The sequence below is a fragment of the Aedes aegypti genome, chromosome 3 (genome assembly GCF_002204515.2).
Source record: "Aedes aegypti strain LVP_AGWG chromosome 3, AaegL5.0 Primary Assembly, whole genome shotgun sequence".
NCBI classification, from domain to species: domain Eukaryota; kingdom Metazoa; phylum Arthropoda; class Insecta; order Diptera; family Culicidae; genus Aedes; species Aedes aegypti.
The window spans coordinates 315,552,998-315,669,500 of NC_035109.1; the positions used below are offsets into that span (position 1 = coordinate 315,552,998).

Below are 116,503 nucleotides of genomic sequence, written 5' to 3' on the forward strand. Positions count from 1 at the left end.
GCATGACCGCCCGCGCTGCATTTTTCTCCTCCAAAACCTCCTGGCACTCCTCGTCGAACCAATCGTTCCGTCGACTCCCTCCCACGTACCCGACGTTGCTCTCAGCTGCATCGTTGATGGCTGCTTTTACTGTTCTGCGGCAGTCCTCAAGAGAGGCTTTATCCAGCTAACCCTCTTCCGGTAATGCAGCCTCGAGGAGCTGCGCGTATGCCGCTGCGACATCCGGTTGCTTGAGCCGCTCTAGGTCATACCGGGGCGGCCGTCGGTACCGTACGTTGTAAGCGACGGAGAGTTTTGGGCGCAGTTTGACCATCACCAGATATAGGTCAGAGTCGATGTTAGCGCCACGATAGGTCCTGACGTCGATAATGTCGGAGAAGTGCCGACCATCAATCAGAACGTGGTCGATTTGCGATTCTGTTTGCTGTGGTGATCTCCAGGTGTATCGGTATGGAAGGCTATGCTGGAAGTAGGTGCTACGAATGGCCATATTCTTGGAGGCGGCAAAATCAATTAGTCGTAGGCAGTTTTCGGTCGTCAGCCGGTGAGGGCTGAACTTTCCAATCGTCGGTCTGAATTCCTCCTCCTGGCCAACCTGAGCGTTTAGATCTCCTATGATGATTTTGACGTCGTGGCTTGGGCAGCTGTCGTACTCACGTTCGAGCTGCGCGTAAAAAGCGTCTTTATCATCATCAGTGCTTCCGGGGTGAGGGCTGTGCACGTTTAACCGGCCTTTGAGCCTCAACTTGCACATTCTCTCATTGATCGGTCACCACCCGATTACGCGCCTCTGCATATCACCCATCACTATAAAAGCTGTTCCCAGCTCATGTGTATTGCTGCAGCTCTGGTAGATGGTATGGTTACCTCTAAACGTTCGCACCATTGATCCCTTCCAACACACTTCCTGCAACGCTACGATGCCTAATCCACAGTCCTTCAGCGCGTCGGCGAGTATGCGTGTTAGTGTAGAACTAGCCCTCGTGCGTTAAAATACACTCAAATAAAGATTAAAAAAAAAAAAAAAAAAAAGAGTATGCGTGTGCTCCCGATGAAGTTGCTAGATTTACAGTTTCACGTACCGAGCTTCTAATCACTAGTTCCTTTACGTCGTTGTGGTCTTCGCCGATTGTCCCGGTTCGTATTCTCTTGTTGATTATTTGTTGCTTGATTTTTTTTACGACTGGCTTGCTCCTCCTAGATTTCCGGAGGACCATTCCCCCTAAATGTTCGGAGGGCCATAGTTTGCAGTTTAGCTTAGAGTCCTTCTCTGGCACTCGGACGATGATCAGCCGCCCCTGACATGGGAAACAGACGCTGTGGTGAGCCGCTCCTAACATGGAGTACAGACGCGACGCTCCAGGTTTGTAGAAGCAAAAGCAAACCCCCCCTTCCCTGTCAGCATACGACCAGAGTTCCCACCGGGGTTGGTTACCCGGTCTTCCCTAAGGTTACTCGTACCCCAGCCAGCACCACGAGGAGGTAGGGAATGATGATGACTACTTATAATAAACAATCGACTTAACTTGGTCCAAAGCGAAGCTAAAACAATACTTCCGCACATTATCTTAAGAAGAAAAATTAACGGTCTACAAACATGATTGACGACAATAAATAAAGTTGCTGGGCAAAAGGCTAAGGACCACACAAAGGGGTCTATTTTACTCCTGTAGGTAGGCGAGGTACCAATAGTACGCCATACTCAGCCATTTACCGTTAAGCGGTTTTCATTTCGCCCTGTGTGTTCATTATTTCCCTAATCCCCTTACGTTGAAAACCCAGTCAGTGCTGGTCAGGAGAAATTATCGCGAAAATTCTTAAATTTTCAAATTCCGTATCAATATTTTTACAGTGTACAATGTAAGGTAAATGTACCGTGTAAGTTCAAATGGGTTTTTGCAGACAAATTCATGTTGATTATTTGGCAAGCTATCTGCGGTTATGTAAGAAAATAAATACTGGTTTTTAACATTGGACTTAAATATGACAGATATTCAATGGTATTGTGCAAGATTTTTAGGAGGATTTCGGCAAAAAGTTTGAAAGCTCAACTAAAATGGTGAGAAATATTTTTTCTTATACATTTCCCTTGAAACCTAATAAAAATGCAACAAAATGATTGGATTTTTTGTTCGTTTTTTCTTCTTAAAGAAATCGCTCATTTTGTGCGGCCAAATTATAGTAAGTATATAGCTGAAACTAGGCCGCCATCGGCACATATCGTTAGAATTCCAATTTTATGTCATTGATCGCTAGTATATGTTAAAACTAATGGGTGATCCTTTCGGGTTACTCAAATTGGTGGAGCCCTCGTACGCCAACTAGCTTAATAGTTTGCGAAAAATCCCATTTTTTGATCAATCATTCTTCTCTTCTGAAGTGATTCTTTTGATTATTTGAAGAAATACGTGATAGTGGAAGTATTGGCTGGAAGAACAATGGGGGCATTCTGAAGTTCACTTGCAGCAGAACTACTCTATGGATGTGGCAAGCAGAAGATGAAGAGCTGCAGTGAGAAGTTTCCAATATGTACTTTTTTCAACGCAGTGAACTAAGACCATTCACAGACAGCGTGGAAGTCTCATTCTGCAGCGGAACGGTATATTTCGATTAAATCGTGAAAGGCTCTTGGAGGCAATTTGTAGTCAGGCATGTGATAAATAAATTTTGAGCGTAGCATGGTCACTCACATCAATAGACTTCTAGTGCTTTAGATTGGGGAATGTGTAGTAAGCACTGTTGTTTTAGGTATAGAAAATCAAAGATTTGGCAACCCATTTTAAGGACTAAAAAAAACATTCTACATTCATTTGTTTTAAGATATAAATTAAAGACCATTTCGAAGGGTTGTTTTCTTTTCGTTTCAGAAAGCGAGTAACGGCGCTTAAGCTGAGGCTATCGAGCCAGGACATACGGGAGAAATACCAGTGTCCCATCCCAGGAAATAAAGCATGCACAGCGATGGAGTGTGCATTGCTGCAAATATTAATGTTGACAAGAAAATACTGGAAGAAATTTCAGTATTTCCAGGATGCTGGGGGGGTTTGCTTTTGTAAACCTGGAGCGTCTGTACTCCACGTTAGGAGCGGCTCACAACAGCGTCTGTTCCCCATGTCAGAGGCGGCTGATCATCGTCCGAGTGCCAGAGAAGGACTCTAAGCTAAACTGCGCACTATGGCCCTCCGAACATTTAGGGGGAATGGTCCTCCGGAAATCTAGGGGGTTGGTGTCAGGCCCTGCGAGCCAGCCGTAAAAACACATCAGCACAGGAACGTCAACGAGAGAATACGGACCGGAACAATCGGCAAAGACCACAGCGACGAAAATGGACTAGCGATTGGAAACTCGGTACGTGGAACTGCAAATCTCTCAACTTCATTGGAAGTACTCGCATACTCTCCGATGTACTGAAGACCCGCGGTTTCGACATCGTAGCGCTGCAGGAGGTGTGCTGGACAGGAGCATTGGTGCGAACGTTTAGAGGTAACACTGCGGAACACGATTTTGTCTCAAGCACCAAAATACCGCTATTTACTTAATTAAGAGTTGCTGAATCCATTTCCATTTACATAAATATGATAGCACGTCTAGTTTTTGAGATATTGGCTGTTGAAAATGATATATTTGACTATTTCAGGCAACTTGCATGCAAGTTTTCCAGCTTGTATGGCAATTTATTTGCTTAATTTGCCTCAGAACTCAAACTTCATGTGTATAACAATACTTATCATCAATGTTCATAATACTTCCGTTGTTCAAAACTTATTTTTTGTTGGTTTAGAAAAGTATTGTATTTTTCCATATAAGAAAAACGAAGAATTTCGTATGGAGACTGCAAGCATGTTGAAAAAATCGATTTAATCTCAATTTAATCGTAAAATGTCGATCAAATTATATCTGAAATGAAAGCATAAGTCCTATTTCGCATACTTGGTAGATTAGATCATATTATTTTTTGATAAATCATTGTTTAAATTTTATGTAAAAATCCATGAAACCAATGTTTTGTACAACTTTGGCGACCTGTAGCTAAAAATTGTGACGTGTTAGAACATTTCTGAGAACGGCATCAGATTCAGCAACCCCAAATCTACTAGAGACATATAATTTGATTCTTGAGACACGCAAAAATGTCATTTTTGTTACGCTGTGTAATCATACCATCTACCAGAGCTGCGGCAACACACGCGAGCTGGGAACAGCTTTCATAGTGATGGGTGATATGCAAAGGCGCGTGATCGGGTGGTGGCCGATCAATGAACGAATGTGCAAGTTAAGAATCAAAGGCCGATTCTTTAACTTCAGCATAATCAACGTGCATAGCCCACACTCCGGAAGCACTGATGATGACAAGGACGCATTTTACGCGCAGCTCGAACGCGAGTACGACCGCTGCCCAAGCCACGACGTCAAGATCATCATAGGAGATTTGAATGCTCAGGTTGGCCAGGAGGAGGAGTTCAGACCGACGATTGGAAAGTTCAGCGCCCACCGGCTGACGAACGAGAACGGCCTACGACTGATAGATTTTGCCGCCTCCAAGAACATGGCCATTCGTAGCACCTACTTCCAGCACAGCCTCCCGTATCGGTACACCTGGAGATCACCTCAGCAGACAGAATCGCAAATCGACCACGTTTTGATCGATGGACGGCACTTCTCCGACATAACCGACGTCAGAACCTATCGTGGCGCCAACATTGACTCCGACCACTACCTGGTGATGGTCAAACTGCGCCCCAAAACTATCCGTCATCAACAATGTACGGTACCGACGCCCCGCCCCGGTACAATCTCGAGCGGCTGAAACAACCGGATGTCGCCAATGCGTACGCGCAGCATCTTGAGGCAGCGTTGCCGGATGAGGGCGAGCTCGATAGGGCCCCTCTTGAGGACTGCTGGAGGACAGTCAAAGCAGCCATTAACGACGCTGCCGAAAGCGTTGTCGGATATGTGGAACGGAGCTCAAGAAACGATTGGTTCGACGAGGAGTGCCAAGAGGTTTTAGAGGAGAAGAATGCAGCGCGGGCTGCAATGCTGCAGCATGGTACGCGGCAAAACGTGGAACGATACAGACTGAAGCGGAAACAGCAAACCCGCCTATTCCGGGACAAAAAGCGCCGCCTGGAAGAGGTGGAATGCCAAGAGATGGAGTTGCTGTACCGTTCTCAAGAAACGCGGAAGTTCTATCAGAAGCTCAACACATCCCGCAAAGGCTTCGTGCCGCGTGCTGAGATGTGCCGGGATAAGGATGGGAGCATCTTGACGGACGGACGCGAGGTGATCGAAAGGTGGAAGCAGCACTACGATGAACACCTGAATGGCGCAGAGAACACAGGCACAGAAGGTCAGGACAGCGAAGGCGATGGCTACGTCAGCACAGCGGATAGCGGAAATCAACCAGCTCCCACGATGGGGGAAGTTAAGGATGCCATTCAACAGCTCAAGAACAACAAAGCCGCTGGCAAGGATGGTATCGGAGCCGAACTCATCAAGATGGGCCCGGACAGGTTGGCCGCTTGTCTGCATCGGCTGATAGTCAGAATCTGGGAAACGGAACAGCTACCGGAGGAGTGGAAGCAAGGCGTTATATGCCCTATCTACAAAAAGGGCGACAAACTGGAGTGTGAAAATTATCGTGCAATCACCATCCTAAACGCCGCCTATAAAGTGCTATCCCAGATTCTCTTCCGTCGTCTATCGCCTATAGCAAACGAGTTCGTGGGAAGTTATCAAGCAGGTTTCATCGACGGCCGCTCGACAACGGACCAGATCTTTTCCGTGCGGCAAATCCTCCAGAAATGCCGTGAGTACCAGGTCCCTACGCACCATTTGTTCATCGATTTCAAGGCGGCATACGATAGTATCGACCGCATAGAGCTATGGAAAATCATGGACGAGAACAGCTTTCCCGGGAAGCTCACAAGATTGATCAGAGCAACGATGGACGGTGTGCAAAACTGCGTGAAGATCTCGGGCGAACACTCCAGTTCGTTCGAGTCTCGGCGGGGACTACGACAGGGCGATGGACTTTCGTGCCTGTTGTTCAATATTGCGCTTGAAGGTGTCATGCGGAGAGCCGGACTTAACAGTCGAGGCACGATTTTCACGAGATCCGGACAATTTGTTTGCTTCGCGGACGACATGGATATTATTGGGAGAAAATTTGAAACGGTGGCAGATTTGTTTCACCCGCCTGAAACGCGAAGCAACAAGAGTCGGGCTAATGTTGAATGCGTCGAAACAAAGTACATGCTGGTTGGCGGAACTGAGCGCGACAGGACCCGCCTAGGAAGCAGTGTTACGATAGACGGGGATACCTTCGAGGTGGTGGACGAGTTCGTCTACCTCGGATCCTTGTTGACGGCTGACAACAATGTTAGTCGGGAAATACGAAGGCGCATCATCAGCGGAAGTCGTGCCTACTATGGGCTCCAGAAGAAACTGCGGTCAAGAAAGATTCACTCCCGCACCAAATGCACGATGTACAAAACGCTCATAAGACCGGTAGTCCTCTATGGGCATGAGGCGTGGACTATGCTCGAGGAGGACTTGCAAGCTCTTGGGGTTTTCGAACGCCGAGTGCTAAGGACGATCTTCGGCGGCGTGCAGGAGAACGGCGTGTGGCGGCGAAGGATGAACCACGAGCTCGCTCAACTGTACGGCGAACCCAGTATCGTGAAGGTAGCTAAAGCTGGAAGGATACGCTGGGCAGGGCATGTTGCAAGAATGCCGGACAACAACCCTGTAAAGATGGTGTTCGCCACGAATCCGGTCGGAACAAGAAGGCGTGGGGCGCAGCGAGCTAGGTGGATTGATCAGGTAAACAAGACCTGGAGAGCGTGGGTCACAGTCGAGGATGGAGAGAAGCGGCCATGAACCGAGGGAATTGGCGAAATATTGTTGGCGAGGCTTTATCAAGATAATTGATGTAAAGCCAAATAAGTAAGTAAGCAGGATGCTTTTCAATATTGGCTGAGCAAGCACTTAGATTAGATTAGGTTAGATTAGATCATAGGTATTTCTTCTCTTGATATGTCTCATATTTCCCTTGGAACCCATAGCAAAACTTAGTGGCATCGTATAGAGGAGGATATTGCTTTCATAACACCGCTAGCGCATGACGGCTCACCATAGTAGCATGTCCGAAAGAACTTGAAACTATTGAGAACCAGAGCTACAGGTCCAAAGCCCTGATAAAGGTGGATGGTTGTGATGGCTATGACCGTGGTCATCATGTAAAGAACAAGCGGACGATGCTGTATCGTGTCAGCATCGAGGAGGCAGCCCCTCTAGCACGATGTAGGAAGCGCAACCCCTGGTTAGGTGGCCTATCGAAGACTCTTCACCAACCAAGAAAGGCAAAAGTAGAGCAAACGGATTGATCTTACGGTAACAGACCCGGCAAACGAATAAAGGACAACGATTGGAAAGTTGGATCTTGGAACGTGAGAACTTTGAATGAACCCGCGCGTGTTGGGCTCCTGGCTCGTGAACTGCGAAATGTCGGCGTGAACGTGGCAGCTATCCAGGAAATACGCTGGCCGAGAACCGGAGAACGCGAATTCCGAGCGGTGGACCCCATCGCCCAACACTTCATTCAAGTACCACATCTACTACAGCGGTGGCGACAGAGCAGAACGTGGAGTTGGCTTCATAGTGATTGGGAAGCAGATGAAGCGAATTATTCGGTGGAAACCGGTAAGCGACCGAATCTGTGTGTTGAGAATGAAGGGCAAGTTCTTCAACTACAGCCTGATCAGCATATATGCGCCAACGAACGATAAGCCCGATGACATGAAGGATGAGCCTGGATAAGGCCTACGGAGAGTGCCCAAAACAAGATGTCAAGATAGTCATCGGCGACGCAAATGCGCAGATCGGGAAAGAAGATTTCTTCCGACCCGTCATTGGAACGGAAAGCCTTCATTCCGTTACCAATGATAATGGCTTGCGGCTAGTAACCTTCGCTGCTGCTAGAGGGATGGCAATCAGCAGTACCTACTTCGTACGAAAGAATATCCGCAAACACACCTGGCGACACCCGAGTGGAGATGCCTGCTCCCAAATAGACCACGTGCTGGTTGATGGGCGACATTTCTCAGATGTCATTGATGTCAGGACCTTCCGAGGCCCTAATATCGACTCGGACCATTATCTCGTTGTAGCTAAAATTCGGGCGCGGTTATCCAGCGTTACGAGTTCCGCAACACACAGAACGCTACGCTTCAATATACAACGCTTGTCGACTGATGAGGTAGCTGCGCAGCACCGTCAGCAACTAGACGAGAAGTTGGGAAGAGTCAACGTTGCTGGAGACGTCGACAGTCTGTGGGACCCTATCCACGAAGCTGTGACAACAACGGCGCGGGGAGTGATCTGCACTGGTCAACGACGAAGACGGAACGACTGGTTCGATGAAGAGTGCCAGAGGGTGACAGACATGAAGAATGTCGCCAGAAGCCGTATGCTTGTGGCCGGTACCCGACAGAACAGAGAGCGGTACAGGGCAGCGAGAGCCGAAGAAAAGCAAATCCACCGCAGAAAGAAAAGGCAGCACGAAGAAAGTGTGGTAGCTGACGCACAAGAAAGCATGAACCGGAATGATATGCGGAGATTTTATGCAACGGTCAATGGTGCGCGGCACAATACCGTACCAGTGCCCGCCATGTGCAATGACCGAGAAGGGAATTTGCTGACCGATAAAACGGCGGTGGCTGCCAGGTGGAAGGAGCACTTTCAGCAATTGTTGAACGGTGAGAATGGAAATGTAGCGAGGAACAGGATGAACATACATGATGACGATCAAGCTGTGGACCCAACGACCATAGGAGAGGTTAAAAAGGCTATCAGCGAGCTGAAAAACTGTAAGGCTGCTGGGAAGGACGAGATCCCGGTCGAGCTTCTCAAGCACGGAAGCGAGCAGCTTCACCAGTCGATCCACCGAGTACTTCTGAAGGTATGGGAGGACGAAGAATTGCCCACCGGCTGGTTGGATGGCCTCATCCGCCCTATCTACAAGAAAGGGCACAGACTGGAGTGTGCCAATTACAGAGGAATTACCCTGCTGAATTCGGCGTACAAAATAATGTCGCGCATCCTGTTTAACAGACTGAGACCGCTCGAGGAGTCCTTCGTCGGCGAATACCAAGCTGGTTTCGCGAGGGCCGTTCGACAACGGACCAGATGTATAGCTTGCGAATGATCCTAGACAAAATCCGGGAGTATAACTTGCAGACTCACCATCTGTTTATTGAATTCAAGGCGGCGTACGACTCAGTGAAAAGAAATGAGCTTTGGCAGATAATGTCTGAAAATGGTTTTCCGGCGAAACTAATTAGGCTGATACGTGCTACGCTGGATGGTTCGAAATCAAGTGTTCGGATCGCAGACGAGGTGTCAACCTCTTTCGTGAAGTTAGACGGATTGAAGCAGGGAGATGCGCTTTCGAATTTACTGTTCAACATTGCACTTGAGGGTGCTATTAGGAGATCTGGCGTGCAAAGAAATGGCACTATTATCACAAGGTCGCACATGCTCCTTGGCTTTGCGGACGATATAGACCTGATTGGAATCGATCGCAGGTCAGTGGAAGAGGCCTTCGTGCCTCTGAAGAGGGAGACAGCGAGGATAGGCCTGACCATCAATTCTACCAAGACGAAGTACATGGTTGCAGGTAGAGATAGAGTCAGGCATGGTGGTGTAAGTGCTGAGGTAGTGTTTAATGGGGATGTGTTTGAAGTTGTTGAAGAATTTGTTTACCTTGGAACACTTGTGACATGTGACAACGACGTTTCCCGCGAAGTGAAAAGACGTGTTGCGGCTGCGAATAGGGCCTTTTACGGACTACGTAACCAGCTTAGGTCCTGCAGCTTGCAAACCGAAACAAAATTCGCCCTGTATAAAACATTGATTCTTCCGGTGGCTCTCTACGGGCACGAAGCGTGGACGTTGAAAGAGTCAGACCGGAAAGCTCTCGGTGTTTTCGAGCGTAAAGTGCTGCGGATAATACTCGGTGGAAAACTCGAAAATGGTGTGTGGCGCAGACGCATGAATCACGAGTTGTATCAAGTGTACAAAGATGCGAATATTATCAATCGTGTAAAATACGGCAGACTTCAGTGGGCTGGTCACTTAGTGCGAATGTCGGAAGAAAGAATTGCGAAAATAATATTCAGCAGGGAACCAGGTAGAGGTCGGCGGCTTCGGGGAAGACCACGAATACGCTGGCTGTACGCAGTGGAAGAGGACCTGGCGACCCTAAACGTTCGGGGCAACTGGAGAAGTTTCGCCCAAGACCGACGAAGATGGAGTTCTACAATACGCCCGACAATGGCGTGATGCTACGCTGTAGCCATCAAGGTATCAAGGTAGGTATTGCTTTCATTCGAACTTAAAAAAATTGAGCGGCCATCTTGAATTTTGTCAGAAAACCCGTTTTATCGCCGATTCTATCCCATTACCCCGAATGCCATTTCCCAGAATGCCACCACCCCGAATTCCATTACCCCAATGTACCATTACCCCGAATGCTTTTTCCCGAATTTACAATTATCTTCACATGATGATATTGATGACATTTCCCCATGATATTGGAATTCGGGGTAATGTCATTCGGGGTGATGGCGTTCGGCTTAATGGCATTCGGGGTAATGGGATTCGGGGTAATGGGGTAGAATCTTTATCGCCATGGCTGCGCACATGGCTCATTCTGGCTCGTTCGGAATTCTGAGAAAAAACTGAGTAAGATAAAAAAAAACTAGGCAAACACTAAGCTGAGAAGCAGACTTTGTCCCAGTGAGGACGTAATGCCAATAAGAAGAAGAATCACCGGCCAAAGGGGACTCCCAGATCTTTTTCTTTCCTCACTAATAAACGCCCTTCCCGTGGTGCTTGTGGAGATGCAGAGGTACTCTCGGTCTCAATCATTACACCCTAACATTCCTTCCCCATTCCAATTGACTGTAAGTAAAATTACACTTCGAAAGTAAGCGGAAACTCCCATTCCTTATTCATTTGGATCGAAGTGCAATTCTCACCGGATCCGATCAATCACGGAGTAGCAACCATTTACATGTACAGTCAGTCTATGGCCTATGCTATGATATGCTACATTATTTCAACAATGGTTATACCATTTGAAAGTAATGAATAGCGACCAAAGATTACGGTTTATAAAAATTTTTCAAAATTTTTATGTGAACCGCGAGGTGCTTTTACGTTATAAATTTCAATTAAGATTTTTGTCGTAAACCAATTTTTTACAATTAATTTATGATTAAAAGTACTACTTGGATGCCTTAAGCGACCCCTAGATGACCCCGATGTTGTCAATATTTTTCCACAATGTTTTCTCGGAGTTTAAGTCGGGTCAGCCATGTTTGATTGCTTTGCACATAAACATGCTTCACTTCGGCTACCGATTTCAAATTGAGAGGGGAGATGAGGGAAATAATGGAATGTATGATCAAACTTTTCTGATTTCACTTCAATATATGCATCAATATATTGATGTTAATAATATAGAACTGAATTAGGGGGGTCCGTAGCCTTGAGGTTACGCTTTCGCTTCATAAGCGGAAGGTCATGGATTCAATTCCCAGCCCCTCCACAAAAAAACCCGTCCAGCCACCAGAAGACGCCGCACGGAGGACCTGCGTTGGGGGAGCACATCCATCCTCCGTCAGTATCAGATGGTGACTGAGACAAACTGACCCTCTTCGTAGGCAGCTAGCCTCAAACGACTTAGGAACACGGCAAAATGAACCACCGCAAGATCAAAGGACTATGGCTTATGGAAATCGATTGGACTGAACCGCAGAGCTCTCTCCTACCTGCTCGGTGTGAGAGTAAAAACAAGCACGGAGTGCCTTAAAAAAAAAAATATAGAACTGAATTCGATTTCTTCGAATTCGACGATTGAGATCTGCCTTCTTCTTTTTCAATGGCATTATGTCCCCACAGAGACAAGACCTCCTTATCAGATTAGTGTTCTTATGAACTCTTCAATATACATATTAACTGAGAGCTTTTATTGTCAAATTTGTTTGGCAGGCATGATCGAAGATAGTAAGCGAAGATGTGGAACAACAAATATGACATTGATATCATTTTAAGGAAGTTAAAAAAACAGAAAATGTCGCTAGTAAAAAAAAGCTTGCGGTTGGATACGGCGCTGCCAGCACCAAAACCGACCATGACGGAGGTTTGTCGTCGATTCTAACCTTGAACTGCGTCCGAATTTGGAATTCAGCAGCAGTTCAGTTTTGCAAAATTGCAGAACTCCCAGCATAGGATTGCACTTTATGGCCAGGGGTAAGGCGCACGTCTTAGATCGAAATTGCACTATAACTATACACAACCGAAGCTTATAGATTGTGTTGCAATTTGCACACTTTTCGGGGGTCATAAAGGTTAATGATTCGCCTGTCTTTATTATCGCTAGATGGTTTTCAAAAATTCCACTCTTAATTAGCGCCACAAGTCACTGGTGGCCATTCTTTGGCCGATACCCACCTCAACCAAGCTATGCTGACAGCCTTTGATCAGCAAATGCCTTGCGGAGGTACATGAGCCAATCGATGCGTTACCAGTGCCGGCCAATTTTGCAAACCATTTCTCATGGAGACCCTTTTCGGTGATCATTTTTGGGCATATTTTCGACACAACGACCTTCTGAGAGACGCGATCGATGGTGCATTGTTTTTGCTGTCTGAACAACCGAAACCGTTGGAATTTTGGGTATGCTGCAAGCAGAAAATTCTTTGCCACTGAGCGGACACCAAGCCCATCGAAAAGTAATTTTCAGATACTTCGTGTTTGCCGAATTAATTGAGCCACATTTTTCATACGCCACTGTTAATGTGTACCTATTCATTTCATGTTGAGGGTTTGCACTATGAAATCATGATTTACAAAGAATTCCATTGCAAAACTCCTTTCACCAAAAAAAGGAACACTGTTCCTCCAGTCAAGGTATGTTTTCAGCATGGTTCCTTTAGTAGCGTATTTTATTGAATACTTACTACTTACACCACTATAGGTGCAAAGAAGCCAATTTTTTAAGCAACTAATTGTTTTGTTTCTTAACTTCACGATCGAATTTCACGGATATTATTCAATTAGGAATATTTCGAGCCCTTTCCCCTAGGTGTGTAAATTTCACTTCATTTCGTGGAATTTCGCGATATATCATATCGAACGCCATATGACAGAACAATTCGAAATATTGCATACCCTTAGTTCAGACACAGAACAAAATGCTAACTCATCTGACTGACCATGGCGCACCCAGCGTCCGAAAAGAAACCCCTAGTCGAACCACAGCGGACGATCGCCGGTAATTATTCTTGGCCGGTGATGGTGCTTACATACTCCACTTTGTAAAACACACTTAATTCGTGTCGTTAGGTGAAGTTAGCCCTCGATGGTTGTGTTTCCTTGCGTGTAACTAACCGTCATCGATTACAACTTCGACAAAAAAAGGTCGACAGCCGGTAAATCTGCATGTCAACTACTCAACCGCAATTGGGGTTGGTTCTTTGCTCAAAAAATCGACTACCAAAACGCGAGGAGCCATTGAGTAACCTACTTACTACTAGAGGTGGGTAATTCACTAGCTGCGTCGTCATGATGTAACTCGGCCCCAGAAAAAGAGACCTCAATAAATCGTTATTGTGCCGTGCGGCCAGTGATCACTTTTTGACCGGGTAATTGGAGTTCACGGCTGGTGGAGAAACCTGACTTGGTGTGATGAACGGTCGTGTCATGGGTGGTCAATTTGAGAACAATTTGTGACGCATTTTAGGCATGGCAAGCATGCAATTGAGGCGTACTTACATAGGGATACTTTTTTACTGTTGAGACGGTGGGAACCATTGGTTGCTCGCAAAATAAACGCAGAATCTAAAATCAAAAATTTGTTGTTACTACACTTCCGTGCGAAAGATTGAGGACATCATCTAAAAAACATACAATAGTGTTATGTCCATATATCTGTGATTAAACATCGAAGTGACGAAGTGGTTGAATGGTAGAGTACGTGGCTTACAATCGGAAGGTTCTTGGCTCGAATCTCAATGTATGCTATTTTTAACTTTTTTTTTATTTTGTCGATCATAAACGGATGCGCGATTCAGTATTTTTGGCATTTGAATCATGATTCCGAGCAATCAGCAACAAAAACCTAACGTGTGTGTTGCGTTACGGCAATCTGACTCATGATATCATGAGTCCAAATCATGGTGTATTTTCATAAGATGAAAACACACTAGAATCATGAAATCATGAGCCATAATCTTGTTTTTGGGTTCTGATTTATACCCGTGCAGTTTCGATTGATCACGTAGTAGCAACCATTGACATGTGCAGTCAGTCTATGCTATGCTATGTAAATAATACTGAACTCAGAACATATCATTTTATGCGAGGAAACTCGATACTCATACGATTTCCGTCACCGTTTTGTGCGAGTATGATTTTATTTTTTGCAAGCAAACGAGTTTAAACGTTAATTCTTATGTGACTTCTGGTGGTCTGAACTGTTATTTTCTGTGATTTTTAAACTTAACATTTTTTTTTTTTGCGTCGTGGTACTTAGGCACCATGCGATTGCATGACATACAAGCCACAATCCAGCACATTGCTGTTCACTTGATACATCTACATCCCATAGAATTTATACTGGAAATCTAGAATCCATACTGGAGTCTGAGACTTCACCCTATGATCCCCACTCACTGGCTTAACGTCCCACCTGGTGTAGTAACGGAATCTTCGGATTGCGGAACAAATCACAACACTTCGAATAATTATAAATTCTCTTGAAATACACCGCGCCGCGAGGCACACCTTTATTCGTTGCCGTCCCCAGTTCTACTATTCTACACTCTTCGTCGCTCGATCTCTGCACTGCTACTCTACATATTAAGGTATGGTATCGATCCCAATAGTTGCCCTATGCTACACTCCCCCTTTACTTAATGTCTGCCTCAACAGCTGCAACATAATCCCGAAGGTATTCTGGAGCCCTTGACATCCGTTGTGGTCGTCGCGCCAATTCTTGTTGAGCCGGACAAGTATCATCTGATTTTCCCAACTCCTTCTCGACTGTTTGATGGTTTTCCACTATGCCACCTGATTTTGTTATTGGTTTCAGGTGCGATACGTTACGATGGTATAGTTTTTGCGTGCTCAACGACTGTAATTCTACGTTCGTTCCTGTACGGCTAATAATCTCAAATTGCTCCGGGTCGAAATTACTTGAAAGTTTATGATCTTTTTACATCCGTTTAGCCACAACAATATCTCCTACATTCAGGTTGCTGAGAGTTGCCTTCCTGCGCTTATCCGTTATCACCTGTTTCAGTTTTCTCTCCCAATCCCTGTCCTTAATGCTTTCAGCTTCCTGACCGGTCGACTGCTTCACCGATGGTAATTTATCCCTCAACACCCTTCCAAACATGAGGGCTGATGGTGCTATACCAGTAGTGCTGTGTGGAGTGGAGTTATACATCAGTAAGAAGTTTCTGAGATCCCACTTCCACCCTTCCTGGTTAGTTTCTTGGCTTATACGTAGACGTTTCAATATTGAGCTGTTCATTTTCTCAACTTCCCCGTTGGCCTGTGGCCAATAAGGCGTTGTCTTTTGTTGTGTGATGCCAAATTCTTTGCAAAATGATTTGAAACTCTCACTAATAAATTGTGGCCCATTATCCTATCGTAGTACTTCCGGTACCTCAAAACGGGTGAATGTTTCAAACAAGGCTTCAATCGTCAATTCTGCAGTAATCTTCTTCATAACCACTACTTCCACAAATCGGCTATAGTAATCAATAATGACCAACAGATTATGTCCACTAGGAAGTGGCCCAAGGAAGTCTACTGCTACATCTGTCCAAACTCTATCCGGCATTTTAGTTCTCAACATAGGTTCTGGTGGCCCAAGTGATGATACCAGAGTACATGGATTACATTGCTTCACATATTTTTCGCATTGGCCGTCCATTTTTGGCCACCAAGTCTTCTGTCTCAGCCTTCGCTTCATAGAACTCATACCTGGATGTCCGTCGTGTGCACAATCTAGAACCTGTTTTCGAAGTTTTTCAGGGATTATCAGCCGATCGCCTCTCATAACGATTCCTTCGGCTACGTGTAATTCGGATTTAAACGGCTTTTTTTTTTTTACTTGATCATTTATTTATTAGGCTCATGCGCCATTAGGCATTACGGAGCCGAGTTCTTTTGATTTTATTTACAAATTCATGGTGTTTTCTTAATTTTCTATGTTAGTTTTGGGGAACCGAAAAACTCGCGGTTTGGTCGAGGTTAGGGGTAACAATAATTTAAAGGAAGGGATAGGACAATGGGATCGTTCCGTTGACATTCAGCAGCTTTAAGGTGTGACGTGTTTGCTTTGCTGCTGGTCGAACGTTGAGTGGACAATGACAACCTGTAACGATACAAAAAGACGGGTTTCGAGGGGACACAAGGTGGACAAGTGGACCGACAAGAAAGGGGAGTTAAACAAGAATGTTAGCTTGTTTCAAAAAATTGTACATAAGCTTCATGTACACAAAGTCAAGTTTACCCAACACATCCCTAATGTCTTCCTTTTCTGGTTTCCCTTGGGCCCTGAGGGATGCACAAAAATCAGATCTGGCAAAACCGTATTCGGGGCATTCCCAAACTACGTGGTTGATATCTTGGTAACCTGCACCGCAGCTGCAGTGATTGCTATCTGTGAGCCCTATTCGATAGAAGTGAGAGCCTAGAGAGTAGTGATTGGACATAAGACGACACATTACCTTAATAAAGTCTCGGCTTAAGTCCAACCCCTTGAACCACGGCTTCTTCGATACTCGCGGGAGAATGGAATGTAACCACCTGCCCAATTCTCCGGCATCCCACTTTTGTTGCCAGCTGACCAATGCATGTTGACGAGCCATTGAAAAAAATTCATTGAAGGCAATTTGTCGATCATAAATATCGCCTTCCATAGCGCCCACCTTGGCAAGCGAGTCCGCTTTCTCATTGCCCGGAATCGAGCAATGCGAAGGGACCCAGGCCAAGGTGATAGTATATGATTCATTCGATAGAGCACTCAATGTAGATCGTATTTCACCGAGGAAATACGGAGAGTGCTTTACCGACCTCATTGAACGAATAGCCTCTATGGAGCTAAGGCTATCCGTAAAAATGAAATATTGATCAGAGGGAAGAGAGGCAATTCGCTCTAATGCGTAATGTATAGCCGTTAATTCTGCGACATACACGGAGCAAGGGTTCTGAAGTTTATATGCGGCGCTATGAAACTCGTTATATACACCAAATCCAGTGGAATCATTTGTTTTTGACCCGTCTGTGTAAAACCTTCTATCGCAGCTGACGTGACCGAACTTGCTTGCAAAAATTTTTGGTATTTGCTCCGAACGAAGCAGATCTGGTATTCCACGGATATCTTGCTTCATGGTCAGATCAAAAACTACAGCGGAACTTGAGAAGTCAGGGAAGCAACCGTGATTGGAAAGATTCAAAGAAGGGTTAACCTCCAGAGTCATGTACGCGTAGTACAATGTCATAAATCTTGTTTGAGGATTTCGTTCGATTAGCTTCTCAAAATTTTCAATTACCAACGGGTTTAACACTTCACAGCGGATGAGGAACCTTAACGACAATTCCACGAACCGATCTGATAAAGGCAGTATTCCTGCTAACACCTCTAAGCTCATGGTATGAGTCGAGTTCATACAGCCTAAAGCGATCCGAAGACAGCGATACTGAATACGCTGGAGCTTCAGAATGTGTGTTTTCGCGGCGGATTGGAAGCAAAAACTACCGTATTCAAGAACCGACAGAATCGTGGTGCGATATAGCTTTATCAGATCATCCGGGTGGGCTCCCCACCATGTTCCTGTGAGTGTACGCATGAAGTTGATTCGTTGTTGGCACTTCTGATACAGATATCTAATTTGTTTCCCCCAGGTGCATTTAGAATCAAACCAGACCCCTAAATACATATGTGATAAACCTTGAGAGAGTTCCTTACCCATGAATTGAAGCTCTAGATCCGCAGGATTACGCTTCCTAGAAAAGACAACTAACTCAGTTTTCTCCGGAGAGAATTCGATACCCAGCTTCACAGCCCATGCAGACAAATTGTCCAAAGTATCTTGCAACGGTCCTTGCAAATCGTCCGCCTCTGGTCCTGTGACAGAAACAACGGCGTCATCCGCAAGCTGTCTTAACGAGCAATTTCTCATGAGACAATCATCAATATCTCTTACGTAAAAATTGTAAAGAAGAGGACTTAAACACGAGCCCTGGGGGAGACCCATGTAACTTATTCGCAAAGTTGTCGAGTTTCCATGTGAGAAAAACATATGCTTCTCAGACAACAAATTGTACAAGTAGTTGTTCAAAATCGGGGAAAGTCCACACTCGTGGAGTTTGTCTGAAAGGACATCTACGCAAACTGCATCAAAAGCCCCCTTAAGGTGAAGATGAATCGAAGCCGAACCTCAAATTTTCAAGAGCACGGATCTGGAGAACCAAACGTCCGTTTAAGCTGAAAAGTTAATCGATTGGTCACTAGCTGGTGGTGACCAATCGATAAGGTTTTCAGCTCAAACGGGTGTTTGGTTCTCCAGATCCGTGCTCTTGAAAATTTGAACTTTGGCTTCGATTCATCTTCACCTTAATATCCAAAAAGACTGAGCCCATTTGTTCTTTTTGAGCATAGGCCAGTTGAATTTCAGTAGAAAGCAACGCAAGACAATCGCTCGTTCCTTTGCCTCTGCGGAAACCAAATTGAGTATCTGAGAGAAGGCCATTCGATTCAACCCATTTGTCCAGCCGAAAGAGAATCATCTTCTCTAACAACTTTCGAAGACACGACAACATCGCAATAGGACGGTACGAGTTGTAGTCCGAAGCAGGCTTTCCTGGTTTTTGGATGGCAATAACTCTCACTTGTCTCCAATCATCCGGAACAATGTTGCTCTCCAAGAATGCATTGAATAAGTTCAACAAGCGTCTCTTTGCGACGTCTGGGAGGTTTTTGAGCAAGTTGAACTTAATCCTGTCCATACCTGGGGCAGAATTGTTACATGAAAGGAGAGCAAGTGAGAATTCTGCCATCGAAAAAGTTGAGTCCATTTCATTCCTTTCGTCTGGATAATCTCGTGTGATCGTTTGCACTTGGACAGAATCCGGGCAAACTTTCTTGGCGAAGTCGAATATCCATCGAGAAGAGCTTTCACGATCCTCGTTTACCGATTGTACGTTCCGCATTCTTCTACCGACCGTCCACAAGGTTCGCATCGAAGTTTCCCGTGATAATCCGTTGACGAAGTTTCTCCAGTAACCGCGTTTCTTCGCTTTCACGAGGCTCTTGAACTTGCGGTCAAGAGAACAATACCGATCGTAGTTATCGCGCGTGCCACGTTTCCGATATTCTTTAAACGCATCTGATCTTTCGCGATAGACTCCGGTGCATTCGCCATCCCACCACGGGGTGGGCGGCCGACGTCGTACTGAAGATCCTGGAACCGGTTTACGCTGAGCTTGAAGAGCACTGTTTATAATCAACGCGGATAAGAAGTGATATTCTTCCAGCGGTGGAAGTATATCGACCGATTGCTCACCTACGGAGATCGCTTCAGCGTATTTTCCCCAGTCGATATGCTTCGTGAGGTCATACGCTACGTCGATCTGGTGTGTTCGACACGAATTATTGGTAACTGAAATTTTGATAGGCAGGTGATCACTACCATGGGGATCCTGAATTACTTTCCACATGCAATCCAATGATAATGAATTCGAACAGATTGAGAGGTCTAACATACTTGGGGGATCTGGAGGTTTTATTCGTGTTGCTTCCCCAGTGTTCAAGATTGTCAGATTGAAGTAGTCGCAAAGATCATATATTAAAGTTGCGCGATTGTCGTCCCTCGGTGACCCCCAGGCTGTACCGTGAGAATTAAAATCTCCTAAGATCAACCATGGCGCAGGCATAGCTTCGCATATTGCCGCAAGGTCTCTGCGAGATACTCTAGCATTTGGCGGTATGTATACACTGGCTATGCTGAGGCTTTTCCCTCGAGCTGTGATATGACATGCAACTACTTCAATGCCTGTCATCGAGGGGAAGTCGATTCTGTAAAAGGAGTGGAGCTTATTAATCCCCAAGAGCACCCCTCCATATCCATCCCCTCGATCCAGACGAATAATATTAAAATCGTGGAAAGAGATATTTTTATCAGAAGTTAGCCATGTTTCACAAAGAGCAAATATGTCACAGCGAGTGCTGTGTACTAAAAATTTGAACGCCTCCATATTTTTTATAAGACTTCTACAATTCCACTGTAGCACTTCGATCATATCTCCGACCTCATTGGATAAGTTAGCCATCGAAAGATATGAACGAGTCAAGAATCGGCCACTTTGAAGCTATTTGCTTTAGAAAAGGTTTCACCAAAGAAAGTGCCATGTTGATTAGGTTTCTCGTTTCGGGTGAAATCTGAAACATTTCGAAGATGAAATCCACTATCCCAGAAAGGGTCAGTTTACCGGAAGCACTGTTTGGCTCCTGCTGACGAGTTGGTTGAGTTTCTGGGCGAAAAACTGGGGCAACTGGGGTTTTAGATGTTCCCGGAAGTGACGGAAATTCTCCAGCTGAAAATTTGAAACCTGGAGGTGAGGATTTTTTGGTATTTCCGCCATTTCTTGATTTTGCCAAAGGGTTTTGAGGAGAGTTTTGAACAACAGGAACGTTCTGAGAAGCCTGTTGCTTCAAGTGCCGTTTTGTAACCGCACGCTTCCTTTTCGTTCCTGTTTCAATTATGGTATACTCTTCCCCATCCTCAGAGTCATCGCATTGATCATTATCCGGCAGGGATGCGAAGATATTGTTACTGGTTATAGAGTGGGCCGATGGAACAACAGTCGGAGCGATCTTTTTCAGCATATCTGATTTAAACGGCTTATACATGTTTATATCCTCCGTCCACAAATTCGTCTCCAAAGCGCACATTAGTTCTTGGAGAATCGGATCATTTTGTGTCTCTTCCAAAACGTTCTGCAAGGTGACAGCATCTGGGATAGCAGCTTCCACTAGATGGTGAATATACATTTCTGTATGGTCATCAAATGGTTTCCCTTCACTTACCGATAAGCGTGAAAGGGCATCAGCTAGATTTGTAGCGCCCGGCTCATGACTTATTTCATAATCGTATGATTGAAGGCGCAAAACCCATCGTTCAATCCTTGGACATGGTTTGGACCTTGGACTGAACAGGAACTTAAGAGCCTTGCAATCCGTGATCAGTTGAAATTTGGTACCAAGGAGATATAGCTGGAACTTCTCGACAGCCCAGACTAATGCCAGCGCTTCACATTCCGTCTGAAAATATTTCTTCTCCAGATCTGAGAGAGCTTTACTCGCAAAAGCAATAATGCGAGTAGACCCTTCCTTATTCTCTTGTAATAAAACAGCTCCCACACCTTCAGGGCTAGCATCGGCAATAAGTTTTGTTTTGTCCTCTCTACTGAAAAATCCAAGGTATCCTACATTGCAACCAGCTTCCTTAATTTCGTTGAATGCTTTTTGGTGAATTTCTTCCCACTGGAAACAACTTCCTTTCCTTAAAAATTGCCTGAGTAAATCCGTTTTGGAGGCAAGGTTTGGGATGAACCGACCTACATAAGTGATTAAACCTAAAAAACTTCTTAATTCAGATACATTCCTAGGCTCTCTGAAATTTTTAATCGCTTTCAACCGATGTTCTGTAGGGCGTATTCCGTTTTGGTCCAATACATGTCCTAAAAACTCTAACTGATCTACTCCATAAATACATTTTTGGTCATTAAGAAGAATGTCATATTCTTTGAGACGATTTTGTAGTAAAGTCAGTCTTTCGTCATGTTCTGCTCTGTTTGCTCCATAAACCATGACGTCGTCAAGATACACCACTATTCCTTTCAGACCCACCAGTATCGATTCCATGGTCTTCTGGAAAATTTCGGGTGCGCAACTAACCCCAAACATGAGCCTCTTAAATCTGTTTAATGATGAAAATTTACAAAAAGAAGATATTTTGATGTATTAAAATATTTCTTAAGTTTATTCCAAATTCACACTGTCATGTTATTTATTTAATTCACCGAAACATGGCGAACAGTTTCACCAAAACGAAAAATTACCTGAACAATCCGGTTTTGGTGATGAAAGTTGTAATGGTTCGCGATTTTTCCGAAATTTCCAATTGGTGATAAGCGTCCTTAACATCCAATTTGGAAAAGACCGTGGCTCCATTGACTGAACCTAATAGTTCCTCGACCGTTGGAAACGGATGCGTTTCCCTTAAAATCGCCTGGTTCGCTCGACGCATGTCGATACATAATCTGATCTCGCCGGAATCCTTGAGCACCGGTACCATCGGTGATACCCAACGGGAAGGTCCCCGTACGCGTTCAATGATTCCCTTAGCCAACATCATTCTCAGCTTTTCTTCCACCTTCTCTTCCAAAGCAAACGGTACGCGCCGGTACGGTTGTTGCACTGGTTGGATGCTCTCGTCAATGGGTATTTCAACAATAACCCCCTTGAACTTGGTGAATTCCTGTTGTTCCTCAACATTACCGATGTCAAAACCCACTTTAAGGACGCTCAATTTTTTGGCCGTTTCATCTCCCAACAAGCATTGTTGCCCTTCTTTGGCTACATAGAAGATCGCTTCAGTGTGTTTTCCTCCTCCTTGGATGGAAGCTTCAAAACGGCCAACATTTTCCATCGGCTTGCTTGAAGCGTAGCTTGTGAAATCTTTCTTTACCGCGCCCAATCGCTTCATTTCCTCCCATATTGACATGCTAATGATATTAGCTGCTGCCCCCGAATTTATAACCATCGGTACCTCTACATCTCCGATCTTGAACAAAAACGTGTTTCTTCCCATAGCGTAAAAAATGTATCCATCTTCCTCCTTGTTTTGTTCATTTATCTCTTGAACCGCTCTTACACGTTTTACTGGTACGGGTCCTCGTTGATCAATGTTTGGTCTTTTAAGACACTGACGTGCAAAATGACCGTATCCTCGGCATTTCAAACATTGTGCTTTGATTGCCGGACACACATCTGATCCCTTCACGTGTTCTTTTTTTCCACAAGCGAAACAGACCGGCTCCGATCGAGCAAAATTTCTACCACCACGAGAGTACAGATTACGGTTACTCGACTATTGATACGGCTTCTTGAAAATCTCCGGCTTGTTGAGTGCTGATGATGTTTGACCCCGATAAGTCAATCTGTTGATAGCTTCACTGGGAGGTCTGTTGAATTCCCTCAACTGGCGGTCGCTCTCTTCAAGACTCGTACCAAGCGCTTCAACCTCATCGAGTAACATATCTCGTTTGAGAAGCTTCTGTCGCAGTTTGCTCGAGGTACATTTTTCAACAATCTGATCAACTATCATTTCATCAGGCTGGCTGTATTCACAGCGTTTCACTTGTGTACGCAATCGCAGCACGAAATCTGAGAACCTTTCTGACGGTTTTTGAGCAATTTGTCGAAATTGATGTCACTCATAAGTTCGACGACGAAATGGCTCAAAATGAGCGTCCAATTTGGAAATCGCCGCATCATAATACGACGGGTCCACCAAAACATGTGGGACATTATCAATTTCAGGGAGATTATCAAAAATATCCCTCAAGTCCGGTCCTCCCAGGTACAATAACTTTGCTCTTCTCTCGTACTGGGAAACAATATTCTCTGCATCAAAATATGATTCTAAATCTCTTTTCCACTTGCTCCACGCTACTGGCAGCTGCGAAGACTCCACAGACGCCTGGAACACTCTTACTCGACAGTCGTTACCAGCCCTGTTGCAATCGTAATCAAAATAACAAAATATACTCCCATTATAAAAAAACCAGGATACTTCTGTGTTGAATATATAACCAACATTTCACCATTCGACACATCATTGTAATCGTGTGATAATATTAAATATAATTACTGTTGATGAAATATATATAAAAAAAACACAGTACCAATGTTTCTGCCAGTTCATTTTTTTACAATAAACCCTCTACCACCATAATAAAGCGAACCCGCTTATCCTTTATTAAACTGCGAACCCGCTTTCATCTAAATTTTCATAGCGACTCCGCTTACTTTCTATTAAACAGCGAACCCGCTTTTATCTTAATTTCCATAGCGACTCCGCTTGTTCTTCATGAGGCTAATATTATTAAGAATCACCGATAATCATTGCGACTCCGCTTGCTTCCAACTCTTCCACACAAAACGCTGTAACTACTGTTCTGAACTAATATACTTCACTTGCGATCCCGCATGCTCTACTTCTTTATTATTGAATGACGATCCCGTCATGCTATAACATATTAAACATTCATCTTTGACGATACCGTCATCTAATTTGTTCGATTGTCACTATACTTATAAAAAATAGTGTATTTCAGACCATTGGAAAGCAAAAACAATTCAATGCAGCTTTGAAACTAAAATATTGACTTACCTTTCTATGCTAAATCCAAATCCAAAAATCCAGCATCATTCCCAAGTATTTACCATCTATATGTAGATGTATACCTGCTTCGTTCCAATACACTGTTGCTTTGTTTATCTCATAATAAATACTTATAATGATGGTTTTGTTTTGTCACTTTCACAAGTGCACCTGTTCAATTTTTCATCTGCGGGTTGAGAAAACATCAAAAGCATAATTGCGATCCCCTCATCATATTCACATTCATATCATCATACTTCTCTGAACTGATTTTATCAATACATACACAAGGTAGATTTCTTGCACTCAATTTTGCTTTTTTTTCTGCCGACCAGCAGGTAACCACACAATTTTCACACACTCATTTCAGGCCAACGAAAAAAAAAGAGCCTCACATAAAGAGAACCATTCTCTTCTCTCTCCGTCTCCCAACAACTATTTTTTCTACCGCTCACTACCACTACCATACCACACTAGCTGTTAATATTTTCTGCGTCTTCAGCTTCCGCCATTTTCCCCGTATGAATGATGTGCCGAATTTATGTGAAATTTTGATTTCATATCACTCATTAGTTTCACAATATTCCAAATTCTTACTTACATATTTCACCGTCGTCGCCAAATGTAGTAACGGAATCTTCGGATTGCGGAACAAATCACAACACTTCGAATAATTATAAATTCTCTTGAAATACACCGCGCCGCGAGGCACACCTTTATTCGTTGCCGTCCCCAGTTCTACTATTCTACACTCTTCGTCGCTCGATCTCTGCACTGCTACTCTACATATTAAGGTATGGTATCGATCCCAATAGTTGCCCTATGCTACACCTGGGACAGAGCATGCTTCTCAGCTTAGTATTCTTATAAGCAACAGTTCAACAGTTATTAACTGAGAGCTTGCCAATTGACCATTATCCGTATATCGTGTGGCAGGTACGAAGATACTCTAGTCTACACCCTGGAAGTCGAGAAAATTTCCAACCCGAAAAGATCCTCGATCGATGAGATTCGAACCCACGACACTAAGCTTGGCCTTGCTGAATAGCTGCGCGTTTACCGCTACGGCTATCCTGGCCTCATAATATATTGTCGCGCGCCCACTAAATCGGAACCTGGACCATTTTTAGTGTCCAACAAACCTTCAAGACAAACAGTTGTTAAATGTAAATTACTTGTAAATATGTGTAAATTTTTCCTTCAAATAAATTGTAATATGTGATAGTCAATAGTTGTAGTTCAGTGTTAATTGTTTGTGCTACTATTTTACTATCTGGACCGATGAAGGAAGCATATCCTACAAGGAATTGGAAACTCCATGGTAGCCACTACATCTACCTCATCTACATCAATGCCTTAATCCATTTCCATTTTCAAAAATATCATAGCACGTCTAGTTCTTGAGACATTGGTTGTTGAAAATGCATATCTGACGGTTTTAGTTAACTTAGTTTAGTTTACTAGCTTGTATGGGGATTTATTCACTTAATTTACCACAGAATTCTCATTGAGCCACCGTTGGCTTATGAGTAGTGTGGCACAAACAAAGCAACAGTGCGACGCAAAAAATAAAATCTCTCACTGTTGTTCGTAGGCACGCTTAGGAGAGTCGAATTGGGCATCTCAGAGAGCCGAAGGAGGTGTAGGGTTGTGAAGGAGAAAATAGGGTCGTGACGGACTTTGGTTTCAGGTTGGCCGATTGCGCTGCAGAATCGTTACCCGTTCTCTGGCGTAGTTGGTTAACGCGCCCAGTCTAGCGTATTGGGAGTCGCGGGATCGAAGCCCACCAGAACGATATTATTATTTTTCACAATTTTACATCTCAATTTGTCCAAATTGACTTTTGTGTCTACGATCTTCAGGTATTTTCAAAACACCGTCGGCTGGTTAAGCCGTAATAGACATGACAACCCTAGTTGAGCACAGAATTCAAGCTTTATGTGTTAAAGAATACCTATCAATATAATTCATAATACTTTCCATAGCCAAAAGTTTTTTTTTTTTAATCTTTATGAAAGTATTGTATTTTTCCGGAATTGATCTTTTCGATTTTTAAACCCTGTATGTAATGTATTCGACTGCTTAAAAGTATACAAATAAAAAACTGATAACTTGGTCAAAGAATGCACTTCATAAAAACAGTTTTGTCTCAAATTCCGAACACGTCTTCCAATTTATTTTATACCTAGAAGTGTTGATTCTCTAGTTCAAGGTTAGTAAAACTAGCTCAGATAAATTTGTTTGCAGAATTGTTCATTTCATTACGATTTATTCGTGCTGTTCGGAATTTGAATCAAGGTGTTCGGAATATGCGACAGAATGAACAAAGTGATCGGCATTTGAATCAAAATGTTGTTCCCTACTTTTACGTAAAAACAATACTACACAAATTTAAATAAACATTTTTCTTGGCAGCCCCAACAGCTAACAGTTAGACTTTGCGGAGAATTAAAACTTTCGCAAATATCAGCTAATTTATGACTGTTAGATGCATTTGAAGTCACTGTTGTAAGTGTTCGGAATATGAGTTAAAACGGTAGGCTGTGTCGATTTTGGCAAATCTTCAAAATCGAAAAACCGTACCGTTTTGATTCATATTACGGACAGCTTCAAATTCCGGACACTCTACTTTGTATGGGAAACATTTCACACGAAATGTTTCAATTTTTGCCGTTCAAAAGTTCTCGATTTCAAGGCTCGTTTTAGTAAGCATTTTCCATAAATATCTTTGAAAATTTATAATGCCCAACTACCTTAGATGTCTTTTTAGTGGTTTGACGATTTCAATTAATGATTTGACTGTTCCATTAATGATTATCATGAGCTGTCCGGAATTCGAATCAAAGTGTCCGGAATATGAGGCAAAAGTGAGGAAGCGTCCGGAATAAGAATCATGAAAAGGCCACACATTTTGATTTATTGAAAATTATTCAAGTTGCGGAAGCGAATTCTTTACCCACAATTCGAAAGTTAAGGGCTTCCAACGCTTGATAACGCTAAAGAATCATACAGAATGATTTATTTTGTATGCTCTCTGCTGGGTTATACTTCACTGAGGCCTTAAGTGTCCGTAATATGAATCAAAACGGTATACCGTTTTGTCTCCAATTCCGAACAGACTCATATTCCGAACACTTGGCTTTTGTATGGAGATTTGGTTGAAATATTTCGCTGAAATGTGTCATCAAATTAACAGGAAATGGCAGTCAATTGTAATTAAATTTAAACATACTCCAATCTATTTGAGACCTCGGGAGTAATGATGATTCGCTAGTTCGAGGTCAGTAGAACTGGCATAGATAAATTTATTTGCGAAATTATTTATTTGAATACAATTTATTCCTGCTGTTTGAAGTTTGAATCAAGGTGTTCGGAATATGAGACAGAATGAACTCAGTGTTCGGCATTTGATTTAAAATGTTGTTCCATACTTTTACATAAAAGCAATACCAAACAAGTTCAAATAAACATTTTTATCGGCACACCCAACAGCTAACAGTCAGACTTTGCGAGGAATTTGAAATTTTCACAAATACCATCTAATTTATGCCTATGAGATGCGTTTAAAGTCACTGTTGGCCAAGAGTGTTCGAAATATGAGTCAAAACGGTAATCCCAATTGATAGCAAATGGGCCCAAACGAAACCCTGCAAAATTTAAAAATTCTAAAAAAACCTTCAGCTACTCGTTTAGTATGAGAAAATGATTTATTTAGTATGAGGAAACGGAGCCTTATCTCAAGTTCCTGATCATTTAGAAGCAAGATTTGTTTAGACAAGTTTGTCCAGGTTGAAAATTGCTGTCAATTAAACATTTTGGAATCCAAGATGGTGGCCTAGAAAACAAGATGGCGACTTCTGGTTCATGAAAATAATTGTATCTCAAGTTCCTGATCATTTAGAAGAAGGATTTTTTTTCGATGAGTTTGTCCGGCTTGAAAATTGCTGTCAATTGAATATTTTGGAATCCAAGATAATGGCCTAGAAAAAAAGATGACAATTTTCGGTTCATGAAATTCATTGTATCTCAAAATCGTTATCATTAAGAGAGAATGAATATTTCTTCAAGTTTCTCCAGGTTGAAAATTGCTTTCAATTGATTTTTTTGTAATCCAAAACGGCGGCCTAGAAAACAATATGGGGACTTCCGGTGCATGGAAATCATTGTATCTCAAAATCATTTAAAAACAATTTTCAACCTGGACTAACTTGTTCGAAGAAATCGTCCTTCTGAATGATCAGAATTTTGAGATATAATGATTTTCATTAACCGGAAGTCGCCGTCTTGTTTTCTAGGCTACCATCTTAGATTCCAAAATGTTCAATTAAAAACAATGTTCAACCTGGACAAACTTGTCGAAGAAATCGTCCTTCTGAATGATGAGGATCTTGAGATACAAGCATATATCTGTAAAGTTTGTGCATAGTTTGTATGCTCACTACCCGAGCAAAGTTGAGTAACAAAACGATAACAAGTTGAGTTATCCGATAACAAGCATTTGATAACTTAGTTTGTTTTCATTTTGGTACAATAAACAGGCAACATAACAAACGTGATAACAAAAGAGTAAACTAAACATATCATATAAATATCTCATTGTGTTATCATTTGAAACAGGTTGATAACAATTTTGTTATACAGCTAATTTTCCTCATTGATAACTCATTATGTTATAAAGATCGAATTATGATAACAAACATCGTCATTCATCCGTCGGTGGCATCCTCGATCTGACAGCTCGAAATTCGTTGATAACAAGAGTCTTCCTATTGGTAACAAAAAATAACAAAATGAATTCATTATGTATATCTTGTTATCACTATGTTATACGGTTGTTATTCGACTTTGCTCGGGTAGCGCCGCCTAGCGGTTGAATTCCTAACAAATAGGCTCACCAAGGGGTAGTCCTTAAACAAGGTAACAACTTTACTGAAGGCACCATTCTTCCATCTAGTGAAAATCACAAGAATATTTAACATTGAAGTGGAACTAGTTTCAACACCTCCATCCAGCGGGCGGTGATACGGAAGACGGCTTTGCCACCCACTTTCTTACATAAAATGCACCGTGATGCCAGATAAAAAAAATGCGAATCATGCGTATAAAATTTTCGATGCTTCTAGATTTTATAACTCTTTTATTTGAAGAGTTACTAGCAAGTTGTGTTCTAACGAAATGTACACTGATTCATGCCATATATTATCAGCTAGAAAGAGGATTTTTAGTACGCCCTTTTTCTATTTCTTTTTTTTTCTATTTAATTTTGAAAGGCCCCGTTTCCCTGACCATAAGCACATAAAAAGATTGTAACACATTCCTATCAGCAGCAGTTTAAAATAACAGAAGTTGATAAAATTTTGTTATCAAGATGGCTTTGTTCTCAATCTGTTATATTTTTAGTAACACATTTTTAACAACATTTGTTATATTTTTGACATCGCATTTATAAGTTTGTTGCAAATAACATCCGATGTCATAACCAGTAACATAATTTGCAATAATTTTGTTATTTTGTAACATTCTTGCAATACATTCCGTAATAATTTTGATATAATTGTAACAGGATTTGTTATATTTTAGTTTAATTTGCTACAATTTCTGTTAGATTTTTTGTTATTTTAACAACTAACGGTACATATTTTAGACCAACTGGTGATATAAAAAAATCATATCAGGACAACACATTCTGATACAATCTTGTTTCTTCCGTCTGGTCGGGTCCCCATAATGAATAAATCATTTTTCAATACTAAACTTCAAGTCGCTTGACGAGTAGCTTGATTTTTTAGAATTTTCAAATTTTGCAGAGTTTTGTTTGAGTCCATTTGTTATGCACTTTTTCAACTTCGAAAAATTGTCAAAATCGACACGGCCTAATGGAATAGCTTATATATTGCTAAACTAAAAACAGCTTGTGTATCTATTGGAACTTAATTCCAAGAATATCGTTTTGATTTTCAGTGGCCAGGGACAGTAGATGAGCGTAAAAAAAGCCGTCATAAACTAACATAGTCGATTATTCAGTTAAAACGTTTGCCCCACTATGGGGCAAAGCCTCGCATTTGACTAATAATACTGAATATTGTATTACCGTAATCCGGGGTATCATTGATCAGCGGGGAAACATTGATCGGAATGACTCATCTCGTAAAAAGTTCGTATCATCTTTTATTGATGGAGCATTTCGAAATCATAAATGTTGCTTCTCTTTCTTATATTCATGAGCTAATGAAAGTGAAGATTTTTGCGAAAATTGCGTTTACCTTATGCGAAAGTTGTCAACTTTTCGAAACAATAATTTCAATAAGTAAGAATGACACTACCGAAGATTCATGTCTCACATAAGTTCTGCAAACGATACGAGCAAGAAAAATGCAATTCTTACTAAAAATGGCATCGCCGAAAACGATTCCGTTGTCAAAACTTTCATAAGTATGCTCAATTAAGCAGCACTAACGAATTACTGTAAAGAATATAGAATTCCCTTAGGAAATTGCCTACCTTTAGGCATATTCCGTGGTTCCAAGTGTTTTAACTTTAAATTAACTGAAAAAGTAAATGACTTGTAAGCGTTTGGCCTTCATATTCGGCTTCGGGAGCCATGATTTAAGTAAGTAACGATATTTTCAATATTACCGAACGTTGTTTACAAAGGTGATCAATGTTACCCCATATCAGCTAAATCAAAAAATCACTTTAAACATTTTTTTAAACATGCTTAACTCTTCCAAAAAATGCTGTATACAGTAACGAGCTATGGGTGGCAGTACTTGTTTTAAAAATATAAAATTTGCAACATTTGCATTATCAAACGAAATATTTAAGAAATATTCAAAAAAAATATCAATGTTACCCCGGATTACGGTACTTGCAAAACAAATGAAAACCGCAGTTTAAATACTATTAGTGCAATAGATATCTTCTTTGACAAGTTTGGTGCGAACCTTTGCCCCGCATTACTCTATTTGAAACGATTCCTTCTCAACATCTGGTTCAATTTATTTAATTTTTTAACAAATAATCATGATTTCTGTAAAGTAGTTGACAAGCATCTTAGATATCGAATCCAAAACAAAAAAATTCCGAACAACATATTTTGTGCTTGAATGCAATTAGTGAATTTATGAATTTAGATCAATCAAGATCCACCCTAGCAATAATGTTTGCACTGCGATGCTGACTGCCTATTAGTTAATTTCTGTGCATCATTCCACTACACCATTATGTAGATTTTTGGAAACCTTCCGATTTCCGAATACTTTCCAACTTGTTTCCCACCGTACACATTACTGCGCATTCTTTGCACCGACACAAACAGCCCAATCCAATCGAACAACCGGTAGTACCCAGCATGAGTATATAGCTTAAATGCTATAATGTAATCATAATTTCGCTGACCCTCTTTTCCTAACACAGACCATCCAGTCGATCAATGAAGAGATCGAACTAAGCCCATTCCAGGCTCTGCACACTGGTTTAGAACCAGAAAATCGTGCATGTTTTAATACTCTATGTTTGAACGTAATTTCAGATTAGCGGCTTAACACTTGAAATTGTATAGCCTAAATTTTATGTTTTTGATAAATTACAATTGAAAAACTGCCATTTTAGTAAAAGAAATTTTATATGGAAAGTAGCGTTTCCCGAAGAAATATCGGATTATTTTCAAAACCAGATGACTGATTGCGCAAAAATAATAAGAAATACAAAAAATTACCGTGAATTAAATATTTATCTGTGGTTAAATAATGAAGCTGCTGGTAGAGAGAATAATGTCAAAAAGTGGCGTTTTAAACAAAAATTTAAAAAAAGGGAAATAATCTTGATGTATTCAAGATAAACAGTAAACAAATATAAATAATAAACCTTTTTGTCTAAATCATTTAAGAAAATGTTATTTTTAAAATTTGGTATTAATACAAAATAAACAAACGTTTGTACAAAGTTGCCTGAGGAGAAAAAAAAACACAATTATCATTTTCTACAACTTTGCTAAGGATATGCACTCGATTTAAGTAAATATAGTAAACATGGTTAACACTCTGCACTGCTAGGTGAATAGGTAGATATATCTCTCATATTTTCACTTCGATTCATAGCTTTTCCTCCATCTCTTCAGAAAACACCACACTTCTTCTTCTTCTTCTTCTTGGCATTAACGTCCTCACTGGGATAGAGCGTGCTTCTAAGCTTAGTGTTCTTATGAGCACTTCCACAGTTATTAACCGAGAGCTTTCTATGCCTAAGTTGCCATTTTCGCATTCGTATATCGTGTGGCAATTACGACTATACTTTATGCCCAGGGAAGTCAAGGAAAATTTCATTACGAAAAGATCCTGGACCGACCGGGAATCGAACCCAGACCCCTTCAGCATGGCTTTGCTTTGTAGCCGCCAACCACTCGGCTAAGGAAGACACCACCCTTCTAAGACATAGAACACTTAAAAACCGCATGTTTTTCGGGTTCTGAACCAGTGTGCTCAGTATGGAAGTACACACTTCTAAACAAACATTTTTATCTATTTCCCAGCGTCGATCGATGAAGTAGAAAAAGTTATCGTTAGTTAGCTAGCTGTTTACTTTACACAGTGAACCAGCATACAACCACAAGTAGAATTTCCCATTGCCATCATCATCATAACCATCATTACCTTCGATTTTTTTTTGTGGTTTCAAAATTCTTCAGAAGCCAATGAATGGTTTGATCTTGATTGTCTGTTTTATTGAATTGAAATCAATCCAGATGCGCGTACCGTGCGATGAGAAACGCAAAACGAAGTGAAATAAGTAGCTAATTGCCGTACAGCGCGAAGCGAGGCTTTCGGCTGCCTATACCTATGATATGGTTCTAGGAATGTTTAACATTCCTGACAGGTCATCTAGAGGATGATCGACAGTAATTACTTTCCTTTTTTGTGAGTCGGTGAGATGCAACATCCAATTAAATTATGAATTTAAACTTCAAACAAACAATTTATTCGAATTTCCTTCAATATTTCATATCAAATTGCTTGTCTTAACAAAGCATCAATTTGTCACTGCTTGTCCAGTAAATTGGAAGCATTTGTCCTTTTTTTCGTAAGCGAGTATATCTTTCGTCGTATATCATCATTAAGACAACCGGAAAAGAGCTGCATCGCAGAGAGAATCAGCTGACAAAATACAAATCGTCTTAACAAATCTATCTTCTCAGATCAGATGGGCTGGTCACACACAGTCGCTCTCTGCATATTGCATTACTTTTATGTGCAGAGGGTTTGCGATTCTATGGTATTTCTTTTTCTTATCGACTCCGGCGATTACCTTGATACCTTGTTAACTACAGCGTAGCTTTATTCCATTGTTGGTTAGCCTTCCCATTCAGAAATTGATTTTAATCATAACAGAATAGAAAAATATTTTTTTTAATTTCTTCATCAGTATCATTCCAAACGTTACATTCATTTCTTATATCTAGATGTTCTGTGTTAGAAAATACTAAAATCCTGATTTGGTAAAACTAAATTGAGTTTTTATTAACATTCTGTTAACAACATATTACATTTCATTGGCCGTAGCAGTTCAGATTTTTTACAGGTGAGTTGATTTCACCTGCTTATAAGAGTATAAAAGAACGCTTTCAATTTACTCAACCTACATTCTTGCAGCGCATTAATCGTGGCAATAGAAATTTGCAACGATTTCTTTCTAAAATTATTAATAATTTCATTCGACATTTATTTCAATGTTTCAACATTAGATATTCTTTGTAACTCATTAGTACTATAAATGGGAGGAAGCTTCAGAATTAATTTTCAAATAGTAGTTTAAGCAACAAGTTGCAGAATGATGATTTTTACAGTACGAGTCGTACATATATCCCTTTCGGGACGGACCATATTTGAGTGATTAATTCAAAATTCACCTTATGAACTCATCATCTCGTAGAACAAAACTTTTTTTATTTTGGCTATCCATGAACTTTTTAGGGTCAAATTCAGACCAGCACAATTGTGCTGGTCCGTCCCCAAGACGGTCGATGTTCGAAAACATTTTTTTTTAATTGTCCCAGTCACGCCTTTTTAAAAATAAAATTGGACCCGTATTTTTTTTATTTCGTCATAAGGGTGCTCTTTCGTGGGATAGAGTGACGCAAAAATTCAAAAATAATTTTGTTGTTTTTTATGCACAATAAAATAAAAATATATATACTTTATACTTTAATTTACATAATATTACGAGATATTACTACGAGAGTTAAATAGACTTCATATTCTCTCTAAGATTCAATGCATTAGGTGAAGATAACGTATATCGGGATAATTTAAGAACTAGTCTACGTCATATAAAAATGGGTAAACATACATGTGTGAATATCTTGAAAACTAATTGCCTCCATCAAACCGTCTTGGTTTTGCTATTATTATTATTATTTATTGAAATTCGTAACTTAAGACACACATCTTTTATGTTACATGATTTATCAATTAACGTTTAGTTTGATTTGACACTGGATTGAATTGGATATTTATGTATAAATAGAAAATTAAAAACTAATAACTACTACGATTAAAATGCTTAAAAATCTTCCTTCTAAAGCTTGCCAGTCCTTTAGATTGAATAATAGTGAGATCATTAGGGAGTGAAATCTAGAATGCAACACCTCTCACGAAAAATGTTCTACCATACTTGGCCGAACCCCAAGATGAACTACTGGTATATTGAAAAGTTTCTTTAGGTGATGAAAAGTTTTTAGAGAAGCATTCGTTGATCTCGTCAGCACTATAGTTGTTGACACTAACAGGCGCAGTTTTACAAACATTCATCAATTTAAACTTTTCCACAGCTCCGTAGAGGATAAATTTGAATTTAACTGTTCTCCATAGTAACGTTGCTTAGCTTTGTGAATATGTGGGTTCACCTTATTACGTAGTCGTTTAAACTAACGTGATGTTCAAAATTATTAGTAGACTTCCAAAGCTTAAATGCTAAGTCACAATCAACCATCGCTCTACTAATAATGTCGTTGAACAAAGGATTGTATTTTTTACGCAACCGCACAGTTTTCAATGGGACATGTTTATCAAGTAAGAGCAGCAACTGGTTATTGAGCGACTCATTTACAATTTCAGGGCTGTCAATACAATAGAAATCAGCCCAATTGATAGATTCAATGTCGTGTCTTAGTTGCTCAGCATTTATTCTGCTATAATCACGGTAGTTGATAACATTATTGTCTGCATGAATTGTATCAAAGTCCAAAGATGCAAAAATAATATCATGGTTTGAGATAACAGGAGCTTCAATTTGATTGAACCTTAAAACATCTGATAAATTATTTGAAAGATGCAGATCTAGTTGCGATGGACCTCTACCAAGGAAAAAAGTTGGTTCGCTACCAACGATATAGAGCTGATGAGCAACAAGCACTTCTCGTAAATTCATAGTTTTAGGTGAGTTCTGTATCATATTTGTATTAAAATCGCCTAAAAAATGAATTTGGTTGTAAAATGTACCATATTTTGACAATAAATTATTAATTAATAGGAATGACGCTTTTTTAAGTGCAAAAAATTACCATCCAAATTCTTCTTCTTCTTTCTGCCTCCTTTCTCATGAGCACTTCCACAGTTATTAACTGACAGCTTTCTTTGTCAATCGATCAATCATGCTCTACGCTCAGGGAAGTCGAGAAAATTTCCTTTACTAAAAGATCTTCGACCGGCGGGACTCGAACCTACGACCCTCAGCTTGGTCTTGCTGAGTAACTGCGCGTTTACCGTTAAGGCTATCTGGCCCCCAATATCAAATTTACTCTTTTTATTTTTCACATCGAGTGTTTAGCTTAAAATGAAATTTACGTCATTGTAATATTAGTAGTGTGCAGGGCTGAAGAACTTTGACGGATAGCTTACATATTAGGGGCGGTCCATTAATTACGTAAGACATTTTCGGGGGATTTTCAACCTCCCCTCCCCCATGGTAAGATTTTTTGTATGAAAACTAAAAATAATTTATATGGCGCGTAAGAAATCTCAATTGGAATTGCAGAATTTGATGCTGTTCTCAGAAATATTCCATCACAGGTCGCCAAAATTGCATAAAACCCTGGTTTTATTGATTTTTACATAGAATTTAAAGTATGATTTATCAAACATTTTTGAGATCTTATTGATCGCGAGGTGTGACCGTTAGATTACAAAGGAAAATGTAAAGCTCTGACCACACTCGTTAGTTTTGTTTAGCCTTTCGTTTCGGTGGCATGAACACTTTTGGCTGTCAATCCTACTGTGGAAAGTATTCCTGGAAAGCATTATGCACGATTATGACCTTTGAAAGGAGCATCATACGAATCAACGGACTAGCATGCAAGGCCAAATACGTTCCTAACGAAAAAAACACCCAGCCGAAAGCAGAAATTGAAACCACACTTATTTGATCGATGAAGCCAATAAGTTTTAATTTTTATTATATCAACTTATGCAAGTTTCAAAATTCAAGATTTGAACAGTTTATATTTTAAGGTAAAAGAAACGAAACGATATTTTTTTATATGAGCGAATAATATAGAATATAGAACATCATACATTGCTTAATAGTAAAGTACAGTGCTATGGTAAAAGTTAAGTTTCCCAGTTCAAAACGCATTTCGTACATCAACATCATAAAAATGTTTTTTGCAAGTAATACCAACATGAGCTGGATACATTAATAGTATGACATTTAAAAGATTCTGCAGTTCAGAAGCAAATAGTAAGTAAAGGTTTTTAGCTCTAGTTGTTCAACTTCATAAACATTATAGAAGATATTGAACCAGCATGCATTGCAGAACACCAAAATGGATTATCGCGTCAACATGGTATTGATAGATTATCAAAACAAGATTGAGATTCAAAAAATACGTCCATTGTTTTTAAGTCCATCTAAATCCTTGCTATGCCTACTATTACGCTTTTTCTCAAGCCCCTAGTATATGCACTGTCACAATTTCGTACACCCCCACTCCCTAAATGATTGACGTAATTTTTTAACGTTCCCCCAAAAGTTTTACTTCTTCTTAAACTTTGCTACAGGAGATTTAAAACATTAAATGTAATTCTCAATTTATTTCAAATTAGGACATCTATAAAAATAAAACGTAGCTATGAGTTAAAAAAAATAAACCAAAGCTGTGAGTTTCTGTTACATAGTTTTTGTACGGTACATCATTTTTATGATTCATATTTCAAGTAACAATAAAAGCTGAACGAAGTGGTAGAAATAACTGATGTTTCACTATAACCATCATAAAATTAGTTGACAACAATTCAACAGATTAAAGATTATAGAGGATTCTATTTTCAAACAAAAAACACAACACACTTTTGACAGCTAATTGAAATGTTTTTCGTTTCGTTTTTGTTTCGTCTTTAAATTCCAGCTCTCATCTCTATTATGTGTTTGAAATGGTTAGCGGCATTGATAAAACCCAAATATATGCACCTGTAAATATTTTAACTTCTTTTTGGTTTATTGTTGAATAATGGATGAATAAGCGATTGTTAAGCTTTAGAAGGTTACCATCTGTTCTAAAAATAGAACTATCGTTAATTAAAAAAAACTTGAATAAGAGCATGTTAGACCTTTATTCAGCCTTCCATATAGCTTCAATTCAGCTTAAGGCTGAATAAAATCGCCAGAATTAAATGTTTAAAAGCTGAATAAAAGTGCGAGGAGGATATGAACAGCTTTTGTTCAAACAAAGGCTTACTTGACTTAGTTATAAAAGCGTTTGAGCAGCTTCAAATTGTTACCTGGGATGTAATCACTCATTCATGTTTTAATGCAATAATGTGCACTATTGTGGGCATTAGATCCAGATTCAGCCACTTAACTTGATCAAAATACTGAAAATGAAAATTGCTAGTCCACATCGAACAACATCGTCCGGGTAAGTGCCGGCACCAGCACAATTGTGGTCCCACTTTGTCCCTTCCGAAATCTTTGCTGTGTGAATCAATTCACATTTGATCTTCGCCATTTCAAAATTGTGCTGGTTCGTCCCGAAGGGGATATTCGAAAAGGTTAAGCGTTCAATGAAACCATAATTTGGCTGGTTCATAAGTCATGATTTATGGAAAACCTAAGTATTTTTGCCTCAGCGTAAGATACAACTGCACTTTGGTCTAAAAATCAAAATTTCGAAAAAAAATACAATATTCAAAATTGTCGTTTCGTCAACCCTAACGTCAAACAAAAGAAAAAAAAACGTATCAGAATGCGCATGTTGATCCATCGAACCAGTAGCTTAGTCCATACACGCATTAAAAATAAGTGCGTGGGCGTTACGCGACCAGAATAGCCAATCAAGCTGAATGCGGTTCGGACAAGCTGTCAAGCGGAAGCGCCATGCCATCCCATGTGGCCAGACGGGACACACGACGGTCACTATTTATTAAGTGTGGCTTCTTTCTGTCTGCGACCACGACCATTTAGCATTCTCCTTAGTGCTCTTTCCGCACTTAAGATTGCTTCCTTTGTGCTTAATGTTGTCGAAGACATACTCTCTATCGATAGGTTCTGCACTCATGCTGGCGATATGACGCATCCGGTCTCCACGCGCGCGCATGCTATACTACGTGTGTGGCGCACACGCTCCGGCGAGTCCTCCCCTGATAAAAAATATTTTTAATACACAATAGATTTGATTGTGATCAGAAAGTTAATTAAAAAACTCAGGCAACTGGATTTTTGAACTCTTATCAAAATTCGCCCCAAAAAATTGGTTTGAAATTTATAAATTTGCCTTATAGAACCAATATATGTATAAAGAAAAAGTTTTCACAATAGATTTTATGGTGTTTGATTATGTTCATCTATTCAATTAATTGTAATTTTATTCGGGTCACCATCGACGGCGGCGGCCGATGATGATGGTGTTTGACCATTATTAGTTGATACGATGACATAATTACATTTTTATCGCTGTTCGCTATACGCATCATTGGCTAGAAGGTGGGTGGTGCTGTGTGGAACAAAGAAGAACAAAAGAAACGACCTAAGTTGATCGATTATTACTAAAATTCACGTGATTCATTCGGATGTATTTAGATACACACGCAACAGTTTAAGTCCAATCGACTAGGTGTGCCCAAGTTGTTTACTAACAGCCTCTACATTCTGTTCCAATCAAAATCAATAAGCATTTTGCGGCGATGTGGACGGTAATAAATTTCACACTTCGTTTCTATTTTTACGGGAAAGGCGTTCTATACGGCAGTTGAGAGTAAAAACGGACACGGTGACGGCCGTTAAGACTACTCACTACTGGTCAGTTGTAAACAAGACATGTTTACAGTATGATACTGTGCTCCTAGTGCTGAGTACAATTGAGCGTTCTGAGTCGCTGGGAGAAACCTATCTTGGGCCACCTTTTTCTTAAATTACACAGCTCGACAGTTTTAGGGCCCAGATAGCCGTAGCGGTAAACGCGCAGCTATTCAGCATGACCATGCTGAGGGTCGTGGGTTCGAATCCCACTGGTCGAGGATATTTTTATAAAGGAAATTTTCTCGATTCCCAGGACATAGAGTATCTTCGTACCTGCCACATGATATACGCATGCAAAAATGGTCAATCGGAAAAGAAAGCTCTCAGTTAATAACTGTGGAAGTGCTCATAAGAACACTAATCTGAGAAGCGTGCTTTGTCCCAGTTGGGACGTAACGCCAGAAAGAAGAAGAAGTTCGACAAAAAGGCGATCTTTATTTTCGGGTCCCTGGGGCACTTCATATTAACTATAAAGTGACCAATTTGTCATCGAATATTGTCCCAAACATAAAGTAATGACGAAGGCATTTCCTCCGTTGTCTGGATCATCATTTCATGTGCTCTCAGCGCCATTCAGGTGTTCATCGAAGCGCTGCTTCCACCTTTCGTTCACCCTGAACATTTCGGCTCGCGGCATGAAGCCGTGGAGCTACTAATAGTACTCAAGTGCTTCTTGAGACCGGCACAGCTGTTTCATCTCCGCGCACTCCGTCTCCTCCAGGCGGCGTTTTTTCTCACGAAAGAGGCGGGTCTGCTGTTGGCGTTTCCGTCTATAACGTTCCACGTTCTGCCGGTTCCCTTACTGCAGCATAACCGGCCGCGCTTTATAAACAAACAAACAACGTGAAATATCCTTCCATCCTTATACTTGATTTTATTATATTAAAAATATGCATTGAAAAATTGGAAAATCCTGCTGTACTTTAATGAATAAAGTTCAATTCACATTCTCTATCAACATTCTCCAATATTGTTTCCAACTGTAATGATGTCAAACAGTAGCTTGGTTGTGGATTGCCACGTATTTACATATCCATTATGAAAGTTACCCCAGAATCGAAAATCGATTGTCGATTATATAAATAATGATTTTTCAATTATAAATTAATCGTTAAGCAATCTTTCAACCACAATGGATAACTACGCATAAAAAAACATTAAATAACAATATTTAAAACAGAATGCAGAAATGTTTTGATTATATTCTTTGTGCATTTTCACTGACTTCGGTCAATCACGGAATAGCAACCACTGATATGTGTAGTCAGTTTAAGCTAAGCTAAGGATCGTTGGGTCACAGGATTCACTTTGATAAGCTATTAAACCATGATAAATAATCATTTGTGAGATATAAACATGCTGATATGTAAATATAATATTTTCATTTGATATGAACAATTTCTATGTAGAGGAAAATCTTGCCGACACTTGAGGTGACGAACCATTCAAAGTTTGTTGAACAAATACCTAAATGTAACATTCCTACAGCTGTCAAGACGAAAGCATGTATTATTATATTTTACTTATTTGAAAAGAAACAAAAAAACTCGATTGGCTGGAACATCATAGAACACTCTTATTCTTATGCCGTTAAAAAAGATTAAACATAAATAATTCATGAATCAGAGTTTATGTCGACACTCACAGTGACGAACCATTCATAGTTTGTTGAAAAAACATATTTACGTCCCACCATTGTAACGATTAAATATGCAGTTATACATATTTTATAGATTAAAAATAGTAGCATGAAACGAGCTCACCAATTGATCCATCATCCTTGACTAAGCAGCAACAATCCACTTTCAGCTTCACTTGTTTGCTCGGCTATATACTGTGCTTTGCTCGATTATTTATCGCTACGGCGATCTTGAAAACTTCTCAAAATGCGTGTAGATCGCCGCACGTACTTCAAATCGTTTTTGTGTCTTCTGCGCGATTATTCCTGATGGTCCAAGGCAAGCGTTTTTTAAGATAGTCGGCGCGAGAATTTTTCGCGCCACGCATAATAAAAGCACTCAGAGAAAATAGGCGCGCAACCCGAGCGGGAAACAACTTTTTCACTTCTAACTACCGACGCGCGACATGTTTGATCCTGCCCTCATCGCCCACCCCCGCTGGAGCAAGCGTTAAGATCGAAAGATCACACTAATCCCTGTAAACTTCCATACTTGTCATACTGAAAAAGGGTTCAATTTATAAGAACCTTTTTTCAGACTTATCAAGTTTGCAATTTTTAGAAAAACAACTGATTCAGAGCGTTTTCACATTTTGTGAGATTATTTCTGTAATTTGCATAACAAATGTACCTGGTCTCTTGTAGACCGTCTCCAGTTAGTTTTAGTGGTTTCAGTATTTTTATCGTTGACATCCTTCTAGATCAAAAAATGGCTTGAATCCTTAAGCTTTAGTATTGACAGCCGCCACCAAAACCGACAGCGCACAAATTATTGGTGACCGTATTTTGAAATCAGTTTTAAGTGCTGCACTGCATTCTTACGACTTTTATGAACACAGCACACTATTCACATATTAGTAAGATTGAGAAATGTGTAAGCCTTGATTTCTACTGGATTTATACACGCATAACGGGGTCATGGGCCCCAAGTCCTCTACAAATCGAGACACGTATAATTATGGTTAAACTTTTACAAATAATTAAAATCATTGCAATAGTACATACTTTTTGGAATCGCATCCTATGATTTAGAAGATTTTTATTTCTAATACATCCGGAATTATTGGAGAAATGTATTTGATTTGCATACTCAAAGAAATTAGTAAGAAAAATTTTGGAACATTCATAATAGAATTTTGTTGACTGCATGAGAAACAAAAAGATTGGGAATGCTTAAAAAATGATTTGGATAGACAAAGTAAAGCGCCATGGTTTTGCTTAAATTCCTAACGAATTTCTCACGTGACTTTTCCAACTGTAAAGAAAGCTTTCCCAACGAAGTTTAAGACTATGTTCGAATGCAATTTATATAACTGCATCTCAAGTAATAGGTCTTCATTATTTAAACATTTGTTTTGAAAATGATTATCAATCATACTGCAGAGCTGGTAGTGCTTAAGTGCCTTAAAAATAGTTACTTTAGGGACCTCTAGCTTGAATAAGGAGATCAAAAAGAGACCAGACAAGAACTAAAAGAAAACCGACAATATGCCAACCAGGGAACATAAAACAAAACATAACCTAAAAGGAACTAAAAGATAAGAGTTCGATTCTTCATCAAAGAATCAGACTAGACTTCTCTCTTTTTTGTTGTTCATCGTAACATTACGACTGTATTATTGCTCATATTACTGTTTTTTTCATTTTTTTTCAATCTTACTTAACGAGATTTTAATCCATGGGCTAGTTTATCTCGGCTTAACTTCCCCTTCCGAAGAAAGTCGTTAATATAACTTTTAGGTCAGAAATGTCTACCCGACCATTGGTTTACAACAAAATCATAGCACATTTATATCAAGATTTGTTACAAATAACAAATTTTGTTCCATTTTTGTTAGGAGCACTTTGAGGTGATGGAGGAAATTACTAAATTATTATTATCCGATCCATTACTGAAAGAAAAGTTTTAATTAGTTACATAGAAAAGAAATTTCACTGCACTACGCGAACAATACACTATCACTATTCCACAGCATTACGCGAAGGACGCAACTAACACGTCTGATTCTGACCGCTTCACACGCCCCCGCAGGTGCAAGCGTCGCGGTCAAAGGATCACACACTACTCCAGCCAAAATTATAACATATTTTGTTAGAAAAATAGCCTAACTGAGTAACGCAATTTGTTACCACTCTGTTGTAATCCACTGGTCCGGTATCTTGGGAATGCGATTCGAACCCAGGTCGTCGGCATGTGAGGCGTGAGCTCTAACCACTACACTAGGCCCGTTCCTCATAACTTTATGTATTTTTTCATAATTTTCTCTAGGTATTTCGTGAGAATTTAGATATCTCTCAAAGATTCAAAGATTATTCCGAAGATTTATCTAGGAGTTTAATAAGAAGTTATTCCCCTTGGAAATCCTCCAAGATTTTTCCTAAGGAATTCTTCCAAGAATTTTATTTCCGGATATCTCAAGTTTTTGGATTATTTTTTCCAAAGATGACTATAGCAATCACCTAAGCGATTCCATCAGAAATCTCTCCAAAAACTGTTTTAGATATTTTTCAAGGAAGTCTTAAGTGCTCTAGGATTTTACCCGATGATTCTTTCATCGACTTTCTCAGTAAATCTTTCAAGATTTACGTTTAGAATTCGGTTGAAGAATTAGTGATAAAATATATGGCGGAACTCCAAGTATAGCATTTGGCAAAACAATTGAGTAGTCGGTATCGTTGGAGTACTAAAAGATTTCCATGAAAAAAAATCTGGAAAAAAATCAGGAGTCTCTAGAAGAATTTCTAGAGAGATCTCTGTATTAGCCCCTGAAAGTACCCCAGATGAAATCTCTGGTCAAATTACTAGAAGATTTCTTGAAATTTTCCTTAAGATAAGTGAGATGAAGTTCTTGAAGAACCTGCTCAATAGCCGCGGTAAAGTTTTTTGTTTTTTTTTTTCTATGGAGCCTGTAGAATTTTGCATCAGGTTACACTGCAATTAGTATAAGGAAAAAAAGGAGATTTAAAGACCATTTTGAGTAAAATAGAGATCTTAGAGACCTTTCACGAAAAATAGAGATTTTCATTGAAATATTGAAGTCCCTAGAAAAAGACCTGGCACCAGCCCTACACAAATTCCATCATTTCAGAACTGTTCAGTTAATATGTACTGCCCATAAAGGCATAACTGTCCCATATGGAATTAGTAGGCATTGAGAAAACAGCGCTCGAAGTTTGAACTTTGCATTTTCATACAAATGTTTATAATTTTCTAGTAAATTTTTGAATGCAATATTCATTTAGCTCCACCCTACAGAATACTTAATTTGCTAATATTGAACAGTAAAACTATAAAGTTGAATATAATTCCAGTTTTGCGATGCTATTGAGGTTCAAAGTTCATATCGAGACTGTTATGCCTTTATTTTTCAATATGGGACTGCACCAACTTCATATTTTTCCACAACATTTTTAAACAAAGTGTATAAATTTTCATATGCTTAGTGAAGTGCATATTAAATACCAATATGGGACAGTTATTTTGAATTAAAATACCAAAAAGAAGGGAATCATCAAATGAATTTTGTTGTTGACGGATGAGCCCCAAAAAAAACATTGGATTTAACCTGTAAACATACCAAATTTACAAAGATATATTAAATATTCAAGAAAACATTAGTTACAACTGAATTCAAAATTGGTTTACTTAAATAAGGGATTTAAAACATTGTTTTAACGTTATAAACAAGTTAACTTCTCATAATGAAAAGCTTACAAAGGAAATTAAAAATATCTAATCTATTCGAAAGTAGCAGAATGTTTTTTTTTTTTTTTGATAAGGGTTCTTACAAGACATTGATCCCCGGGTCCCACATTTGTAAATCCGGCCCTGGACTCATAATATATTATTGTGTATTATAACGTATTATAAGCACGCTTGATAATACTCCTCAACATCATCTGAGTTCGATGCTATACTCTAGAGCAACATGCTTACTTTTGCCCTTTTTGCGATGGAGCGAAAAAAATCTAAGCAGAGAGGCAACAAAGAATGAGCGAGGAAATGCAGCACAAAACACAAAAGAGTAAAGTTCCATCAAAAAATAATGCTCTCACAACTCCCCGAGGACTGTCCTGTTTGGGCGGGACACTCAAAAGTTCTTTTTTAAGCGTGAGTAAAGGTGAGCATCGCAATAAGAGAGAGAGAGAAAGTACCTGGAAAAATCCTCGCATTTTTTTTTTATTTTTTACTCCTTAGAAAAACGACAAAATCGCCTCATCTTTGCATCGCAGAGGAGTTTCTGTCAAGCCTGATTGTAAGAACTCATGCAATAGTATGCAGAGAGTGCTATTCAATAAACAACTTTAGCAACATGATTAGATAGAATACGAATGAAGATTCACTAAATGTCGCTCCACTATGTACGGAAGATACCGCTAACTGATTTAGTGTTCAGCATGACGGGTAGTAAAATAAGAATATTTTTAACATAAGTTGTGGAGTATTGTTTGATCCTTCAACCTTGACGCTTGCTCCTGCGGGGGCGGGCGATGAGGGCAGGATCAATCGTGTTACGCGCCGCTCGCGTAGCACGGTGGAATAGTGTCGCAGGTCGCGGAACGCGTTATTAGTGTTTGATCCTTTGATGTTGTCGCTTGCTCCTATGGGGGCGAGTGACGAACACTTGTTCGGCGTTCAATGCGTTTATCGAGTAATATCGCGAATCCGGTTTGGCGCATTCATATCAAAGTATATATTTATCGCTTACCAAAACGAATCCCTCCCCCATATCCAAACTCCCAGTGTTTACTTGTGGAAGTGCAGAGGACTCCTCGGCTTCCATAAAGCAAGTAACACGTTAAAATTTCCCACCCACCCGCCGTTATTGTTTATTATAATAATGAGAGCACCAGAACTCACACATTGAGGATGCTACTGATCTCGAGTAGCTTTTGTTGGTTCCCTGTGTAAGTACAGCTGTTTTTGCAATAACGGAGTAGAAGGCGGACCTGGTGTAAGGGCTAGAACACACGCCTCTCACGCCGAGGACCTGAGATCGAATCCCATCCCCGAGATAGTCACTAAAAATTTCAGTAGTGACGACTTCTTAAATGCTTTTTTTGCGTAAAGGACCAATATCACTGAAAAACGAAACGCCAGTTCCTCGAATAACACTTTCCGCAAAGATTATTTGACCCGTTTTTTCCTAAAAGTAATGCAGTTCAAAATGATTGAAGAACAGTGTAAGGATAGTGAACAAAAAAGAGACGGTGAAATTTGAAAGAACCGCCGATCAATTGAAAAAAGGTGAATATCAGATGACCTGTTCCTTCACTACCTATATATGTAAAAAGTTATGTCAATTATGTGACAATTGGAGAAATTCGTTTTTCAATCGGAGAAACGACATTCGGGATTTCTTCATATGTGCAACAGGATTTAAAAAAAAAAACTTAATAGGACGAAGATTCAATAGACATGTGGAATTACAATTTTACTAATACGAATTGCTTGCTGTTATAAAAAAAAACTCTTGAAGCTAAAATGATTATTTAATATGTTTATAAAAAGAAACAGAATATTGTATCAAAATTTCATAGGCACACGGCGTGTATATGGGAAAGGTTTATCACAAAAAAATAGGCATCGCTAAATCTTTTTATTTAAAATTTTTGTTCCTTAGAGTACATTATTTTTAAATGTAATCATTGCAAAAGACAGCTTCGTTGGATAAAAGTTTTATTTCCATATAAAAGTTCATAAATTAAATAGATATACATATCTATTGAGTTTCATTTTGTAAAAAACAAAACTGTCCTATGTGATTTTGAGGATTTTTTGAGCTATAGGACACTTATTCGATTAGATATGTTGTAGGTTCGACTGTTCACTTATTCCAGCGGTCACCAAAATGCGACCCGCGGGCCGCATGCGGCCCTCGAGAAGGTTTTGTGCGGCCCGCGAACAAATTTTGAATTCTAATATAATGTGGCCCATTTGATGTTAATATAAAGTTGGTTGTTAAAATCATAGCGGATATTTTCTAAAGTGAATTTGTTTGAATGTTATCGAAGCCGAACATTTCAATAACAATTACTGAAGAATAGATTGTTTTAATCAACTAGGCAGTGTTGCGAGAAACTCAAATTCTCATATCTCACGCTTGAGTTATCAATCACGCAACTCAACAGGCAAAAAATCATGGATGAGTTGACTCATTGTCTCGTATTTACACAGTTTTCTCACAAATAGTAAAGATTTCTTGTTAGTCTTCGAGTTTCTGAAGGATTTTATGACGGAATCAATTTTGACGGCTTAAGAGTGATTGAGTGATTTTGCATAAAAAACTCAAGCATGAGTTTGCTCCCGTGGGAGAGCTCAACTAGGGTGAGACTAGAACATTCTCTAAAATTCTGAAGTTTCTCATATTCTCAAGTACTCTTGAACTCAAACAGAAAGCTTTTGGCTTCTAAACATCCTTTTGTGTGTGACAGTCCTCAAAATTTGAAGAGATGTCTCAGTCTTCTAGTAGGGAAGTTCTGCACTTTTTAACCATAATGTCCTCCTGGAGAGGGCTTTGTTGAAGGATGCAATAATCTCGAATTTCATTCTTTCAGATAGATTTTAACAATTTAATTTGGAGCCATTAATACTAATCATTAGGCTGTTACAAATTTTATTTTTTTATGTAAAACCTCCTTTGAAAAGACGTCTTCCTTTGATTTTGAAGAAGAGAAAAACAGATCCATTATTTTCTTGGCTTCTGGTAATTAAACTTTTTAAAGTAAAAGCAGGTAAAATGACGATCCAGAGGGCGATTGAAAAAAGTATAAAGATAAACTTTATAAATAACAACTCAAAAAATGAACTTCTTTTTATTTTTATTTTTTGTTCCTTATTTATTTTTGCCCCACCTTGTACCTTCCAGGTTGTTTCGGATAATAAAGAATATTAACATTTGTATCAGCCCTACTAAGCTTGCGGCCCGCGCCATGTTTTGAATGCATTGAGATGGCCCGCATAGTCCGTTAGGCTGAGGACCACTGACTTATTCATACTGTGGAAGTATATCTAACCGAGCACTGGTTCTTTTCATGGTTAGAATACATTAAATTTATTCTTCTTCTGTCTGGCATTACACCTCTGCTGATAGCCTGTTTCCCAGCTTAGAGTTCGTAAAGTACTTAGTTATTTATTGAGAATTTTCTTTGCCAATCAACCGTTAAAGATTAAAAGTAGAATGAATCATCATTACAACGGCCTACGAAAGTTAATTGAATATGCTTAAACGCCCTGTTACCCAAGCCTTAGCAAAAAGCTGCTGAAAAAATCCTCATTAAGAATATTATCCAGGCACCCGGAGTAAGTGACACTACACAGACTTTTTTCAATAGTATTGAAGTTATTTTGATGTTTTTAGCTTGGAATTTCAAAATTCAATAACAATAGTGGAAGATATTTCCTGTTAAATCAAATCGAAAAAATAATTCCACCGTGAAAGTGGTTTTCTGACAAGCAGAACAACAATAATTCAATTTTCACAATTACTGCAGTAATTAAAACACGCAAGTAGCTTACAAACAAGAAAGTTTTACCATTTTATACTCCTTTTAGATTGATATCATATTCATATAATATATGTTTTCAACGTGAAATATGGTTAATTATGTGATTATTGGCAATGTATTAAGTATTAAGTATTATGAGGAAGAATAAAAAGTTAAATTTAATGTGCCCACTTGCCCCGTAGAGTTGAGTAACTGCAATTTACAGTAGATTTTTATGACTATATTCTAAGGGCTTCAATATCTCGAAAAGATACCTTCCCATTCGTGCGGACATCAGCGAATACAGGGGACAACTTTTGCAATTTTTTGGGCTATTTCATGAAAGCAACATCAATCAAGTGGCTGCATTTATTGGTCGTAGCAAAATGAGCTCCATACAGCATGCATTTTACATTACCTTATGGAGCTTTTTGGGGGGTTTTGCGATGATAGCGACTCAAGAGTCTGCCTTGAGCTCTGCCTCTGTTTTAACATTAGCTCCATAAACTTAAGTCAGGAGGAGTCAAATTAGTATCTCCAAATTCAAATCATGTATCCCTTTTTTATGTCAGAAGTCCATGGAATTTCCGTTGCAGAGACATAATGAACAAACTTCCAAAGATATCGAATTTATCGACTGTTTCGTACTGTTAAAAAAAAATGACTCAATGATTCCTTTGGTCTGGTCCAAACTGTTAGTACTTACTTGGTCATGAAAAGGCGTTTCTTGAATTTTGAATAGATTTTCTGTTCCTCAAATGTGGCATTTTTTCTTATTTATGAAGCCAGATTGTGCCTGTTGACCACGATATTTTCAAGGATATAACAGTTGAGTTAACACAACTGCAAGACTATTTTCAATTCAAAGAGTCACTATTTTGGCATGTTGTTTTTTATATCATATTAATTGTGGAAAATATGACAATATTAACCCAGCAGCAAGTGATATTGATTTGTAAAAATGGTTCAAAAGAGCTCTATTTCGTATCAATCGTTTGGCAGCGTCCATTTATTACGTAACGCTAAAATCGGAGATTTTTGACCACCTCACCCCATCCCCCTCCGTAACGTTTTTTGTATGGAAAAATTAAACGCTATTCCCCCCTCCCCCTAGAGCGTTACGTAGTTTGTGGAATTTTCAGGATGGTTGATTAGATCTCATCGGTCGAGTATATTTTTCTTACACACAATTTAAAAAAAACAATCATGATAGGCGAATCAAATATTCAGTTAATGAGTAACCAAAGAACTCTTATTTGAGAACCTGGCTTTGTCTCAATAGAAGTGTAATTCCAGAAAGAAGGAAAAGAAAATTAATCTTTTCTAAATATGAACAGAAACAGTTATACACTAAAATCAAATACACACTTAAATCCGAATGCCGATCTCAGCTGTGCAAATCTCGGTAAATGGTCGTTTGTTGACATCTTAGTAAAAGTGACGTTTGGTAACGGCACCCAAAGGTGCTGTTTTAAGTAAACTTGATGTTAGGCTGACATATCAGTTAAAATTAATTTGCTTACCGCTCAGCTGTGCGGATCTTAGTAAAAGAATGATAATTAGTTAAACTCAACTGAGTGTGTCCTCCACTGTACGAGTAAGTGTCGTATCCCCAAGATCACATAGGACAGTTATGGCTATTACAATATGTAATCTTATATATCTATGTTATATCAACTTTCATTTGAAATTTGGGCTTCCATCGAGCATGAGAGAAAAAAAAACCGTCCTTTACTATGATTACATTTGAAAATATTGTACTTCAAGGAACAAAATATTAAAATAAAAAAAAAATGTTCGGGATCCCTCGGTGGATTTTTTTGGGGAACCCGTAAAATGAAAGCTAAAAACCTATATTTTCGAATACTGAAAGATTTAGCGATGCCTATTTTTTATGATAATATTGTTCTACCAGACACGCCGTGAGGCACGATGCAAGGATGCAGAACAACAATATAATACATTCTCTGCTTTGTACACTAGCAGAAATCTTAAATAAAATGAGCGAGCACAATTGTGACGGAAATATTTTTAATCTGGAATGTTTCATTATTAAGTAATCCGTTAAAATCGAGAATTAAAACAATTCTGGGAAATGGTACATTCTGGCAAATAATTTTCTAGTTAGCGGTGCATTATAGCCAGTGATGGAAAGTTGCGAGCATTTCTGCTGAACTGGAACAAAAACAAAACCAAACGCTCCCGAGCGTCAGAGCGCTGGTTTACTCGCATCCGTCGTGCTCCCGAGTAACCGAAGCTAAAAGTGATTCGCGAACGTGTTCGGAGCTGTTCGGAGTCGAATTGTGTTTTTGGGAAAAAAGCTGCTTCTCCTCCAAAATTTATGGTTTCCAAGGGTTTTTGACTACAAACTAGTAGTTTACTGTCAACTTGATGGTTATGCTATTAATTTGTCTGTCAGAACCATAATAAATCACAACTTGCTCGGTTACGGTTACGTAAACGTTCCCGAGCTTGTTGCTGCTTTTTTTTGACATGTTCTCCCGAGCAGGCGGGTGCGGACTTACTCACACCTAGCCAGTTCGCGAGTCGGTGATCTTTGTTATACGTTGGTATGCACTCGTGAGCTGCTTCGTGATGCGATCTTTTCCAGCACTGATTATAGCAAATGGTTTTCTGGCAAATATCGCATAATCCTCGTATCATTTTTCTTGTCAACATTAATATTTGCGGCAAATCAGTAATATTAAAAAGGTCAGGCCTACTTTTGACGAAATCGAAGGGGGAACTGTAGTACAGTACTACTGTATTTAATTTCATATCGATTAAATATATACTACCGGTAACCGAGTCTGACCTGAACCAAACTTCATTAAAAAGAATTGAAAAAAAACCTGAATAAATTAAATATTTTCGTCTGCATGCACCCGACCACCACTAACCAGTCGAACAACGTTCGCAGAGAGCGTGATATCCGATCCCTGTGTTCCTGTTGTAGCGTTCGTCATCGTCATCGTCATCGACGTTTTGCATGCGATTCTACACAATCTACTAAGACGATGTCCGTCCGCCCGTCCGTCCGTCCATCCAGTTGGTACTCTACTATGTAATAAGATATGCGCAACGGCGACGACAAACGACAACGTGCGTCGCAAAGTCCGGTCCAGTCGTCAGTCGAGCAACAAGTCGTTCTCCCCGCAGTAGATCACATTTTATTCGAGTAAGGTACAATCCGTCATCGCATCGGTAGTCATCGTTGATTGGGTCAGCACAGTCAGCCGACTTGTAGGTAGTGATAAACAGGTTGAACGCAAACAATCAACCTTCCCCCCGTTCCGTGCCGGCCGTGGTGGAACATACAGAAGTGCTGTAACCCGGGCCCGTAAGTAGCCGCAAGTGGTCGTCAAATATGTGATAACAGTTAAACGACGACATCGTTCGGTGGTTGTTGGCCTGCAAGTGAGTGTAATTCGTGGAAACTGGAGTCGTTGGAATTGCACGTGTTGCACTGTGTGGTGACGAAAACGCCCGCTATCTATCTACCTCCCTCGGTACGTGATGATCTTCGATTTGTGTTGTGAGGTGATTTTTAACGGTCTATTGTTCAACGGCGATCGTCGATTCGTCATCCATTTCGATTTAGCCAATATATCTCTACGTTTCAAGTTTATGTTAGTGGTGTGTTGTGAAATGAAACCAAAAATTTTGCCGATTCCAATTTTTACGACTCGTTTTCCGCTCGAATGTGATGTTTTTTTTCTGTATTTTGCTTCTGAGAGCTGGAAGTTCGTTTGAGTGCGGTCGTTCCACACACTCGAACGACTTCGAGTCCGTCGACGAGGACAACCGAAAGCGAAAACCGAAAAAATACGCCAACACGCATTCCGCGGGTATGTAAATGCTACTATATGGGAGAGTCAGAAGCAAAAGGGTGTAAGTAACAGTACACAGATTTGAGATAATTACCATTAGCATCTCACTCAACAACTGAAAAAGCATGACGTTATCATATACTAACCTTGTGAAGATTATTGATAAAGACGTTTAGCAGAGCAGCAGAGAAAAAAATTGACTTGATGGTTATAAGAAATAAAAGATCTGGAATTGGTATCTCAAATTTACTCCCAAGATAACATTATGCACAACGAAATTGTATCACAATTATATTAAAATTTATTGCACAAATTTAGTTTTATTTTTGTTATAAATTTGATACAAAGTTTTGATTCATAACATAATTATGACAATAATTAGTACAAGTCACTTGCAATTATTAGATAGCATTTTCTGTTTTCTGTGCAGATTTATTTAAATTTGAAACATATTTACTATTTTTATAAATATTTGTGTTTTTGACATCAAGCAAATTAGATGTCGCAGATTCATATGCGACATTAAACTAGATATTCGACTTTATGTCACGTACACCTCTTTGCTTCTAACCTTTTCAAATGCTAGAACCGAACGGCTTAAAAATTCGACCGGACCATTCGTGTCCACGCACGGAGGAACGTGGAAGCGTCTTTATTATGGACGATGTTCGGTCAGACGGTCGGTAAGCCAGCCGGCAAGCGAGCTGATATCTCTCTTCTATCGCCAGCGACGACCGAGTCTGGTTTGTTGTTCTTTTGCCAGTTATTTGCTTTGATCGCGGCCTATCCGGCGATGATGGGTTTGGGTGAGGTATGTATGTAAAAGCGTTAATGTGGTATGCACTGCATATAGAGGTATGATGACCCGACCGACCGCAAGACGGAATACGAAAAATCTAGCCGAGCGCTTGAATGGGGTGGTAATTTGTATAATTTGATTTTTAATGAATCGTGGGAAATTGATTTCTTTTGTTATACTTTCGAAATCATATTGAATATTCATATACACCGAAAGTGTACCAGTTATTGCAATAGCGGTTTCCTATTTGGCCATATGTGAATTCTAGAATACTTTTGTATTTTGAATTCTTTTGAATGCCTCAACATCAAGATATATTTGATGCTTAAACACACAAATGGTAAAAAAAAATTGAAAACAGTAAAATTATCAAGTATGGCCAAATAGGGAACCATATAACTGGTACATTCGTGCGTACAGTTTTTACATGAGTACTTACGTTAGAGTAGCTAGGAAACATGGATCAGTTGTTTGTTTTTTTTTTTTTAATTTCATTCGAAAATGTTCACTACTAAGGCAGTTCTACTTTCACATGCTAGCATAAATGGACAGTATTTTCCTTTGACCGGAATTATTCCACGGTGTGACCAACTTTCTTTTCCAAACAAAGTGATGTTTAACAGAAAACGGTAATTATGTTGATGGGAAACCGATTTCAGTCAGAGTCACTCCATGATTCTCTCAAAGACCTATAAAGCTGGAATTTTTCCAAACGACTTTCAGTAAAGAGCTCCGAGTATTAATGCAATATAAAATGGTTTAATCCAATGGTCAATGCTTGGTCCTCTGGAACATGCGTAAAAATACATATCCTGGAAATCCTGGCAAATAATTTGGATTCGTAGTTTCAGAATCGTATCAATGTTATCGCCATCGCCTGAACCTGAATGTTTATTTGTAGTTCTTCGGAAGATCCGCAAAATTCGATCCTCCCAAAAACAATAGCAGTGATTTATTTACCTTCTCAAATAAAAAGTTAGCTTAAACTAAGAATCTCGCAAAGGTCTGGCTTGCTCATTTATTGTAAATGCTACAAGATTTGACAATTTTGTTCTCTCCGCCATGGGAGTTATTTTTTATGCCTAGTTGTATTAAATTCAGCTTCATGCTGCTTTTCATACAAGAAATATCAATAAATATTCATTTGAAAATACTTTGGCGAAAAAAATGCTGCCGATAACGGTAAAAATTTTCTAACTGGTATTGAAAAACATTTAATCTGGCAAATTTAAAACGGGTTGGGCAAGATAAAATGAAATGTTTAGATTGTGATGTCAACAATACACATGATGCTAATAAAATTTCGAGCTGTATAGTGAAATATCTCGATTAGATTGAAGTCTAGTACAGGACACTGAATAAAGGATACAATTTTTAATTGTAATCAAATGACATAGCACTAAATTTACGCTTTCATTTATTAACAATTCTCATTAAAACTTACTTATTCATTTATTTATTTATTTTAACAAAAAATTTGGAAGAGGGAAAAGCCCCTTTGTGTGATTTTCTTTCAAAATACTTCTCGAAAGGGCGCAAAACCTCTTCATCTTTTCAAAAACGTGATAAAATAAGACTAGACTACTTATTAAATAAAGGCTCAACCGGAAATAATCCATAACAGAGCCAGGATCTTGAAGAGAGAACATCAATAAGCTGTGGTGGTCAACGGACAAACGATGAGATAAGTCTCTTGAACTCTGAAAAGATAATTAAAAAAGGCCGTATCATACAACATAACAAATTTCATTCAAATACTCAAAAATAATTTTCATCATAGAAAGAGATTTACTGCCAATAGTATCACGAATGGATGAAGGTACAGAGTGACCTAATGTTTGACAATTATCAAGAATTTTCATTCTAGGTAAAACATAATTCTTGCAATGAAAAATAATGTGATCAATATCTTGATAAGACTCACCACAGACACATACATTAGAATCTACAATATCAATGCGATATAAATGGCTTTTGCAAATATAATGATTAGATATAAGCCTAGAAAAAAGGAAAATGAAATTTCTACCAATAGATAAATACTTAAACCAGGGATCAATAAAAAATAATTTGGACAAATGGAATGACACCAAGGACCTTTATCACTAGAATTCCAATCAATTTGCCAGAGATCCATTGTGACTCTTCAATTTTGAAAAATATTCTGAATCAAAAATATCTTAGCTAAACAATTGGCTTGCTCGTTACCAAATATTTGACAATGAGTTGGAACCCAGACAAATTTAATAACAAATCGTTGATTATGTAAATTATACATCAAACTTCTCAACAATATTGAATTAGGAATTTACAATTTAATTCATCGTAACGAAATTTAAGTGGAACTATGCCAAACTAAACAAATTCTTAAACAACGAATTTGGATTTTTTCAAGTTTTGAAAAACAGGTTTGATTAGGTAGCAAAACCAAAAGTAAAACATCCATATTCCAAAACAGAACGTATTGTAGTTTTGTAAAGAGTAATCATATTAGAAGGATGAGCTCCCCACCAAGTATCTGTAATGGTACAAAGAAAATTAATTCTTTTTGAACAAATTTTTTGAATGTATGTAATATGTGAATTCCAATTCAATTTGGAATCATACAAAATGCCGAGATATTTATACTCATATACCTGTTCAATTTCAAACCCATTTAGACACAAACTTACACTTATGGCGGAACATTTACGTGAAAATATAATACATTTTGTTTTCGGAACTGAAAAAGTAAAACCATTATTGAAAGCCCATAATCCAATATTATCTAAACAAATTAATTGCATAAAATGGTGAATTTACCTCAATTTTCCCACTAACGGAAATGACCTTACCATCAGCAAACTGAAAGAAATAACAATTATTAGGTATTATGTCTGAAATATCACTTGTGAACAAGTTATATAAAAATGGACTCAAACAAGATCCTTGAGGAAGGCCAAAATAACTATAGCGGGACATTTTTGATGAACCATTATGATAAAAATGCATAATTTTAAATGAAAATTAAATTGTGAATGAAATTGGATAAAATCGAAGGGACTTTATAATTATTCATTTTTTGGACAAGCAAATCAACAAGTATTGAATCATATGCGCCACAAACATCTAAAAATGTAGAAATAACATCTTGTTTTCTGTTGAAAGAGAGTTGTATTTGAGAAGCTAAAAGAGCTGTGCAATCTCGAGTACCTCGACCTTTTCTGAAACCAAATTGAGATGAAGAAAATATATTGTTTTTTTCAGTCCACAATTCAAGACGATTCAAAATCATCCTTTCCATTAATTTACGAAGACAAGATAATAAACTTATTGGTCTATGAGTATCAAACAAAGCAGGATCTTTTCCAGGTTTTAGAATACTTACTACTTTAATTGAACGCCATTCCAATGGACAAATATTTTGAATAAGGAAAGAATTGTATAAGGATAGCAAATGATTTTTTCCTTCAAAAGGTAAATTTTTTAGAACAATAAATTTAATATTATCAATACCGGGAGCTGTATTATTAGTAATAGATAAAGCTAAATTAAGTTCTTCTAATGTAAATGGAGAACTTAACTCTGGAAAATAATTGATATTATTATTATTTTTAAAAGGAATAGATCGAGATACAAAATCAGGACAAATTTTAGATGCAAACTGATCAATCCAGTTATCAGAATATTCCAATACAACAGCCGAAGAACTATCTCGGTTTCTCAAATTTCTTGCAACAGTCCACAATGTCGATAAAGAAGTTTCTCTATCTAGATTACTAATAAAATTCCTCCAGTAATTCCTCTTTTTAAATTTAGTAATACGTGTAAATAAAGCTTCTTCCCTACAATATATCAAATAGTTTTCTCTTGTGCAAAATCGACGAAATGTTTGAAAAGCCTTAGATTTATTCTTCAAAGCATTAGAACAATCGTTACCCACCAAAAAGTGGGACGCCTTTCCCGTTGAGTATGTAAAATTATTTTCCTCTTCTGAGACTTGAGTAAACATTTAATTAAAATTTTTATGAATTGATCATAATTTTTAACTACAGAACTATAGTTTTCTAAACTAATTAACGAAATTGAAATTAAATCGGAAAATTTTGTCCAGTCCACATAATTTGTATAACCATGTAAGTTTTTGTTTTCTAAATTTTCATCATTAGTATAACTATTACCTTGAATTAAAATAGGAAGATGATCACTTCCATTTGGGTCACTGATTATCTTCCAAGATGATATAAAAGATAAATTACTCGAACATAAAGACAAATCAATACATGAATTTCGCAAGGGTGGAACAGCGATTCTTGTAAAAGAACCATCATTGAGGATATTTAAATTAAATTCATCAATTAAATCCATTAATAAAGAACCTCGACCATCAGTTCTATCACTACCCCAAGAATAATTAAGAGCGTTCAAATCGCCTAAAATAACTGCTACCCACGCTCTCCAGGTCCTGGTGCATCTGGTCAATCCACTTAGCTCGCTGCGCCCCACGCCTTCTTGTTCCGACCGGATTCATAGCGAACACCATCTTTGCAGGGTTGTTGTCCGGCATTCTAGAAACATGCCATGCCCAGCGTATTCTTCCAGCTTTAGCTACTTTCACGATACCACACAATTGAAAAAAAAACGGATTACGGTGAAATATCACAGAATTCTCAACAACTGAAGGTTTGGCAAAACATCACCGTACAATCCGTAAAATCTTTGAACGAAATCATAAAGAAAAACCAGAAAATGGTTTGACCGGGATTCAAACTCCTGACTTACCAATCAGGAAGCAGGCTTGCTACCACTAATTCAGCTCCACTCCGTGAGGTGCAAAAACTGAAATTAAAGGAAGCTCATGCCTACCAGAGCGGCTGCCACACGATTTCACAGAAGTTCGGTGAAAATAATACTATTACTGAATTGTTCGTTAGTATTTCACAAGGTTACAATAAAATTGTTTGTTTTACGGATTTTTTTTTCGATAAAATAATTTGGATTTGAATAACGTGGATTTCACAGATTTTGTCGGTAAAATAGTAGATTTCACAGGAAAATCTGTATTTTTATTGTTTACAGTTCAAATTCGGTGATTTATTTCACAGTATCCTGCGATTTATTTGAGGTGTGTGGGTTCGCCGTAGAGTTGAGCGAGCTCTGGTTCATCCTTCGCCGCCACACGCCGTTCTCCTGCACGCCGCCGAAGATCGTCCTTAGCACTCGGCGTTCGAAAACCCCAAGAGCTTGCAAGTCCTCCTCGAGTATAGTCCACGTCTCATGTCCGTAGAGGACTACCGGTCTAATGAGCGTTTTGTACATCGTGCAATTGGTGCGGGGGTGAATCTTTTTTGACCGTAGTTTCTTCTGGAGCTCATAGTAGGCACGACTTCCACTGATGATGCGCCTTCGTATTTCCCGACTAACATTGTTGTCAGCCTTCAACAAGGATCCGAGGTAGACGAACTCGTCCACCACCTCGAAGGTATCTCCGTCTACCGTAACACTGCTTCCTAGGCGGGCCCTGTCGCGCTCAGTTCCGCCAACCAGCATGTACTTTGTTTTCGACGTATTCACCATTAGCACGACTCTTGTTGTTTCGCGTTTTAGGCGGGTGAACAAATCTGCCACCGTTTCAAATTTTCTCCCAATAATATCCATGTCGTCCGCGAAGTAAACAAATTGTCCGGATCTCGTGAAAATTGTGCCTCGACTGTTAAGTCCGGCTCTCCGCATAACACCTTCAAGCACAATATTGAACAACAGGCACGAAAGTTCATCGCTCTGTCGTAGTCCCCGCCGAGACTCGAACGAACTGGAGTGTTCGCCCGAGATCTTCACGCAGTTTTGCACACCGTCCATCGTTGCTCTGATCAATCTTGTGAGCTTCCCGGGAAAGCTGTTCTCGTCCATGATTTTCCATAGCTCTACGAGGTCGATACTATCGTATGCCGCCTTGAAATCGATGAACAAATGGTGCATAGGGAGGTCGTCGAGCGGCTGGTTGTCGAGCGGCCGTCAATGAAACCTGCTTGATAACTTCCCACGACCTCGTTTGCTATAGGTGATAGACGACGGAAGAGAATCTGGGATAGCACTTTGTAGGCGGCGTTTAGGATGGTGATTGCACGATAATTTTCACACTCCAGTTTGTCGCCCTTTTTGTAGATAGGGCATATAACGCCTTGCTTCCACTCTTCCGGTAGTTGTTCCGTTTCCCAGATTCTGACTATCAGCCGATGCAGACAAGCGGCCAACCTGTCCGGGCCCATCTTGATGAGTTCGGCTCCGATACCATCCTTGCCAGCGTCCTTATTGTTCTTGAGCTGTTGAATGGCATCCTTAACTTCCCCCATCGTGGGAGCTGGTTGGTTTCCGCTGTCCGCTGTGCTGACGTAGCCATCGCCTTCGTTGTCCTGACCTTCTATGCCTGTATTCTCTGCGCCATTCAGGTGTTCATCGTAGTGCTGCTTCCACCTTTCGATCACCTCGCGTCCGTTCATCAAGATGCTCCCATCCTTATCCCGGCACATCTCAGCTTGCGACACGACGCCTTTGCGGGATGTGTTGAGCTTCTGATAGAACTTCCGCGTTTCTTGAGAACGGTACAGCAACTCCATCTCTTGGCATTCCACCTCTTCCAGGCGGCGCTTTTTGTCCCGGAATAGGCGGGTTTGCTGTTTCCGCTTCAGTCTGTATCGTTCCACGTTTTGCCGCGTACCATGCTGCAGCATTGCAGCCCGCGCTGCATTCTTCTCCTCTAAAACCTCCTGGCACTCCTCGTCGAACCAATCATTTCTTGAGCTCCGTTCCACATATCCGACAACGCTTTCGGCAGCGTCGTTAATGGCTGCTTTGACTGTCCTCCAGCAGTCCTCAAGAGGGGCCCTATCGAGCTCGCCCTCATCCGGCAACGCTGCCTCAAGATGCTGCGCGTACGCATTGGCGACATCCGGTTGTTTCAGCCGCTCGAGATTGTACCGGGGCGGGCGTCGGTACAGTACATCATTGATGACGGATAGTTTTAGGCGCAGTTTCACCATCACCAGGTAGTGGTCGGAGTCAATGTTAGCGCCACGATAGGTTCTGACGTCGATAATGTCAGAGAAGTGCCGTCCATCGATCAAAACGTGGTCGATTTGTGATTCTGCCTGCTGAGGTGATCTCCAGGTGTACCGATACGGGAGGCTGTGCTGGAAATAGGTGCTACGAATGGCCATATTCTTGGAGGCGGCAAAATCTATCAGTCGTAGGCCGTTCTCGTTCGTCAGCCGGTGGGCGCTGAACTTTCCAATCGTCGGTCTGAACTCCTCCTCCTGGCCAACCTGAGCGTTCAAATCTCCTATGATGATCTTGACGTCGTGGCTTGGGCAGCGGTCGTACTCGCGTTCGAGCTGCGCGTAAAATGCGTCCTTGTCAACATCAGTGCTTCCGGAGTGTGGGCTATGCACGTTGATTATGCTGAAGTTAAAGAATCGGCCTTTGATTCTTAACTTGCACATTTGTTCATTGATCGGCCACCACCCGATCACGCGCCTTTGCATATCACCCATCACTATGAAAGTTGTTCCCAGCTCGCGTGTGTTGCCGCAGCTCTGGTAGATGGTGTGATTACCTCTAAACGTTCGCACCAATGCTCCTGTCCAGCAGACCTCCTGCAGCGCTACGATGTCGAAACCGCGGGTCTTCAGTACATCGGAGAGTATGCGAGTACTTCCAATGAAGTTGAGAGATTTGCAGTTCCACGTACCGAGTTTCCAATCGCTAGTCCTTTTTCGTCGCTGTGGTCTTCGACGATTATTCCGGTCCGTATTCACTCGTTGACGTTCCTGTGCTGATGTGTTTTTACGGTTGGCTTGCAGGCGGACGATGATCAGCCGCCCCTGACATGGGGAACAGACGCTGTTGTGAGCCGCTCCTAACATGGAGTACAGACGCTCCAGGTTTGCAAAGGCAAAAGCAAACCCCCCCTTCCTTGTCAGCATACGACCAAAGTTCCCACCGGGGGTTGGTTACCCGATCTTCCCCAAGGTTACTCGTACCCCGGCCAGTACCACGAGGAGGTAAGGATAGGAGTTGCTGGGCAAGAGGCTAAGGACCGCACAAAGGGGTCTATTTTATTCCTGCAGGTATGCGAGGTACCAATGGTACGCCATGCCCAGCCATTTACCATGCCACGAAGCATATTTATAACACATAAAAGTTGATGAGTGATCGAATCTCCATGTCGTGATCCGATGTGCTCATTGGTAGTTAATCCTTTATTTCTTCTTACATTACTGGGACAGAGCCTGCTCCTCATCTTTATATTCTAAGAGCATTTCTACAGTTATTAACATAGGGTTTTATTTGTTAAAATTACTATTTTCGCATTCGTACACATGCGAATATATTCTATGCCAAAAGGAAGTCAAGAAAATGTCCACTATGAAAAGATTCTGGAGTTCAAACCCTTTTTCCCCCAAAACTTCAAAAAAAATGAAATCGAAATTCACGGAACCACCCCATCATCAAGTGACAACACCGCCAAATATACGCGCCGCGCACTCGTTCGCTCGCTTCGTTCCGTATACCTTCTCACATAAGACTGCATACACTACACTCGTTCGTATACATGCGGGAATCGGGAGAGACGGAAATAACATTCCAATATGTTTAATCACTTATCAATAAGCCGCGTGGAGTGGAAGCGAAGAGAACCATATTCCCTCGATCCCGAAAACGAACACGTCCAGAAAGCAACCTGGAACAGGTCGAAGTAAGCGCGAAGCACGCGGCGCGGAACGAGGTACCTATCTCGCTCTTCATATATACAGTTTTGTTCGGAATAATTGTAGTGAAAGCCGATTTTCATACAAAATGCTCAACTTTGGCATGCTGTGATATTGATTCAAACTGAAAACTACAAACATGATCAAGTTCATTATCAAAAAATTGAAATTTTTCGAAGCACCTGTTAATCATAATTTAACCAAACCAAAATAAACGTAGTTTTCAAATTCAAATTTTTTTGTTCAGCAACAGTTTTGTGAAAATTGTCTTGTCTAAACTGGTAACGATGAGCGGAGGAAAATTTCAATACCCCAAGTTCAACAAAAAATAAGAATATTAAAATACTATTATTTGGAGCAACTTCACCTATTACTTGAATTTTCAACAAAAATTTCGAAAATTTGGAAAAAAATTGTTTTGCTAACTTGAACATATTTGACAATTTTGTGTCAAAATTTCATGCCGATTACTCATACGGAAACAAATTACCAAATCTGATAATTTTGTATGAAAATCGGCTTTCACTACTATTATTCTGAACGCAACTGTAACTTCCTACAAAGTAAGTAGGCAAGTAACTGAATCGTACCAAACATTAACCAAAGGCCGGTGGTCGGTCAGTCGGGTACCGATATCGGGTTGTGTACTATTAATCGACCGATCGGTGGAAGAAATCGGAACCATCACGAACGGAACCGCTCTAACTCGGCTCCAACGCGTAGTGTGTCTACAGAAAGACGCTGATATGGGTGTGATTGCGATTCGGTCGACGGTATTTTCGACGTGATCTTGGTGAATCCAGGAACGATCGTAGTTGAACTTGAAATTCGCGACGTAGACAGTGCTCTCGGCCTCGGGAGACAAAGCAGAAGAGCAAATAGTGACGACACTTCATCAAGAAGTGGGTCGAGAAGTGCATGATATTCGTGAAAGGCGTGGTGAAGGCGAAGGTGAGAATCGTTGAGGTGACGATCAACGCGGTTCAACGATCCATGCAAGCGATCGACATTGCTAGCGGTTGGCTGATCGCCGGTAGATTACTTCAAGCGACCTTGATGCGGCCACAGCGTAGTTAAAAGTGGCGATCGCGATCGCGGGTTTGACGAAGAAGACGCAGAAAGGGGGCACATATGACGTTTTCGTCGTTTTCTGTTCATATAGCCATATAGCCTCGTCTCGGAGTGACGGCGTGCGAATGAAGACATACCAAGTTGAGCCGAATGTATTAATAATGTTTGGCGACGATTACCTTTAAAGAGTGGGGATGTGTGTGAGGTGATCGCGGGTGCATGGGGCGGAACAAGAAAGTTGCAATGTGTCGATTTTTACCTCGTCGAGTTGTTGGTGGACGACCGTCATGTTAGGTGATATGGAAGAACGATCGCGAACAAGTCGAAGGAATGCTGATTGGAAAATCAATTTTATGCTGAGCCAAATAGTGTTTATTTGGGTTTCTCTAGTAATAAAAACGATAAAGTGATTGTTTTAGAAATCATTGAAAAATATTTACAATTTTTTTTAATAAGTCTGTTCCACTTTGGATTTTGCCGCACAAAACAAGTGATTCTTCCAGTAGTAAAAAACGCACAAAATATCGTAACAAAACAAATATATCTCAGCTTTCCAGTTGAGTTTTCAAACTTTTTATTTAATTCCACCTTTAAATTCAGTACCATTTGTCAACCTTATCTGTCATTTTTTTTTTCTAAGAAAATGTCTAAACCAGACGGTGGTTCTATTATTTTGATTTATTTCTTAGATTTACAGTAGGTTATTGCCCAAAATCTGTTGGATATATGGACAATTTGGAGGACTGCTACTTTTTCACTAAAATCAAAATTATCGTGCTAGTACCATAGACATACCATACCATGCAATTCTATGTCGTCAAGTCTGTATGTCTGGCTAAGTCGGGTTAGAATCTCATGGAGCGTTTGTTCGATTGAATAGTTGGAAAATTTTATTCTAAAGACTTTTTATAGATTTCTCCATTTGGTTGTTGCAGCGATAAAAACCAGTGGTGATTTTCGTACATAACTTGTCAAATCATCAACTTGCTCGTGAATTTATCGGCTAAAACTAATTTGAAATTACCCACGGTGTCTTTTTCATGTAACTTTATAACAAAAAATTTGGCATGTCCCAAATTTGGACCAATGAAAGACAAGACCTTTCTCTTTCATTTGCTGCTAAAATGAAAATAATCCAGTGCAATTTTTTTTATGATTTTGTTGTTTGTAATATCATTTTAAATGCACCGTAAATTAATAAATTTTGGTGAGGTGAACTGTTTCAACGGATTTAGATGTAAATGTTGCAAAAATCCAGTGTCAATATTATGTAGATTATATACTAAACAGCCTTAAAATGTACAGACCAAGGCCAAAATTTAAATTTTTGAGTTGCCTCTCTTTTGCTTTCATCCATTGTTGAAATTTGCATTGCTTTTAAAACTAAGTATGTCAAACAACATCTTTTTAATTTTTATTTGTAACTCAAGAGCAATATTCATCTTTCTGACTTGGTTTAGGAACAAGCGATCGAAAGACAAAAGGTCGAAAGGACAATAAGTCGAAAATCGAAAAGAACACAAGACAAATGGTCGAAAATGCGAAAGGTCAAAAGGACCAAAGATTGAAAGTGATTTGCATTATGGGAAATAAAATCATTCTTGAAAGAAGATTTTTGACCTTATCCCCTCTTTATTCCTCTGCGATCTTTTGCCTTTTCGACCTTATGTCATAGATTCTAGAAAATTGACAAGTTCACATTTGTGACAATGACAGACGCAATATAACATTTCATAAACCCAATAAGGCAATCCATGAGACAGCTGCGATCAGCTATTTTTTTGTTTACCATGTGCTTTAGACGTTTCGCGATCGGAGTGACTTTCGATTACAAAGGAAAATGTAAAGCTCCGATAACACTCGCATGATTTATTTACTCTTTCATTTCGGTTGCATTCACACTTTCAGCTGTCAGTCCTATCACGAAAAGTCCTCATGGATAGCCCTATATTCCAACCCAATTGCAATAGCAATGCAATGTTGACACCATTGTCCATGTGTTTGTTGTGAGAATTGACGGAACATTGCTTTTGTTTGCGATGGTAAAACAGACAGAATTGCTGACAAACATTCTCAGATTAGTAGCCAGTCTAGGGCTGAAAATCTCGTAAATAAAGATAAAACTACTAATAATAATGCTGACGAATATACACTTAGTTTTTAAATTGATGGTAGAAAAAGTGCAAATGAATTCATACAAACATCGCAAAGGTTCTATTCATAACAAATCTACCCGTAAAAGATTGATCGTGTGATCGTAACATTTTGATTAGAGATCTCAATAAGTGCTGTAATGTTTAGTTTTAGCATAGTTTTATTAGAGTTGTACGAAATTCTATACTAATTCATAAAACAAATACATTCAATCAGCTTAGAAAATGTTACTCAGTATTTTTTCGATTTTACTAGCTTAACAACGAAATCATACGAAGCTTTAACAAATATATCAAGTGAATCGATTACACCAAAAAAGGTGAACTTTAGTGCATACAGACTTGTTTGCTATATATATTTAGCAGATCTCAAGTAGGGTGCAGAGCTACTTGGGCACATGATTCACTTTGGCATGGGGGGTTTTTGTCGGCCGAATTATCTGAAACTTTGCCATTAGACGCACTTCAACGCGACACATATTGTGGCCAAATATGAGCCCAGTAGTTTTCGAAGAACCCCGCTGCAGAAGTGAATCAAAAGTACCAAGAATAGGATCCGGCTCCCTACTATGTTTTGTATAGCTTTGTTGTGTTCAAAACTTATAAAAGCGCCAGCTCGAACGACTTTTGATGCTAATCTTCCATCAAACGACGTTCGAGTTGGCGCTATAGTTGATTTAGAAGAGTCACAGGGATTCAAAATCATGAAGTTTGAGCTGTCGCATGCCTAGTTTTGGTGCTAAAACCTAGTGGTCCCATATTACGGGTTTTCCGGTGGTCATTTCGGTGCTCTAAAAGGACTAGAAAAACCATCAATTCATTCTTTTGGCAAAATACATTCAAACATGATAAATAGTTATGAGTTGGACACAATTCATTTGGTTTTTGGCATCAATCCGAGTAATTTCATCGAATTGTCCAGATTGGCTACCTTTCGGGTCTCCAGGAACCGGTTCCGCATGGACCATATTGGACCGAGTTTTTCAAGGGATGTGCACCGATAATTGGTTCCTTATTACAGATAAATTTTATGACAAAATATCCGTCAACCGAATAGTACCGATGTGAATTACACACATGTGTGTAACTTGTGCACAAAACTGTGATGGAAACTTACTTTTCGGATGTTCCGGGTTTCCAGAACCGGGTATGAATAACTGAATGATTTGAGAATCTCTATTTACAGTCCACGTAAATACCTATTCAACAATATGAGGACGCTTCAGATTACTTGTTTAGTTACGAAACTACAGGTTGTCAAAGTAAGGGTCTCTGAAGGGACTTTTTTTCAGATGTAGCAGGTAGCAAATCTCCGGATGGGTTTCCGAAAATCGATATGTGTTTCATTTCAGCCCAACAGAACTAAATTCAGTCAACACACTGATTTTTTCGAGCTGTTTGAATTCTCGGGTCGAAAACGACCCTAAGTCACAATTTGTAACTTTTTTTATGGAAGCTCCCTAAGAGGACATACAAAACTTTTGTTTCCGCAAAAATAAATGATCCCACAAAAAAATACCTAATTGTCAGAAAACGTCAAATTGCTAGGTTATTTTAATTAAAAGTTACAATGATTTGAATTTTGAAATGGGTCGAAAACGACCCAAGGTCCTTACTAAAGGTTCAGTTATATTCCGAACTCCGTAAAAAAATTGAAAAAAAAAAATATTGTTCCAGACCCCCCGACCGATTATTTTCGTTTTGGTTGCAAATGAAAGGGGTAAGTCATAGCTTTCTTGTGTCAAAATTTCAGACATGCCGAATTTTTTGTTTTGAAATCGCTCTACGAAACACACCGTGTACCAGGTACATCCTTCTTACGTTCTGTACGGTTAAATTATTGGTATGGAATTTGAAAATTTAATCATTTTCGCTATCGTTTATGCTTACGATGTTGGGTTTTCAACGTAATTTGGCAAAATTCTGTCACGTCTTTCGCATTCCAACTTTGATGATTTTCCAAACATGTATCATGAAAATTTTACCACTGGATAAACCGTTCTTCTGGATCAAAAGTCTGTAATAAGTTTCACGCTGTGACAACTAGAGGGAAGTGGCCAAATACTAGGTGCGTGAAACAGACTTTAGTATAACAATTACTCTATGTACACGTATGGAACTCACTAAGAATTCTAATCTAGCTGACTGCAAACGAATTTTGATCTAAGATAAGCTTGAGCATGATTGGCCGCCCGTGGTTGCTACTCCAGTATCGCCAGATCAGCTGCACTTACACAAGGAACCAACCAGATGACTGATTGGGACTAGTGTCTGTGTTAGTCCTCAGTGTATCACTGCTGATGATCTTCTTTTTTTAGGCGATAATGGCGCCTGCCACGTCAGAGTGCGGACCAATGAGGGGAAGGAGGAGGAATTGATGATCCATTAAACTGGCTTCCACTGTACACCACCGTATATACCACTGCGTCACGCTAGTGCATGCGGGAAGGTTTAGAGCTGGTGTATTTTTTATGGCAGAGAGGCTTGCTGTTTTGTTAGCAGACTGCCTATGTATAAGGCGTAAGGGAAGGCGTGGTATAATGATGGGAGAATGGAAGCGTAGAGAGACGGTAAGTGAAATATACAACTACAAAGTACGAGGAAAAGGTCGGGCCTGGGATTGAACCCATGATCTTCTGTTTATGAAGCAGAAGCGGTAGCTATTGGACCACCAACCCCGTCTACAAACGAATTTTGGTCTGAGATAAGTGCCATAAATAAATAAATGCGGCCTTCCTTAGCGGAGTGGTTAGAGTCCGCGGCTACAGAGCAAAGCTGAAAGTGTTCGGGTTCGATTCCCGGTCGGTCCAGGATCTTTTCGTAATGGAAATTTCCTTGACTTCCCTGGGCATAGAGTATCATCGTACCTGCCACACGATATACGAATGCGAAAATGGCAAGTTTGGCAAAGAAAGCTCTTAATAAGTTAATAACTGTGGAAGTGCCCATAAGAACACTTAAGCCGAGAAGCAGGCTCTGCCTCAGTGAGGACCTAATGCCAAAAGAAGAAGAAGAAGATTTCATATGTTCTATAACCTTTGGAACATACTATTGTTATCTTTCAACGTTCATATAGTGCAAGACTTAAAAAGCGCCCCTACCGGCCAAGTTCACATGATCCTCAACCCCTCAATATAGTGCTAGAACACAAACCTAGTGCAAATGCGAATCGAGGGACCGTCAAGGTAGCCATGAAAACCAACTCGATATCGAGATACGGATCGAGTACTACTTTATCAGCGTTGCCAGCGTAAAAATATGATTGTGTTTCGTTCCCCGTTTTCGCAAAATACATACATAAACTTTGATCAAGATTCGCAGACATAATTTTCAACCTGTTATAAAAAAAAATGGATGACAGTTGAAGAGTATCCCATCCCAGAGCATTCAATTTTTCTAGCAAACTTCTTTTGCGAAATTTCTCGGATCAGTATTTCCACATTTAAGGCCGGTTTGCTACTGACAAGAAAAGGAATCGCCTATCTCGATGCGTGGAAAATTTCTCCCAAGAAATGGTCAAGAAAATCACTTTTTTCTGATCGCAGTACCATCAGTGCACCAGTATCCGCTCATGTTCCAGTAGCCCGCTCACGAGTTTTAAAAGTAAGGTAATTTGAGTAAATACGCAAAAGATTGTCCACAGTATATTTCAATATGTCGATTTAAATCGTCTAGTGGCTATAGTTTCCATATTTATTTTGTTTAAACTTATCTTTTTTCGATGTGAGCGGGCTACTGGTACATGAGCGGATACTGGTGCACTGATGGTACGCAGTTGAGAAGAAATGTCACTTCAAAAGGGGCTCTCTGTAGGAAATTTCTTGACCCTTTCAGTCAAGGAATTTCTTAACTTTTCTTGAGCGAAACAGCATACTTAGCTTTAGACGTTGTTTATTTCAAAACATAATTATGGGCTGTTTTTTTTACGACGAGGGGGTTTTTATGACATTTTTTTTTTACCAGGGGGTCGTAAAAAGAGGTTGAAGTGTATAATAATATACACTGTATATACTTTCCTATATATTCTCATTGTTAATTTTCCATTATATGTGCATGAGAGTTCCAAACTACCTGTGTTGAAACTTTTTTTGTGTTAAAAGACACGGACACCGTCTTCAGCCATTTAGCTGCACAGACTGTAACTTAACACTAGACAACGGACAAGCATGCTCCAATGGTACAGCCGAGAAACATTCCTCAAAGTGGTAACGTCCACGGTCATAAAGCAAAGCCATGCTGAAGGTGTCTGGGTTCGATTCCCAGTTGGTCAAGGATCTTTTCTTAATGAAAATTTTCTTGACTTCCATGGGCATAGAGTATCATCGTGCCACTACCGCACGATATACAAATGCGGGAATGGCAACTTTTGCAAACAAAGGGCTCAGTTGATAACTGTGGAAGTGTGGACAAGCTAAGCTGAGAAGCAGGCTGTGCTCCAATGCTCAATTTATGAAACTTTCATGCACTAGTTGTTTTAATTCTTTGCAAAGCAACAATATTTTATAGTACCCAGAGACTGATCGGCACAAATCACTAGATATTAGTTCTACAAAGAAACATCGAAAGCAGGTTTTTTATACCTTCCCCGGCTATTATTGTACGTGTGCCGTATATTGCCTTGTACCTACTTCCGAATCACACTTTGTCCACATGGATGTTTTTAATGGATTTACTTACTAAATATTATGGATGGCCCTAGATTGGTAGGTATGTGCACAAGTTCAATGGCTTATTTGTATTATACACGGAAATTGTTAATTATTTGTATCTAGTATTACCGAAGTGCGTAGGGCAACTTTGATTCTTTTTCAAGGCTTCAGAAACCGTTTTGCTGAATCACTGACCATTACAACATTACATTACATTACAACGCACACGCTTGTCGAATCTGTTTTCGCATTTACTTACTTGTTTCTTTTCGGTGGCCGTTCAATACCAATGAGACAATGTACCAACAACTATTCCACGCACGACGGTCAGTAATGTAGCGATCTCGAATACTGCAAAGTTACCGCCAGGTCAGATTGTCCTTTGCGTCACTGCATTGCCCACCAGAGAGCGCCATACCTATATTAGGGTGGACCATAATGATCAAACTGCACAAATCTTAAGTTATCCCCCAAATTAGTTCATTTGGACCCCCAGCAGCTACTGCGCAAGATAGTCTTAGCGCGCAGACCAAACTGAGAGTCTTTGGTTCGAATCCCATCGGTCGAGCATCTTTTATTAACGGAATTTTTCTCGACTCACCAGAGTAAAGAGTATCTTCGTACCTGTCACACTATATACATAAAAATATGATCAGTTTGCAAATAAAGCTCTCAGGTAATAACTGAGGGCTCATAAGAATACCAAGCTGAGATGCAAGCTCTGTCCCAGTTGGGACGTAACGTCAGAAAGAAGTGATCGCGTAGAAATCTCGCATAACCTGTGATTTCGCCCTAAAAGCCATTGGTAACCGAGTGTGTAGCTCCTAGTTTCTAAGCAAATTAATGGACCAGGATGAAAACTACCACCACTGGGAAATAAGGACTGTTCATTTTATAAAGTGGACACTTTGTTTATGCTATATCTTTTTTATTAATTGATAAAATCGTAATCGGTTTTCTGTGTATCGTTGACCTATTATTCTAAAATGCTATGAAAATATAAAATCTTTGAAATTGCTTTTGATTGAAGAGCTAAATAGTTTTTCCAAAAACTCTTAAAAAAAGCTGTCCGTCAAAGTTTAACATTATTTTTCGCAAAACAAAAATCCTTATTTTTATGAACAAATTGTATGTTTGTATCCTTTACTATTCTACTAAAGGTAAAGCTTTAAAAATATCAATTATATTCCACCATTCTATGACATTAGGTAACTTTAGTGATTTACCTATTTATGGCCAAATTTGCTGATACACCATCCTTTCACTCCCAGCAAAAGAGAAAAGTAAAAAGCGTGTTCAAAACTAGTTTGGATTACTAAAAAAACGATATTAGTATAAACGAAAGCTATATCGTGAGATTAAACTACAGTCTTAAGTATAAATTTTACTGTTTATGGTAGTTTTACTAAAAAGTCTCATACTTTTAAAATCATGTACGCATATTTATCGATCTACAGCAAATTGTAAACAGTTTTCTCCGAATTTTTCAATTGGTAATCTCAGAATAACATATTATGAAAATAATATGTGGAAAATAAAATCGATTTTATTACAGCAGTGTTGCCAATTTTGATGATTGTCAATGTACTTTGATAGGTCTTCTAAGAATAAAACAATTGTGTTTCTGTTGTGCTTTGAATGTGACGTGGGGACTTACTAAGTAACTCTATGAAGGCGTAAGTTATTTTTCATATTAAAACTATATTAGGACTTCCGTCAGGACGTACTTTTACACAAAAAATTCTACTCATATCAATTCCCATCAAATTAAAAAAAAAAATTCTGTAAAAATATACGGGAAAATTGATTTTATTATATCTGTAAAATTGTTGCTCCAAAAATAACTTGATTTTTTCCATCAGGCTTCTGATTGATGATGCTTTCGAAGAACAAGCCTTTTTTGAAAATAGAAAATATAAATTATCGAATTTTCCAGCCAATTTCTTACAATCATTGATTTTGATAACCTCAAAAAATCGATCGATCTAATCGTTGTTCCATATTCGTGTGAAATTTAATTAACATTGTACAATACTAGTCGAACGATGTGCAAAAAACCGATTGAAATTTCATTGATTAATAAGAAAGATACAGCATGCACAAGGTGTCCACTTTATAAAATGAACAGTCCTTAGAGGAGTATCTTCTCTTTATCGTAGCATTGTTGAATAATGTGTAAATCCATTCGTTTGCTCGGTAACAACAAACTACACACTCTGTTACCAATGGCTTTTAGGGCAACATCACAAATTATCCGTGAACTATAACAAACCCTTTTAATATAAATAATAACATTGGGGTTTGACAGATTTCCGATGAGTTTTATAATTGCATCATATTTGACGGCATGAGTATGAGCGAGTGATTTTTCATCAAAAACTCATGCGCGAGTGTTTCCGAAGCAGACCTGAAATGAGTTTTCTCTCACGGAAAAGCTCAATGATTGAGATTTGAGTAGAAGTCTACCATTTTTGTCGTACAAAAATGGGCCACCTCAGCCTGCACATATTCTTCTGGGAGTGTCCGTCCGTCCGTCCACCCAGGTCGGTTCGGTTGCTGGTCTGTTTTGCAATGAGCCATTTTTCGCGTTTTGCATCATTCGTTTTCATCCGTCATATGCGCGCAATTTGTTTGCAAACCATCAGGGTTGGTACTGAGGCTGAGGAAATTCGCATTTTGCTTCAAACAACCGGCACCACACATCGATCGACACATGTCCACCGGTGGCCGCGCGGTGTGATGCAAAATAACAAATAACAATGGAAATTAATTTGAGAGCACACAAGATGCAATTGCAGCAGGTACAAAGTGATTGGGTGAAAGTATCCTTGAGATGATCTCTTTGTTCTGTGACGATGAGAATCACAGGAAGTGTGTACATCAGGGTATACAAGTGGTTTCTTCCGCAACTCGATGCCTTTTGTTATTTCATTTCATTTCGATAATTTGGAAAATAATTGTGTCAAATCGGTTACAAACTACCTGTCTTTCAATCATCAGAACAGTACAGTGAAAAGAATTTTATTGTGCAAACTACCAAATTCATGGTAAAACTAATAACAGAATCAAATTTTGTAACCGGTCACAAAAATCTATTAATTTTACAAAACCATCGTCAACATCACAACACATGTATATAAATTAAATTAATTTGTCCAAAGATGCCGTGAATCAAAAAAGTAGAACACGAAGCCTTCTCCCCTCCTTCTAGGCGCCCTTGAATTCAAAATATGTGAACTGAAATAGTTTTCAATAAAATCTCTCAAAACATATTTTATTTCACAGTCAATATCAGTAACACTTTCTAACAGAGCTGTCATAAATTTTATACATGTAAATTATGGTGTGGCTTATATTTTTAAAGTTCTCAAAACCACAAATTCGTGAGCTCTTCTGAATTCAAATCACATAAGAAGATAAACCTAAAAGTTTGAGCCAAAATATTAAGATTTGGAGGTGACGAAAGTGACTTGAAGATGAACTTTCAAGTTATGAAATATGACCTTTAGTGAAGTTTACACAGCTTTGTTATTTTCTAACCAATTTCGAAGCTTTTAGTGTAATTCTCTTCAGAATTAATATTTTTGAAAAGTTTGTATAACATCAAATTTATCAAAAGTCGAAACTAATGTTATATGTCATTTCCCGGAAAGACATTTAGCGTAATTTCTGCTAAATGTCTTCCCGAATACTCCATTTCCTAGAAAGGCATTTCCCGGAATGCACCACGGAAAGCTATTCACTAACACGGAACACACTAAAGCTCTTACGGTGAACTTCACCGTAATCTCAACAGCTGAACAGTTCGGTGAAATAAAACACCGTAATTCCGTCGAAATTTTACGGAGTCCGGTGATTTTTCACCGAATACTGTAAAAATTTACCGTACTCCGTTAATTTATTTCACCGAACTGTTCAGCTGTTGAGATTTTACAGGAATCCGTAAAATAATTTAAGTGTGAACGCTATTCAATAATAAATAAAATAATAAATGTCAAAAAAAAACTTCAACATATGATGTATCATTTTGTATGTTAAATATAATTACATAAAAAATATCAGTTTAGTAACAGGCAGGTCGATTTTAACTTTTGTCTTTACATTTGACATTTGAAAAGCAGTTTTACCAGTTAACCCTCTAATACCCAACCCCGCCTTTAGACGGGGTACACATTGGAATTTTGTGTATTTTTTCGTAGCTCGGAAATCAAAATGATCAAAATGGCTCATACCTTGACTCATAACACGCATATAAGAAAAGTTTTTCTTGACTTTTGAAACTTTTTTGTATTTTTAGAAATTGTTTGAAAAATTGCCTTCTTATATAACCTACAAATGCCAGGGCTTCATTTAACGTGTAATATAAAAAATCGCACCTTTTATATTTTTCTACGATTTACCTATCACAAAAGAAGAGCGTGATGGTATTAAAATCATTTCAAACCTGTTTTTACGTTAGTTACACGGAAAATAAAATACGCTTTGAATAAAAATTAAAAATTTAATATTTTTAAAAATACCGTAACAATTTAAATTTTAATTATTGCCAAAAATCAACAACTAGAAAAGGCTTCAAGAAAAAATGAAAAAAGCTAGGGATGTTCAAAAATAAAAATTATAAAAATCAAAAACCAAAATTTTAAAATTTGAGAATAAAAATAAATAAATGCCCAAAACGTGTTTAGAACGATTTTAGATAACGAAAAATAATACTTAAATCGAAAACAAAAATTTGGGTATTAGAGGGTTAATTTGGCAGCACAATGATCCCTGAAAAAATATTTGCAATCATAAGGTTTTTATAAAATTCCACTATATATACAACGTTAAGCGTTGGGCTAGATTTCTTTTTTTTTTTCAGAGCGAGAATATTTTCGATTTTTAAACAATTTTGCCTTTTATAGCATGACAATCTTTTTATTATCAAAATATTATTCATTTTAAACTTCGGCACCATCTTTGTACTCTATGTGCAGAATTTGTTGCCCGGTCTATTTTAGTGCGGGTAGAGACAAAAAAGTTGTTGATGCGAAGACTGCTAATATTAATTATCAGAACTTTCCGAACAAATGTTATTCTGATGTGTCATTCATGCACTCCCACAATGAGAGAATTCTTCGCCAATTTTCAAAGAAACTCTATGCCCTCAGAAGTTGAAGAAATTCCCAACCCTAAAAGATCCTTGACCAGCAGAATCGTAACCCGCGACTCTCAGCTGCGACTTTGCTGAATAGTTGCGCGTTAATTGATTTTAGGCAAAATAGTAGAACATCAAATTTTGATCAACTTTGTCAAATAAAGTTTTTCTGTAGCTCAAAATTTGACCAATCTAGAGCATTTTTCCCCCAATCTACGTGGTCCAACAAAAATAAGCTTTTCACCTCAATTTTTTTAATATTTTTCATCATCATTTTCATCAAAGTCGTCTATGAACGACTTTTAGAACTTAAAAAACACAAATCGACATGTAAAAAGATTGTTGCTATCTATTTTAGGACGGCTGAAAGTCTCTATGATAAAACAAATCAATCAATATGTTTTAGTTCAAAAGTTATTGAAGTTTTTGCGATAAAAATTACTTGCTTATTAAGACATTTTATTAGAGTTACAAAAATAACACATTTGTAATTTTTTGATGTAATGTATAATTTTATTGTGCCTTCTGAATACTATCAAAAGAAAACCAGTTTTGTTAGGACAACCCTATGTCACCGTAGGAAAAAGCTCTAAATCGATCAATTTAAGAGATACAAAAAAAACATTTTTGGCAAAGTTGCTTGAAATTAAATGGTCTACAACTTTGCTGAAGCACGTATAATATAATTTCTACAAATGAGAAAGTTAGTTACACAATTTCTATGAAAACTTAACTAATACAATACAAACAACTTTGTAGAAGACCGTTTTCTTCGTTTAATGTTTCATTTAAAAGATCAAAATGCATCTTTCCGCGTAAAACTGCTTTCTGGACCAAAGTGCATTGGCTTTATTTATTTATTTATAATTAATTCATGTTACAAATCAATAAGAATAATACTCACAATCCCTATTGAACTTGTATTTCTTAAAAGGGACGTTAGAGACGCTATCTAACAATGAATTAATCAACATTAGATTGTATATCAAATATTAGGTTAGGCCTAAATTGTGGAATGGTTAATGAATGGTTGTATGTAGCCGGCCCTGATTTTTGAAATCTCCTTTTTCCAACTTCCGTTCTAAAGCCAGTTTCCTGCAGCAAATGAACATATCGAGTCTGGTGATGATGTGCAACAGCATTAAAGTTCCAGTTATGATGCAGATTTCATACATTATCGTAGCTGTTCGAATGATGTACAGTCCTTGTATTGGCAGAGTATTATACTCTGTTGTGCTGTAAAATTGATTTGTTGGGTGCATGTAATCCAATTTGAATACTGCTTTGACACATCTGTTTTGCTGAACTTGATTGCAGTATTATCGGCGAACAATCTAGCTTCGCAATTTTGTAATAAAGATAAGAAACAACAGCGGTCTCAGATTGCTGGCCTAAGGCACTCCATAGTTAGAAATCCCCATTCATAGAAACCCCAAGAAGCCCCGGTGGTGCATATTACCCCAGATACCCTTACTATCACCAATAGAACACATTTTCTGCTTGGGATTGTTGGTCGAAAAGAGTTTTTATAGTATGTAGATTTGGCACGTCGTTTAACATCAGCTAGCTTTTTATTAGCTTGAGTCAACAGATCTTTGATGTGCTCATCTTGGCAATTTCTCTTACACCTTCCAACAAGGTTGTTGGAGATTCTACCCCGCTTTCAAATGTCAAAATTCAACCAAGGGCATACATTCTTCTTGACTTTGACATTTTCCGATAAAGTCAGTGGCTTGAAGAAGCATTCGGAAGGGCAGGTCTATTTGCTGGTGGTGTACGATAAACTTGGTTAGTGTTCGAGTGAATGAAAATCATGAAGTTGCTGTTTCAAAATGAGTCAAAATATAACAATGATCACACGGAGAAAAACATATGGAAAAAACAACAAAATTTCAGTCGTTTTCAAACTTAAGTTTAGGTTAAATATTGCACAAACCAAATTTCAGTTTGCTTCAGCCTACTGCATTGGTTGAAACAAACAGTTTTGTTGGTTGTCTGTTCCTTGTCGTATCAATTAAAGTCAACAAAAGTTTGTTTGAAACAAACTAAACATTGGTTAAGTAGATGAAAAAACCGAATTTAGTACTATACCATTTAATTCCACTAGAGTTTGTATCCTTTGACAGATACGCGTATTTCGACCTCAACTGTAAGGCCGTCTTCAGTGTCGTGTACTAGAATCGAGTCTTACAGTTGAGGTCAAAATACGCGTATCTGTCAAAGGATACAAACTCTAGTGGAATTAAATGGTATAGTACTAAATTCGGGTTAATAAAAGCTTAGTCATTAGTAATATTTAAGGAAAAAAAAATTGATGCTGTTATTTTGTTGCTACATGGCCTCCATCCGGAATGCGAGATCTGTTCGGAAAAGTTTCGCTTTGCACCTCTTGTCACTGAACATTTCTACTGTTTATTTGTAAAACAATCAAAGTATGAATACATAGTCTTCAGTTTACAAATTGAATTAAAAAAAAATGCTGTGTGATACATGAAGTTTGTTCATTACGAACCAAAATTTTAGTTGTGTTTGGTCATAACAAAATATTAGTTTATTTCAATATATTGCTATATATTGTTTTTTTTTTCTATATAGGAAAAAAAAAGTTGATCAGAGAAACAAACAACCTATCCCTTAGTAAAAGCAAACTAGTTGATTGTTGAAATTAAGTGAAAATTAGTTTGAAACAACTATTATTACGCTATAAAAACATAAAGATTGAACATTGAAACAACCAATATAATAATTTAATTTCAAACAAAACGATGAGTTTGAAGCAAAAGATGTTGGATTATAAATAGCTAAATCTTTAGTTTGAAATTCAACAAAAATGTTGGTTATTTCAAAATAGGGTGTTTTTCTTCCGAGCACTAAGCAATCCAAAGTGCAATTTGCAATCATTCGTCCAGATACATCAGAAGGACAAACTACATGATCAAGCACGTTGTTACTCACTTATTGAGCGAGTGTTCGATCTCACACCGACAACGGCATCATCATAGCAGCACCCAAGCCAAGCGCAAATTGAACCATTCAATTTTTGCCCATTGTTTGGTTCTTTTGCTTCATCGCATCGTCAGCCCAACGCAACGATAGGCAGCATCCAGTGCACTGCTGTGCGCACGGGCTCATTGGTTCGTCTCCGTACTGTGTCGCCTATAAAAGGCGACAGTAGTTTGTATGTAATGTATAGTTTCTTTCTCTCCCCACCGAGTAGGCACGCTGCCTCTCGGTGGCAATAAAATTTAAATCAGAAGTTTGAAATCGAGTTGTTCTTCGTCGTCGTCCCCGTCATCCTCACCACACAACGTAGGGCTTCATCTCCAATCAAACATTGGTGCCGTGACCAGGATTCGCGGCCCATTCCTTCCCCGGTGAAACAGCGAGTATTGTGAGTATTATTTACAAACCTGGTGCAAGAATAGCTGTAAATACTTTTAAATTCCACGTGATTCTATTTTATTTATGGCAAGATTCATATCTCCGAAGAGCATGAGCATGAGCATGATTGACCACCCGCAGTTGCTACTCCGTTATTGCAAGAACAGCTGTACTTACACAGGGAATCAACAGACGCTACTCGGGATCAGTATCATCCTCAATGTGTAAATACTGGTGCTCTTATTATTATAATAAACAATACCGGCGCCGGCTGCGTCCGAATGTAGGCCAATTTGGGAATGGGAGGGAAATGTTGACGTGTTACTTCCTTTACAGAAGCCGAGGAGTCCTCTGCACTTCCATAAGAAAACACTGGGAGTTTGGATATGGGAAAGGATTCGTTTTGGTAAACGATAAATATATAATTCGAAATGAATACCCCAGACAACCAAAATGTACGCATAACGAAATCACCTGGAGGCTTTGTACGTGCAAAATTTCACTTACAAGATGTCGCGAAAAGGCCTTCTACGTACAAAAGTGGAGGCGATATGCGTGCATATATTATGTGATGATTAATAACATACAATGCGAGTGTATAAATTTTCTCCCGACCTAACCTGTTATCTTATGCGACTTAACTTATGATAACAAATGTTGATGTGACAGCTGCTACGAATTGATTCGACTTACTTTGTACAAGTGTACGTGACGAAACAAAATGTACAAATGAACTCAGAAAAAAAGTGTTTTATGCGAGGAAACTCATCAATTTGACGAGTTTATCAACGGTGCTTTGCGGGTTTGATGTAATTAGTATGAATAAACGAGTTTTAACGTGAACTTTCATGCGATTTCTGGTTGTCTGGGACGTGAGCATATACACGAATGACCGCACTATCCAAAGCAGACACGATACTGATTTCGTTGCTCACTCGACAGGAGCATACAACAGGTTCAACGTATCAAACTCTACCGACGCGTTTTTTTTTCACCGGCGCATTTCGTTTTTTCTTCCGCGCAACGCGAACCGGACACAATGGATCCGGATTCCGTCGCTCGCCCACAAGGAGCATGCAACAGATTCAACGGATCCAACACTACTGACGCGTTTGTTTTTTTTCACCGGCACACTTCGTTTTTTCTTCCGCGCAGCGCAAACTGGACACAATGGATCCGGATTCCGTCGCTCGTTCACAAGGAGCATGCAACAGATTCAACGGATCCAACACTACTCGGCAAGATGCATATCTCCGAAGATCAGACAAAGTATGTCCAGGTCTGCAGACACGTTCAAGAATAAAGAGAAATTTATCTGTTTCAAATCCAGTAGGACGGTAGATTCCATGAACCTTGATGCGAGTCTCAAAAATAGCAATTTCAATATGATGATATCCGTTATCCCTCATGCTGGATATCACTTCGAAACTGATTCCATCTTTGATGAAGATAGCAAACATGTGCTATGATTTTTTGCAAGATTGTTCGAGTTCATTTTTGAAAACCTTTTATATGAAACTGTTGGTGTTAGCAGCAGCTTCAATTTTGTGCATTCAAAATAAGTTTCCTTAGGTCGTCACGTGATCGAACTTTAACGTGGTGGGAAATCTCATCACACTTCACGAATATTGCGCAATCACCATCATCGGCCAGACGTAACTGAATTTTTGCAAAGGTTGTATCGTTTTGAGCTCACGAAAGATCTCCATCGCGAGTGGGGAAAGATCGTCTCTGATAAAAATCTTATTAGTCCAACCATTGGACCTCTAAATTCCGGATATCATCGATGCAGTAAGGAGACCAAATTTTTGCTTCCTTTCCATTAGACGTTCCTTAGCATGCACGTTTTTGAATACGATTCTTATCGGGCTGATCTCAGTTTTAGATGACGGTAATCTAGTACCCAAAACAATAGCTCTGATCTTATTTATACCAAGAGTATTGCATGTCATGTCAACAAGAGTTCTGGAATTCCCTTATTCGATCGGTCACTTGCTGGTGGTGATCAATAGATCAACTTTACAGCTCAAACGGATGTTTGGTTCTCCTGATTTGTGCGCTTGGCAATTTGAGGCATGGCTTCGATTAATCTTCACCTTAAACAGATATTCTCCCAAAGATCAGCAAAAAAATATGATACACCCATTTTTACAAATTTTCAAAAACAAAGCAATTAAGTCAGCTCTAATATCCATAATTTTTATTTTTTTTCTTCGGTAAAATAATTTTGAATGAAACGTTTTCACGCTTTCGCATATTTTAGTAACCACTCAAGAGTGGAAATGTCTCAATATTTTTGTTTTTCCATTTAATCCTTCTGATATTTCAATCCTCGCACAAATCTGAGAAGTAAATTTTCGATAATCCTTAATCCTTAAAATGTCTCTCATAGAGAAATATAAAAATGTAGAGATCGATCATGAAGAAAATAATATATTGTTCACAATATAAGAAGCAGAAATGTTTGTCCATTGAGCGTTGATTGTAATGCGAAAACCAAAATTTTAAAATTTAAAGTTTGGAGAATTACTTACTGGAGAACCTTCACGTTTTCATATTTTGTTTGCAACCATATAATTTTGAGACTTTTGTCTTCGAAATTTAAATTCTAAATAACTTGACATTAACAATGAATGCTGTTTAATTAAAAATAAAGCTGTGAAACTAATCTGCAGAAATCGAATTTTCCGTTTCCAATGGTATTTATTGGCTCAAAGATATTATCATATTGTACGTGTGGAAATAAAACATGAGAAAATGCAATAAAAAATCGTTTTCTAGCACATAAAAAAACTGTTCAGTACTCTTCATACCGGTGCGCCTTGCTATTCCCAAAATACTGTAAATGGCGTCACGATCTCAAAAAAATTAGGAACCTCTGTTGCGGAGCATTTGTGATAGCTACGATCGCTACACTACTGACCGCCGTGCGTGGATTGATCGTTGATGCATTGTCTTATAGGTAGAGAGCGGTCGCCGAAATGAAACAAGTAAATGTAAAAATAGATTCGCCAAGCCGGTGCGTTTTGTCTTATTGTAATGGTCAGTGATTCAGCGTTTTTCCCTCGTAAAGAGCAAAAAATGTTTTGAACTCTTACAATATCACCAGAAGTGCACGACTTAGTTCGGAAGCATTTTGTGGGATGGGAATCAATAATTAACTATTTCCGTTATCTAACACTTTAATAACAATAAAATTTTAACCCTTTTCGTATACCTACCCATTGAAGGGACATCCGCACGACTATGGTAAGGCAATCCATTAAAACCATCCATGCGGGCAAAGTGTGAAACACGCAATGGAAGCTATTATTTTTGGAACTGAAAGTGATTTTCGGAAGTTGACTGAGAGCACTATATGAAACACGAATGGCACACGTACAAAGTGTTAACCGCTTAGGAAGGTGTTAAACACGCTTTCAATGCGTCGGTGTAGAATTATAGTGATCATTGTCGATAGGGAGATACATCTGACTATGAACATTTTTAATTTACCAAAAACGGAGTGTCGTTGATCGTTTCTGGCGTTTCGTCCCAACTAGGACATATCCTGGTTCTCAGCTTAATATTCTTATGTGCACTTCCACAGTTATTAACTGAGGAGCTTTCTTTGCCGATTGACCATTTTTCACATGTGAAATAGAGTGGTTCAAAAAATCGATTTTGCTCCACACCGCTCATTTGATTGTAGATCAAATTCTGAGTGTCTTCCCAAAATTTGAGCGCATTTGGATGAAAACTGAGACTGCACAAGCCCTTTAAAGTTTATATGGGAATTACTGCTACTTTTCAAATCGGACGCCTCAGTAATTAGTTATTGATTTATATCCAGTCACAAATTCATCAGCAGTGCTCATTTAACTTCTGAACAGGCAACATTGCTGCACCTGGCGCGAAAGATAGCACGCACAAATCATGGCTACTATGTTTTACTGCATACCGTTTTGATTCATATTACGGACAGCTTTTAATACCGGACACTCTTCTTTTTATGGGAAACATTTCACACGAAATTTTCCAATTTTTGCCGTTAAAAGTTCGCACTTTTGTAGCTCGTTTTAATAAGCATTTTTCATCGGTATCTATTAAAATTAACATTGCTCAACAGCGTTACACGTTTGTTTAGTGGTTTAACGATTTCAATTGAAGATTTGACTTCTCGATTTATGGTTTTCATGAGCTGTCCGGAATTTGAATCAAAGTGTCCGGAATTCAAGGCAATAGTAAGGAAGCGTCCGGAATAAGAATCATGGAAAGTCCACGCATTTGTATTTATTTAAAATTATTCACGTTGCGAAACCAAAATCTTCGCCCACAATTCGAAAGCTAAGTGTTTTCAAGGCTTGATAATGCAGAGGAATCAAACAAACTGATTTATTTTATATGCTTTTAGATCAGTTGTATCAAAGACAAATTAAAGACCTCCATATCTCTTGCAGTTGCCCAAAATTTTATGGCTCATAAGGTAATCTAGAATGCCGTGAAAAGTGTACTGCGATCTGTCAAACCTGGGTACCTTTTATACTACCGAGGGACGAAATGCAGTACTAGAAGTGGTACCCAATCTGAGCCCGAGTGTGACGGACCTGGTTGTACTCCACTGAGGCCTTAAGTGTCCGTAATATGAATCAAAACGGTATATCCAGTAATGCTTGCAGAGCAGCCCTATAATTATAGCCAAAGTTTTACAACTCATTCAAAAATCAATAACTAATTACTGCGGCGTCCGATGGGGTAATGGTCTTCGGCAAACTTGTAGCTGATGAAAGTATATCACAGTATTAACGTAGTTCTAATCTCCAAGAGCACATGGGCAAACACTATGACCGATTGAATGAATTGGTTGCTTTTCCCATAGTAATTCCCATATAAACTTAAAAGGGTTTGTGCAGTCTCAGTTTTCATCCAAATGAGCTCAAATTTTGGAAGGAACTTAGAGTTTGATCTAGAATCGAATGAGCGGTGTGGAGCAAAAACGATTTTTTTAACCACTCTAACGTGTATATTAGCTACGAAGTACTTTATGCCCAGGAAAGTCTAGAAAATTTCCTTTACGAAAAGATGCTTGACCGGTGGTAATCGAACCAAGGATCCTCAGCTTGGTCTTGCTGAATAGCTGCGCGTTTACCGCTAACTATCTGGGCTCCATCTAGACTCTGTCCATTAAGACATACATTTATGAAATCAAAGAAATTCAAATCTTGGTACTGGACGTTGAGTCATATTTCGTCATACAAAATAATATTCATCTGAATCACCTGCTTCTTGAAAATTCACGTTTATCGCACGGCAATTATATCACCTCACAGATCGTGATCGGCGAACAACTAACGCTCTCGTTTGCATTCTGTTTTCCATTCAATTCCCAGATTGTTAACAACTCAATCATCGATCGTCGTCTGTCCGGCCGGCAGCCAAGTGAACCGTAATGTAGGAAACGGGCAATATTAATCATATAAACTCTACATTTCTTCCAAGCGGAACACAAAAGGCATAAATATCGCCGTGCACACATTGCATGCGTCTGTATTATTAAATGTTTGTACAAGTAAAGAAACGCTCAAAACACGATAAGAACATCAAGTGGTGAAGGAAGCGAAAAAAAAAAACCGCGCTGAATAAAAATGATAACGTAATATAAATATCAATGTGAGAAGCGTCGAAGAATGGCCACGGTGCTCCCAGGATCTTTTTTGTCAGAAAATGAAATCTTCATCAATTCTGTGCTCAACAGTTTCTATGGCTAAGCTGCACGTCTGATCAAAATTAAAAAAAAATGGAGTCCCATTTTTAGCTTAGAATGCCGCAAAAATTGTTCACAATTGACACATTTTTTATCGGCTTAAGCGCTATAACGTATTACAGAGCAAATGTTATGTTATTCTTATTCTTAAAATAATGTTTATAGCACAATAATCAAAATAACAAGGCAAACTTGGGAATTCATATTAAACATTTTCTCAACTGTACTTCACATCAATGAATACTTTAAAAACTTCAGCTTAAAAAAAATCTATGTAATTTCAACTTGCATGCAAGTACGAATCAACGAAGTTTGTAATACTTTCATTACTTAAAAGATAATTTTGATCGATTTAGAAAACTATTGTATCTGACAATATAAAAGAAACGACGAACTATGTATGGAGAATTCAAATGTTCAAAAATTCGATCAAATCGAAATTAAAACAGAAAATTTCAATCAAACTATGTCTCATACAAAAGTTTAAGTCCAATTTAGCATACTTGGTGGATTAAATTCGTACTTATATCTGGAATAATCTATGGCGGAATTTTCATTTTACATTTGGCTCCAAGAATCAGTTACAATTGAGGTCGAAATACGCGTATCTGTCAAAGGATACAAACTCTAGTGGAATTAAATGTTATACAGTCATCTCTCCCTTACTCGATATTGAAGGGACCATCGAGTTAGGGAGGTATCGAGTTACAGAACACAAAACCAGTGTAACTGCGATCCAAGGGACCATCGAGGTAGCCATGAATACCAACTTTTACTATGGTTCTCTAACTCGATATCGAGATACGGAATATCGAGTAAGGGAGAGTCAACTGTAGAACTAAATTCGGTTTTTTCATCTACTTATAGGTATTCTACTAAACAGCTCGAAGATTTATTATTATCATCCAAAAAGTTTATTACATGCAGCCTGGCCATAGAAAACGACTGATCAGCACAGAATTGAAAAAATAAAAATTCTGATAATAACGGTCCTGGAAAACACCGTGATAACAGCAGGAACGGCACTGACTATACTCAACAATCGCATTTCGTAGCGCAGAACACATGAATGACTGAGAGGCACAAATTTGGACTAACCAGTCGTCATCGGTGTCCGGGAGCGTCGCGACATCGTCCATAATAAGCGTTGCACTCGTCGGTCGATGTAATGAATATGTGCAGTTGCTTCGAATGTTTCAAGTGCCAAACAAGCAATTATCCATCGAACAATAAGTGCCGAAAATCCAGCAACCCACTTCCGACATAACGAGAGAGAGGAGGAGGAGGAGGGGCCAGGTGAAAAGTCAGGTGATTTGGGGGCGGAGGCGGCGCGCGAACATCCCGTTACACCTTTCGTTGCGCCTCGCGAGATAATGAATGGGATCGGCTGCCTGTATGGGGTGTTGCTGTTCCTCCTGAGTCAGACCGTCGTCCAAACGGCGCGACAGGTGAGTTCATTCAATAATTGTAATGGTGGCGTTTGCTGTTATTGTGTGATCTCAAGTGATGTGCAATTCAATGACACAGTGACACACTGTAGTCTATCTTGCGTTCTGGACACATTTAACCTTTATGTACCCAACGTCTGTTTTTGAGAATTTCCAAATCTTCAATCAGCTGAGCGCAGAGACGCGATAACATTCAATACGGTGGGTGCGACAAACGGTAGAATCGAATATTCATTTCTTTATTAAATGTTTAGGACCATACATGAACGCGAATTCCTTATTTATGTAATACCACCAAACTGTTATTTTAAAAACAAGAATTTTGCTAACAGTTATTCTTCCAAGAAAAATTGAATAAACAAAACGATAATATTAAAGAAGCATCTCATTAATTTAAAAATCTTTTAGTTGTATTCATTCTTTTCCACTTCGCCAATCCTGTTTAATTTCATCATGTTTGTATAAATTGATCAAAGTATTCTATAGTTTAACAGATATTTCGTCGATATTTCGATATATCTTTGTTGAAGATCAATGCTTTGATTATCCTACCTGTCCTACCAACTTTTTGCGCCTCTGGCTGAGGGATAATTGATGACCTGAGCTAGCGAGTTCGGGTTTTTGCATCGCCAGAGTGATTTTTGGTTGTGCAACAAGCATGTTGATAAAGTAGCTTATGGCTCAGTCAAGAATGGATCATCAATTTGGTGAGCTCGTTTAATGCTGTTTTAATAATATTATGAAACACATTTTTATCATGACAACTTTAGGAATGTTACTTTTATGGATTTTTCGACCATATATGAATGGTTCTGTTTTAATGTAGGAAATAAGGTGGCTGTTCTCTACAGGTAGTAACGGATAACTGTTTATTCAACTCATGAGACTACTAGATTAATACTACAACATATCCTCCTCCATGATTGTTAGCGATAGTTGAGAAAAACTCTTAGTTTATTTCTTAACGGATATCGGGTACTGAACGATGAATCTTCTATAACAGATATTTCACTATACAGGACTGATGTCGCTTCCTGTGAAGTAGGTGATTCTTCTTCGGATGTAAAGGTCTCTTCAACTGAGTCGTGAGAATCTCTTACTGCAGGTTCAACGATTTCTTCACCATTTTGTTATATCGTAGATGTGCCATTCCTTGTTTCATCACGTCTGACGTTATTTTTATTTGTACTACTATCATTATCATTTCCATTTAAGTCCTCAGCACTACCATGGAATTCGCTTTCATTGTTTTGTTCTGAACTAACCACGATTTCTTCCTGTTCATAGACTGGCAAGGGCATGGTTGTTGGATAATTTTTATTTGGTGATTTCTGTGGTTCATCGAAGATATCATCGAATATTTAGTTTCGTCCTGATGTAAACGTGGTAATCTATCATGGACATCGAAATTTTGCTCGATCGGAACTGGTTCTGCCTCACTTGGTATAATATTTCTTGCAGGCCTAATGAAAATACGATTTCTTAAATAGACTCGGTTATCGTCTGTAACTATCCAATAAGATCTGTCGTCTCGTCGGTGTAATATTCTACAGCTTGTCCATTTATGTTTTGTTGGATATATTTTCACCTAAAATCTTTCATCATGTTCAAGATCTCTTAGAATAACAATGCCTTTGTCGTATATTTATGCTGTTTTAGATCTTTTTTCTGCTATTTTTGCACTCACGTTTTCTTCTATTTTTTGGCTTCAATACTGATGGAATCGTCGGAAAATGAGCTCTTGTTCGTCTAGCAAATAACCGTTAAGTAAGGCTACTGTCAATTTTATTTCGCGTGTTTTTCCACATCAATAGAGCTTCATAGAAATCCGTCTCTCTATCCTCACATTTCTTCAAACATTTTTTACATATTTTTACGGCTAATTCTGCTTTCCCATTACCTTTACACGGTGCCCCGACAGACCGTTATTATGCAAAAAAATTGTCCATCAAATCTGAGCACGGGGCTCGATTCCTGAGGTCATTCTGCACCTATGGACCAATTTTTAAAAAAATCCTTAGGAGGAATCTCGAGAAATCTCGATTTGAAGTTTTTGACTAAAAAATTCAATATTATCCATATTAAAATTTTGCAATAGCACTGAAAAAACCTACAAAAAGCTAAAAAAATGGCCAAACTGTTCTTTACTAGTATAACATTGTTACCGTTGTTGTAATTAGAAATATTTACAGCTTTTCCGGCATTCGCACCAAATGACCAGCTCACTGAAGTTTGCCTATTTCATTCGCTCCTGTTCCCAAATAAATGTGCTTAAAGAGCTAAGAATAAGCGTTTTATACTGGGCAAATTGACAATGATGTTTTATTTAGGCAAGCTTGATTAATCGTTGCTCTCTTTGCATTATTATTGAAAAACTGCTTTAGTTTTCGAAACACTATTCAGTGTTGCACGATAAAAGATCGCGAGGTGTTTTGGCGAAGTTGTTAACGAAATAATGGATCTTTGTAGTCAGATAAGCTTTTATCAAGCAACAGTGTAGAAATGTCGTCTCCATTTGTAAGTTGCGGGTCCCTAAGCTGGTTACGAAACATTACTATTATTTGTCACAAGTGTTATATGGCTCTTCAACAACTTTAATTATGTACATCTCCATCAAGAAGTTGAGGCAACCAACATATCTAAACCTGTTTTTTGTTTTCTCTATGTGCGACCATATACGTTTGGGTAGAGTAAATGGCATTACAAGCTTGTCTTAGTTGTCCATCTTTAAAATAGTGAAACCCTGCTTTACTGCACTACAATCGATTCCAATAAAGTCATCGTCTGCAAAATCAAGGAGTATAAGCAGGGCAGACAATCGTCAAATTCGTCACCGACGAAATAAAAAAAACATCGTCATCCTGTATAATAACTCTGGCAGGTCGTCGTCTCGTCAGCGACGAAAGAATGCACGACTAACTTCAACCCAAAATCTTCAACGAGCAAATGTTTCTTCATTCCGTTTGCTACCCTTACATACATGGAGAAAGCGTTTACTGTATATTCGGTTGCTACGCACCAAACAACGAATGCCATCACATAATTGCTTGTATTGGCAAGTGAACCCGCTCTTCTCATGATTCTACAATAGTTCTGTTGGTGAGCGCGTGGAGTTGACGATTCAAATCATTTCGAGAGGGATTCGCGATAAGGGCCTATCCGATAAATCAATAACAATGAGAAAATAATCAATGAAATTCTCATGTGCAATTTTAAATCCCAATTGGAGAAAATATACTCAAACTTTAACCTTTCCACTTTAATACACATTTCATAAACCTAGTTTTAAAATCCTCATCAATACCACACACATCTCCTACAATTTCCCTAGATATTAAAAAAAATGTTATTAAGCAAAATAAATACGGCAGACTTTGGTGGGCTGGTCACTTAGTGTGAACATCGAAAAATAAGCTGTTAATTAATAATAATATGAATGTTTCACGTTTATCGAACGTAACATCAATAGTATATCGAAATTTATTTCTTTGATTATATTCTATTATACTAAGCTTACTGGTTTACGCCAAGTAAAATATACTTAAGCCACTCTGGTAAGTTAAGTCAGTTGTAAATATTTGTGATTATAACAACGATAATAGTTGTATAGTAGTTGTGAACAGTTTGGCTAACTTTTTGAGCGTTTTTGTAGTTTTTTTTTTCAATGCTTTTGAAATTTTTTAATATGGATTAGATTGAATTTTTAAGTCAAAAACTTCAAATCGAGATTTCTTGAGATTCCTCCTAAGGATTTTTTTTAAAAATGGCCCAGAGATGCAGAATGACCTCAGGAATCGAGCCATGTGCTCAGATTTGATGGACATTTTTTTGCATAATAACGGTCTGTCGGGGCACCGTGCTTTAGGATGGTGTGTTGAACTTCTACGTTCAAATTTCCAATCTTGTTTGGATTTTTGAAATTCAGCACCAGTGAAATAGGATCCATTGTCTGATATAATAGTTGCAGGGATACCATGTCTACTGATTTTTACCCTACATATATTTACCACTGAATACTTTTACATGATAAGTCTTTCATTTCGTCTACTACGTAAAAATCTGCATAGTGGTCAACAGTCACACGGGTAAAAATGCGGCACTCAAAACAAGCAGAAAAGGTCATGATTTTGGGAGGAAGGTGTATTTTCATGTTATGAAAATACACCATGACCAAAAGTCATGAAATCATGAATCTTTTTACCGTAACGCCAGCTGTACGTTACGTTTCCAAAGTGTAAATTCAAATCATCAAATCATAAACTATATATACTGGAACCATGAAAAAAAAATCATGAAAACATGAACGCTATTCATGGATTTAGATACCTGTCATTTATGATTCCAGTTTTGGCGATGAAAAGTGGAAATTTGAGTCATGAAATCATGAAGCAGGATCATGAAATCATGAATTAATTTCATGAAAACATACATATGTCAATTATGATCCCAGTATATTTGTCATAGGTAAACAAATAACATCAAGATGTATTTTGTGCCAGTAGTTTCGGAATAAACTGTGAGAAGAGTCAACAAGTGCCACATCTTGGGCAGGAACGCGAACATCCTGTGGTTAGGTTTGCACGAAAAATGTCAGTTCGAACATCAGAGAATTGGCACATCGTCCCTGGGCTGCAAAATGCTGCTGGATTGTATTGGCGATGGAAAAATCCTAAACGACTCTGCAGGCGTGTAGAGTGATAAAGATCAGCCAGCTGCCGAAGTTTTGTGTGAGCTGCTCTATTGTAAGATGTGGAGAATGCATCACATCCGAACATTGAAAATCGCCGACGAATTTGTCAAGCAAAACCTTCGTCAATCATTGCCCGGTATGGAATAATCCGTGTGAAAGCTGGTAAGTACATTTTCGCACATCTAATAGCACCGGCAGTTTAATTGGGTTATCGGTAATGCCATCGATAAGATGGCAAAGTTCCGACGAGCATGGTATTCAAATTAACTTCTTCCGTAAACAAAACTTATTCATAATTTCACTTAAAAAATACTACCGATCGCAATATACGTGTTGACTCAAATGAAAAAAGTGACAGTTGGATTTATGTAACGCCCTGAGCACACAAATTCTTGATTAATAGCCATGGTTTCATAACTTGTAGTCATGATATCATGAAACATAAAATTTTATGATTTCATGACTTTTTGTTCATGATTCCGGCAACGGATTTTTTTCCGTGCACCATCTGTCGCAAAGGCTTCGATTTCCAACGTATTTCCATGAGTATGGATACTTACTACTTCCTACTTCGAAAGGCAAACTTGGGATTTCAGTAGATTGCATTACTTGTTTCTTTTGAGATGCTGAGTTTTTCAAACAGACTTCACATTGCGAGACAAGATCCTATTTGCTCTGATATTCCTGGCCAGAACACACATTCTCTAGATAGTTTTTGAGTGGCTTCGATATCATGATGACTTTTGTGAAGGGTATCCAGTACAAAACGGCGCATAATTTTAGGTACCAGAATTCTGTCTCCTTTCAAACCAAGTCCGTTGTACATGATTAGCTGCTCACGAAACTTGAAATATCTCTTGGCCAAATAGCTGTATTTTGTCAGCCATCCTTTCGAGATAAGTGATTTGAGATGTGTAATTTCTCCATCAGTTTCTGACTCCAGTATGATTTTTTTCATTGTCGGCGTCGATATTCGTAAATCTTCAGTAGGATCAGTTTGTTCCAAATCCAAACGATTGACTTCAAAAGAGTTTGGATCATGTAAACTATTTTCAGCAGCTCATGAGAGAGTATCGGCTATGATCATTTCCATGCCTTTTTTGTAGATTTGCCGAAAATTGCAACGTTCAAGGACCATCAGCTTTTTCTGAATTCTAAGTAGAGCAACAAATAAGGGTTTCTTGAAAATTGTTACAAGTGGCTCATGGTCTGTTTCAATAACGATGTCATGTTTTCCACAGAGGTATTGGTCAAACTTGGTGGAAGCATAGACAATTGCCAAACATTCTTTTTCAATTTGTGCGTAGTTTGCTTCTGTAGACGAAAGGGTTCTTGATGCATACGAAATCGCTTTTTCTTCTTGCATCAGGGCACACCCAATTGCTTTTGATGATGCATCTGTTTGAATTTGTTAACATCGTAGAAACTTAGTAGTATGTCCGAGCAATTAATTTCTTCATGTTGTCAAAATTATCTTGGTGATTTTGATTCCATTCAAACTGATCAGCTGTCACTAATCGTCGCAGTGGTTTCAAACTTTCAGATTGGTTTGGTATGAATTTTGAAAGATAGTTAATCATTCCTAGAAAGCGTAGCACGTCGTACTTATTATCTGGTTTTGCTTCTCTCGTATTGGTTTCACTTTGTCTGGATCGGGCATTATTCCTTGATTGCTGAAAATATGACCGAAAAATTTCACAGAGTCTTGACACAAACGCAGTTTGTCTCGATTAAGCTTCAAATTTTCTTTTCGTACACGAACTAGCAGATTTCTTCTTCCATAGCTGGCTGAATATCAAAGGGCATACGAAGAAAGCGATAATTGCCAAATGGTGGTAGAAACGTGGTTAATTTGCTACTTCTCTCGACTAGTTCCAAGTTCCAAAACGGAAGATGCCCCTTGTATTCACCTCCTACATTTTCGAACACCAGCGTTGACTGTTGAACATCTTGAATAACTGTGAGTTCACATCGACCTTCTGATATTATTACACCTCCACCATAAACTCTGAGCTTTGTCGTTGTAGTTTTCAGTTTTTTTTTTTTTCATTTTTTTCTGTTATTCGTGTTGCTATGGCACTGGCACCATGTTTTAATGTAGGAAATAAGGCGACTGTTCTCTACAGGTAGTAACGGATAACAGTTTTTGCAATTTCTCTTCGTAAAAGGCTGTTTTTCATCACGCCAATCTGTCATGAAACGGCCTACTTTCCTGCACTGAAGTATGCAGTGCGGGAATAGTCGTTACACAACTGAAACCAGTGCTGTAATGATTCATTACGCAACGCTTTCTCATTACGCAACTGTTTTGAGTTGCGTAATGAATCATTACACAACAATTTTTCATAAATTTTAAAATAATAGTGAATGCATTCCGCTATAATTTCTGATAGGGTTTCGTTCTACTTCGTCGTAAGAGCTACTATTTGTCGTATCAAACTTAAAATGTTCCAATACGGCGGATATTTCAACTTACCTGCAACATAGATTCATTTTCCAAATGTAATTTTGTAAAAGCTTTTATGATTCGTCCACCTGTACACCAAAAATGCAATGAAACTACTGTATTTCGATAAATAACTTCAGTTCAATTATCCACTTTACACTTTTTCACCGAAATCGCATGGACGAACACGATTTGAGAGAAATGCTTAGCAATCGAAATCAGTCACACCACTTTCCAACACAAGTTTCTTCCCGCCCCCCTGTGTGACTTACATTGCCGGGCACTTATTTTCACTATGGAAAACCTTCGTACTTCTTCACTGAAGGATTTCATTCCAATCACACGCCGTAAAACTTCAATAAATCCCCAAATTTTACAAAATTTCCTCAACCGCCGCGAATAATTGAGAATGTAAACAAAGTTCAATCCGTCGTACTGAGAAAAAAAAGTTTGTTCGCATCAATGTGTGCGCGACGCTCGACGTAAAAAATACGATTCCTTTGATTGTGTTGTTTTCGCTGTACTGTGAGCAAATGCCAGAATTGTACGGTCAAAAGTAATTGGGTCCTAAAGCCCTGTCCCAATTTTAGTGCTGAACGCTTAAGTTTAGGCCAAAAACACATGTTTACTCAATTTTCTAATGTTTTCCGTTGGTTTAAGCCCAAAAAACATTTTTTTAGATTTTGTCACATCCTTTGGCTTAAACTCAAATTTTGGGTGTATTTTGTTTTCCGTGTCCCTTCCGAAATGTCAGATAGGAACAACCCCCGTGGTAAAACTAAAACCCCTGTGGTGTTTTTGTCGACTAAGCGAACGTCAAACATGATCTTAAGTGTCAAGGTTCATTTAAGGACCCAATTTTTAAATTAAAGTTTAAACATGATATAGCCGTTATTTGAGCAAGAAATATTGCTAAAGTAGTTGCAGTAAGATGCTCTTTCGCGTTATTGAATAAAAACAAGATTTCATTAAAAATTTTAGGACCCAATTGTGTTCATATGTTTGGGCTGAATTTTGATGAGAAACAATTAATTTTAAAGGAAATTAGTATATTCCATCATGCTGAAGGAATGGAGGGAGATGCGCGTAGATCTATATTTTCTAGTAAAACATTTTATTATAGCGTTGATATATTGTGTTTTAGCCACTCAATACATCAAAGTGAGCCGTAAGTTGTGAGACGAATCTGGAAACTGATTGCGACGGAGTTGAAAACAATACGACCGATTGAGAATACGGTAAAATGCATTTTCTTTGCATTATTTCCAAAAAGAGATCAAGATTTATCAAAATGTTATTGTACAATGCTAAAGCCGTTTTGAGAAAGAATTGTTTGGCATCGGTTTGTATCAGCATCATTCACTGCAATACTGGGAAGATTGCAGTTCTCACTGATCAATGCTTAATATGATGGATACTAGCACATCACCCTACCCCCAAGTGGTCTTTTACAAAATTGCTAGAAATGTACCGTAATCCGGGGGCAAATTGATCACTGTTTTACAACTTTTTGTTGTGTTATCCTTCGGAATTCAAATAAATTCCGACAAAATCAGTACTCCATTGATCCTTATCAGTTTATGTAATCGACTTTTCATGAAATAATATTAAACATATTATAAAAATAGTTTTAAAATCAAAAAATGAAAATGACACACTGGGATGAAATTTATCACTATACAACAAAGCAGGTTTATTAATAAAAAAAATCCCTATCTACTAAATTAGGGTCTCCTGAATCTGAAAATAATGTCAAAAATCTTACAACTCGAGTTGATATGTAGGCACAGCACCAGTGGATTGTTCAGCACCGAAATTTCCAACTGTATTGCTTTCACCTTCAAAAACTGTTAATATTTCTATGCAGAACTGACCCCAATAAATAATAAATAGTTCAAAATCATCATTAGACATCTATTAACTAGAAAACATTGAATGTCTGTGATCCCACGATACCTAGGGAGGAAATATTTTTTTAGAACCGACCTGATCAATTTGCCCCCGGATTACGGTACGTAACTCGTTGCAGAACTCAATTTACAGCACTCGTCGTATTAGGCTTATTTACGACTCGTGCTGTAAAAGTCATCATTTTGCCACTTTTTCCGTAAACTACTATTATTCAACTCGTGAGACTACTACGATTAATACTACAACAGCTTCGTCACATATATACCGTTTTGTTTACCCATGTTTTATCCTTAGAGTAGAGTAGGGCTAAAACTCGACCTTTTCCTTTACAGTACCGGGTGTCAACATCGAAGTTTCAAAATTCTAAAGTATCGCCATCACTAGATCGATTTTGATGAAAATTTTAGGGAAAAATCACAAATGAGTTATACTTTTGATTCATGCATCATCATTTTGAATTCGGATGTTTCAGATTTAGCTAAGGATAGTTGTTATAGCTTTTGATGGTTGCAGTGAAACTGGCAGCACAGTCATATAGAATTAAAGAGAATATTGGTCCGAATAAGTAGTTAAAGTTCAGTATTATTAGTCGTTCTGTGGAAAGTGTAACCTTCAAAAATGCAATGAATAGTTCAATGAAATGTAAGGTTTTGATACTTAAGTTAAATTTATATTATTTCAAATAAACGTTGATGTTACAGTATTGAAAATGTTTTAACGAAGCTACCTTGAATCTTTTATTTCGAAGGCAACATTTTCAACAGGTGTTTCGAAATGTAAATTATGGAAGCAATGCAAAAAACCTGATCAAAAACTTTCAAAAGTCAGTGGAGCATTAACCGTGGTCATATCGGGAACATGGTCACCGGATATCGGTTCCGGAAAAAAACTTGCAATTATCATGAACTAATAATACCTTTCGACGGCTCAAAACTCCCGATTTTTCACCCAATACTAATTAAATATCATGTAATGAATTTCAAAGGGGTTCTAATCATTTTCGGACATCCGGGGGCTATCGGAGCCTATAGCGCTTCAAATGGGCTCTTCTGCCGTTGTCATAGAACAATTCAGATTTCATGATTTTTAGCTCAGAAGAGAATTGATATCATCTCATATCCTTCCTCTTTACGTCCTAATCAGATCAGACCATGTTTTTCAGCTTAACTTTTGCACGATACACCATACTGAAGGGTGAACCCAAACTTTTGCACGATGACTTGATTGACTGTTTCATTGATTTTGAATACTTTTCAGATTTTTCCGCAAAAAATTCATGAGTGCTCTTCAAAGAATATAAGATTACGATTCTAATGACACCTTGTTTTAAAATTTTGGTCAATCCAATGCTGAGGAAATTAGCTATGTTTTTTCAGTGTGTTTTTTAAAACTGTCACAACTTTAAATAAAAATTTAGTAAACAAAGTTCAAAGAATGTTTTTGTAAAAATACATACAAAGTAAGAATAACTCTTTGCCTTTCGAATGCGGCTTAGAGAGTTTCAATTGGACGTATAATCACAGAGATATGGACAGAACACTTTTGTATGTTTTTTAGGGGGTGAACCCAAACTTATGCACGGGAGTGTATGTAATAACAAATACACCACAACGCTCGCATAATCTGGGATAACGCCCTAAAAGCCATTGGTAACCAGGTGTGTAGCTCGTTCAGTGCGCATCGTACCTTCGTGCTGTGCGTACACGAATTCTCTCTGCTCTTGGAAGTTTTCTTAAAAACTACCTAAAGCAATAAAACAGTACTTTTCAGTGCTACACAAACAGTACTTTTCAGCGCTAAAATTAAAAACGGTACTTTTCAGTGCTACTTAAACAGTACTTTTCAGTACTATTTTTTCTACTATTGATCCCTTTACGATCCTTGTTTGGACCCGTGCCTTCGATTTTTCGTTGGACCCGTTGGCGAAAGCTAGCGGTGGTAATCCTTCTTGGACACCGTCTAGGGAAAAAACCTCTCGAAGGTCACGTCTTTCTCGTTTATTAACTAAACATGGTATCAACAACTAACAAAAGGAAGGTGAATCTCTGAATTCACTACTTCCTTCCAAAAAAGTGGGTTTTAAAACTGTCACTACACGTGGCAAAAATGGAAGAAAGGACGCTTCTCCGGAATGCGAAGTTTCTTCCAAGGGTGAAATGAATAATTGTATCGAAATGAGCAATCAGTTCGATGCTCTAGACAAATTTTCCGAACACCAAATCGAAGCAGCCTCTAGTCCAGGCTCTTTGATTCAAGTGAGGAAGCAAAGAGTGCCGCCTATCGTGGTCAGTTGTTCCGAATTTGGGGGATTTAGGCAGGAGATCTTGAACTCCATTAGGGGAATCAAGGTTTCCTTCCAAATCGCAAAGAAAGGAGACTGTCGCGTTTTGCCGGAAACTCTTAAAGATCGCGAACTTCTTCTCAGATATCTTGAAGAGAAGAAGCACAAATTTTTTACTTATGACGACAAAACTGAACGTTTGTTCAAAGTCGTCTTGAAAGGTCTCTCAAGTGACTATAAGTCACCTGAAGAGATCAAAAATGGAATAAATGATTTACTTGGATTTTCCCCAGTCCAAGTAATCATTATGAAAAAGAGAACCCAATCTGGCATTGTTCGGAAAGGGCTTTCTTAAGTTTATTATTTAGTTCACTTTAACAAAAAAGATCTAAATAATATTGAAGCTTTAGAAAAAGCTAAACTTATGTTTGATGTCCGTGTGACGTGGGAACATTTCCAGAAACCTGGAGGAAATTACCAGAACCCCACTCAGTGCCGTCGGTGCCAAAAGTGGGGTCATGGTACAAAAAATTGTCGCATGGATGCTAAATGCATGATTTGCGGAGGTTCTTCTCACGCTAAGGACGACTGTCCTGTGAAAGAAGATACCAGAAAGTTTCAATGCGCCAATTGCAAGGGCCCTCACAAAGCTAACTTTTGGGAATGCATTTCACGCAAAAGAGTCGTTGAGGCTCGTGCCAGGCAGATGAAGGATAATATCCGTTACGATAACGGTCGTTTCCGGAATTTGCCTGGTAGAGTATCGAACAATGCTCATTTTTCAGTTAACGATCGCTTGATTAGGAATCATACCCACCAGGAAGATCATAATCATGCTCATTCACAAACAAATTTTAATCCGTCGGGTAGCCGTTCGAATCTTTCAATTTCGAATGTATCTACCCACGGCAAATCCTTTGCCGATATCGTAGCAGGAAATTCGAACTCCTCCCCTGTTCGATCCATGGGTACCCATTCTACTTGTTTCAAATCAAATGGAAAAAACCCTACCGCCACAGGTAATTCCGCTTCTTCGTCTACCGGAAATTCCAATGGGAAATCACATGACATGTCTGCCTCTGATTTTAATTTTCTAACTGAACAATTGAATCTAATGATTGATGCAGTGTTCAAAGCCACCACTATGACTGAAGCAGTCCAAGTAGGTGTAAAAATTTACAAATCAAATTGTTATTGGATTACGTTATTCTAATGGATCCAAATAATAATTTAAATATTTTAAATTGGAATGCTCGTTCTCTGAATGGTAAAGAGGACGAGCTGTTTAATTTACTTACAGCTAATAACGTGCATATACCCGAGATGAACTAGCCCAGGGCTAAAAATCTCGTTAATAAAGTCAAATCAATCAATCAACGTGCATATAGCAGTTATTACCGAAACTTATTTAAAACCTGGATCCAAACTAAAAAAAAAGATCCTAACTTTTTTGTTTATCGTAATGATCGACTTGATGGGGCATGTGGGGGAGTTGCAATCATCATTCATAGGCGTATAAAACATCAACTGTTTTCGTCATTTGAAACTAAAGTTTTTGAAACTTTAGGTGTTTCTGTTGAAACACAGTTTGGTAAATATACTTTCATAGCTGCCTATTTGCCTTTTCAATGCTCTGGACAGCAAGTTAATTGGCTCCAAACTGACTTGCAAAAATTGACTCGCAATAAGTCAAAATTTTATTGTCATTGGTGACTTTAATGCCAAACATCGGTCATGGAATAATTCTCAAAGTAATTCCAACGGCAGAATTTTATTTGATAAGTGCTCTTCAGGATATTTCTCAATTCAATACCCTGATAGCCCTACATGTTTTTCCTCTTCTAGAAATCCATCTACGATTGACTTGGTCTTAACCGACTCTAGTCATCTTTGTAGCCAATTAGTTACTCATGCTGATTTTGATTCTGATCATTTCCCTGTTACATTTCAAATATCGCATGAAGCGATTCTCAATCCTACCAGCTCCACTTTCAATTATTTACGAGCCAACTGGAATATATATGAAACGTATGTTGACTCTAATCTTGATGTTAACATTTCTTTAGAAACTAAAATTGATATTGACAATGCTCTTGAAACTTTAACAAATTCCATTGTTGAAGCCAGAAGCATTGCAATTCCAAAATGTGAAGTAAAATTTGAATCCGTGATTATAGACGATGATCTTAAACTCTTGATCCGTCTTAAAAACGTGAGGAGAAGGCAATTTCAACGCACTCGTGATCCTGCTATGAAAATTATACGGCAGGATTTGCAGAAAGAAATCAAGAAACGTTTTGCAGATTTAAGAAACAAAAATTTTGAAAATAAAATTTCTCAATTGGACCCCGGCTCTAAGTCCTTTTGGAAATTATCTAAAATCTTGAAAAAACCTCAGAAGCCAATACCGGCATTGAAAGAGGAAAACAAATTATTACTAACTAATTGCGAAAAAGCTCAAAAACTTGCTATGCAGTTTGAAAGTGCGCACAATTTTAATTTAGGACTTACTAGTCCAATTGAAAATGAAGTTACTCAGGATTTCTCAATCAAGAGAACGTTTTCGAAAATGCCTGGGAGACTGATTTGGAAGAAGTGAGAACTATTATTAAAAAATTCAAAAATATGAAAACTCCTGGCGATGATGTAATTTTCTACATCCTCATCAAGAAACTTCCAGAAAGTAGCTTATCATTTTTAGTTGATTTATTTAACAAATGTTTTCAATTAGCATATTTTCCTGACAAATGGAAAAATGCTAAGGTTGTTCCAATTTTAAAACCAGACAAAAATCCTGCAGAAGCTTCTAGCTATCGTCCAATCAGTTTGCTTTCCTCCATCAGTAAACTTTTTGAAAAGGTTATTTTGAACAGAATGATGGCCCACATCAACGAAAATTCAATTTTTGCCAATGAACAGTTCGGATTCCGCCATGGACATTCGACCACTCATCAACTTTTACGTGTAACAAATTTGATCCGTTCCAACAAATCTGAAGGCTACTCTACTGGTCTTGCTCTTCTAGACATAGAAAAAGCATTCGGCAGTGTTTGGCATGAAGGTTTGATTGTAAAATTGAAAAACTTTAATTTTCCAACATACATTGTTAGAATAATTCAAAGTTATCTGTCAAATCGTACACTTCAGGTTAATTATCAGAACTCCAGATCTGAAAGACTTCCTGTAAGAGCTGGTGTTCCCCAAGGCAGCATTTTGGGACCAATATTATACAATATTTTTACATCTGACTTACCTGAGTTACCTCAGGGATGTCAAAAATCTTTGTTTGCGGATGACACAGGCCTCTCCGCCAAAGGACGAAGCCTGCGTGTCATCTGTAGTCGATTACAAAAAAGTTTGGATATTTTTTCTTCATACTTGCAAAAATGGAAGATTTCTCCTAATGCTTCCAAAACTCAACTAATAATATTCCCACATAAACCAAAAGCTCTTTATTTGAAACCTTCAAGTAGACATGTTGTCACAATGAGAGGGGTTCCAATAAATTGGTCAGATGAAGTTAAGTATCTAGGGCTCATGCTAGATAAGAATTTAACTTTCAAAAATCACATTGAGGGCATTCAAGCCAAATGTAACAAATATGTAAAATGTCTCTATCCCCTTATTAATAGAAAATCAAAACTTTGTCTTAAGAACAAGCTTTTGATATTCAAACAAATTTTCAGACCAGCCATGTTGTATGCTGTACCAATATGGACTAGCTGTTGTAATACCAGGAAGAAAGCTCTGCAGAGAATTCAAAATAAAATTTTGAAAATGATTCTGAGACTTCCTCCCTGGTATAGTACCAATGAGTTACATAGGATATCCAATGTTGAAACATTGGAACAAATGTCAAATAAAATAATCAATAATTTCAGGCAAAAATCGTTACAATCTTCTATTGCCACGATTAATGCGTTATATGTTTAGGTAAAGTTAGGTTAAGTATATTTAAAACTTTTTTTTTTTCTCTTATAAGCAGGTGAAATCAACTCACCTGTAAAAAATGTGAACTGCTACGGCAAATGAAATGTTATATGTTGTTAACAAAATGTTTATAAAATCTTAGATTTGTTTTACCAAATTAGGATGATAGTGTTGTCTAATAACACAGAACACCTAGATATAAGAAATAATGAATGTAATGTTTGTTTCTTCACCATAGCGCTGTTAAAAAAAAAACGTGTAACTCCATTAAAATGCTCAGAAACAACGAGCTACACAAATGGTTACCAATAGCTTTTAGGGCGAGATCATAAGTTATGCGAGAACGTATCTTTTTGAAATGCCTAGAAACGCCCTCACCAATTACATTTTATTTTTTATTTTTTTCATGTGATGCAAATTCGAGCGGATATTACAATTTTCACGCCTAAAAAAAGCTATAACTTTTCTAAATCGTAATCGATTTTTACAATATTTGAAGTGAAGGTCTCTTAGTTGATACTTTTTGATTTTACAGTTTTAGAATGTTCTGGTAACTTTTGTAAATCGTGAAAATAAACAACTTTGCACACGTTATCGAAGACACTCTCAATATCCAAGAAGATACCCAAGCAGGATTGCTTTCTCGATATCGTATACAACTATATCGTAAATGTAAAAGAGTCACTATGGACTTTCCAGATTGGTAAGCATGTTGATTCATATGGAGAGGCATGTTTGCCAAATTGGGGAAAATTTGGATCGGAGCCGTTTTATTTTGAAAAACTCTGTTGAATAATGAGTTTCCAACAGCTAATTGAAGATTTGGAAATCCTGAAAAACAGACGTTAGGATGCAAAGGTTAATCATCTTAGATCCTTCATTATGTTCTCGTTTTTGTTACATTTACTACTTCTTACTTATTATACGAAGCAGCAGTCAAATTTGTAATCATAATCCAACAGGAATTATTTACCAACTCAATGCTTTGCTTCGCAGTTGCATCATCGACGCCATAGTAGATCTGTCGAAACCGAAGAATCCGAAGACGGCCAGGAAAGCTACGTCGTGGGAGTGGTGGAATTTCGTCCGGAACCTTCCGATGTCGACGTGCGCAGCAGAACGGAGCGACACCTGGAAGCGTACGCAGACCTGATCCGCTCCGACGAAGCCAAAGTGAGTAATGAGTTGATAATTGGTAATACTTAACCAGTAGGATACGGGTTTTCAAATTATTCGAAATTTCGTTAGAAGATACTTTATGCCCAGGGAAGTCGAGAAAATTTCCTCTACGAAAAGATCCTCGACTGGTGGGATTCGAACCCACGATCCTCAGCATGGTCTTGCTGAATAACTGCGCGTTTACGGCTATCTGGGCCCTTGTGGGCTTCGTAACCGTGCGATTAGTGTCACCAGGCATTTAGCCGCATCGTGCTAAGGAGTGTGGGTTCGATTCCCGCCTCACAACGGAAAACTATTCATCAGGAATGTTTTTCGACTGTGCCACTGGGCGTTGCATGCTAGTCCGTTGTCTAGTTTGGTGCTTCCTTCAAAGGGCGAAATGCCCACTGGAAGCATTAACGTGTCCGTGTCTTAAATTGCCTTTGCAGTAACTAATGATACAGTAGCTCTTCTAACTTCCTTCAGTCGCATTTCTTTTTGTCTGATATTCCATGGCAAATTCTTCTTTTCCAGGTTACCGACATAATTATTTTCCCGGAACTCACTCTCAACACCTTTTCGGACTCAGTCTACGTTCCAGACCCAAGCACAAACGTGATCCCCTGCGAGGAAAACTCCTCTCGGAATGTGCTTCCTTTCCTATCATGTCTGGCCGCCGAAGTCGGCAAATACCTCGTAATAAACCTTTCGGAGATTTTCGACTGCAAATCGTGTGCCCCTCACGGGTACGTTTGGTACAACACCAATGTCGTTTTCGACCGAAACGGAGCTGTGATAGCGCGGTACCGCAAGTTCAACCTGCTCGGTGAACACGGTACCGAACGGACGTACGTGCCGGAGATTGTAACATTCGAGACTGACTTTGGAGTGACGTTCGGGTTGTTCACCCGATCGGATGTGCTGTTTGCGAGACCGGCCCTGGAGCTGGTCAAACGGGATGTGAAGGACTTGATCATGCCCTCAATGTGGCAAGCAGAGCTTCCGTACCTTACGTCCACACAGGTCTACGAAAGCTGGGCCTACTCGAATAATGTCAACCTGATTGTGGCGGGTAGTAACAACGAGGCTACGGGCAGTACCGGAACAGGGGTGTTCAATGGAAGAAGCGGAGCGATCTTGTCATTAGTTACTGGTGAACCAACTAGGTGAGTTGATAGAAATACACCAGAACGTAAATTCCATTTCACATTCTCAAATATCACTGTTGTGTATAAGTATAAACCTTGTTCCTAATCCTCCGAAAGATCACTGGTTACGCTTTTAGACCTGAAAGCCTATATTCAAAGAAGTTCTTGTATAACCTTGAACTGATATTATACACAGCACTTGACGAAATATATCTTCATGTGCATATATGAGTATAGATGTTGTTCATAAACCTTTGAGAGATCACTAGTTAAGTTTGTAGATCTGAAGACCTGTACTTGTAGGAGGTTTTAGACTACCTTTAATAATCGTTGACCTCAAATATTGGACCTGCCTAGCTATATGAGCCTGCATGGATATTATCCTAGTTTGCAAGATTCTCAAAGATCACTCGATACGCTTGTAGATCTGATGATTTGTACTCAAAGTTACGCTTGGGTAACGCAAATAGAGGTTAGGGTGTATTGAACGTAAAAATCTAACAAATTAATTTTCGAAACATTTTCCAGGCAACTGTTCCCAGTACGCGTGCACAAAAATCCTGGAATCCGCACAGCAAATCACATTCCACTGGAGGATTCCGACACGGAAGCCGGTCGATTACATGGGAAGTTCCTCGAAGAAATCAATATTGAACGTGACTTCCTGGAGCAGTTCACCACCCTGCAGATCAATCCGGAACGCTATCACGACCATATCGGTCAAATTATCTGCAATGGATTCTTCTGTTGCGAATTTAGTGTTACTTTAACCATCGTCCCCGATCAGGACGTGACCCATTACTATCGGTTTGCGGTGTTCGACGGATATCGGTCTCTTTCCAAGCACAGTGACACCTACATATCCACATGTGGAATCATCGCCTGCCGAAATCAGTCTCTATCCAGCTGTGGTCTGCCCATGAACGAAAACTCAAACTACCTCGCATTCAACGAAATCGTCATTACGGGCAAGTTCCAGGCGAACGGAACGCTGGCGATGGCGAACTCCCTGGACGACATGTTACACCCGTTGAGCGTCGATCAGTACACGTTCTACTCATCCGTCAAGTGAGTTTCTCGAACGATTACAGTATTTCAAAAATTAACTACTTCGTTCTTGCAGTTACTCGATGAACCAACAGGACGTTCAACTCACCCTGCCCAGTGGAAGCGTAGCCAATCTGCAGACGTTCGCGATCTACGCCATAAATTACGAAAACTTTGAGTACTTCAACCCGATTGAGGCCCCTCCGGAGCCTACCACGGAGAGTTCTTCGATCGAGTACGGCGCCGTTGAAGACGATACTGGAGGATCAACTAGGGCTACGACTCCGGGTGCTCTGCTTCTGCTGATACTGATGCTGCTGGTCAGCTCGGTACGAGAACTGAGGTTGTAAAGAGGATCAATGGTCAGAGACGATCTGATAGCTGTAAATAGTGTAAATTTTTCTCGTAGAATAATTGAAAAGTGTATGCCAAATTGTTAGGAATAAGTTTAAACAATGCAAGGAAAGGCGAAGTTACCAGCTGTTCGATCTTTTTCCTTCCAAACCGACCGCGTCAGAAGCAGATCGCCAACTGTCAAGATTGGAGAGATCGAGATGTTCGAATTCCAAGTTCCGTGGTATTAGATAGGTATTTAAAACGTTCCAAAAATGATCAACTCGAAAGCAATAAAAGTCATAGGTTTTACTTTATCGACACCCGGATTTTGGATTTATCACAGCCATGATGAATTAGACAGTGATTAGCGATTACCCAGTGAATCAGAGCACTTTATCGCCTTGAATTAAAGATAAGGCCGAACTATTAAGAGATAAAAGGAAGGGACAAGCTGTCAATTCAGATTCGCCATATCTGTCAGTTGTTCAGTGGTTGTTCCAACAGCAGGGTGCCACAATGTTTAAACAGTTTGTGGAGATTTTTCTGTTACTGCAGCTTTTTACCGGCTGTAGTTTTCAACAGTCCCTGCCTACAGACGCAAGTTACGTTGTTGGAGTTGTTGAGTTCAGGCCCGAGCTACTCAACATGGACATAGCCGGGAGAACTGCCAAACATCTGAAGAAGTACAAGAAACTGTTGCGCTCCAAAGATGCGAAGGTGAGTACAAGATCAATTTTTTTTGGTGTTGATGTCCGAACTAATGTTAGCGCCACGATACGTTCTGAGGTCGATTACATCCGAGATGTTCCTTCCATGAACCACAAATTGGTTGATTTACGATATTGGCTTTCGTAATGCTTTTCAGGTTTTATAGCCATTAATCCTTGCATTAGGAAATCCTCGTTTAAATCCATGCGATTGAATCTATCTTGCGACAGGGATCTGTTGTAATTGTTACATTTGGTCTAAGAGGACTTCTCCACAGGTGCACGACGATAGACATAAATACGTTAGGCATACGGACGATAGGCATACATACAATAGGCATAATATACGTTAAGCATAATAGACGATTGACATAATAGAAGTTAGTCATAATGAGCAATTGGCAAAAAGTTCGAAATGAACTCTCAATTTTTATGAGAAAATACAAAAATATGCATGGAGATGTTCTACATTACAAAACTACCGTTTGAACGTTTCATGATACAATGACTTTTTGAGAGACGTGAATCAATGAAAAAGGGTCATATTATACATAGAAGATGCAATCAATCATGCTGATGATTTTCAAAGTATGATAATGAACATTTCCATCCCTTCTTTAAATCAAAGAATGTCCTTCAATTGTAATGCTGTCGATAAATGACTGACGATATAATCACCTTTCCAAACAATTTTGGCATTCTAGCCTAATAAATGTTCTAAATCATTTTCCTTTCCTTAAATTAGGCTGTTCTTTATAGTTTTTGTTCTATATAATTGTTGCCAGTTATGCTGTTGGAATTTAAATAGCGAATATTGCAACAAGGGTTCACCAAATGCTTGTAGCTAACCAATAATCAATAAATGGTAGAAGACGAAAACTAATCATCAATGATTGACAAAAAGTTCTCAGAACAAAGAACTGATGATTAGGCTTGGAAATGTAACATGAAAACAGGGCAGGATGTCAACTAGAAAATTGCTATCGAAGATGGTTGTCAACCCTGTTCTGTTTTACTTGATATATGCATTCTACATTACTTGCATTTTAATCAATAATGTTTTCATAGGAAATTTACCCATTTTTATTGCTAAGGTTGTTTTCCGAAGATTACATGCAAGAGGAGTCTGAAAATTTGAGTTTTAAGGTTTCGAAACTCAATAATTTTTAACCGACAAAAATCACTGCATAATTTAAAGGTCTACTGTTGTAATCAAACCACTTTAACAAACAACACTTGGATTCTACAGTTTGATAATAGTTGACTAGTTTCTAAAACGGAGGAGGCCTTAGTCAATCATACCACATGTGATGGTTAAAAAATGTCGCGCAATGTTTTTGGGGTTTATAAGCCCCCTCCGTCTGTCACGCATTTTCCAATTCGTAAAACATGCAATGTAACATTTTCATAGAAAACCCTTACCCCTTCCCAGATTACGAGTGTAATGTTTAAATGTTTCCATAAGCAGAATATATTTGGTTCAATTTTATTTCCAAATTGTATGTTATACCAAACGTCTTTATGCCTAATGGGATATACTCCTTCTGAACATCTGCGTTATGCAGTCTGTGATTCTTACATGAACCATTTCTAAAAAAATCTAATATTCGTCCAAAAATTCACTAAGATCCTAGCGTTACTGTAGATACTCCTTAGAAATTCTTACAGGAACTCCGAGTATTGCTTCTAGCAATTTGTTAAAAGTTCTCAGAATTTCCGAAATGTTTCATTGTGTTTTTCCAGGAAAGATGCAAGGATTCCTTAGATAAGATTAATTTGAAATCGTTCTGTTTTTTCCACGTTTATTCTCACGAATTGCTTCAGGATTTACTTCAAGCATTACTCCAGAAATTGTTGAAGCAAATCAAGCAGAAAAGTTTTTTTTAACATTCCGAACAAGAAGTTTTTTTCTAAATTCAAAGTTGTGGGGTTTGTATGTTTAATCCCTTTCCCCTCACTGCATAGTGGTTCAAAACCCAAAAAAACACGATCATCTGCCTTTTCAGTATCAAAGAGTGAAAATATTGCCATACTACATTCGGCAAAGTTACTGCATATGTTACGCAGCAACTTTTGGCATTCACAATTTTTTGATTAATTCACTCATAAGTGATATAAAATTTTTATTTTCTCTGTTTGTCGTTAAAAGCAATTGGTGTCTTCGACAAAGTTGTTGGAATTGTTTAATGAATAAAAGTTGTCGAAGACACTTTAACTCTATCTATTAAAATAAAGGATTTATAGCGATTTTAATATTAAAACCACTTCAAAAGTACAAATACTCACTTAACTTTTTTCGCAAAGATCTTAATGGCTTACAATGTTCTAAGACTATGTATGTATTTTCAAAATACAAAACTATGCTGAACATACCAAGACAATAGCTTATTTTTTTCTATGAGCTATAAAAATAACATGCATTAGAAAGATCAACATCTCTACTATGTTTTCCAAGTAGACTCATCCGTGTCTTCGCGTGTCTTTGCAACTTTTCTGTCAGTTGAAAAATTGAATATTTTTACTTACAAGTATTGATTATGCGTATCTGAGCACTGTTTATAACTACGCATAATTGAGATAACTATCATTGAAAGCTATAAGTTTGAAAAAAATCTTTGATAAATATTACTATTATAGCTGACTATGCATATTCCTTAAACTACCATGGTATTTCAGAACAATTTACTACGTTAATAGTGGACTGGTGCATATGACAAAAATAAATTGCATCAATCTGATTTAGGCTACAGACATTGTAAATTCAAGCGTATTTCTGATCTGATGAAAATTTCCGGTGTGAGCGCTCAAGTGATCTCCCTCAAATGATATTTCTTACCGCACAATTTTTTTACGTGTATATGTGTATTAATTATTCTTATCTTAAGTGTGCTAAATAGAAACATCCAAATTTGTTTTCCTCAGTTCCCTCCTCACCTGAATAATCAAGTTTCTGCATGTACGCTTTATTTGATACTAATAGCTGAGAAAGCTTCAATGTCACTTTTCATAAGCTCGTCACCACTAGATCCGACGACTCTAGAATGTGGGGCCCAGATAGCCGTAGCGGTAAACGCGCAGCTATTCAGTATGACCATGCTGAGGGTCGTGGGTCGAATCCCGCTGGTCGAGGATCTTTTCGTAAAGGAAATTTTCTCGATTCCCAGGGCATAGAGTATCTTCGTACCTGCCACACGATATACATATGCAAAAATTGTCAATCGGCAAAGAGAGCTCTCAGTTAATAACAATGGAAGTGCTCATAAGAACACTAATCTGAGAAGCAGGCTTTGTCCCAGTTGGGACGTAACGCCAGAAAGAAGAAGAAGCATGCGATTAAGAAGATAAACTCTTGCATTTCCCACTATTTGTATGTTTTTTTTTATTATTTTTTTTCATATAATAGGGTTTTAGAACTGATATGCCAATTATTTCGAACGTTGAAATTGAAGGAAGTATGGATTAAACGGGATATGTGTCTTGCAAAATTAGTAAGCATTGTAGTAGCATTCGTTAGAGAAGTTTATGTGGATGCTTTTACTATTCCAGCCTTTTAAATATTGACCGTCTGATTGATGTCTTATATGAGCATTAAAGGACAGTTCAGTGGCCTTGAAATATGTCATTTTGATATATCAAAAACCTGATCAAAGGATATTAATTATGTCGTTTTAAAGCTTGCTACGGTTTTAATTGTAACATTTTTAAAAAGTATGAGGGCCAATAATCGGACTTGTTAATTGAAAAAGCATGTTAGTGGAAGTACTCCAAAGAAACTAAACGGTGGAGATGGTTCCACATCGTAACAAAATACTAATAGATAGGTAATGCGATTCTACCCCATTACCCCGAATCCCATTACTCCGAATGCTATTGACCCGAACGCCATTACCCCGAATTCCGAAACCCCGAATGACCCATCACCCCGAATGATATCACCCCGAATTCCAATATCGTGGAGAAATGTCATCAATATCATCATGTCAAGATAATTGTAAATTCGGTGAAATAGCATTCGGGGTGATGGAATTCGGGGTAATGGTACACTCGGAGTAATGGAATTCTGGGTTACGTCGTTCGGGGAAATGGCTTTCGGGGTAATGGGGTAGAATCAGGTAATGCGTATACCATCACTCAAAACAATCCAAACGTCATTCTTACGTGAAAACATACGTGGATTTTTCCATCACACTTTTTCCGTAGCACTTACGTGGATCATAGGTACCACTGAATGAACGCATGAACAAATGAACAGACCTCATCAGTTCCATCAAAGTTTCACGTGGCTGCTACATGAATTCTCACGTAGCTTCTACGAAGTGCTTCAGTGGATCCTAGATGATATTTTATTGATTATTATCGGTATAGTTACATGAAACCCAATTCTGCTTTGCATTTGCTTCTCCATTTGAATAGTATTTCAGTTTAAAAAAAGCTAAACAAACTAAAGGAATTAAAGTACATGTCGGACTCGATTATCCGGAGTATCTATTTTTTTCACTCCGGTTAATCGAATCACTTAGAGAAAAATAAAATTTGCGATGTGAGAACTTAAATATTATTTCTTTTTTATTGTTTTATTTGTAAGAACATTTGGGGTCTCGAGAATAAAAAAAAATGTTCAGCATACACAAAAAAACCTTTTTCACCACCCCCTTTTCCTAATCTACTGTCCAAACTTCGAAACCATTTATGTTGTATATCACAATAATAAATTATCTCAAATTTATGCATAAAAACTGAAAAACAAGAATATCAAAATACATACTCCGGATAATCGAATCCCGGATAATCGAGTCACCGGATAATCGAGTATCCGGATAATGAAGTCCGATCTGTATTTATTGTATTATCAATCGATATTGTTAATCACTGTCCAACATCCTCTGACCGACACGGTGGTAACTACATAAGAACAGAAACACATTTGTTTGGATTTGCTGTTCTTGTTTCGTAAGCTATAAAAGACATAAAATAAGCTTTGTAATATTGATACTCTCCGGTATCTAACACATATTTACCTTGAAATCAATCATAAAGTTGTTTTGAAGCCCAGCAACTCCTAGAAAACAAGCGACCACCATCTTCAAATTTGAACAGATAATGAATGCGATGTCAAAATGAATTTAGGTGCTTACGTGATTTTCACGTAAGCCACAGTAACAATCACCGGGACTCCATTTGGTGTTTATATATGCTCTAGTAATTATTACATTAGTCAGGTGAAGGTGAGGCAAATTATCAAAGTTACCCCAAAACAGAAATCTTTCGGCAATCTATCAACTGCAATCGATAGCTAACATGCTATTACTTGTTTTAAAAATAAAAATTAAAAAACCTCTTAAACAGCGTGCATAGATATTCAAGTTATCTTCGAAAAAACTATGAAAGTTACCCCGTTTTACGATATTTACGAAAGTATTTGTTAACGTTAACGTTTTATTTGTTAACGATTACATAAATCACCGCTGCCCTAGCAAGACAAATCTAGCTTTGACTTTTTTAGTAATCAATATTTCTTGTGGAAAATCTTACCGCGTTTGGTGTTCCCGCATTTGAAATTTGCATTTCGAACGCGCACAGCAATACAAAAAATGAACACGTTAGCACTGCCTTTTTTCAGTCGATGATGAAGATTGTTTTCAAATTGTTCTAAATAGTCAGTGAAATGCGATCAAAACAATCATTACTTGGAACGAAAAAGCAATGCTAACTTGTTCAATTCACTCGTTTTCGGTACATGTGTCATGCATGATTTAACTATCATCAGGTTGCGATGCGGTGTTCCATCGTTGGGCATTTATTGTAATTTATTGTCTTAAGCCTGATTCGCTGCTGACAAGTAATTTCTTGGCCTATCTTAATGCATGGGAAATTCCTGCAAGGAATCGATCAAGCAAGCGTTTTTTTCTGATCGCAGTACGCAGTTGAAAAGAGATGTCAGTTCAAACGGGAATCGGTGTAGAAAATTTCTGGAAGGAATCAGCGAGAAATTTCTTTAGCGATTCCTGTTCAGCAGCAAATCAGGCTTTAAGCAACATGTAAGCTATTGATGGTCAATGAATTCATAAATTTATTATGTCTGATTCCCGTTAACTAGGGCTTGAACTAAATAATGTCAATGTGTGTTTTATATATCATATATATTGAGAAAACTGTAATTTATGGGTACTTTGAAAAAGCTTTCAAATAGTGGTAATAGCAAGTGGTTTTGATTTTCCACATGCTAGTTATGGTTTTTTAAACCTTGAAATAAGCCCAAAAACACATTTTTTACTTGAAGCATACAAATCTTTATCAAATGAGCTGAAAATTTGACCAGACATTGTTCTTGACATGAAACTTCCAAATACTGCTTGACCGGTAGATTTCCAGTCATTTTTTTAATATGAACAGGGGCCCAGATAGCCGTAGCGGTAAACGCGCAGCTATTCAGCATGACCAAGCTGAGGGTCGTGGGTTCGAATCCCACCGGTCGAGGATCTTTTCGGGTTGGAAATTTTCTCGACTACCGATGGCATAGAGTATCTTCGTACCTGCCACACGATATACACATGCAAAAATGGTCATTGGCATAGTAAGCTCTCAGTTAATAACTGTGGAAGTGCTCATAAGAACACTAAGCTGAGAAGCAGGCTCTGTCCTAGTGAGGACGTAACGCCAGAAAGAAGAAGAAGAAGGTCTACTATATAGGCACAGAGTGAGAGGGATTGATTCTCCAACTTGCGATTCTTGCGGAAGAATCGACTCTGTTGAGCATAGGATCAAAACTTGTTCGGGTTCTGAAAAATATGGAGCTGGTTAAATGGTGTGAAGAAATCATAATTTAAAATAAATGTAGAAGACGCGATAGATTTAGTGCAGTTTGGTATAAAACTTAAAATTTGTAAATTCAAAGCAGCTCTGTAGTTAGTCATAGAAACATAAACCTATTGTATTAAAAATCATTCTACTGGTTGTATAGCAGATTCAAAACAGCAAATAAGTGTTAAACGCTGGAATTACAAACAACTGTTCTATTTCAATTCAAACAATACATGTATCTATTGTAAATATTTGTAAATAATCATAAACAATGGTCTCGTATCTTGAAAATAAAAACTCACTGAGCAGAATCTAATTTAACAAAAAAATGATAAAAGTATTGCACCTTATAATTTCACTCCGATTGTTCATCTTTCACGTACAGATACGTGTATTTCGACTACCACTTGCAGTGTCTTCTTCAGTGTCAGTTACTCTCATCCATGCCAAAGAAACTAAAAAATCATATAAAAGTTGGAGTTAAGCAGCTTACTTTTTTAGTAATCAACCGAGCCTAAGTTTATTTTAGTTGTTTAAATAGAATTACCATAAAGTAGGGAAAAAGCTCGACTCAAACGTGTTCTGAATTTTCTAGTTGCTGATAAATGCATGAATATTTTTGTTTCGAGAATCATGTGCTGTTAGTATCTGTTATATTCTCTTATTCAGGGATATAGTTTCATTGGAACTCAAAGTCTACTAGAATTAAACTTTTGAGTTCACTGCTTATGTAAAATCCAAGCTTTCAATTGCTTAGGAGGTTACTCCTCAAGATAGTGTCGTTAAAGGTCTCAAACATTATCATAATCAAACATGATCTAACCTATTTCATCACATTTTTTCAGTATTTTCTAAAATCATTCAGTTTTTTTTTTTTCAGAAAATGCGATAAGAATTTCTCCAAAACTTGTTTTTAAAAAAATCCGTTACTAATGAAACCTCGCTGCATCTTTTTCGGCAGTTGATAATACCGTCAATCTTTTTCACATTCCATTAACATAAAATTAAAAACTTCAAGTTCTTCTTTATCCCACCATAGCTCACTGACATCGTAGTGTTTCCCGAACTGACCCTCAACACCCTTATGGATCCCGTCCCCGTACCGGATCCATCAGACTCCATCATTCCATGCGTACCGAACAGCTCCGAACTTATCTCGCAACTATCCTGCCTGGCCATCGATACCGGCAAGTACATCGTTATCAATCTGTCCGAATCATTCGAATGCGACTCGCTTCCTGTGCACGACCCACGACCCTGTGACCCAAGCGTCCCTCATCGTTACAACACCAACGTTGTGTTCGATCGGAACGGTACCGTCATTGCGAGGTATCGCAAGACCCACCTCTTCCGGGAACCAGGCACAAGTGTGACCTATCAACCGGAGGTCGTCACATTTGATACCGACTTCGGAGTTCGGTTCGGAGTAGTGACCTGCTTCGATCTGCTGTTTGCCGAACCTACGCTAGAATTGGTCAAGTTGGGCGTCCGGGATTTTGTGTTCCCAGCGATGTGGGTATCTGAACCGCCCTTCCTGACTGCTGTGCAGATCTTCGAAAGCTGGGCCTACGGAAACGACGTCAACTTGATTGCCGCTGGGACCAACTACGATCCTTCGGGAAGCACCGGAACCGGAGTTTTCAACGGACGCAACGGGGCCGTATTCTCTTTCATAACTGGAGAATCAACGAGGTAAACTTCTGCTGGATTTGCATAGATATGTTCTTTATGTGAATAACCTCTCAAATTCCTCAGAAAAATCTTCCCAGTTCGTGTTCCGAAACTTCCGAGCTCCCCTTCAACACCACTTGACAACGATTCCGAAACAGTATCAGGTCGATTCGAAGGGAGCTCCCTGGATCAAGTCAACATGGGGAAAGACTTCCCCGAGCGGTTCACAACGGTCCTGATCAAACCGGAGCAGGCGCTCAAAATGTTCAACCGAACGGTTTGCAACGGTGACTTCTGCTGCCAGTTCCACATCGAATTTGAAACCATCTACGGGCGATTCGTCTCTCATCTCTATCGGTTAGCGGCTTTCGATGGCGTTCGCACGTTTCAGGGCTACGCCGATGCACATGTAAGCTTTTGTGCCGTTATCACGTGCCTCGACGAATCATTGGCCAGTTGCGGACTTCCGAACCACAATAGCTCTGGCTATTTGAAGTTTAACAGGTTATCCATCAGCGGTGATTTCATAGCCAACGGAACACTGGCCATGCCCAACAGCTTAGATAACAAATTTCATTCATTGGATGCTAAACATTATCAGTTCTATTCAACTGTCGAGTAAGTGATCAATGACTAGACGTACCCCCAACGACGATTCATAAGCTAATCAACATTCATTATTTTGGTAGCTATCCCAATGACCGACAGCGTGCCGTGCTAACATTATCCAGAACGATGGCGAATTTGCAGACGTTTGGCATCTATGCATTCAACCATAGGGATTTCGATTACTTCATCCCGGATGCGTCCCCACCTCAAGAAGACAGCACTACGACGAGACCTCCAAGTGAGGATGATGATGGATCTGCAACAGCGGTCAAGGCGTCCGCGTGGATTTTAGGTTTAGCAGCCCTGGGTATCGTCAGGTCTACGATTCTTTAAAAGAAAAAAAGTACACATTGATCCACCATAAATGTTGTACGTTAGCTCGGTCTAAAATCCATGAAATCAAGAAAGAAAAACCTTAAGATGAAGACATATTTAAAGAGACGTAATACTTTTCTCACTCGCTTTCGATGACCTTTTCAACGGTTCATTGGAAAATAGGGTATGTCGTCAATGAATTACCTTCTTTGCTCATATTCACAGTTGTTTTATTCTTTGTTGGTATCATTCCAAACATTACATTCATTTCTTATATTTGTGTGTTCTGCGTTACAAAACACTATCATCCTAATTTGGTGAAACTGAATTAGACATTTATATACATTTTGTTAACAACATATTACATTTTATTTGCCGTAGCATTTCAGAATGTTTACAGGTGTGTTGATTTCACCTGCTTATAAGTGAAAAAAGGCTTTCAATCAACTTAACCTAACTTATATAGATATATAACGCATTTATCGTGGCAATAGAAGATTGCAACGATTTGGGTCTAATATAATTCATAATTTTATTCGTCATTTGATCCAATGTTTCAACATTGGACATTCTATGAAACTCACAAGTACTATACCAGGGGGGAAGCTTCAGAATATTTTTCAAAATCTTATTTTGAATCCTCTGCAGAGCTTTCTTCCTGGTATTAAAACAGCGATTTTCTGTTAATAAGTGGATACAGACATTTTATACACTTGGTAATTTTGGCTTCAATGTCCTCAATGCGATTTTTAAAAGTTAAATTTTTATCTAGCATAAGCCCTAGATATCGTAATCCGGGGGCAAATTGATCACTTTTTCACAACTTTTTGTCATGTTTTTCTTTGGAATTCAAAAATTGTCAAATTTGTTTCTTTAAAATCAGTACTTCATCAATCACTACCAGTTTATGTAATCGATTTTATATTAAATAAAATTTAACATTTCATAAAATTAGTTTTAATATCAAAAATTGAAAATGACACATTGGGGCGAAATTGATCACTATATAATAAAGCATAATTAAGAATGTAAAATTTCCCTATCTACTAAATTTGGGTCTCCTGAATTTGAAAATGATGTCAAAATTCTTACAACTCGTGTATATCATCATTTTATTGCAAAATTAAACTTTGTAAATCTGCATAATACGCCTAAATGTACGCAATTTTCCTTGAAATAAGTACGTTATTCAACAATAAACAGTTTTATGAGCAAAAAACTATTCTTGTAATGCCGTACGATTTCAAAAATAAGTTTAGCAATTCACACTGAAGCTTACACAACATTTTAAACTGTCAAACTTTACATGCAGGCTTAGCACCAGCGGATTGTTCCATACCGATATATTCAACAGTATTGCTAACACCCTCAAAAACTATGAATATTTCTATGCAAATCTGACCTTGATAAAAATGAATTAGTTTGAAATCATCATTAGACATCTATAAACTATAAAACATGGAATGTATGTGATGGCAACGAAGTATTAAGCATCCTTGAAAGAAAATGCTATT

At 38.6% G+C, this 116,503-nt stretch overlaps 2 protein-coding genes across 16 annotated transcripts; both read left to right on the plus strand.

Moving 5' to 3' along the window:
- Window positions 1-52,022: 52,022 nt before the first annotated feature.
- On the plus strand, window positions 52,023-105,204 carry LOC5566416 (vanin-like protein 2). Of its 15 annotated transcripts, none has more exons than XM_021854538.1 (7): window positions 52,023-52,521; window positions 84,118-84,178; window positions 85,547-85,939; window positions 102,194-102,370; window positions 102,890-103,521; window positions 104,032-104,571; window positions 104,627-105,204. In XM_021854538.1, the coding sequence occupies exons 3-7, from the start codon at window positions 85,865-85,867 to the stop codon at window positions 104,898-104,900; spliced, it is 1,698 nt and encodes a 565-aa protein (XP_021710230.1). In that variant the 5' UTR covers window positions 52,023-52,521; window positions 84,118-84,178; window positions 85,547-85,864; the 3' UTR covers window positions 104,901-105,204. The 15 variants fall into 15 exon arrangements, with proteins under 15 accessions (XP_021710230.1, XP_021710231.1, XP_021710224.1 ...); XM_021854539.1 differs by having other exon boundaries at window positions 85,552-85,939; XM_021854532.1 differs by having other exon boundaries at window positions 52,023-52,490; window positions 84,118-84,397.
- Window positions 105,205-105,343: 139 nt separating this feature from the next.
- Window positions 105,344-115,051, plus strand: LOC5567352 (vanin-like protein 1). Its single transcript, XM_001657318.2, has 4 exons — window positions 105,344-105,603; window positions 113,434-114,086; window positions 114,150-114,683; window positions 114,755-115,051. The coding sequence occupies exons 1-4, from the start codon at window positions 105,403-105,405 to the stop codon at window positions 115,005-115,007; spliced, it is 1,641 nt and encodes a 546-aa protein (XP_001657368.2). The 5' UTR covers window positions 105,344-105,402; the 3' UTR covers window positions 115,008-115,051.
- The last annotated feature ends 1,452 nt before the right edge of the window (window positions 115,052-116,503 follow it).

Excerpts from the sequence above, each read along its gene's own strand:
- LOC5566416 (XM_021854538.1), top strand. The coding sequence starts at position 85,865 with ATGAATGGGATCGGCTGCCTGTATGGGGTGTTGCTGTTCCTCCTGAGT. Across the intron at positions 85,940-102,193 it reads TCGTCCAAACGGCGCGACAG|TTGCATCATCGACGCCATAG; the intron begins GTGAGTTCATTC and ends TTTGCTTCGCAG. Across the intron at positions 103,522-104,031 it reads GTTACTGGTGAACCAACTAG|GCAACTGTTCCCAGTACGCG; the intron begins GTGAGTTGATAG and ends AACATTTTCCAG.
- LOC5567352 (XM_001657318.2), top strand. The coding sequence starts at position 105,403 with ATGTTTAAACAGTTTGTGGAGATTTTTCTGTTACTGCAGCTTTTTACC. Across the intron at positions 105,604-113,433 it reads TGCGCTCCAAAGATGCGAAG|CTCACTGACATCGTAGTGTT; the intron begins GTGAGTACAAGA and ends ATCCCACCATAG. Across the intron at positions 114,684-114,754 it reads CAGTTCTATTCAACTGTCGA|CTATCCCAATGACCGACAGC; the intron begins GTAAGTGATCAA and ends TTATTTTGGTAG.